This window comes from Myiozetetes cayanensis, unplaced genomic scaffold, assembly GCF_022539395.1.
Source record: "Myiozetetes cayanensis isolate MyiCay16 unplaced genomic scaffold, myiCay2020 scf2-11, whole genome shotgun sequence".
Lineage (NCBI taxonomy): Eukaryota > Metazoa > Chordata > Aves > Passeriformes > Tyrannidae > Myiozetetes > Myiozetetes cayanensis.
Genome location: NW_026087411.1, coordinates 65,596,711 through 65,720,176, shown reverse-complemented (window position 1 = coordinate 65,720,176; position 123,466 = coordinate 65,596,711). Strand labels below are relative to the sequence as shown.

Below are 123,466 nucleotides of genomic sequence, written 5' to 3'. Positions count from 1 at the left end.
AGTTTGGCATTTGTACTAAATTACAAAGCAGGGAAAGACTATTCTGTGAAAAAAGGTTAATGTGCCCTTTGGCAGTAATCCACAGCAGCAACTGCAGTAGAGAGCATATCCTTCAACTTTCCCAGGCATTTGTGTTCACTGTCCAGTGTACTGGTGGATATTCATCCTAACAGCAGTTTAAGTGAAGGCTGAACAGCAGAGGTGCAGACAAATGTTTTCTTCCATTGCTTTGCAAACCGAAGAAGTTGAGCAGAGTAAAGAGCTATGGATACAGCAATATCTTGAAATACTACAGCATCAGAATCTAGAAAGGATGGGCCCAGAGGAGCACTTGGCACTGCTGTCAACACAAGCTCCCCAGCCACTTCAAGGTGCTTTAGATTAGGTCCAAAAACTAATCTGAAGGAAGAGACTCTGCACAAGCAGGACTACTAAGCAGTAATGTCTCCTTTAGTGGAGTTTCCAGGTGCACAAAGAGTGCCCAAGTACATATACTTCAATGTCTGTATGTCAATCAAAATAGTTTACTGCTTTTTCACACAAGTTTTTCAGATAAATATAATATATATGAGAAATTGTCTGTAAGCGTATTTTTATAAGACTAGTAAAATAAAATGGTTATAAAGATTTCCTTTGTGTAGCAAAATGTTAGCCTTCACTTGCTAGAACAGCTGTCTGCAAATGTTATCATTATTTTCTGACTGTGGTATCTCTGTCATGCTGGTTTTGTTTCCTTTGCTTCAGTGTTTGCTATTGTATTGCATTAGTGTAATTTCACTGATAGAAACAACAACAACAAATTCCTGGGACACTAACAGAGAACAAGGAACATCAAGAAAAAAACACTGGTTTTAAGATGCAAGGAAGTAAGTGAAGGTTCATGGTCCACCAAATCTAGACTCTGTAACTAGCAGAAACCAACGTGAAATTGGCTACATGTACTCCAAAAGTGGTTTGTAACTGAGAGGAGGCTGAAGAGCAAGCCAGGCTTCCTGCTCCTGCTTATTTAGAGGGTAGGATTTGCCGCTCTAGATCCCTAGGAACGAGGCCACATTGGTGGGAGTGTGGGAGAAGAATCAGATAATGAGAATGAATCAAAATTCATTTGATCTCTCTCTTTTCCAAGTAAAAGCTACCAAGTCAGCTAGAAGACAGTTCAACAGTGCCAATATGAATCCTGATGACTGATTTTGATAGCATGCTCATCTTTATTGAAACAGTAGGTCAAATACCTGTAAATGTCTAAATGGTACTGTGTTCAAATGTAGACAGCAGAAATCTGAGCCTAAAAGATTATGGCGACCCCTGAAGTGGTGCTGAGTCCTGGTAATTCCCAGATGAGTAGGGTGCTGCATAAGAAAGTCAGAAACTGCAGGGACTCAGGTCTTCTTTTGAGAAAAAAATGTTTATGTTTCCACTGCAAGACTAGACCTGGTAATTACGGTAAGGGTTAGTTTTGCCCTGCTTGGAGCAGCCAATAATACAGCCTTAGCTGTGGTTAGCTGCACCAACACTGCATTCAACATTTGGCACCTCTTCAGTGAAGCTGCCCGTTTCTCTTGACACATGAGGAACTGTGGCTGGATAGCGGGGACTGTTGCAGGGACTTTGGCCACAAACAGAAGACAGATGTTCTCTGCCAGGCTTGGTCATGCCAGCTGAAGGTTTTCTTATTCCTAGACACTCAGAGCTGTTGACCCACTGCAGGAATGTCTTCAGCTGAAGCCATGAAGGCTTCACTCAAACCTTTTAAGCTGCTGTGGACAAATGTGTATGAAGCATATAAGAAAACACATCTACTGCAGAGCCTTTAGAATGGGAACTCAACATGCCCAGGCAGCAGTAGGTAGAAATTTAGATTAGGCAGCAGAGCTACTGATATGGTGAATGCCTGGCCCTGGCCCTAATATCTGTCATCTATGCAGGCAAGCAGCCCGCAGGAGATGAATTCTTGGCCTGAATCCACATGGGCAATCAGCCCAACCCTGCCATCCTGCACCAAAACCACCATCATGCTCAAGGGAAAGAGGGTCAAGAACATCTGATTTTGGTAGCCAAATGTCACATTTGACGTAGAACAAACAATTTAAATACAGGCTGAATTTAAGTCTAAGAGGTAGACCTAACTCAGGCTTGACTACATATAGCACATTTTGAAAAAGGCCTTTAGGACCATTTGTGAACCCTGGCCAAGAACAATGACCAGTATGTATGTCTAGCATAACTAAGAATACAACATCTATAATGAAAAGAAAGAGACAGAAGGATCACAAAAGGAATATTTGAGAAACTATACTGTCCAAATAAACCTAACTTTCAGGGATAAAAATTTCAATTATTGATCATTCATCTTATGAGGAATGAAATTTTAAAATTGATTTGAGTGTTCACCTACATAATATATTTACTTTCTGTTGAGCAGTTATCTTTGACAAGGAACCTAAAGAAGGCTCCAATTTTTATATTTTATAAACAGCCACAAAAATACATTGAATACTGCAAATAAAACATGAGAAAATATTCACTCAAGCCCACATTTTTTTGAAATTATTTTCAAAATAGGCAAAGAGGTCTTTATAAAAACAGATTACATTAGACCAGGTTTTTACATTTGATAAATAACCTGGCCTTAAAAACAATTCACAGTGAACCCTTAAACTATATATACAGTTGTAACCAACAGCTGTGAGAGTTACGAATTACAAGAATTTGTCTTTGTGATTCCATGGTGTGATGGCACAATGCTATGTGGAAAAGCTGCACAAGAAGCTTTTTCTCCATATATAGTGATTATTGAAGATTTATGAGCTATGCTTCTACTACGCATTAGTGGCTTACTTCTGTGAAGCTTCCAAGGAGTGCAGACTTCCACAGGGCCTGAACACAGCACAGGGAGCGGGGATGGAGCACACCACTAATTACTAAATGAATAAGCATGATTCCCATCCCTCTCTCTTGAAACAAATCAACTGAAGGGAAAGAAGGCCATCTCTGGTCTTACTTTTCAACTCCTGAGGCTTTCAGCCTGAGTTCATATCACACCTTGCAAAAAAACTGCAACATGGCATGAACACTTGAAATTAGGAAGAAAAACTAGATCTGGTGTAAACAGAATGATTTCTGTTAAATCAAGCAGTCACTCAGCTTGTATTTGCTTTCAGCTTTTAAGCTCTTACTTATATAGCCAGGCATATAATGATCAAGAAAACAGCATGTAAACTGCCCTCTCCAGTATACAAAAGTGCCACACTTTCTATATCAGAAATGGTCAAACTGCTTAATTGCATTCCCCTTCCATTACTACACAACTTTTGGAGGAAGAATATAATTAGATCGATTGCTCTCTTTATTTAAATCATGATTCAAACATAATTGGTTATTCCTGCAAGTGAGCAGGGGATTGCTTCATATTTTCAACAAGTTATTTTTTAGCTCCTACTTGGATGCAGACTCATAAACATGAGTAAATGATTAGGACCACTTGTTTCTCATGGAAAAAAATGCAGATTATGGAAATTCAGCTGTGAACTTCCTCTTGAAAATCCCAAACATGCTACAGTTAAAAACTACATACTACCTTTGCATTAAGGGACAACATCTGATATTTTGAAAAAGTATGAGGACTAATACCTTACAGAAACAGGAGAACTCTTTAAAACACCTATAAAAAACAATGAGAGCTTTGTCACTGACAAATTGATCAAGGATACTGCCAACTAGTAAGTTATAAAATAGTAGGCTCTGTTTTGACAAAGAGTGTCATGAATCTCTAGATCATAATATTTTTTCAAGGCAACACTAAAACAATATGTTTAAATGAAAAGGAGCATTCTGCCCCATATTTCTTGACAGCAGCATAACATGTTTGGTTGATTATCTTCAAAATCCAGATGACTAGCAACTTTATTTCTTTTTGCTTGAAACTAAGAAAAATTATGACCTAAGACTACCGAGCAGCTGTGAGAAAAGGCAAAATATGTGGCAGTGGGACAAACGATTAGTCTTCAATTTGATCACATAATTACATCATAATAGGTGACATGATTGGATAGGTTACAGCAATTAAAGTGATGAAAAGTGCACATTCATCCCCTTTATGACTCTCATTAGAGTTACACCCAACTACTGCTGTTGCAGTGAATGAGGCTGCCTATCCCTTAGTATCCAATTATCCCACTGGCATTCCCTGCCAGTGCTGGTAAGAGCCCTGCTATCACTCCCACCCAGACAAGACCTATAGTTCTCGTCTTCTGAAAAGACAAAGTCTTCAAGCCTACTGCAGTTTAGTTTTCTCTCCTAGTATTTATTGCCTGTAATTTCTTCTTCCATATTCTTAGGGTCTAAGAATACTTATGGTCTCCACCCTGGGGATTTCTGTTACCAGTGTAATTGCATAATGCCACTATATGGTTTCAACTCATCCATATGGGTGTGGGCAGTGGCCTATGCTAGTGCAAGTTAAACTGTTTCTTCTATCAGGATTTTTTTTTTCTGTCTGATTCTTACCTCATGTTTGCCTTACAGTACTAATGAAGTGCTCAGTCAGGATATCCTCTTAGCCACTTGCTCAAAACCACTTAAAAAGCGGAAAGGTTATTTTACTAACTCCTTCACTCCTGTGCGTTTTCACACCTGGAGAGGGACACTTACATTAATCAAGGATGGAAGTTGCTAACATGAACTTCACCAGAACCAAGGTTGGCTCTGAGAGAGCTCAGTCCCACAGTTTACTACAAATGGGTAAGACCTTTTTTGCAACAGCAGTTAGATAAATATCCAGAAGCCCAGAGGTGTCCTGGAGTTCAGTCCATGTCCTGCTGGTTTAATGGTATGCAGACCTTAATAGAGGGTGGTGTTATACAGGCTGAAATGTCTTTGCTGCTTCATGGTCATGGCATTAGCCTTCCAATGAAAAAAACACATCACGGTGCACTGTGTCCATTAAATACTCTACATATACAGAATAATTCATGTATGTCTCGCTAAAGAAACTTTGCTAAGAAACTCCCTAAACTTTCTAAACCATGCCACAGCCTAGCAGCAGATCTGACTTCGCTGTAGCCTAACCATTTTTAACAGAGAGGGCTCCTCGCATATCATATACAAGTGTGGAATCTAGACACATCTCAGGCTGTTACTTTATATGTTTTATTTTCTGTTATTTTTATACAACCACCACATACATTTCTGGCAGAACACAGTACCTGAATACACACAGCAACCAGAGCACTTTGATCTCAGCTTTTTCCTGTAAATTCATTATATCATTTGTTTTGCCCCAATGAAAATGCAAAACCTGGCCCATGTATAAAGACTGCTAAAAGGCCTCTCAATCTGCAAGCTATCCTTCTGCTAATGAAGAGATTAACATACCTCTCAATGTCTAGAATTGTTCTTGGCTTTGCAATTTGTAACCTCGGGTCCTTTCCATCTCATTGTGTTTTCCATTCCTCCCCCTTCTTTCATAAAGTCAGCAAAGAAAATGTTTTCCACTTGCTAACAGGAACTTTCTTGTTAGCCACACAAAAGCAAGGCTGCTCCAAGAAGATTAAACTTGAATGTCTTTGTTTATGCTATGCTTTTGGCTTCTATTTTTTTTTTTCTTAGAACATGTACAGAACAAGATGCTTTTGAAAGAAAGAATGCATACAGTGTCAAGTTTGTAAGACAAGCTTAGGTGAACTCTTCAGTGTGTTTTTTCTTCCTGCCCTGCCTCGTGCCCCAGACAAACTACCAATTTAACATCACACAAGTCATGCAAGGACTCATTGGATTATTTAGGTCTGTTTAGAAGCAACTTTTAAACGCATGTTACTTAGAAGCATGCAACAGTATATAAAAAGTATAGGTTAAGAAGGTAAATCCACAAACCTAGAAACTGTATAAGTCTATAGATGAAACCTGCGTATGTCCCCACCATACTGACTAACCCCCCCCAAAGTGTTCTGAGCTGATTTTGTCCAGAGGTCCTCCCTTACTGTTCACCCTGAGGCCAGAAATCTGTGAAGTAAAAACTGAATTTCTCATTTGCAGGTGGCTGCACAGTAAAGGTATCCATATAATGAATACCAGATGATACACGTTATCTAGTTGTAGGTGACTCAGTTAATACCATTTGCATCAAACACACGAAATACTCCTAAATTGTATGCTTGAAAAACTACCTGTAAAGGAAGGGCACATGCTTATGCTAAAAAGTAGCCCATCCACATCCTTTGGTGAATTATGCCTCTTCCAAATTAAGTCAGTTTTAGTGACCAAAATAAGCTTCGTTAGGCTGCCAGAAGTTGTTTGCCAGGGAACTTTTATGTTGTGAAGCTCCCATGTGTGAAAACTTATTAGTCAGGCTCGATGTATGCCTTCTTTCTGAACTAATCTTTTGCCTTGACTCAAAGTCCTTGCCTTTAAAACTGTATTATTTAAAAGCTCATTTTAACTCTCCTCCTTACAAAGGGAAATTTGGAAAAGTACACTTGAACCAATGTAGCAATGTGACAGGGGTTACACAAGTCCTTGAATAACAGCTTTAAGAGCTATAGACTACTTCATTCATCTTAATGATTATTTAATCTTGGAAGATGACAGTAAGTTCTTTGCCTACAGCGTATTGAAAACTGACAGGGAGATGGTATGGTAATGTGAATTTAATAGCAAAATAAATAATACAGAAGCTACTGCACTGATTGCATTGTTATTATTATCCTACCGAAGTCAATAGGAAAGCTGCACTTCCAACACCTGCAAGAGGTGCAGAGTTTCCACAGGAGCATTATATACATTTGCAGTAGGAAACATGCAGCCTTGGACAAGCAACCAGCTCTGGCTGAGCCCTGGGTGGTGAGAAGTTTGAAAAGGCAACCTGCATGCCCTTACTTCGACCAGTGCTCTCCTGTACTAGTCATGAATGAAAAACAAATACCACTCCCAGACATTTTACAGCTCCGGTCTCAAGGGCATGACTTATCATTTCATTACAAATCATTGAAATAAAAATAACTGTGAATGAAATTATTCTCTATATATCTGTTCCAGAGGGCACTGCCAAGCCTCCAGAGCCCAGGAGAAGGAGAAAACTTCCTTTTATGGTATCTGCCAACACACATTCCTCCTCACTCTGAGCCTCCTAAGTGCATGCTCTTATGTTGTTATATTGCTTTTAAATAACTGCAACTCTTTCAAACATGATGAATGTTTCACAACACATATATTGTCCTGTTCATTTATCTCCCTCATGTTTTCATTAATGTTGGGTTTCATCTGTATGTTTTGAACCAGTATTTGGTATTGGAAAAACTATTTTCTATGACTACAATATTTTCACCAATTCTGTGAGGTTTTAAAATCCAATCTTGAGGATGTTGCAGAATTTTCCTTTTTGGTCACTTCCTCTTCATGGTCATCCTCATTTGTATGGATTTGTTCTGACAATCTGTGAGACAAGTACAAGTACAGACCACTTTTATTCACATGGACACACTCCTCTTTAAAAACCTCTCAGTCTTCAGAATCTTGAAGAGAGTAATCCATCCCAACCTCCTTCAACCAGAAGGATGCTGTCATTTGTTGGCAAAATCCAGCAAGGCTTAGTCTGACCACCAAACTGCTGCACTAACAAACACTCTTTCTGCCTTACACCATGTCTAACATTTTAGTCTAGATTTCAAACTCTCCTTTGCAAAGAAGGGTAAGTCTCAAGTACTAACAACGTGTGTTAAATACATATACCGAGAATATAATGTACTGGGTACGTGGTAAAAAATATGCCTGATCACATATGGTGTCTGAAAAGTTAAAAAACAGACATTAACACTTACAAAACAAGAGCTCAATTAAAATAAAGGTTTACTAAACTTCACTTTTTTTCTAACATAATATAAAACCTAACTATTTTATCTCTATGACATACAAGGTAATTCTGTACTTCATTTTAGCATAGCAGTACAGTGTTTTCCGAACTGCCAGCAGTGTGAATCCACCTGCCTCACAGCAACCCATCCTTGAAAAGCATGTAGAGAGTCAGACAGGCTACCTTCAATTCTCCAGAATACTTTTAAAAGGCCAACCGCTGGGGCTTGCTTAATATGGGCGTCTCCTGGGGTCACTGGCACTGTTTCCCTGCCGTGCACCTGTGTTCGTCCCTGTGCCACAGGTCTTCTCCAGAGCCAAGGGCATCCCACCCAGACAGCAGACTGCAATTAATTCAGCCCATAATGGCAGTTCACAAAAGCTCGCACAAGTTAACCTTGCGGTCGCAGCCCTACATGAGGATGGCCTCCCAGGAGCAGGATACAGGTGCGAGAAGCCCCGTCACGACCCTGGCTGTGCTGAAGGGGCCAGACGCTCCCGCTTGCCCCGTCCGGCTACGCTGCCCACCAGACCCACTCGTGGCCCCCCCGCGCAGGCACCCCTGCGACCCCTCCCGCTGGGGCAGCGGCAGCGACTCCTGGGAATTAGTCTGCAAACGGCAAAATAATCCTGCTTCCTTATAAACATGCACGTATATACGGGTGTGCGTGTATATACGTGGGCATGCATACGGCCTGCCAACTTCGGGATTTCGCAGGCGATGCTGGGGGCTGCACGGTTTTGGGGGAGCCCCCCCAACCGTGGGGAGCCCCACGACCCCGGTGCAGCACCCCAGAGCGCCGGTGGGTGGGAGAAACAGCACTCGGGGAGGGGAGGGGGCGGCGGGGCCGCGCCGGCCCCTCGGTCCACGGCAGGAGGAGGAGATACCCCGCGCGGCAGCCCAATGGGAATAGTGGCGCTTCCCCTTCTCCCGTTTCCTCTCTCCACCCCCAGCCCCAGGCCGGGGAGGAGGGAGGCGGGAGGCGGCAGCGCTGCAGCCTGGCCACCGGCGGGGCACGGGGCCAGAGGCAGCCCCGCACGGCCCCTTCTCCGCCTCCGCAGGAACACCTGCGGGGGGGAAGGATGCCGGGAGGTGACCGCCCCCCGCCGCGGGAGCGCGGGCTGGCTCCGGAGCCGCCCCGACGAGGAGGAGGAGGAGGAAGAGGAGAGGACGAGAAAGGAGCAGGAGGGAAGTGGGGAAGTTGTGCCTTGCCCGCCCCGCCGAGAGCCGGAGCCATGGGCCCCGCCGGGGGGGCGCGGGCCGCCCCCTCGCTGCTGCTCTCGCTGCTGCTCGGAGCCTCGGCCCCGCTCTGGCTGCGGGCGGAGACGCTGGGTGAGTCCGGGGGCGGGGGGAGATCGGCAGCGTGCGCGGCCCCCCGAGGGGGCTCCCTGCGCCGGGGGCGAGCGGTGGGCTGATGGTGGTGGGGGGATCCCCACCGCCCTCGCCTCGCTGCTGTGCTTGAGCGTAGCCTGAGCTGCTCTCAGGGCTGTATATAGTTGACCTGGTTAATCCTCGCCGGGTTTATCCCCGTGTCTGAGTAGCTGCGAGATTAAAGTGGTAACCGGCCTTATGGTAAACGTATACTACGTCTTTCTTGATCTTTTTTTTATTTCGGATTTTGTTTTGTTTTCCTTTTTAATAAGTCAAGCAAGTGGCGGAAAAGTCTCCAGCAAGTTTCGCGAGCGGGAGGCAGGGAGCGGCCACCTGGGCGCCCGTCTTTGGCCGCGCCTTCGTCAGCGCCGGCGGGAGCCCCGGGCGCGGCGGGAGCCGCTCGGACACCGGCAGGACCGCGTCTGCTCCGGCCGGGGCAGGGGCCGGCAGCCCCTGCCCCACAGCTGGGACTGCCTGTAGGCAGCCCTGCTCTCCCGCTGCCTCGCTGAAAATGGGAAATGCCCATACTTGTGCCGGGACAAAGTTCCGTGGGAACCTCGAGGGGATCTTACGAACCCTTTTGTGATAATGCAGTTTGCTGCAATTAGGGCGCAGGTATTATTCTTTTTAGCCTCTGGTTTTGTGCTGCTCACGGTTAAGCTTCCTATGTAAATTACAAGTGCACATGACATCTCCTACCGAGGAGTTGCAACCTTTTGGCAGTGGCATTGCATGGCCTGATGCATCCGTCTTAGAAGAGTTCACTGACAGCTACCGATAAAATAGGTAATACTGGAAGCTAAGCGTCATAACGAGCTTGACAATACATTCAGGTAACTTAAAAGCTCCCTTATTAATGTTCTAACTTGGCTGCAAATTTCAGAACCCAGTGCTGTGCATTAGCGTTGCATACAGGCAATGACAAAGTACTTCAGCTGATTTATACCTATTTTTCCCACAACTTTATTTTAACAGAGATTTCTGGTATGGATCTCCACAGAAGGGAGAGTTTAGTGTGAGTCGTGTTGCCTTTCCACCTGCCAGCTTCATGGCAGCTTTGCTATTCTGTCCTCAGTGTGTTGGGACTCCAATTTGATACGTTTCAGGAAACATAGGTAGCAAACAAAAAGTATTCCCCAAATCCTCTCTTTTCGTCTGTGTTTCATGTTGGTTTTTTTTGTTTGTTTCATCAATGTTTGTTTCTCACACCAAGACATCAAGGACAAAAAAGTCATTTGGGGAGTGAGAAATAGTAAGTTTGCTTGGATTTCTGAGGGTGCATACAGTAGCACGGAGCAGTATGAACATCCCTCCTTCTCTGTATTCCCACATTAACTGGTAAAAGCATTTATGTTGTATTTATGATAAAAATGCTTCTATTATCAAACCAAGAGCATGGAAACACAAGTAATATTTTGCCTGGTTCTTTTTGGATCAAACTCACATTTACAAGTGTGTCCAGTGTCTAGAAAGCAGAAAAGATGTTGACTCTCTTCCCCCCCCTCTCGTTTCTCCTCAGAGGGCAGTTTTTCTATGTGTTTGTTTGTTACTATTACCCTATAAATTAGGGGCTAAGTGTTCTAAAGTCACACCAGTGGAGAAAGGAGATAAGGATAAGTGGACAGAAACTTCCTGTTACACAAGCTTCTTGACTTGATTTAAAAGTTGTAATGGAGTAGAAGTGCCAGAGTGAATCAGGCTTGAGTTTCAGATAATTCTCTGTATCGTCACCACTGGTGCCTCCCACCAACTGGTTCAAAGAAAGATGTGCTGGTGTAAGTATATTGATTTTAAAATACCCGTTTTTAAAAATGAAGCAGTACATTTTCCTGACCTGTCATGAGCTGGCTGCACAACCTGCAGCCTTCACGTTTCCCTTAATTTTTTTCTTTGGGGGTGATACAGAACAAGGATGAAGCAACTGTTACAGCTTCTGTTCTTTTACTTAAGTTTCAAATTAAGGAAAGACCCCTTTTTTCACTGTGGCTTGATTACTTCAGAGACTGGCTCATATCTGAGTGTGTGCAGAGTCCAGGTGTCAACTCTCTTTCTGTTCTTGAAAATATGTTAACTGTGTGTGTTGTCCCAGGACAACTAGGAATGTGGAATTTTGTTGTCCATAAAATGATGATAGGAAAGGCTGAGTACTTAGGGAACCGATTTTACCTAAAAATATTTTTAGGCTTAGTAGGTCTCATCTGGGGACAAATACTACATCTGTGACTGTCCATGAGTAATAAATAGCTTTGGGATTTCTAATTAAAGGTGATTCTTTTCTCTTTTTACTCTGCTGTGCACTGATCTTCTCTTGGGGTTGCAGTTCTTTGCTGATGACTATAAAACATACCTTACTCCCCACCTGCCAACCTCACACAGCCATACCTGTCCTGGTATCTCTTCTAAAAATCTCCTCCAGCACTTAGAACCCAAGGCAGAATGAAGGCAAAGCTGAAGACACTGTCTTTGCATTTCACCATTCCCTGGGTTTTTTTCTGGTGTCGTTATAAGACCTTGATCTATATAATTGTGGGCAGCAGAAATGAGTAGTTGGATCTTAGTCTTTCAGTTCTCATTCATTTTATATCCATTTCTGGCCAATAGGACTTTAAAATGACCGGAGGGTTGTTTGTTTGTAGGAAGGCATAAGAGGAATGGGGATTTTAATCTATTAAGAACAAGATTTAAGCCACTGCTCTTGCTGTACCTCATTTATTTTCACTTCAAATAAAGCACAGCTATGAAACTAGTTCATGTGGGATTTGCAGATCAGCATCCAGGAGTGAGCTCTGCTTGCAGTATTCCTGGATTTGCTGCCAGTTGTGCCCAATGCCCAGTTGCAAGAATTGATGGGCAGTAGACTTTTAAATGTTTTGAGGAAAGGCTGTTATTTAATGTGACAACAGTGTATCCAGTAATTATGAGAGATTATGCCTGTTCTCAGGGGCTTTCACAAAACCCTTACCCGAAGAATACTGGTGTGATCCTGCTAATCCACTTTGTATGCCCATTTTCAGCAGTTTGAAATGCAGATTGAGATGAGTTTTTCTTGTACCCCCGAAACCCATCCCCCTCCAGTTTTTGAATATAAGTGATCGGTACATTTTCAGTTTGTTTGTTTTTTGTCCTTATGTCTGTTTCCTTCCTTGGCTCCCTCTCTTGCCTTGAGAATGCTGACTAGAATTGCTAAAGAGGGAGGTAACAGTTTTCCAGTTGCAGTTCATAAGCAATGCGTGTATCCACCACAAGAAAACTGCAATGTTTTCAGTCACACAGTCTTTGCTATAAATAGCTCTAAGCTCTTTATATGTACTTCTCTTTAGTTTATCAGGGGATGTATTTCAAACAAAATCAGAGACAGGGAGGCCACCAATAGTCTCGCTGTTAATGCAAGGAGAAGATGCTTTGGGAAAGTTATTACCTGCATGGCTATTGAATGATATTTCATGAAAATTATTTATTGATTTGCATATGCAAAAATACATTAATTTATGTTTATTAAAACTGTGTTACCTTTGATTCACTTGAGTTACATGTGTAGCACAGTAAAAATTAGTTTGAAAAAACACCAATGTTGAGGATGCTCATGCTACTGTATAGAGATGCCTAAGGTACCTTCTCAAAACCATCATAGGTACCAGTAGTATAGTTTTGAAAGCCCATCTGAGCTAACACATCACGCCAAGAAGTGTGGTCCTACATGGTGGCAGGCAATGAAGTCCTCAGCATAGACATCACTGTAGTTTGGGGCTTGCTGTATCGTATCAGATGCTCTCCTGTGGCATGTACTCATCAACACATGGGTTTGCACCATCTGCTAAGAATAAAACAAGCCAGACAAAATCCAAATAAAATCCTTCTGACTGGAATGGTGTTGGATCCCAGCTAACTGCAATAAAAAATATTAATAGCAATGCATAAGAATGAACACACAACTTCCCCAAAAGGTTTAATTAGTGTTACAACTGCAAGTGGGAAACTTCAAACTGGGACAAGCTAATAGTGATGTTTAAATAAAAAAGGGTAGTGGTTTGACTAGTTTTAAGAGTATACAGATATTTTCATTTTTGCTTTCAAAAGAAATTACAAGCTATCTAATTAAACTGATTTTTGTCTGTTAAAATTGTGTGAGTGCTAAAGCCACATTTTTGAGGTTGGCTCTTGTACATAGAGAGGCTGCCAGTAGTTATGGTTAGGATTGTTGATCCTGTATAATTAAGCCTGGGAGTTGAGTGTTATGAGGAGGAAACATTTTGGTCTTTTCATTCACTCTCTCCCTGTCTCTTCTTTTGATAGAGACAGGACTTGCTTCTTAGGAGTTTCCTTTCAAGATGTGAAGGCTTAGTTTGGTGCTGATGGGACTTTCTTATCCTCCCTGAGCAGGATTTCCAGTCCCAGTGTGACCTTACTTGTTTTTTCCATTGCCCTGATGGGACACGATTGCTATCTGGTGGCAGCAGCTTCCTGGGTGGCTGCTCCATTCTCCCCTTTCCCACATGGGCAGAAGGCAGGATGAGTGTGCCCATGCTGTGCAGTCTTGGCCCATCTCTGAAGGGCTTCACTAAATGTATTTTCAACTGTCATGATGAGGGAAAGGAGAATAAATGGGGAAAGCAGAGCAGGGCAAGACCAGGCAAATCCAGTCCCCAGTCCTCCTACTGGACCAGTATCTTCTTCATTTTAATATTTAGTATCACACATTTATGCCCGAGTTGCTTCTGTGATTACCTTAATGTTCGTGAGGCATTTAGTACAGCTCTAAAGCATTGTTTCTTCCCTCAGCTGTGGCAGAAACTTTGTATCCATCATAATTTTATTCCATGATGTTTGAGTTTCTGGCACCTCCACCACAAATTGTTCAACAATATTGGATTTCAGTCTGTTGCTTTGACATTAAAGTTGAAGTCATGTTGATGTCATCTTCCAGATGTTCGTGTCTACTGAATAAAAATTGTGTTTATTTGTTTTATTTCAAATTACAAAAACACATGGGGAATTCTGGATGTGATCCCTCATGCTATACAAAGGCCTGTCAGAAATCAAACAAAACTTTTCTTCATGGAGTAGCAGGGGAGACCTCAGAAAGCTGAAGGCATAGGTGGATTTCTTCACCCACCCGAACAGAATGGCTTTTGTTACATGCCTGAGCCTTGTTGTTGCAGCTGTGGTAACTGCGCAGAAGGGAAATGTGTAGCTTCTGTCTGAAACTCCTTGTGTTTTGCTCTGGTGCCACACCAGTTCTGTGTTGGTGTGTTGTTTTGACTTAATGTCAGCTATGCTTCATTTCTAAAATGAGCTCATAATACACACACACAAAATAAATTTTAAAAAAAAAAACAAACCTCCACTTTGTCCTCCAGGTATGAAAATACATATTTTAACCTGCGAAATAAATTCAGATATCCTGTGGATCTCCCTCTGCTGGGAGGTTTCAGCAGCAAGGTCCATGGCTCACTTTAGAGCTATTGCACTCCTTGTTTCAGTTTTCTCCCAAAGACAGAGGTTTCTATTATCCCATGTTTCTTGTGTCAGCATGTTGCAAGGGAATTGAAGTTGAAATGTTTGTGAGCTACAGAACTGAAGGTTTTTTGAGTGGTCATAAGTGTTAACATTTTCAAACTCAAGGAGTCAGCACTTACTGTTCTGTTGGTATCTTAGCACAGACAGAAGAAGCGTGGTTAAACTCATGGTCCTTGCTAGTGCTTGTGTTTTGAAACTTAATCTGCTATTTTGTTTTTAGATGAATTTCAGTCCCTGTATTCTGGAGGTGGAAAGCAAAATAAAACTGTATCAAAATAAATTGAGCAGTTACATTGAGGTATTCACTCTTGAAATGAGTGGAAAAACTGTTCAGATCTTTCTGCTGTATCCTGTTTCAAAACTGGAGAACATGATTCTTTGGTAGTACTGCTAATCAAAAAATTCCAATTAAAAAATGAAATTATGGAGTTTCAGTGTATGTGGTGTACACAGAGTGGCATAAAATACACTCTTCTGTGCTGTTTTCTCCATCCATTAGCAAATACCTTTTGTGCAGTCTCACATTAACATGTCACAGAAGACACTGAAATGATGGTATGGGCCATATATGGTACCACAACCAACACTACAGTACTTAAGAAATGGTGTAGGTGCTTTTCTCTCTATTTTTTTATTTTAAAATATCTTTTACAGCAACTGTCTGTAACAAGAATTAACCAGAAACAAAATTTCCTGGTTTATGGAGCTTCTGCATGTACTATTCTGGTTAATACCTTGATGACAAGTATCAGGCAGGCTGGTAATATGACAATAGTGATAAAAGGCATTTCTTGCTTTCGACATTTCTTGCTTTCAGCATTTCAGGTCAGAATAGTTCAGTTAATCTTAGTTAATTTTTGCTTCTATTTCTACTGGAGTTGCAAGAAACCACTTCTTGTTAGTGTGCAGTAACCAAATAGCTGGTTTCCTAGATGTTGGGTTCACTGAGTAAAAAGACAAAAGAAAAAATATATCTTGCTGATAAAAGACAATTATTGTTTCCATCAGAAACCAATTAATTTTTTTAGAGATATTTGTTGATTTATACCTTGGAGATAATGGGGTGTCTGCATAATCTGCTTGCAGAAAAGTGGCATGCTTTCTGTTGTCCTTTCTTACTAACAAATCACATATTCCACCTAGAAATACAGGCATAAAGGGTGAATGCGTGATTTGTCAAGTAAGCCAGGATAGGTTTGATTTCATTAAAAAAAAAGACCACCTTGCGTCATTGCTAACTTTCTATCTTGTTTGACTTGTATCACACTAACAAGGGAATTACATATTAAAATAAGGGGAGTGTGTAGTTTCATTCTATCATGTTCAGCCATTTCCTCTTGCCCAAATTAAAACTGTTTTGAAATCTTGCCTTCCCACCTGCTACTGTAACTGGAACAGCTCTGCTTCAGCCTCTCCTTACTGTGGTGTCTCTGAATTTCCTGTCCCTGTGGGTTTGTCAGTCCTTAACACTGCTGTGAATATTCCTATTCCTGTGCAACCCAATATTCGAAGTCTGGCCCTGAGATTGCAGCATATGTTTCCCACACAGTCCAAATTTGGTGCAATATACTGTAAGTTAATCTCCAGTAAAGCATAGTGAAGAGAAAAACCTGAGAAGAAAACAGATGGAGAAAGTAGAGCAAACAATTTGCATATATATGATATGACTCTCAGTTAAGATTAGCATTTCCTACTTTGCCTGAAAAAACCCTTAATAGAAATCCAACTGCATGTTTGCCACAAATCAGAATCGGAGGAGATGCCCTAATGGCACAATGTCTCTCCAATGCAGGGTTAGCCCAGCACAGGGTGAGAGGGAGCTCCATCTCCTGCTGCAGACCTGGGTGGTTGACATCTTGCTGGGATGCTGTAGGCAGAGGGACAGGGAAGAAACCTCTGTCTGTGAGATATTTGTTCTCCACAGGCTTCATAGCACTGAAGCATCAACAGGATTCTGAGTTACTCTAAAGGCTGATGACCATGGGTGGAGCATGACCATCTTCTCATTCATTTAGAATCCTTCATGGTTCTTTCCAAGCATGCAGTTACAAGTGCTTGGGAATTAACTTCTCAATGCCTTTGCTGCATTTGACGTGTGTAATATGGGCATGTATCTCAAAGTAGGCAGGTATTTATTTTGAAAACAAAAAAAACAAATTCACTCTTGCAAAAAGGGGACCCTATACTTAAGATTCATCTGAAATTTCCATACATGTACAACTCTGTTCTCCTATCTCTGTCCAAAACCACACAGAACAGTAAGATGTTGAGGTGGTCACTCACAGCAATATGCCACCTTCATAAAAGAAAAGCACTGACAAATATTAAATGCAGCTATGCAGGAAATAAATAATTAATTTACAAATCTCTTTTGTTTCAGCAGCTAAAAAGGCATAGAAGGTTTCTCACACCCACAAGCACAAGAGTGCTGTATTTAGAGTGCTGAAAAGCAAATTCTGGTACTGAAACTTACTTCTTTGGTGGACTACATTTGGGTATACTACCTAAATCCTAGAAGCAGCAACTAAACCATACTTATTTTTGACATGTACTCTGGTACTGTCTGTCTTTCACAGATTGTGATGGAACCAGATAATGATACTTAAAATCAAAGGCAAACCTCATTTGCTACTATTTGCATATATAATAAAAGCAAAGTAAGAAAACTGTACAATGCTATTTGCAATTTTGTACAAACCTTATCCCTTTTGTGTTTCAGGATTTTGTCCTTCACAGAATGCAGCAACTTCTTAATCCTGTGTACTCATAAATAATTCATAGGAAAGGAACTACCGGGCTGTAGCTGCTATTCTCTTCTTTTGCACTGTGATGTCTACGGTAATCTGAATTGTCCTGTCACTGAGGTCTCCTGCCAGGTAGTATTAGGCTTCATCCTGATACAAGCCCCTAAAATGTTTATGCAGATGAGATGGTTGCTTTCCAGAAAGTTATTTTAAGTAGCAGAGTTAATCAAGTCTTTATGGATACTGGAAGAGTTTCAGTGAGAGAGCTTCTGGTTTGCATTTTTGTTAGTTGAAGTAAGACTTTGCTAGTTGTTCAGCTTTTGAACCTGTATGCTGAATGTGAAATTCCCTCTTCAGTGAATATGGCTTTCTGTTGATGTGAGAAGTTGCTTATAAGGAGATTTCTGCTTTCTTTTGGCCTTTTAGCAGCTAAATAAATAAAATATCAGATCTTGCTAGGTTTTTGTGAATTTCTGCAAGGGTGAGAGATTTCTGGGGTAGTAAAGGCTGCCCAGATCAGTTGTAGCAATCCAGCAAAGTCACTGCCATGTAGGTCAGCACAGCTGGAAAGATTTCCCTGGCTACTGGCAGATGGCTGTGCTGCAATTGCTAAAAAACTCTTTAACTTTGAAAAATGGTAGTATGGATGTAAGCTGCTTTGCTATGTAAGACATTTAGAGGGGTTGTCAGGGATTCTTTTTTTTTTTTTCTTTTTCCTATACTTGATGGCAATCCAACTGGTTACCAAAATAACTTGTTATATGTTTGAGGCAGAGCATCTCCTGAGTCTGGCTGCAGAGGACACCCTGAGAAAAGCAAGCCCCCAGCTGCAGCCTGAAAGGCTGTAGGGGTGGTTGCGGATGGGCACATGGTAGAAATTTGTGATTTATGGAACCACTGTGGAACCAATTGGAGATCATTTGCTTTTTTTCTCATTTCTACTCTAAGAGTGACATTACGGTAAATAATGTCTGTGAAGAGGAGGGGAAAACATTCTGTGGTTTGTTTGGCCTCCTTCTCCTATTGCATCCCTTTGAAGTTCATAAGTAAATAATTTGGGCAACAAAATCAGCACTCCACAGTGTTCCTTTGTTTCTTCTGCTGCTCTCCCTTCCCTTCCTGCTCTCAGCCCTCCTGCCAGCCACTGCTTGGTTAGCTAGGGCAGCAAAATGAGTGTCCTCAGGAGCTGCTGCAGCAGAAGTTAAAATGTTTCCTGGGAACCTAATGAAGTCAAATTAAATGCAATTCAAAGAAAATGTTTACATGCTATTTGTTTTTCCTTTTACAGTATGGCATACTATGGAGTGGGAGATTTCTTCCTTTAAAAAGATATTAATACTAATTTAAAGGCCATGGAAGATACCAATCACTGTTTTTGTTCAGATGGTTATAGACTTACCTTAAATTTTAATGGTTTCCTTCATTATTTGAAAATGATTTTTACTGTATCCACAAAATATTGTGAAGAATGTAAAACTGGACTTCTTGAAAAAATCCTGCTGTGTATTTATATGCTTTAGAAGCAGAGCTCAGCCAGTTGCTTGGCTAGTGTAAATGGCATCTGCCCTGAATGTGGTGGTTTGTGAAATCCCCAAATGCATAGCCATCCCCCCCATGCCCACATGGTGCCTGTGGCTCCGGACCCCAGCACTGTTGGGAAGGAGGACTGGGGGTGCTCACCTGCCCAGCAATGCCACTGAACTGTGATGTTGTCCTTTCTTTTAGTTACCTGCTTGAGGTCACTGCCAGGAAAAGCACAAAGGTCTGACATCTCACCACTCTCTAGAAAAGCGATGGGTTTAGGTCTTGGTTGTGTGGAGCTCTCTCTCTTCTGTTGTAAAGGCACAGTGAGCAGCTGATGCTCTTGACCCAGGTTTGGCAGCGGAGAGGATAGAGATGAAGAACTGTTCTCTGGATTTTACTCCATCACCTCAGAAAGCAGTGAAGGCGTGAACCCATTTGTGTTTGCAGTGTGCATGATTCCATTAGTGATGGAAGTTAAAGTAGCTGTATGAAAACATGACGTGTTTTCAGACCACACTAGTGGATTTGTATGGCATTTAGCAAGAAACCTGGGGTTTCCCTGTCTTTTTCACTGTCCCACATCAGCAGGGATGGCACAGATTTGACTGGAAGGAATTGATTTGTTTTTTAGATACTTATCTGTTCTTAGACATAACTCATTTCAAACACAGATGCAAAACTCCTTCTTGATTCAGTTATATTGTAGCTTTTAATAAGCTGGAGTGATTACTTCAGTGAAAGCAATGTGGAAGATGAGACGAATCTTATTTCTCTTCTCGGGTTTCTCATCAGAGCTCTCAGAGCTGTTCCCTTGACTCAGTGGTGTTTTCTTCACCTTGACACTGTCCATCTGCAGCTGTGGCTCTTCAGAAAATGCTGGGGTATTTTGGCTGAATCAAAAATTTAGGTATACAAACTCAGTTTTCTGCTCTCTTCTCTCAAGCGAGAAAGGAGTAGGAAGGAAGGACAGGCCAGCAACCCCCAAAAGCTCTACTCCCTGGCCTCCATGAGGGGTAAGGGAGCATGCCTTGTCCCAAGCATCACCATGAAGGTGGTTGTGCAAAAGGATGTCAGACTGGGAGAGGAGTCAGAGAGGGAGATAAAGTTGCTTTGTGGGGCTTCATCCCGATGGGAATGAGATGGGCAGCCAAGGGGCAGCAGGTAACAGCAGTCTGTAACCAGAGACATCAAGAGTGAAATGCTGGTACCAAGAGTGAATTGGCTTGTCCGATGTGATGGAAGGGGGCAGGGAACTATGGGCTTAGTGTATGAACAGGCCTAGGCGTAACACGTATTTAGCACTGGAGTAGGTCCAAGTCCGTTGTGAATTGCTTCATGAGGGTGAATCAGGATGAGAAAGGCAGCTGTTTGCAGCCAGGGTATTGTAGCAATGCTTTTGAAAATGCGCTTTGATACCATACTCTGTAACTGTTTTGTAGTTGGCCATATCAACACGTTCCTGAAAGGTACAGCACATAGAAACTTTTTATAGCACTTATTTGAAAAACTGTAGCCTTTTCCCAAACTCAGAGGGGGATGGGATTACTGCTTGGATGAAGGCATGGTGCACATCTACATGCGTTGGAAGGGGTGGAAAAGCCCAGGGAGCAGAGGAGTGAGAGACCAGGGCTCAGCTTGTGTGCTGGGCTTGGAAAGTTATCCTAGCCAGGTGATTCTGGATGACAAGAGGGTGCCTGAAGGAACCAGCGTCAGTTTAGAGATCTCTAGCTGTGCTGCCTCTGACACCACCATCATTTTGCTAAAGCCTCAGTATCTGTCAGGGGCTATACCCAGTGTAGCTCACAGTGTGGGGCCAGAGCTTGTTTGAGGGCATTGATTTCATTACCTATGTCCTTCCTGGGCAGGTTAGATCCCGTAGGGGGCCCTCCTGCCTGTTAGCCAGCAGCCATGGTGAGACCCAGCCCAGACACAGCTGCTTGGAGATACTTTTCCACCTTGTCCCACACACATTCATCACGTGTGTGTCTGAGGGTGGGAAATGGTACTATCTACCAGCCACGTGGTATCTCCTCTTACCCTTTCCACAGAGATACGTCCTGGTGTCTTTTGGTGGGGCCCTAGGTTTGGTTTTGCAAACATGCACTGCTCTCAGTGAGCACCGTGTGAGACAGGGCAGGGTGAGAGTGGTGTGCTCACTGCTGCGGCAGAAGGTGCCAGCTGTGGTTCTCACTTCTTGGGGAGCTGTTTCCATCACCTGCCCTAGGAGAGTATTTTTATCTCTGGTAAACAGCCCTAATTTTTCAGTGCTGTGTGATCTTTGGTACAACCTGCATGGAGGCCAAGAGGGCCGTGATCCAGAGACCATGATCTTGGTCTTGATTCAAATGCCCATGGCAACTTGTTTTAAAAAGCATGTTTGATGTGCTTTCAATAACTTCTGGTGATGTGGGGAGATTTTATTAAATCTAAGTAGGTTTAGACTCTCTGGTTGCTGAATACCTTGTGCTCAAATATTTTGCTTTGCTGCTGTCCAGTGAGAAGTGAGGAAACTTGGATATCTGAGGCAAGGCTGCCAGCTTCTTGCCAAATGGGGTGATAGAAAACAGTTCTCAGTAGTACTAATTAAAAATTCAGTGTCAGCAAGAAATTCTGTGTCAAACTGACTGGTTGAATAAACATATTTCCAGCCAGAAGAGCTGTGCCTATAGAAAAGAGCGTGACGTCAGGTATTTAAATGATAGTTTTCATAAGGACTAAACACATGGAGTTGTGTTTTCAACGCAGTGTTTTTGATGTTTGGCCAATACATTTCTACTGGAAATCAAAATCATCTGTGGAAAATAGTGAGAGCAAAAGTAATGGTAGTATTGTTCACATTTTTCATTTGAAAATAGGGATATGCTTTGAATTTCTTACAACTTGCCTCCATTTCTGAGCCCTTGGTATATAATGGTGTTATATTTGTAATTTTTTTCACTAACATTTAATCATTAAATCTCTCTTTGAACCCATTAGATCCTGAGCTTTACTGTACCTTCCCTCTATACCTCCTGACTCCTTCCCTAGGATATGTTTTCCATCAAATTTCAGCGTAAGATTTTTCTTTGCTCTGACAATCTTGCTGAGAAACTCAAAATTCAGAGCTGCAGTCAGCCTCTTCTGTAAGAAACAATAGTTACTAGGACTTGGTCTGACTTCTTGGACATTGCTTCAGTTCTTGTGGCAAACAAGCTTTTATCATTAGCTTTTCCTTTGAGGCAGGCAAGCAGAACAGAGGCAGCAAGGGACGTCACAGGTGCAGGCTGATGCTGAGCCTACCTCTCGTCAGCTCGAGTGTTTGAATGACCATGACCCACCAGTGAAAAGTCAGAAAAGAGCATTTATGAATTCTTAGCTCAAAAGGTGTTCAGGTGTTAATACTGTGACTCAAAGACAGATTTAACAAAAAAGAAGGAGTATCCCTGGGAGTAAGACCTTGTATAACCTCGACAGAGGCAGGCTGAGGTCTCTTATGCACAGTTTTGCCTCTATACTTTCTGCAGAAATATAAGGCTCTGTGACCTGGACAGTTGTCAGAGTCATAATGTGATAGCAGTGTCTTTACAGTTTTTTGAGGAGCATTTTATATCACAAAGGATCCTTAGGACTGTACCAAGGTGACACAGGCCAGAACATAGCCTAGTGAGATGAAAACTATGTGAATATTTGACTTTCCATTCTAAGGAGTTCATCCCCATGTGGCTCTGTAACTTTCCCCTTTGTTTTCCCTTTTCTTTCCTAGTAAAGATAAGTTGCAAACCAAGCTCAAGTTAGTTACTTTATTTTGATCAGCCCAGCTAAAGCAAATGCTCACAGATGGAAACATGCTGGGTAAATTAAAGGCTATGGACATTCTATTTTTTTTACTACACAGCAGTTGGCAACATAGGCAGCAAGGTTGTACTGTGTCCTGCCAGAAGTGATCTGGTTTTACGTTGCCTGGACCTCTGTGGACCCCTCTCTCTGTTCAGAAAGTTGATAGCTCATGTACTGTGTTGCTCTTTATATTTTTATTTCAGTTGCAGAAAGCTTCCATTAAAAGATTATTTGCTCATGATGCTAGTTTTCCTTTCATCTTGAGTATTTTCCTATGCATCCTAAAAGCAATAATGCTTGGGTAAAAAACTGGAACAACAGATGTTTTTTAAAGCATGTGAACAAGATCTGAAAACAGCATATTGAATATGTTTTATGGTGAGCTGATTTTGGATCTATATCTTCTATTCCTCTCTATTCCCAGCATGAACCTGCAACAAAAATAAATAGCAGGCAACAAAGCCAGTAATAATGGTAAAGCTTCAAAACAAATGTGGTTGCTTGTGAAAAAACAGTTGAGTGAGTTGGATAAAATGTCAGTGTAATTATATGGTAGCAAGTCAAAGTTTGATAGTTTGGAGCTTATCTTTGCATAGCATGCCACTTTGCCCAACAAACCCCAATAAGACATGTTTCTTTTTCAACACTTTATTTCTTGTTGTTTATTTTTAAGTAATCTTATGAAACCTTAAGTTTGTTTTTCCTAGTGTTTGTGGAAGTTCAGATAGTAATGAAAATGCACAGACCAAAACAGTTTAACCAAAATATCCCCAAAAGCAAAATTTTGGGTAGTTAAAGAGAACATTGTGAATTCACAGCTCTGCAGGATTGTCTATTTTATTAACACTTCTTGGATGAGCTTCAGTTTTGAAGAAATAAAGAAAAGCAGTATACAAGACTCTTATGTAAAGAGTGCCTATGCCCTAACTGACTTAAAGTTGAAGATTGCCTACATGCACATGTATATGACACTAATTTCAGTGTTGCGCAAGTTTCCATTATTTGATTGATCGAGCAGAATGAAATGACTTGGGCTTTAATGTATCAGTTTTAAGTTACTAATATATACTTTTAAATAGTTCAGTAAAAATTGCTTCCTTTAATAGTCAAGGTCTCTTATCTGATACCTGCTTCCTTCCCCTCTGTGGATGCTTCCTGTTTTCCATGTCAGTCCACACATCCCCCCATGTATTTCCATGCACCTTTTCCTGTTGTCCTCTGTTCTGCTGCAGCTGTTCCTCAGATACCTCTCCACCAAGGAAAGGCTCCAAAGCCGATGTGGCTCCTACACAGTGCCATGAAAACACACTTTGTGGGCACCTGCCCTCAGCCCTCCAGCAAGGAGGCAGCAGCACTTGCATCTCTAGGCATGTACTGCCAAGTAGCCTGCGTACCATTAACAGTGCACATCCCCCTGTTGAAGCCTCTCTTGTGTCTTCACCTTGTCCCCCGTGCTTTTTTTGTGTTGTGCAGCTGACACAAGAAAACCTACAAGAAAGTAAGATGTTTGGTCTATGATAGCACATAGTTAAATCATGTCTGTTGTGCTTTCATGTGTGGTTCAGTTACCCTCTCTTCAGGATTCAGTAGGGTTGGTCTGTAAAGCAGAGAGCCAGAGAGGCTCTGTCTGTACAGTACTGTCAAATACTCCTTAGTTCATTAGTGTTTCCAACCTTCCTTTCTACTGCTTTACAAGAGAAATGTGACTAGATTTATTTCAGTTACCTATGTTCCAACTACAGCAGAACTGAGATGGAGTATTTCAAAATACTTTTTTAAAAGGGAAAAGTGCACGAGACATGATTATGTGGCCAGTATTTCTTTACACGTTTTTTGTTTCTCTTACGTTTTTCTTATTACATTTCTTTTCTCTTCCTTTTTTGTTCTCCCGTTGCAGGGGATGGATGTGGGCACACAGTGATGTATCAAGACAGTGGGACGCTGGCATCCAAGAACTATCCTGGTACATACCCAAACTACACGCTTTGTGAAAAGAAAATCCAAGTGCCTCCAGGAAAACGCCTGATCTTGAAAATTGGAGACCTGGATATCGAATCACAGAAATGCGAGTCCAGCTACCTTACCATCCAGAGCTCTTCAACATTGCACGGTATGTAAAAGGCAAGACAATGATCAATGCATGGAATGGTGAAAGTGTGAGTAAAAAGCCAACTCAGCAAAATGCAAGAAATGTCAGCCTCTGTCCTCTCTTCCTTTTCACATTCAAGTGTGTTGTTCTCTGCATGGGAGGTCATTGCCCCTCACACTGTGTGTAGTTCTGCCCAGACCGAGGGTGCTGCCAGGGACACAAGGGCATGTGCCTGGCTCTGCCACATCCACCCCAAGGGCTCTGCCTTTAGACCTGCAGAGCTTTACTGTCACAGTTTTGGTACAGCAAGTTTGTAGACCTATAGCAGCCCTGTTCCTCTGTGTAGGGAAAGAGCTTGCTCGTGAAACAGACAAAGATGAGAAATTAGAGCCAAATGATCCTGCATGTCTCTATTTCTAGGCAGTTCACAGCTCAGAGAAGAGATAACCTTTATTATTGCTACCTATTAGCCACTGATAACCTTTGCTAATGCACAGGCTTTAATGCCTGTAGATATTAAATGCATGAAGCCAGACTGCACTCCTGTAAGGGATTTGCACTGGAAGATAAGCAAACAATCTGCTATAGCTGTGCACTTTGAACAATCTTAACAACAGGATCCTCCCCAGGGAGAACCTGAGGGCTTTCTCAAGTTGGTTTTCCCAATCAATTGTCACTGAAACTTTGATCTGCACTTTCTAAAAGAGTCAAACTAATTTTCAAGTCAATGTACCCTTTTGCAGAAGTCAAATTTAAATCCAAGGCTGCAAGGAGTTCCCCAACGTAGGAGTAAACTTAGGAATTGACAATTCCTAAGTTTTGCCTGCTAGGAGTGGGCTGTAGCCCATCAGTCAGCTGAAGCTGAATGTGCTGTACTGGACTTAACAAGCAGAATGGATTCAGTGGGAAAATGTTACGAAGACACGAGCTACACAGAGCCTCTGCAGGTTTTTCAGCTTATTGCTTGGCTCAGAAAAGTATGTCGTTCTCCAAGGATGAGATCTCACAGATATCTTAGTAGTAAGAAGGGTTGATTGCCTTTCATTCATCAGCATGATAGGCTTATCACTCATCTGGTAAGAGAAGATCAAGTGAGGTATTAAAGCCTTGCTCTCAAAGGAAGGTAGAGGTAATTACTCTTCTCATGGGGGAGGTATTACATTTTGAAACAGCCTTCACTAAGATTGGGCAGTGACATGCTGATATCTAAGCCTTGCATAGAGCTTGATTTGAGGCATAAAGAACATCTTTGTTCACGTGTGCTGGGATTTTTTAAAAATCTTATTTATTTCTTTCTTTGCCATGAGGGTGGTGAGGCACTGGAACAGGTTGCCCAGAGAAGCTGTGGATGCCCCATCCCTGGAAGTGTTCTAACCCAGGCTGGATGGGGCCCCAAACAACCTGATCTAGTGGAAGGTGTCCCTGCCCATGGTGGGGATGGTTAGAAGTAGATTAAGGTCCCGTACAACCCAAACCATTCCATGGTTCTATGATCCATTTCATAACTGTAAGTAATGAGTTGTGTTTACCTGAAACAGTCTGTCTGTACTTGGCAGTAAGAAATAGGTATAGATATAGATATTGCATTAACACATCTGAAGAATTTTTATTTATACTATCTTGGCATTTCTAATCAAAGTATCTTGGAAACAGGGATGAATCAATATATTGTTTTCTGAAGTGAAAAATGAAGCTTGGAAGTTGATTGAAATTTTGAGTCCTTACACATCAGCATGAAGACATCTTCACATAGTTTATCCTGCAGTTATTCAGCCTGTAAGCACAGAATACCTGTGTATTATGCAATCAATCTCACATAATTAATTTTTTTAAAGTATTCCCACACCCATTTTCAGACCTGATTGGTAATGTTAGATGCATGTGGACTATAATTTGCATTCTCATCATGAACTGCACAATTAGCAGATTTTGCTCATATCTGATTAAGCCAGTTTTATAGGTTAAATAGACATACCATCTGTAATGGGTTTTGTGGTCAGCAACTCACTGTAGACTTTCCCACCAGCGTACCTACAAAGTCTCTACATTCAGGTAAATCCATGCACAACAACAATGTGGAAATAATTCTGTAGGCATAAATTCATGAGGCCACTTGTGTTTTAAAAGACACAGGAATTCTTAGATGAGATTAGAACTTCTCAAAGTAATTTTTTGCAATAGTTTTGCTATAGCTCCGGCTTTTAATATGCATTTATATAAGCAAAAGAAGAGTGAGTAAGCACTGCTACATCTATTCAGTCTGTTAAGTGTCCTTTTAGACAGCTGTTTCTGAGTCCACATCTCCTCTTTGCAACTGTCTCCTCCTCGTGAACATCGACAGGCAGGTCAGCATCTTCCCTTTGGCCAAGGAGGCACCGACCTTTGCCATCGAAATTATTTCATAGGATGATAGAGCACTGAAAATATTTTTGCAGTCATTGGAAACATCTGAGCAGTTAAAAACTAAGCTTTGCATGTTTTCTGTGTTTGACCTGAGTTTAAAAAAGAAAAACCTAAAAAGCAAAGTAGGAAAGCTGGCAGTGCGAATACTGCTCATGTTTCAAATTAGCCAAGTAGTCTTTGCTCTGTGTTTAGGAGGTTTGCAATTGCAAGAAGGTCCAAAGGGAAATATGTTTTAAATATCATGCTGATCTCTTCAACTCTACAGAAGGCAACAGCATGAATGTCAGTATGAGTCCAAACATCTGCTAAGGAGTGTATCTGAAGCTTAGAAAATTGGTCAGAGGCAAAACACTAGATTATGCGTGTAAATATAAAATTAGTGTAAAGAAGACTCAGATGACAAAATGTTGTTTTCCTTCCAGATTTCTTCCAGTCTTTACATTTAACTGTGATTCATTCATGATTATAACCATCTGCAGCGACTCATGCAATACAGCAAGGAGCAACTCAATTTGTGTGGGGGGTATTTATATTCTGTGCAATAAGGGGAAGCTGTTAAATACAAATAAATGGATTAATTGATTTATGTTAGCTGTAGCATTGATGTCTTCACTTTTGTATATTGGTGACTACAGATTAGACCACTTGCAGGCAAATTTTAAGTTCAGGACCTTTCTTGATTTTTGTAGACTGATAGAAGAGTACAATTAATTCCTAGAAAAGCATGTAGCGTTGTTGCATCTGCTGATGTACTGAAGCCTGTCTGAATCTCAACTGAGACACTAATGTGACACTACAGTTCTTCTCACCTTTGATACTTCTCAGCTTTGATGGACCTGTGAAGGCAGCTATTTGATTTAGATTTCTCCAATATTGCAATTAAAAGATGGTAATTAAATACTCTTAATGAAGCTCTAAAACTGGAGACACAAAATGTCTGAACACTGTATTTCTGGGTTATTACTCTGAAAATTATTTTCTTCAATGTTCGTCATAGAAAAGAACCTGTAGCATGCCTTTTCTTTCAAGCTGTTAGCTTTGTATCCAGACTTAGATGTGAAAATATTAATCATCAGTCAGCAACGGGAGTCTAACACCCATTTTGGTTGAACTGAGTCACCTTTGTCTGACAAACCTTTAAATATTAGCACAGTTTTGTCTCTGGGAGAAATAAATAGATGATCACATTCTGTTTCAAAGGCATAGCTTTTCACTGGATTAAAATATGGGGGGTTTTGTCCCACTAAAAGAATCTAGAATAAAAATAATTATGAGCATAATCTCACAGTGTACACAAGGTGAAGCCTTTACCAAAATGCTTTTCTTCTCGAGTTAATTGCATTATCTGAGCATATTAAAAATACTGAGCTCTGAAGTAGAGCTTCTGATTTTTTAATTAGTTAAAGGGATATGTGAAAACAAGATTAACCATGTCAGCCTTGTAGTTCTCAAGAACAAAATTTGCACTACTTAGGAAGGTGGAACATAAATGTTTAAAGAGTTTGACAGGAACTGCTTTTAGTCAGCTTCTTTATATGTCTTTATCAGATTTTTGTACCTCTTTTGACCTTGCTTTTTCCTATCTTTTTCCCCATCTAATGGCTTAGTATTTTTTCCCTTAATTTTGTGAGCTGATCATCAGCCTTGACTGGAGCGAAAGACTAAAGAAGAGATAAGTGCCTACTTACTTCTGCATTCACTTCCAGTCAGTAGGAGGTTGATGTGTTCCTCTGGGGTGGATGTCAGAGCTGCTGAGTGACTAGTAATAATTTGGAGAGTTAGTGCAGTTGACTTGTTCTTGCATAATTTACAGCTGGTAACTAATGTGAAACAGAGAAATTACTGAAAATGCTTTCTGCTCCCCACACACCGCCACTATGGGCTGTTAGACAAATTGAGCATTTACTGGTGTCTAATAGTTGCTGAGGGTGTGCACACGTGTGTGTGCAGGCGTGCAGGAGAGCCGAGTGCCTTTGGATGCCTCCTACCTGTCATTATGACTTGAGGGGATTCACCAAACCAGTCTCTCCTTATTATGTATCGAAATAAATATCTTGCTTGAATAAAGGGTGTGTCCAGGTTTCTTTTTTGTCCCTCAAAGGAAACTTGTTATTATTGTATTGTTTCTGGTATTTCAGGAAACCCGGGGAAATGCCCAGACAAGTTCTTGCTGAAGATCAAGTGAAACAGTTTCTTAACAGTCAAAACTCTTCTAACAGCTGGGTTTTGCCTGAGTGGTTGCCTGAGTGTCCTGAGCTTTCAGATTTGAAAGATTGATGCAACAAAGGATGTCTGTGTTTTGTTTAATCAAATGGACCCTTCTTTTCTCTTAGCTGAATACAGTGTACTATATATTATTCTCTAGTTTTTTTGTTAAACTACAGCTCTTCACTCACGTTTCCTAGCTGTTGCTGTGATTCTGTCTTTGGATTTGGCTAAAACCACACCAATGTTAGAAGTTAGGGATCTCACCTGAGGTCAAGCAGGCATATGTACAGACTGAGCAGGTGATCCAGACCCTCCATTTCTTAATTGTAATTACTTCTCCAGTCTAACTAAGGTACCTTTTTCTTTTTCCTTTATTGCAGTCTTTGGCAACCCTTTGGAAACGCTGAGAGGTTGTTTTTTTTTTTCCTAAAACAAGAAATGCTTACCACTCAGCCTGAGGTCAGACTGTGTTGCACAGAGTTAAATGTTGAATAACCAGGCTGTCTCATCCTGACTACTCTGTCAACTCGTATCTACCGACTATTAAACACCACCTTGCCTGAGTCCTGCAAAGAAGGACATAGAGAAGCACTTTTTGTCTCTTGGCATGTCCTTTTGGGGTCATGCTTGTTACCTCTGCATGTGTGCGTGTCAGGGTTGGAGCAAAGAGGACCTCTCTTGGTCTGGAGGAGAGGAAGAGCTGCTTATCAAGGGTTACTTCATACTGCTTATCAAGTATTTGTGTGAATGTAGGAGGGAGATGAATTTTGAGAATGCGTGTGTTTTCATACAACAGATCCTTGCTGGTTTTGTGTGGTGTTTGTGAAAGACTTGCACTTTGGTTGGGGTTTTAGCTCTGAAGTGAAGCAGGCATAATCCACGTTCATCATATCCCCTGTCCTTCCCCAGCTACTGAGGTAATTCCAGGTTGATTTATTTGAGAAAAGATGACTGAATTTAAGGATGACATTTTAAAACATTGTTTTCCCCAAACAAGTGCATTAGGACATATTAATCCTGGAGGGGCAGATATATGGGACTGTTGCTGCACCTTGCCTGACAACTGTGGCTTATTCTCTAAGCAAATCTTGAAAAAAAAGGAAGAAGATTCTTTGTTGAACGGAGGATGTTATGATTTGATATCTAAACCAAGTTTCTTAAAGACCTCTGTGAATGTCAAACTGCAGATTTCAAATGGAGTTTGGGAATTTGAAAGGAGAATGAGCATAGTGAACCAAACATTCAATAGCTAAAGAGGGAAATAACTGCTTCTAAAAGGAAGCAAAAGCCTTACAGAAGAGGCAGAAAGTATGAAGAACCACAGAAACAAGCAACATGTAGGCATTACCAGCTGGTGTAAGAGTAGAGGGTCCTCTAGGCACAGCACTTCTTACGGGAAGTAGAAAAATAAAGGAACATAATTCAACAAAGAAAGCTCAGGAGCTGTGCCAGAGCCTGGTTGATTGGAGAAATAAACTAGACCTCATAAAACCAGACAATGCTGTAAAGATCATCAGATTTGCAAAACAACATTATTATGAAAAAGACAAAAGCAGTAGGCTATTGCTAACATTTAAAAAATAAACAACACATAAAATAGTCTCTTTAGTCTCCAGAGGAGAAAGCCAAAGGATATCCACGAGACAATTTACCGTGTGTCTTGCAGGATGTTAATACTACTTGGAGACAGTGATCCCAAAATAAAAGTATTTAATTTAAGCCACCTAAACCATACCAGCAGATTAAATGTTCTGGATGAAAGGCATTAAATGTTAGTTTAATTATAGAAAATATTAAATTAAATTAGGTATATTTGAAATCCTTAGATTCCTAATATATCTACTGCAGAAATATATATATATATATATATATATAATCTGGAGCGAACAGACGGAACCACAGCTGGGTCAATTTGTTAATGAGATGCAGAAAGAAGAAAAGGCCCTGGTATCTAGATGTAATAATACTGAAATATGGAAAACACCTACTCAGTTTCATCACATGTAACACATCTGTTTATTAAATCAAACTCTTTTCTTTGTTCTTAGTAAACAAACTCAATAATCCGGCCTAGTTACCCCATCAGAGCTGCAGCCAAGTCACTTTAACAGGAAACAGAGGGAGATCAGCATTCATGACTCGTTTTTCAAGCTGAATATGCAAAACAACTTACCTCACAACTAACATTAGAAGATGAAAAACTGATAACGTGATCTGGCAGTTCTCAAAAGGGATCTTAAAAAACTTTTGGCTAAGTTCCAGGTTTAGGAATTAAATATTTATCCAGAGTCAAGTCCAAATGCTGCAGCAAAAATTAACAGGGCCCTATAAGCAAGTTTCTCGTTTTCATATCAGCCACAAACCAAGGCTTTCTCCATCATCTCTCATCTCCACTATGGTTGTAATGTATTCATATAGACAGCTCATAGAAATAAATAAATCCTAGGTGGAATGGACAGACAACACAGGGATCACACATGAATGTATGAGTTTTAAAAGTATTTTTGACAAACGCCTCAATTGCTTTAAAATATTTTCCATCTTAAGGCAATTGAGGTATTTGGCAAAACTGAGTAGTAAATACAGTTTTCAGATGAAACCTAATGTCTACAGATACTGATTAGTTTTAGACTTCTAATGTCTATAAATTCTCACAACATATGTATTCGAGGTAATGGGTAAGTCAATGGAGAGCAAATCTGCTAGGCATTACTGTGTATATAGAAAGTGCATCTAATTCAGGCACACCACAAACTGAAACGCAGAGAGCCCACAAGACTGTCCTGTCTCTGGCTTTACAACATGAAAGGAAATGGAGGACTGCTATATGGAAGTGCATAGGAAAGAGTCCATAAAAACAAAGATGTTATTTTTCCAAAGAAAATTAGGAAACAGATGAAAGCATAAAATTCTCTCATCAGTCAAAACTGAACCCAGAGAATTGTCTTGATCCTGAATCAGTTTTATTTTCTAAGCATTATTAGTTGTCCCCCTGGATAATTTCTTGGAAGACCATCAATGTAAAACAAATTGATTCGGGGAAAAATGAGAATTTGAGGTTAAAAAGCCATTCTGCAAAAACCTGACAAAATGGAGTGAGGTGCTGCTACACCAAAACCAATATTATTAGGTAAATCAAATCAGAAAGGTGCTTTTACACAGGTCATTTTAAAGACAGTAAACACCAAAAATAGTGGATTAATACCTTTTCCTGAAAAACAGACTGTACATGTCTAGTTTTTCAGGGAGTAGAGAACCTCTAAGCCAACTTGGTGTCTGATCAGCTTCTCTAAGAACATCAATATAGGGGTGAGATAATGCTTACACTTTTTTCTGAACACTACCTCTCAGCACTTATTTCTGTATTTGGTAACATGGAAATAAACACTGCTAGATCTCAGGCAAGTCTGAGGAGCTCACAGTATAGTGTTGATATGGTGTTACCTAAATTACTGAGAAGAAATATATTGAAATATTTCGCAAGCTTTCCTTTGTTTGCAACAAAAGAACAAGTTAAATTTTTATAGTATTAATAGATCCCACACCTATCGTTTTCTTTAAAATCTTTGCAGAAAACTGATAAACTTTCAGAAAATATTCCTTCCTTGAGTGTATAATCTTTCTTGTTTCTGTATCCTCTAAGGAATTAATCCTAGGCCCCCCTTAATTTTGAGCTACCCGTGGAAGTCTCTCAGTACACCAGAACTGCTCTTAGCAGAAAATACTATAGCCTGGTAACATTTTTGGATTTATTACTTAACAGTAGAAACTTGTCTTTAGGCATCAAATGCTGATTTCTTAAGCTGATTGTTTCTGAATTTCTGGCTTTCATTTGGATTATACAACTCTCTAAGTCTAGACTATTTTATATTTTATTTTATTGGTGTTGCTCATGATGTGTGATTTGTTTGTATAATTATCTGGAACGTATGTAGACTTGCCACTGGAGGAGACACTCATCCCTGATCCAACCGATGTGTGGTTTTGTGAATCAGCCATCTAAATTATACCTACAGAGTAGATAGGTCACTGCCAATTGCTGCGAGGGAGAAAGCCAAGGAGCACTTGTGAGAAAATATGTACAGACAGTCCTTGAGAGAAGAAAAGGACTAAAGCTTTCTCAGGTGTTTGTTTTGAAGAAGCATCTCCCTGTCTTCTTCCCCTTTCTCTCTGTCTCAAAAAAATATCTAAGTTAGCACTTTACTTTCTCCCCCTGCAATCTGACACAAAAGACCTTCTCAAATAAATCACTTGTGCAGTTGTCTGGTATGACACGGTGTCAGATGCTGTCTTTTTGATAAGTTCATTTCCTAAGCAATTTGTTTAACCCTTTTTATAGACACTGTTGTCTCTGACTAAGTCGTGAGTCATTTTTCAACACATGAGTACTCCAGGGAAATGTCACATTCCTCACTTGTTTCTCTGCCTGCCTGGCTTCACCATGTGATTTTTATAAGCCAAAAGACAAGAGTTCCTCCTTTTGTTTGTCCTATTCTGCTGACAGCTGGCTGTCATTGGCTCCAATCAGGCTACTCTATAGGCTTACCTTATAGCTGTAATAAGGCAAAGGAAGTATTTGGGAAAGAGCCCTCCTTCCTCCCCCCAACCCCAGTAAAATCAAGTAAAATGAAGAAGCTTTTAGGAGCCTGTTAGGAAGGGTATCACTCATCAAATTTATGTCATGCTGTAAATGTAATTTCTTGTGTCTCAGAACTCAGTTCCAAATTGCCCTAAAGTAGCCACGATCAACAAAATGAGGAAAAATCAAACTGATAATTTTTCATCCCAAAAACTTACTTTAGGACACAGAAGCTGTCATTCACCTCAACAGAACAGATGGGCTGAGGGCTTGTAAGGGGTCGTTTGTTTCTTTTTTTCTCTTGGGAAAAAAAATCTGTTTCCCACCTTACAAAACCTCTTTGCAGTTTATATGGTAAATAGCCTCATAAATTCGAACAAGTGTACCCAAACTACTTGGGATTTTCTGTATTATCTGTGCTTGAGGGCAGCCAGGGACAAATGTTTGCACCAGGTATGGTGACAGAAGGCCAGCACAGAGACTGTGGCAGTCTCAGAGGAATGCTCCCTTTGGGAACTGACTTCTGAAGAAGCAAATGTAATTACTAGGAGTCCTGGGCATGCCTGCTGTCACAAGAAAGGAGTGTCCCAAAGACTGTTCCAAGATACTGCAGTTGGTAGCTATAAAACCCTTATCTAATTCAATGTAAGCACAAAGCTCTTGTCTCCCTCTCCCACTCCCTTCATCTCCTCCTTTCTCTACCTCTCCTTTTTCTTTGAAACTCTAGAGACTTGAACTGTGTAATTCCATGACCTGATGGTGTCTTTAGAATGAAAAGATTAAGAAATGTTCTCAGGAAGGTGTTAACTGCCTTGTAGTATGATTTTTGGCCCGCAGGTCCTTGAAAACCAGGTACTCTGTGATCTTAATCCTTCCTGACTGGCTGCTGTGCTACGGCAGCACGAGCTGTATGCATCTGGAAACTTTATCTAGGGGACCCTGCCTAGATGCCTTGGATTGCTTTTGAATGTTCTGTTATTTTCTCTAATGAATTACTGCTGGTTGTAAGCATGCTGTGCTTCAAAGGTCGAAGGGCATTAATCATTCTCTTAAGGCTTATGTGATGAGAGACGCGAATGCCGGAATTTCTGCCATGGGGAGACAATTGGATCCTAGCCACTCCTTGTCAGGGTAACTTTGGAGCTTATACTCATAAAGGGCTAAAGCCAAAACCCTTTTGTCAACATTTAGATTGTTACTGAAAAAGAATGGATGTGTTATGAAACTCTTTGCTAATCATGAGAATATTCCAGTCTAATTATGTCACCTAAACCTTTGAAATCTGCTTTGTTCTGCCATAGGGCCATATTGTGGTAACGTGATGCCTGTCCCCAAAGAAATCATTCTGGATAGCAATGAGGCAACTATTCACTTTGAGAGTGGATCCCATGTGTCAGGACGAGGCTTTCTGTTGTCCTATGCCAGCAGTGATCATCCAGGTAAAGTGAAATCCAAAACTAGTAGAGGATTATTGGCATAGCCCCCCCCCTATTTCATTATCTTCTTTACACACATAGACTTTAGCCCAAGTGTTTGATCCTAAATATTTCCAGATTAGCCTGAACCAAGGTATTCTTAATAGCATGTGTGCAAGGAATAGTTGCAGCGTTAATCAGATATAATAGCTGCTAGACCATTTGCAATACAGGCCCAGTGAAAGAGAAAATGAACACTTTCTCCTTGAAGCTCCAGTGTATTCTGGGCTCCAGCATCCACCACACTGTGACAGGAAAAAGAGGCAGGACAGATTAATATTTTCATTCCTACATTTAATATTCTGGAGGTCTGTTCAACTTTGATGAAGCTGTAAAACGTAAGAGGAGTAAAAGAGAGAGTTGAAAAGAAAGAGGGAGAGCCATAGCTGTTGCTTCCAGTCTAACAAAATTGCTCAAATATTATACAGAGAGGTCTTTAAATGTAATTTCACATTTAACCAAATATTTGTCTGTATTTCTATATCCTACAATGGGAATTGACATTTGTAAACTTTTCACAGATCTGATCACCTGTTTGGAACGAGCAAACCACTACACAAAGGCTGAATTCAGGTAAAGAGGGTTTGTAGCTCTCTGCATTCTGGCTTGCTCTGCTGTATCTGTCATCAGGTCCAGTAATTAGAAAATGTTAGAAAACAGTCTTGGTTTTCTGGAGAAGTGATCTTTTTTGAGTTCCAATGCCATAAGTGTCCAAGGCTCGGTTGTGAGAAGCAGTAGTGCTGAATGGAAATCTGCAGCCTAGAAAAATTATGGAATGGAGTTGCAGAGCTCTCAGCAATACTCGTTAGGGCATACATATACATGGTATATGTAAAAACAGTTTCCACTTTGAAATTCAAAATAGCCTCAAATTCCAGTGCTCCCTCTGAGAGCAGATCACATCCCAGCTGATACAAGATTATCTGAGGACAAGCTATAATTTCTTGATTCCTTGAACTTTGTGATAGGATTTGAAATGGTAATAAATTGTGCTCTTCTGGTTGCTGTCTGGGTGTGCATACAGGCTTCTTATCTGGGCTGTGCTGAAAACTCACATGGTAGCATTTCTAGAACAAGAGAATTAAACAGAAAAAATGCCCTTGCAAAACTGCTTTTCTGGTTCTTTGTGTGCTACTGTGTCCAGTCCACCTATGAACTCAAGGGCCCATTTATTTATCCCCTAGACTCACTAACAGACCATAATCCAGAAATTGCTACTAAAAAAATGATTTCTTTTGTATGAGTTTATTTGTGTGTATCATCACTACAGTTCATGTCTTAAACAGGCCTTTCTTCTCTCACTACAGCAGATACTGTCCTGCTGGCTGCAGAGACATAGCAGGTGACATTTCTGGGAATATTGGAGAAGGATACAGAGATGTAAGTACACAGAATGAGGGAAAATTCATGAAGATGAAAGAAGCAAAAGTAGAACCACTCAGTTTAAACTTTTGCTGCTTGACTTTTGTCAGTAATTATTCCCAGCTGTGTTAAATAGACCCTTTATTATCAGTATATAAGTAAGCTATCAGTATATAAGCACACAGAGACACTTGTCAAACAGACAAATCAATTGTGTGAGAACAAAGTCCACTGATTGTCAAATACACCTACTGACTTGTGGTTTCTGGCTTTCTGGAAAAACCCTGCATAGAGTTTGTCCCTCTTGAGGCAGTGCTCATCCACGTACTAAATATTCTGTGATTTTAGCTTTTACTTTTTTGGTGTCCACCTGTGAAAAAAATACATTTCTGTAACAAATGTTTTTTCTTTAGGATTATGCCTCCAGTCTCCTAGCAGTCTCCTCTTAGATGAAATAAATATTACACACTGCCTAATCATATCCCACTGATATCATAACCCACTGGGTTGTTTTAACTGCTTGTTCTTTAAAGCAAAGAATTTGCCCAAGTGCTTGCATTTATCCACAGTTCATATCACACAGAGCTCTGCCCTCTCTGTGTCTCTCTCACCGTGGACTGTCCTCCTGTCATGCCTGTGAAATCTCAGTGAGTAAGCTTAATCATATCCCTGAAGTAAAATCCCACCCTATCACAACTAGAACAGTTGCTGTGTTTCCAAAAAGTCAGTGTTCACGTTTAACCTGCTCCAGCCTGGAAAAGTGGCAGAGCTGAAGAAACAAAGAAATGCCACATTACATTCTCATTAGCTGGAGTTATTCTGCCCTTGGTTTGGATGATTAGGACAGAAAAGCAGCACATGGCATGACCTCATGCAGATCTTATCTGCACTGAGGAATTTGTGAAAGACATTTTCCCTCCACCATTAAGAAGGATTTAGCTTATCCGATGGGAGGAACCTGCAGGGCTCCCCTGGAGACCTGCTGCCTTTGAGCCCCCACTCCCCAGCCCTCCCTGGAGGGAACAGCTCAGCAGCACAGACTGTCCCATAGCACAGCCCAAGCAGGGCCTCTATGAACCAGACCAATCTCTCTGCCTGCAGCCACCTAGTCCACACAGAAGTTGTCCTGCCTGTATTTTTCAGTGCTATCCCACCTCAGACACTAGGAAAATGGGCTATACTTAAAACCCAGCAGCAGGTACTCAACACATAGATAAATCTAATGTACGCCACGACTCAAGTCCTAAGGTGCAGTAATAGGTAAGTCTGACTTCAGGCAAGAATACCAAGAAATTACTGATTTATCTTCCCAAGGAAATGTTGCCTTGCCTTTGACTTCTTTTTCCTGAGGAATAACAATCTTACAGCACCTTCTCAGAAGCAGATTATTTGTGTTTTCATTTAAAAAAACCCAAAAGAAATTACTTTGGGAAACATATATTTTCCAAAGATTACTGTTCTTCCTCCCTCCCCTGCCTCTTATTTCTCTTGAGCTTTACCTGGATTGTATGAGCTGTAACACCTGTATACTAGTGGCTTGGAGAGGGAAAGCATTTGCAGTTTGTCAGACCGATCTCCTGAGCTCTGGCTTCTGCCTTTCAGACCTCGCTGCTGTGCAAATCTGCGATACACGCGGGCGTGATCACGGACGAGCTGGGCGGGCAGATCAGCGTCACCCAGCAGAAGGGCATCAGCCGCTACGAAGGCGCCGTCGCCAACGGCATCCCCTCGCAAGAGTGAGTACCGCTGGTGGTGCTCACACTGGGGGCAAACCCCGGGGCACAGTGCACCACCCACATCATCAGAAGCAGCTGGGGACACCATTTTGAGGAGGAAAAGGTGTTAGGTGTGGGTCTAGAGGCTTTTGGGCTTAATTGCTATGGCTTTATTTCAGTGGTGCTGGCATTGGAGATAGGAAAATATGCCAAGTTTTCAGTGGCTCTATACCATGTAGTACAGTTATTTTCTCCTTTTTTCTTCTATTCTTTCCAAAACGTATTTGCAAATTACTTTGTTAGCAGATACATGAAAGTATGATGTTCTGCAACAAACACCTTTACTCAATGTGCTAATAAATCATGATAAATTCATGTTAAAGTTTAAAAAAAGCTAGGAAGACTGAATAAATAAAAAGTACCATTGAGTCATAGGGGATTTAATGAACAACTTCTTAAACATTGTGCTTTTGACATGTTCAGAATTTTTCTATTTTAGAATATTTATAGCAAGGGTGTTATATTTGCTGCTTATCTTCTGACTTTTAATTGTACTGTTGTTGAAGTAGAAATAAATCCTCTAATCTCTATCCAGCACAGTAAGCCCTTCCAGCAACTGCTTCTGTCATTCCTCTTGGTTTATAGTTTTTAATTTTCAAATGTTATCTGGATTTTACATGAGGCTTTTTTTTTAAGTAGGAAGGGAAATTTCCATCCCATAGCTATGAGAGCTAAGGGAATATGTGTTTTTTATATTATTTTCCTGTTTTCTCCATGATTTCTCACACCCTCCTGACAATTTTGCAATCATGGTTTCATTCATTAAAAAAAAAAGGCATTTATTCGCTCTGTTGCTGTGCTTAAGCTTCAGCACAGATTGAAATGCTTTATATATAGTGGAACTGGAGTATATAAACCTGTGTAGTATGTAGATCATAGCCAAAGAACTGTAAAGCCTAAATATTTTCTATTTTTCTTGACAGTTGGTTGCCAAAGAAAATTAATATAAAGTTGTATCAAGCAAAGCAGGATTGAGAGCTCTGCCCAGGCACCAAGCCCCTATAAAACAAATAATACAAATTCTTTCCATCACACGTGCCAGCTTGGTGAAACCATAAATTAAATACTTTGTACCATATCTAAAGACGTTACAGAACTGTTTACATACATTCTTATGTTTGTGATCCTTGAGAATCCTTGAGAATCCCAGGAGGAGTAACTCAGACAGCAGCATATAAAATTTTATAATGAAAGGCAGTTGTGATTCCCATTTGTTGTTGTTTTTTTCACAGTACAAGAGCTAGTGGGCAAGGAATGAAGTGTTTAAGACAGCAAATGCAGGCGTGCTTGGGGAAAACAGTTTGTATAATTAATCAGTCACCTTAAAGATGTCTTTATATTATATTATATTTTATAAAGGTGTCTTTTCAGTGTTGCTATTCGCAAAATATCCCATCCATTTCACATGAGTAATAGAAGTATCCACAAAGATGCAAACTTGTCTCTGTTACATCAAGTGGGAAAACTCCCATTTACGATGAAGGAGAGCTGAAACCTGTGCTTCCAAGAAAGCAGCCTAAGGAGGAGCATAGCCCCTGTAGCTCTTTTGCCTGCCAGGGCACTCCTTGAGCATGATGCACATCTTGACGAGACTGAATTGCCCTGAGGAGACAACTGTCACTTTCTACAGGTTATACAGGGAGCTACAGGTAAACAGGCTCATACTGGGTTGGATGCCTGCAAACTAGATGGCATGGACTTTGAGAAAAATGGGATTCCTAGGATGCTTCTGCCATACCTGGCAGCTGGGACAATCCCTGGAGCAGATGAACTGCTGGTGTGAGCCCACTATGCCAGGAGAGGAAAACTGGGGTTTTCAAGGAAATCCTTTTATTTCAAATAATGAAAAAATGTTCCTAGAAAGAGTGGGCCTGTTTACCAAAATAAATGAACCAACACATTTCATGCTTTAAGAAAGCTTTTACAAGAGGTATTTGCAAAGTTGCATGGCTTCCCTGTCCTCAGGGTACCTACACAGTGAAAGAAAATCCTGCAGAGAAGCCAGAGCTGGCAAGAAAAAAGTGGTGCTTGAGCAGCAGTGCTTTAAGAGCTTTTTAGATGCCCTTAAATAAAAGCTTACTCAAGCTTTTAAAATCTCATTTATAGTGGATTCCAGTACTAAAGATTTAAATTATTTAGTGGCTTGAGCTGAAATTGACCTCATCAAAAGCTGGTGCTGGAGTGCATCGAGCTGTTAAGTATCTGCACTGTTAACATGGAGTTACTGCTTGCTCGCCCATCATCCCACAAGAGCTGACCTTCGCCTCCCCACTCCAATTTTCAGTGCGCTTGTTACACACCAGCATCTGTCAGGTTTTCAGTTCTCAAGATCCACGCGTGGACCTGCACCCACAAATGCTGTAGTGAAGACCAAGTGGCTGGATTTATTGGGCAGTTCTGGTACCCCAGTACAAATACACGGGGGTTTAAGTTTGTGACATGGCCTGACCTCTGGCTATACACCTGCGCATGTGAAGTCATTTGCCTTTGAAAACGCAAGATACTGCGTGCTTGTGAACAGAGAAAGATGAGATCTGGGGTTAACTTGCACTGCTTAGGAAAAGCTTGCCTGAGAGCAACTCTGGGGAAAAAAAATGTATTTTATATTTTTATTTATTTTATTTATTATGGGAAGCAGAGTCCTTTTTTTGCAGACCTACCAGCACAGGTCTTCCCTGTAGTGCCGCCACTAGTACTGTTAAAAAGGCAGGATCCTGCAGGTTATCAGGAAAATGAGGAGCATGGGGCGATACCCTTCCTTAAAGGACAAAGTGGAATTTGTGTGATGAATGCCCGTTGTCACATTAGGAAACTGATGAATTACCACTTACTGAATTACTTTTTCATCTTTAGTGAATTATAGCAGAAGTATTTCAGCTTGATTTCATAGCTTTATAGACCTTAGAAATGTTAATCTCCTCCCTTTATTTGCCAAATTTGCTGCTCTCTATTTGAAAGGGATGTGGGTGACTTTTTTATTACAAAGCTTTATCATATTCAAGGAGTGCTGTGATTGCTGTTTTGGGTAGGTTTTACTGATCATCACAGGTGTTTGTTTTCTTCTTTTCTCTTGAAATGGGTTACTTTGCATTCACTAAGAAAGCAAAAAATGTTTTGGCTGTGATGTCGAACTGGTTTGAAGTGAGCAGAGTGCATCTGATCGCCCCTGAGGATTGCCTGGGGGAAAGAGGTGGGAGGGAGGGCTTGTGTTTCCCCTTCTAGCTACATGCCGCCTACATGCCCAAATAAATCAGCTCCCACCCAGTGCTCACCGTCATCTCTGATGGGCTTCGTTTGCCTGTAGTCATTAGTTTTCCCTCAGTGACAGAAAGAGGCAGTGTTTTTATTGACCTTGACATGGGACTACTTTCCTATTCCCCATTTGCAGTGCTCTCAAAACACACAGACGTGCACACCGTGGTTAGCCTGAAGACAGTACCGGGGGCAGGAATTTTCCTGGTCAACAACAAAAGGGCAGCCTGAAAGGGAACTGTCTTGATGCTTAGTGCAGAAGTTGTTTTACTGCTTAGTCACGCTGGCCAAGGCTTTTCAAAAGGGGCAAATGATGCGTGCAGCTAATTGAAGTGACGGTGAAGGGGTCAGATTTTTAAAAAGTCCAAACTAATTTCGGGTTAAAACCCAGACTTTTCATTAGGCAGCCGGTCAGAGTCATTGTTTCTGGAATGAAACCTCAGGGGCATCTCCTTGGGAATCAGAAAGTGCTCCCTGGGAGGCCAAGGAAAGCTCAGCTTTCCCTTAGAGTGATGATTTCATCTTGTCCTGCATTGTGCAGGCCTATGTGGAGTGGTCCAAGACATGGCTTTTCTCCTGAAGCAAAGCAGTCCATGTCAGAAGCAGGAAGAAAAAGAGAGCCATAGATGTGGTTAATGGAGCATAAAGAACCATTCCTGATGGGAGATGCTGGCCATGGTTATAAAGAACTGGTTCCCACCCAGATTAAAACAAGTAGTTTTCATCCAGTGGCATCCTATGACACACCTGTAGCCCAAGTAGGAATGGCCAGAGCTGGTGTGGTTTAGTTGCCATCAAGTGTAACTCCTTCACATGTAGCAAGAATAACAAGTTGATGCAACAGGAAGTCACTTTAAAGCATAACAGACGTTCAAATCCATTTAAAAAATGATCGGAATTCAGTCGCAGTAAGGGATGCACTAGAGTGCAAGGAAAGTGGCTGTTTGGCCAGAGACATTGTACTGGATAGACAATGATTCTGAAACTGTACCTCAGCATTCCTGTGACCACCTCATGAAAGGCTGAATTACCTTTTTCTTTTCTTACAGTGGTTCGCTGTCAGATAAGCGGTTTACATTTACTTCGAATGGTAAGAACAATTGCTTTATTTTTAGCTATTCTAATGTTATCTTTTTATTTAAGTATTTTCTGCAAAAGTTTTGAAAAATGATCAGGAGAATGTCAGGCTGTGTCTAGGAAGGATATTTTAGGACAGCAATTTTTTAAAATTGGCAAGTGAATAAAAAAATTGAAGGGATGTGAAGTGAGCTAGAAAAAAACCACAGAATATGTGTGGTCATACGCACATAGATGAGAAACAGAAATAGTATTCTGCTGTTGCATTTCTGCTGCCAGCATATGAAAAACAGCAATCAGATAATCCCATTTTTATGTACTTTTGGCCACAGAAAAATTAAAGCAATTTTTCTTCAGACATTTATAAACTCCATCTTCATCATACAAGAAGGGAAAAAAACATGGGAGGAATGAAGATATATTTATATTGCACTGCTACAGAACGAGTTTTTGTTTATGACTTTCCAAGATGCAAAACCCTCTTTTTAATCTGTCAAGCTGTTCATTTGCATAAAACACAGCAAAGAGGGTAGAAAAGTTCACATTCGTTCATTTGAATTATATTTTACTAATTTGAGATGAAATCATTTACTATTCCACTGAAAACTGTAGAGCATGTATAGGCCTTTGAATCTGCCAAGGAATTATTTTTAACTTCATTGAAACCATATTCCACTGGCCTGTTTTCTCTGAAGAACCTCTATGTGCAGAAATTTTGTGGGTTCTTTGGTGGAGTTTGTAATACTTACCTGCAGCTATTATCTTCATGATATCATGTCTTGGCAGCAGTATCAAGGAACTTCTCTAATGAGTAACTTTCCTAGCCCTAATTGCAGGTGAGAATCATGAAATATTTACAGTAAAGTGTTCCTTTCAGTACAGTGCCTTCATCTGTGAAATGTTTTGTACAGCAGAATTAGTTAACGCCAATCTCAAAACATAAATATTAGGTTTCAGAAGGAGAATTTAAAAATAAAAAGAGTCTTCACAGGAATGAGACAAAAGTGCAGAGATTAAAAAAAACAAAATTGCAAAAATAGCAGATGCAGTCAGAAGGTGTCTTGTATGTAGGAGTTAGACTGGTAAAGGAGAGGGACTGCAGCTCTCTGGTACTGGATCATCCACTACAAATTGACTGGTAAACACCATAGCTAATGGAGAGCATCAGGCTAGCACTACATTCAGCAATGTCTGACTTGGCTGTTGTGGGTGGTCTTTAAATGTTGCTAGCCTAATATAAAAATATCCTGTGAAAACACAAAGTAACTCCTTCTGCCTGTCTGTGTGGGGACTCCTAGGCTGCAACAAATCTCTCAGTCTGGAAGAGGGATTCCTCTCCAAGAGCCATGTTACTGCATCTTCCTACTGGGAGGAGACCAACGAGTTTGGGCAGCTATTCCAGTGGTCTCCTGACAAGGCTTGGCTTCAAGTCCTGGGATTGGCTTGGGCGTCTAACCACAGCAGCAATCGTGAATGGTTGGAGATAGACCTGGGAGAGAAGAAGAGAATAACAGGTATGTTGCTGTCTGGTTATTAGAAACTGGTGTTGCAGCTGGAGAACAAAATGAATGCAGCCAAAAAGCTAACAGCGCACAAATGCAATGTTTCTTTTGTTAAATGTAATGAAATGTAATTCATTCAGGAATATTATTTTCCTATTTAAAAATCTTGGCTATTTACAAGACTGGTCTTCCTATGGGGATATATGGTTGAACTCAATTGTCATGCGTGTCTGACCTATAAACATGCGGACAGAACAAAATATTTACACAGGGACCAGTAGAGTCTGGATGGATGATAAACAACTGCTTAGGATCTGTTAATGATGCAGTTCTGGAATCAGTAAGAAACATGAAAGTCATAGGGTTTGAAACAATGGTCCAGGCGAAAGAAATTCCTGTTTCCGTCTCCTGGTTTATGTGTAAAAATGTAAATTACAGTTGCTGCTAAAGATGTAAAGATGGCTGATATGGACCATATCTTGAATATCTCCAAGGAAGGAGACTTCACAACCTCTCTGGGCAAGGTGTTCCAGTGCCCATTCACCTGTACAGTAAAGAAGTTCTTCCTCCAGGTGAAGACTAGTGAAGGGACTCAAGCACAAGCCCTATGAGGAGAGGCTGAGGGAGCTGGGGTTGTTTAGCCTGGAGAAGAGGAGGCTCAGGGGAGACCTCATCGCTCTCTACAGCTACCTGAAAGGAGGTTGTAGGCAGGTGGGCGTCAGTCTCTTCTCTCAGGCAACCAGCAATAGGACAAGAGGGCACAGGCTTAAGCTGTGCCAGGGGTGGTTTAGGTTGGATATTAGGAAGACATTTTTTACAGAGAGAGTAATCAGACATTGGAATGGGCTGCCCAGAGAGGTGGTGGATTCACTGTCCCTGGAGGTTTTTAAGATGAGACTGGATGTGGCACTGAGTGCCACGGTCTAGTAACCATGGTGGTGTTGGATCAAGGGTTGGACTTGATGATCTCTGAGGTCTTTTCCAACCTGGTTGTTTCTATAATTCTATGATTCATATTCAGGTGGAACCTTCCATGCATCAGTTTCTGCCCATTGGCTCTTGTCCTATTGCTTGGCACCACTGAGAAGAGCCTGGCTCCCTCCACTTGACATCCTCCCTTCAGATGCTTATATACATCAATGAGGTTCCCTCTCAGTCATCTCTTCTTGAGTCTGAACAGGCGCAGCTCTCTCAGTCCTTTGTGCTCTTTTAAGAATATCCATGGTTCTAAATTGACAATTTAAAACTGATTTCCATTCTTCACCCAACTTTAAACTCAATTTCAACACAGTTTGAAAAATAAATCAAGACCTTGAAGGCAAAGTTTTCCAAATTGTTTTGGCTTCTGTGTTTGCATTTGAAAATGTTCCTTTAAAACAGACACCTAGCAAATGAAAATGTTTTTTGCATCTTGTCAAAAGGGATTAAGACCACTGGCTCTGGATCCACAATGCTGAATTTCAACTTCTATGTGAAGACATTTACAATGAACTATAAAAATAACCACTCGAAATGGAGAACTTACAAAGGGATTCTGAGCAATGAAGAAAAGGTAAGGGACAGTGGGAAGGGTAGGAAAATTCAAAGCAATAATGTGTATGCTGCCTTGACACTGAAGGGCAGGCTTTCACTGTCAAGAAAGATGAGGAGTTTCAAACTAGTCTCAACTTGGGTTGTTTTCACCAGTGTAATTTATGCCCATGGAGTAGTAGACAGTGAGCTTGTCAAAACAAGGACGTTATCCAGGGATTGGTGACGTTGTGGGATACACACAGGGAGGTGTATGTCCATACCCTTCTTTCAAAAAACCGATGTAATGAAAGCTGTACAGCAGGTTGTTTGGGCAAGTCTTTAGCTCAGCTCAGCTTTTGCCCATGGTACCAAAGCTGTAGCGGTGCAGAAGCGTAGGTTGGCACAGCACCAGCGAAGCTGAGGCTCAGCTTCAAATGCATCTGGATGGTCAATCCACCGCCCCCGCCAAATGAAACAAACCCCTCAGGTAAAGCTCAGGGCTGCTGCTGGAGCTCTGCCTGTGGCTTTCTACAGTGGCTGTGCTACCATCACCAGGGCTACACCACTCCCCACCCCTCACTGGCAGGACTCTTCTGACACAAGTGGGCACAGCCGACGTCTGTTAGGAACTGGTGTAACAGAATGTAAAATATACACTCTTACACTAAAATACCCAACAGCTTTCACAGACTCTGTGTGACTTTGGCAATGAACATATGAAAGAAGTGCGGCAAGTTCATGCAGAGAAAAGATTCACTGCACAAATTTGTCTGATAACTTTATCCCCTGAAAACCTCATGTTTCCTTTCAAACAAAAGAAACCTCGAAAGCCTCACTCCCTGTCCCCACAGTGTTCAAAGTCAGACCTTCACCTATCATTTCGGAGAGAGCTCAGTTTGCCTCAGGAGAAGGTTCTACCTGGTCCTCAGGCCTGATGGCAAGTTTTAAAAATTTGGTAGAGCTGTAGAGAGACTTCCTGCTAGCTCTGATTTTCTTAGCTTGCATGGCAAGGAATTTCACTGCCCAACATTAGCTGGTTTAATATTCTTTTGAATACTAAATCGAGGTGATGTTGGCCCAAAAAGTGACAAATCAACCTAGTAGTGGCTGAACTGCAAAGACTTGTGGTTTTCCACAAGGACTTGCTATATTCAAATAATCTCATTAAAGTATTATGTATGATCTTAGTTTCAGCTAAGGTACGTGACAGAACCTGTCCTATCAGAACCCTGTGTAGCCTAGCATTTTATCTAACATATGCTGAGCTCACTTCCCTATCTCATCAGGCTTTTAAGTTTTCCTAGATCATGCTGAAGCATCTCTAAGAATTAATATTGCAAGGACTACTGTTCTGCACAAGGGGCTGAGCTGATTCTGGGAAATACTGTATAAGTGTAATAATAACTGCATAGTTAAAAGTCACTCTTCACTTCAGTTTTTCCTTTTTACATCTTTATCCCCTTTTCCCAAGAAAGGGTGCTGCTGTGCTATTAAATAAAAAATGATAGCATTATACCAGCATACATTAACTAAAAATTACACAGAATTGAAATGGTGATAATCTTTCTCCTCCAAGCTAACAGAAAAATGTGATCATCTGGCAGAACGAAAAAGATTATTTCTTTCTTTCCAGAACTCTCAGTTCCTAAAATCCTGTGTCTGAATCCCAGATTATCAATGTATTAGTTTTAGGACAATGAAAATCTTTGAAGTTGGATGTCAGGAACACTTTGAAGAAAGAGACTTTTAAAACCGAGGAAACAATGTGTGCACAATTTCACTGCAGGTATTCCAAGGCAACTCCAACTCCGGTGACATAGTGCGCAATAACTTCATCCCTCCAATAGTGGCCCGTTATGTGCGAATTATCCCTCAAACTTGGAACCAAAGAATAGCATTGAAGCTTGAGCTGATGGGATGTCGAATAATGCCAGGTATGGGGTAAGCAGTGGTCCCCGGACATGGTGCCTCTAAAACCACTGTGCTACCCCAGCGCCACTGATGCCCCCTTCTCTTTTGCAGCTAACAGTTCATTTACACATTCAATGTGGCAGAAACCAAGTCAGAGCACAGAAACCTCCCTTGGAAAAGAAGACAGGACTGTTACAGAGCCCATCCCGTCAGAAGAAAGTAATTTAGGTAACGCTACCTAGTGCCGCATTTTCTCTAGGATGCATCATGTCAGCCCAGCCTGAGTGAACCTTAAACTTTCTCACAAACCAAAACTTTCATTTTCCCTTCAGACTTTATTAAAGATTAACAACAGAGAGAAGAGGGAGGAACATACGTTCTTTTTGTCTTAAGGCACAGAAAGAGATTGAAAGCCTTAATTTTCCTTGATGTGTTAAACATCAGGCTTTGGTTTCCTTGTCATATTAGTTTATTTGCCATGCTTGGTGGGTTGCTCAAGGGACTACAGTGAGCACTCTGCAGCAATTTTTGGAAGAGCTCTTCCTCACTATCTTCCTATATGTTATGATTTTTTTAAAATTATAAAAATTAATTAAAAATGTGAGGTAGTGGTCTCATAAAAATGTTACCTCCTCTCTACACAATCATGACCCCTCCCAGAGAGGGTCCCCAGCTCAAAGCAGCATACAGTAGTGCACAGTTGTGTAATTAAACATTTTTCCATAATACGTGTGTTCATAGGGGCTCAGACAACCTTAATTTTCATACTTCTTCCTGAATTTGCAGTCTTCAGCGTCTAATGCTGTGGAGTAGCATCTAAGATCTTAAAAAGCAAACAAACAAAATTTGGTGCTTATACTGACTGGTGGACCCACAGCCAGGCAGGCATTACCAGACCAACTGTACCAAATGCTTCTACCCATTAGATAGCTGATAGTTGTAGGAATGCTCCTGTGCAAAAACTGGTTGTAAAAGCAATCACTGTAATAAAAAAAAATATTCTGAAGCTCTTGCCAAGAGCAAGGAAGCTCAATTCATCTGTGCAGCAGCATGGGTAAACCGTATCCATGTTCACTGAAAATTATATCTACTGAGATTACATCTGCTAAATTGTAAATACCCCATGGACACTTGTACTACCTTATTCTCACAGCTGGCAAGTGTCTGTAGAAACAGGGAATGAAACACTCCTGACAAGAGCCACCCCACTGCTGATTTTCAAATCCCTGTGCTAAAGCATGTTGTGTTAGAATTTAACAGGGGCTAAACAGGTTTTTCCCTAGATCCACTCACGGAAATCTTTGAACTATTTTGACTGAAATGTTTCAGTCTGTTCCACATGAGCCAGATACTCAGCATGTAAAATTGCAGCCTCGTTTGGCAGATTTATAAGCAACTGCAAACAAAGTGTGTGTAAGTGGCTTTTTTAAAGTCATCTAGTGTGTAATAAGAAAGAACTGCTCTTTGTAAGGATGCATATAGATGCCAAGTCAAGTGCCACCCTTGAGAAAGTATATTCAAGTCTTTCATCTCAATATTGTTCCACATAGGTACATGGCAAAAAAGTGTGGCAGAGGAGTGGTATTTTAGCTTTACAGTTGTACATTTTTATGCTCTCTTCAAGGAGCATTCCTGCAAAATTATCTACCTTTTGCTGCATTCTCTGTAGTAAAAATTATTATCTTCAGAGTAATTTGCCTTTTAAACTTTTATCACTTTTTTTTCTCATGCAGGTTTAAAGCTTACAGCTATAATTGTCCCCATCCTCATTGTGCTGTGTCTGTTCGTGTTCTCTGGAATTTGTATCTGTGCAGCCCTACGCAAGTAAGATATGGCTTTTGTCACAGGAGGCATTTGTGGGTACCTGGCTAGCATGTCCAACCTTGTGCCCTCTTTCCAGAGCCTCTTTACGAGGGAGCTGAGAATTGATCCTGTTTGTCAGTCCTCCTTTTAAGTAGAACTCATGTTCTATCTCTGTAAATTGTATTTCTTATCATATGCCTCCCCTAGTCAGTGAAAAATGAAGGTAAAACAGCTCAGAACTGCGCACCCCAATTTACAGTCCAATGTAACCAGCTGTTCTCTTCAGCCTACATACACCCAAAAATACTATGGTGTAAAGCAATTGAAGACAGAATACTTTCCACACCAAAGCCAAGTAAAAATTCAGTGAAGGGGGATTTTAGCTATTTATCTGGATCATTTTCTTTTATTTCCCTACAGTTGTGTTTCTGCTTCTCAGTGCCTTAAGTTAGAACACTTAACCTAGGCAGGCTGAAAGCAGAAAGAGCCCCGCAGTAAGGAGTAGCACAAATACACTGGGGTAAGCAGCTAAAACTAAGCTACTTCAATTCACAAGTCAGAGGACTGGAAGAAGCACTGCTAACTGTGCTTCTTGCTAGATGCCCACTCATATGAACCTGCAGTTGCTTGTAGAGCCAGAAAATGCTTCGGTCAGTAGATGAGAATTTGGAAGTGTAAGCAATGCTTTGGTGATGCTGCTTCATCACCCAGCTCTGCCCTGGATTCCCAGTAAATCTATAAACTAGCCAAAGAATTCAGAAGAACAGACCCAAACATAGCCTGGGTCTGTTGGCATACAGACACGGACACATCAAACTGATGAGTGCCAGTCCCAGACATTTGAACACCAGCACCCACAACTTGCACGCAGATGGGGAAAAAGAAAATGTCAAAGTGCTGGTTTGCATGCCTGGCGTTCTAGTAAACACCAGCCTCCAGGAAGTTGAAGTGAAGCCTTGTCCTCAGCCACTAAACACAAAGGCTCTGCTGGAGCTAAGGCATGAAGCTGAAATGCTGTGAGTACAGACATTCATAATTCCTTTCCTCTCCCGGCAGGCGAGAAGCCAAAGGACTTTCCTATGGATTATCCAGTACTCAGAAATCAGGTTAGTGGAGAATCATGCACTTTGTCCTGTCCTGTCCATTGGGCCAACGGGAAGGGATTTATGCAACTAAGCATTTATTGCTTGTGAAATAGCATCCACATTTCCTCATTCAAATTCACCTCTTCATACAAGGGAAATGGCAAATGATAGTCCCACTTGTGTCATCCTAGTACAGTGCCCTGAGAAACAATATAATTTGGTTTCTATGACAGAAAGGCAATTAACAAAAGATCTATTATACAGAGTGCATAAATTAGCATGTAAGAGTGCTCCCAGGTGCCCTCCTTTTTCCTCCCTCCTCCAAAATACCTATTTTACAGAAAATTGCCGCTTTCCTTTTCTTTTCCCTGCAGCAGAGAGGATTGCCTTTCTTCAAGAGAGGAAGGGATAATCATTTTTTATGGCTTTAATATTTTTATCTCACTGCCCTCCCTGTTTGGGACTGTATTTATAAGGCTTAACAATACTGAACTGTACTTCATGTGTAAAATCCAAATGAGGGATTGGCTTGAGAACATTGCTTTAGGAGATGCCTGCAAAACCCCGATGAAGTATTTTCTTTGTCTTGCTCAATAACGCTTTCTGGAGTGGGGTCTCCCATCAGCTTGGCAGTTGGGGTTTAGCTGTTTTTTTCTGGCCAACCAACTTGACAGAGGAATATACTTCTGAACCTCGGCTTTTCGTAAAAAAAGAAACCACTAAGCATTCATATGTCTCTTGACAAGTGTCTTGCAATAGCTCAGCTCCGAAATTTCATCCCTCAGCAGGCACTGACGTCAGTGAAAGGAATGTTGTTCCCCACTGCAGCTTGCCCTCATTAGAAAATTAATTTGTACTTAACATCATATTTGCTAATATGATTTTTCAAGGTCACATCATAATCCTTTCTCACTTGCTAATGAGGACAAATCCCAAGAAATTGGAGATAGCCTCTTACCCAGTCAGTTCATTTGTTGCATGCATGCTTCATAAATCAAGCCCCTAAGCCCTTGTGAACCAAGCTTGGGACTTAGAAAGCTGGTAGTCAGACTCACCTCTCCACAGACCTCCTGTTGCCAGCTCCAGGCAAGTGCTTGACATTGTAGAGTTTTTTCTTTTCTGTCTCATAAGGATGTTGTGAGAACAAATGAACTGATGAGCGCAGATGCTCAGACAGCAACAAAATGGAAGCCACACTAATCTACTGAAAAAAAAATTTAGCATTATTTTTGTCACATTGTCAATGCCAAAAGATGTAACTGATTTAAAGCCAGCATTTTATCAATATACTTTGTTAAGGCATCAGTGCAGGCACCTACGGAGTTTGTGCCCTTCTTGGCAAAAAATCCTACGTAAAGATTCATTTTCATTTGGAAATCCCACTTGATGATTCACTTTTTCCTTCGCCCTCCATATTTAGGGGGCTCTTTTTACAAGCAGCCTATTTTAGCTTTGGTTTTTAACTGTTTAAATATATATTGATGGCAATGAGAACACCAAATATTAAACTTCCTGGTAACTCTTCTGATTCTAAGCATTCAACTTGCTGATAAGCCTTCTAATTTTATTTCTTTATCATAGGTTGTTGGAAACAAATCAAGCAGCCATTCACCAGACATCAGTCAACTGAATTTACCATCAGCTATAACAATGAAAAGGAGACACCACAAAAACTGGATCTGGTCACCAGTGACATGGCAGGTAACAGTTGCTCCCCCTCATGCATTCCTTTGGTTCCATGTGCAGAGCAGGTAACAAAGAGGGATGGCCCAGTAATGATACAAGCTCCAGCTCTTATGCAAGCTGAGGCCCAGGAATAGATTTATCCATGCTCATCCCAGGTATTTAGTGAAGCAGCTAAATATATTAGGAAGGGAAAGACTACTACTTTGGAATTTTTTTCTTGGAGTTGTTGGTAAGATTTTCTGACTCTGAAATGCTGGAAGGCACTCAGGCATGGTTAGAATGCAAGAATGTGCCTAGGATAGGATCATTTGCCTTTGCTGACTAATTTTTGTTTTTCTATTTAAAAAACAAATGCCTCTGGAAATGGAACAAAATATAATGCCCCTTACTGCTGAGCAAATAGAAAAATTACTTAGTTAGTTCGTAGTGGGATTTCCTGCCCAGCTGGAAGTTGTGCTGAGATCCCTGTGCAGCTTTCCTGGTGCTGAACTATCTGGGAGACAAGGCCCCTTGAAGTGGAAGCAGGTAGGCTTGGAGAGAAGAAAAAAACCCAGCCACAGTGCTTCTCTCCTGTGCTACCTGGGCTCTAGGTCACTGTTTGGATAGAGCAAATCCCCTCATCAGTACTATTTGCATCCCAAAGGGATGATTTTTTAATTCATCCTCTTAGCACATCTTATCCCTGCCTAGTCTAGTCTGTCTGGTAGGGCTGGTGAGACCAGCCATTTCATGAGATCAGTGATCAGCAATCTTGCAGAAAGACTAGTTTGCTCTTTCCAGCCTCCAGACCTTAGAAATTGCTTAGAATTTCTTCAGTGTGTTTGGCAGAGAAATACCTTTAAAAACAAATGGATGGTTACTGTAATTCCATATGGTGCTACCCTTGATATCTTTCAAAGACAGTTTCAATCCTTTATAGAAACTTTCAATATAAATATGCAGAGATTTAAAAAGCAGTTTTCTATCATGAAGGAAAGAGAATGAATAAAGGTTGCTCAAACATCATGGTTATTTGGCTCCTCTGGCCATGCCTGGGGAGTCTCTGCTCTCTCCATCCTCCTTCCTGCTGCGTTTGTGGCAAGTCTTAACTCTCAGCCTGGCCCAGGCAGCCTCCCAGCCTTAGCATTTCATTTACAGTCTCCTTAAAAATAAGAAACATGAAATAAAAATGTGAATGCAACTCAGAAAATTTAGTAGTTTAATTGCAGAGAGCACACAATTTGCATGTAGGTTATCATGCTACATGGAATTCCCTCACTTCAAATCCCCATCTGCCTGCTGGTTCCCAAAGGCAGCCAGGAGCAAGTCGAGATGCTCCATCCTAAGCGAGAGATTGCTGGGGATGGCGGCAGCGCTGTGGAGGAGAGCTGCTCCACTTACTTAGTGAAGTAACATAACACCTTCACCCTACATGCTGAAGTTTGGGAGTTAGCCAGAAACTGCCAAAGAGATTCACAGGACATATGGGATCGAATTCAACGCTCATGTCAGATGAACCACGATGCCAGAACAGAAAGTGAGCTAACTTCTTCACGCCTGCATCAAAACACGATACTTTAGCAGTGTCATTTACTAGAACTGTTCAGGCCACTGTATGTAGCCACAAGAGATTGTCACCAGCGCCAAAGCGAGAAAGTTAGAACGTTGAATTTCCTCATAATAGCATTACTGGATTTTAAAAAAACCCCTTTTAGTTCAGATCTCCTTCTTACATGGCAGCCTAGCATCTGCCTTGGCTAGAGGTGCAAACATGCAAATCTTGAGGTCGTATTTCCTCCATCTCACTCCTTGCTCCTGCTCAGGCCGTTTGCCTGTTGCCAGCTGTATCCCTGCCATCCCCCTTCACCAGGGTGACTGCCCAATTCCTCTGGGAGCACCCGTCCCGCTTCTCCTCCCACACTCATCCCCCCTGGCATGCCTGCAGCCGTGCGAGCGGGCTTAGTGTGTTTCACACTTCCACTGACTCTCTTGGCTGCCGTTTGCCTAACTTCATCCTTCTTGTCAGCCAGCTGCTGTGAGATGCCTTTTAAATAAAGCCGTCTCCTTAAGAATCCTCCGGGCATTTTAATTGTTCCAAAAGTGGAACACTTGTTTTGGAGAACTTCTCACTTGAAGATCTTCATGCAATGTCCTTTGTCCACTTTGGTGCTAATATTTTGTTGACTTCACTTGTTTTTTAGGGCTTTTAAGTATATTCCAGAAATGTTAATTTATTTGGGTGGGTAGGTGGGGAAAGGGAGGGAGTAGGAAAAGGGGTGGCAGATTGGAGCTCCTCTGTGGAAGAGCTTCTGCCATGTTCTACAATGCTTGCTCACGGAAGGAGTTTACAGGATCAGTGCTGGGGAAAGGTTTCCTCACATCCCCAGTAACCACACATTTGATATCATAACTGAGTAGTTTCTCATCATAAAGTACCTATCTATGCATAAGTACTACAAACATAAAATAGCCATTCTATGCCTTATTGAGCAGTTCATGCTTCCTTTTAGATTATCAGCAGCCTCTCATGATTGGGACTGGGACAGTAACACGTAAAGGATCTACTTTTCGACCCGTGGACACCAAAGATGAGGGAAGAAGGGGGAGTTCCGAGTTTGAAAATCACTATCGCTGCCCTCCCAGAGCTAACCGGCATGAATATGCTCTGCCCCTGACCAGCCAAGAGCCTGAATACGCCACCCCCATCATAGAACGGCACATAGCAAGGGAAAATAATTTCCCTTCTGAAAATGGCTACAACGTTCCTGTTGTCTCATCTCAGATACACTCCCTTACTGCCGGCGGCTTCTCCAGTTCATGTAAGACTGACACCAGGAACGGAGACTATCAGACACCCCAGAGTGTCATAAACTATGACAAACCCAAAGTTAATGGTGTTCTGACCTCTGTGAGCTACAGCACAGACTACCAGAAGCCTCAGCAAAACACCCTTGGGAATGAGGGTTACTCAACGCCCAGAGACTGCCTAAAACCCATAAGCCAGACAGCAATGACAGCTCTCTTGTGATTTGCTGAGCAGGAGAGGTGTGGTGCACAGGAACATCACTGCACAGCTTTCTGAAGCGAAAACAGAGTTTGGAGGGACTCTGCTGTGGGAGGCAGAAGGCAAACAAGCCCTGTGTACATAATATTGCTGTCTTGCTGGGTTCTGACATCTGAAGAAAGCATATGCTGTTTATCACTGTTTATAGCAAGAGAGATGTTATCAGTGAAGACTGTACATCTTATTTTCTGTAACTGATCTCAGTGCTCCATTTGCAATGTGTGCAATTTGTACATAGCTTTTATTTAAGGAGAATTTTTAAGTTTCCTTTTCACCTGGGGGTTTGAAAGGATTGCAGAAATGCCTGTTTAAGAAAAAACAGGACTCCTTTTCTGTTTTATTTTACCTGCTGCTGTTCTGGCAGCTGTAAATGGTGTATCTTATGGTTGTGGTGATTCATCTCCTTTCCTATGAAAACTGAAGATAGGGCATCACTGTAGTTCTTTCGGAGGGGGTAGAAGTTAAACTACTCAAAGCATAATGTGCACAAGAGAAGGCAGCTGAGTATTTAAATACTGTGCTCAAACCCAACTTCCCAGCTGCTTTTTTAGCAGCAATTCTCACATGCTTGAATTTGATCAAGCATATGAGCTGAGCCGTCTAACTTGCAATTCATGTTAAGAAATAATTAGAAAGGCTGAAACTGGTTTTGGGTTTAAGCCATGGTGATCGCTCTACAACAGAAAAAAGAAAAAACAACCAAAAAACGAAACACCACCAAACAACAAATCCAACACCAGTTCACCTGGTTTTGTTTTGTTTTTTATTTAGGAAGTGTGCATGGAACCAAAATGTGAATTTACAGCTGAGAATTAAATCCTGTTCAAGTCCTAGCTGATCTTTTTGCTGCTAAACTATAAGGACACTTCCTCCTTGGCACAAAGCAGCAAACTTCCTGAACTCTTCATTGCTTCACTAGGTATTTTTCTGTCTTATAAATTAAGTGTAACATTTCTATTTGAAATATTTCAACTAAGTGAAACACAGCGTGTGTATGGCTTACTGTTGCAGTTAAATTTGCAAGACAGGGGATCAGCACCGTTGTTTTTAAATAGTTTTTCTTTTGCAGCTAATGTTTCCCTCAGTTCTGTTTTTGGAGAAACTTGAAAAAGCACGGGGATGGGTGCAATGTATCGCACAGGAGCTGGTCCTCTTTCAGCAGAGGCAGCTTTGGAGCAAAACAGCTTCTGGTAGCAACAGGGACCATCTGCTGCCCTTCTACCTCCAGTGCTTGGGGCATTTCTCTGAATTTGAAAGCCTGTCCTGAAGTGTCAAGAAGTGATATACTTCTGTGAAGAAAGAATGGTGCTATATTTTAAGCACAAGGTTGGGAAACAAGACCAGTAAAACCTGAGCTCTGGGAAAGTCACTCTTTGAAAGCCCCCCATTTCCATTGTGTGCAAATGGGATAATTTGCAAAGGATGCAGCGAAGATTAATCAGTCTGTTTGTAAAGTGCTTTCAGACCCTGGGGTGGAAAGTGCTGTCAGAGGACAGACTGGTTGCAGTGATGCTAGTCACAAATACTCTAGCCATATCCAAACTTGAGGCAAGGTCTGAGTGGGTTCTTTGCATACACATGTTTTGTGGCCTCAAGTGGCACCATTCCCCCACGTTGCCGCACCGTGCATGCAATTCCTGTGCAAAGAAGAGTCAAGGTAACCTCGTAGCCTTCCTGTGTTTCCTGTCATTACAGTTTCTGTGAAATGTCTAAAACACCTCAGGTCCTGAAGTGAAACAGCAGCAGCCTGTTTGTTAGACTGAGCTGGGCGGTGTTGTTTACCTTCTGTTGTTTACATGTCTGTGTAAATAAAGAACACTGGTATTTGTAAATCAGTCACACGGGCCTGCCACTTAACTCGGGCCTGCCACTTAACTCACTGACTTGATCATCGCTGCACACCCACTCCCGTCACATATGCTGCAGGGTGAGAAAGAAGAGTTCCTTACACCCTGCAAAAGTGCCAGTTGTGCTGCCGCAATTCACGGTCCCAGTGTGACTGGCTAAAAAAAGATTCTCTCAGTGCCCCATTTAGCCCAGCTTTTCTGTCCATAAACTCTATAGAAGAAGAAGAAGCCACAAAATAGCATCTATGCTCAGCCCTGCTGCTGGATGCATATAATTGAGGAGAGGATGAGGATGCCCTCCTGATGAGCCTGAAACCAATCCTCCACCCACGCAACTAATTAGCCTGACTTGTCACTTGACAAACAAGTCAGTAATCAGGCCTACTCCCCACCTAGTGAGACAGCTAAATAACACAGCAATGCAAGGGACCAGGCAGCAGACAACACTACTTGTATTCTAAGGAACTTTTCATATGCTTCTGCCACATGCTTGGTGCATCTGCAGCACGCCACAAGTGTCAAAGGGTTCTTGGCAGCATATGTCCATTTCTGCTGTCATTCAAACACAACACAGCTGGTTTAGCCTAATGAAAAGTTAGGTCTCAGTTTGCACCTTGCCTTCATCTCCCCCCATGCCCCCCCCAAAAAAACCAAACCTGCAAAGATGGCTTAAAATAGATCCCCAGACATCTCCAGCCTCCCTTCAGAGTGGCTTGGTGCCAACAGAGATGGAGGCAGCACAGCAGCTCTGTAGTCACACACAGCTCCCAGTCACTGCCATGGTGCTTCATGGTTCATGCCCTAGTGACTGCTGAGGGTGGCTAACCTAAAAAGCCTTGGCTTCTCCACCTTGGCCTAGGAAATTTTTAGTGACCCTAGCAGCTTCCTACAAAATCCTATTGTAGGAAGGAAAGGAGAATGCCTGAATCTTACTGGTGCTAGTGTTCATCCCCATGCTTATCCTCTGAATGGCTTCTTACATTCTTATACATCGAACTCCAGCTTGTCTACATCAGCCTGTTCTCTCAAACCCAGATGCAAGGCAGCCTTAAAAAACATCACAGGTTTAAAAAACTTTGTTTCACAGTGAAGGTTAGAGTATGCACTGTGTTGAGACATTTGCATGCTCAGAAGGGCTGCTTTAGCTTTGGATCTCTCTCCAACATCTCTAGAGACGGTGGGAGACCAGAGTTTGACCCTCTTGTCAATGGAGACTTTCAGTAGCATTTCGGTACCAAACTTCTTTCCTGAGCAGGCACTCCCAGTGGGCTGGAGCACTAAACCCAAGCCAGAGTCCACAAGAAGGTTAAATATTAACTGCTCATGGCACTAAGGGCCTGCCTGTCCCATTGCAGTTGACAGCAAGTCTCTGACTTTACCAGGAACAGGGGCAGCCCTGTAACTGCGCATGTCTGACCAAGGGAACTGAAGAAGGTACCTCTCGAGGTAAGAAAGTGTAAAAGATGCTGTACACTACCTATAACTGAAGTAAAAAACCAACAGCATGTTTCCAGCTGGTGCCTTATATATAAAACACAAAACAAAAAACCTACAAAAAAACAACTACAGCAAAGATTCCAAAAATACCACAGGAAAAACACAAATGTTCTTTGCTCGCACCTCTGACTGGGAAATAGATTGAAAATTCTTATTTCTTCTATCAAGTACCTTTCTAATGCTCTATATAAAAGCATTTCAAGTGTAATGCTAAAGAGTATTTCTCTGTTTCTTTTAGTTGCTAAACATCATATATTAAACCCTACCTTAATACCTACCAGAATCTTTACATCCAACAGGCAATAGAATAAGTCACCCTTGTAGATTGGAACTAGGATTTCCCAGCTCAGGGGATGCCCTACTCGCTCACATATAGCATCACCTGCTCTCTTTTGTGGTCGTCCTCTGGATCAAAATCTTGTCCTCACCTCCCTTTCCAGAAACAGGATGAGTTCAATCAGCTCAGCACTGACTACAGCAGTCTGCATAGATGGGGGAAGTCTGGAAAAGCACCAAGGCCAATCTGCACCCCCTGCATCTGATAGTATTGCAAGCACCGAGTTAAAATGGCAGCAGTCACAGCAGTGTCTCAAGCACCTGTGTGTAAATGACAGATCCCTGCCTCCTTACTTCAAAAAACCCATGAGGTTGGATTACAACCATTAGAAGCAGCTTGTGAATCCCATAGCTGGTCTGCATAATTGGCATGGCTAAAACCTGGGAAGACGGAGTTTTTAATACAGACTTTATTCAGGTTTTTCCCACTGCCTGCCAGAGAACTGGCAGTTCTTCATTTTGTGGGCAGATTTTAGTGGAACCCTGTCTGAGGCCCAAAATACTCCCTACACAGGATAGAAATGCCAGGCTCTAGGTCCCATTAGAGGAGCAGAAGCCTAACTGTGATTACCTGTTTGGCAGATCACTATCATTAAAATAAAAACAAAAAAATGAAGAGAATTCTAAGAAAGGAGTCAGTGGTCTCACAGCAGTCCTGCAGGATCAGATGTCCACTGAAAATTACCCTTATATAAATTCCTCTGTACTTTTCTGTTCACCCTCTCTCCAAAACCAGGTTAGCTTTGCTCAGTGAGTGGGTGTCTTAAAGGCTCCCCTACCCTGTAATCAGGCCAGACCTAAGGGATGACAAGGTCATGTTGTTGCATTTCTTTTTCCTTATTATTTTCCATAATAAAAATTCTATACTGCCCTTTTCTTTCCAGTGTCAGCTATGATGCAAGTCTGTACTGACCTCCAACCTCCACTGCAATTAGTACAGTGTGAAAACAGCATTTACCATTTCATTTGAAACTCATCAGTTACATTGAAAATCACAGTGCCATAGCTCTCTCATTGCAACATGACTAATAATGTTGCAATGCCTATGAATTACTGAAGACAGAATACATTTCATGGAACATACTTATTTAAAAGGAATGTGCCATTTCTGCACAATCACTTTCAAACTTAAAATAGAAACCTCTCCTGAGGGCTTCCTTTTTTTTTTTCAATTCCTCCTCCCCCTGGCACAGTCCTACAGCTCATAAAGGACAAGCAAGAAGGAGTCAGATAAAATGTTTCTAAACTAGATAAAGACAAGACATCCTAACTTGGATGAAACTCACGTTATCCATAAGGAGGTTGCCTCGCATCTGACTTTCTCTGCTATCTCATTGTATAGTCTAGACATGAGAATCTGGAGACTTTTTCATTAATTTTAAATTGTTTTGGCTTCGCCCCACGTTAAGTGGCTGTAAGACCTAAAAAACATTTGCCATCTGCAGTAGGCAAAGGTTATTCAATAACCTCTTGTCCTGGGCCGAGTTAATTCATTACTTACTCAGACAGTCACAACACAGCTACTGTGCTGCCATGTGACATCCAAGAGATTATCATCCCATTTATTTTAATACAGCCACAAGTATAAAAATGAGAAATCCAGGAAGGAGACAACTTTATCAAGTTAAAGCATTACATCATTTTTCAGCATAGTAAAAAATATAAGTCAACAAATACAACATAGTAGTGTTACTAAGGCATTTGTGCCCTTAATAACCACTCTGAACTGACCTCAAGAATCCATAATTCTGACTAGACACAAAATTTTTAACAGACTTTACTGGAAAAGCTCCCTTAATGCATTAATAATCTGCATTATTGGCTAACCCAAAGAGGAACAGTATCTCCTCCTATTAAGTCTGAGCTACCCAAAAGAACGAGAAGACTTACAAACATAACAAATTATTCAAAACCTGAAACATTCTCTCAGCCAGATCAGATGACAACAGACAATAACAGACTTTAAAAACACATGTATGTTGCCTACAAGGAGGCAGGCAAAAAAGTAATGCCAAAGTTCTAGGCTTAAAAGAAACAGCAAGAGCAATTTTAATACAAACAATATAGAAACATACAGCAATGGTTGGTGCCTGACCCACGACAGGGAGCTTATCAGAAGTTGTCCTCCATGAGGAGTGGCTGATAGCAGAGAAGATGGTGATGCTTGCCATAAAAGAAGGGAGAAAAGACAGGAAGTTACATTACTCACCACCCAGCCCCTGGTCTGAACCATTTAACTCCTTGAGCATATACTAGAAACTTCAGTCTTTACAAACTTGTTTTGTGCATCTTAATTTCTCTGGCCAAGGAAAACACCATTTCACAGATGGGGGAACTGAGACAGATAATCTGCCACCTGTGCAGAGCTGTAGCAACAAATTAAGTCCATCCAAAAACATAAAGGTGTCTGAAAATACCAATCACAAACCTGTGAAAAGTCCTTGGTTGGGCAGCGGTGATAAAAACTAAGACAAGCTAGCAGACCTCACTTGAACAGGCAGCTTTTCTTCACATCTATGGCTAAGCTTTTTATCCTTAAGTGACACCATCTGTTCTGACAGACAGTTTTATAAAATTTGAATAAGGTGACCTGGTTAAAGCATGCCTGTTATATGGAAATGCCAGTGTCATATGTGGATGTGGAAAGGTTATGGATGGCTCATGCAGCTTCTCTTCCACAGTTATCCAAGCACTTTTAGCATCTCATCACAAAAGGCAACACAAGTCTTTTTTGATAGCCCACAACACAAAGTGAGACGTGGTTTTGATAACAATGCTGCAATAACTTTTCTACTATCTTACAAAGGCCAGGCAATGGTGCTCATAAATGATACTCCTTTAAGGTATTTATATAGGCAACTTTTTAACATACAAAGTCATGCTCCATCCTCTCCTGCTTTATAGTATGATCACAATACTGCAAAAAGGACCAGCATCGAGGACATAAGTATGTCTCAGAGCATTTTGTTGACAGGTCTACTGATCACCTGGTTAATGATAACAAACAAGGTCTGGAGATTGCACTATCATTTGGTGGTCACTGGAAACCAAACGATAGTAGGGAAAAGGTGATGGTGGGTCAATGTGAAGTGACCTTCCTCTTTTTCCAACCAAGAGGTTTCTGCCTGAAACTAGACTAGAGCAAAATGTAATCATCATGTCCTTTTTTCCCCACTTCTCCTCACCACAGTTTGACATGACCATGGGCAGCCTCTGTCCCAGCAAAGATTCCAGGAATGTGGCAATGTTGGTTCCAAATCATAATTGAAGGGCACTGGCAAAGTGCAAGCAGGCAAACATTTTGTGTTTACAAATCTACCTGATACCTCATTTCATGTTTCATCAGTGCATTTGGTCCCTTCTTTTGGAAAGCCTTAACGCACCCATAAACAGAGATAAAAAATTTCAGTGCTTGGGTGGGAGATTATAAGAGAGCAGAGCACCCATTTTTTAAAGTAATTGATGGGGATATCTGTGTTTTTTATCAAGTCATGAATCCAGAGCTATATGAAATTATACATGTCTGTGTTTCTGTGTGCTTGCACATATGCTACACTGATATATAGAGAGGACAATTCTTAACCTTAAGATGTGTCACCTACAAAGCACTTGCTATAGGATGTCAACTAGACTGGATGTTCCTAATTTTAAGATTACACGCTACTAGAAATAGTTCTAATGAACAAAGTTTTCTATTTTTTAAATTCAAAAAAACTACTCACAAAAAAACCCAACAACCAACCCACAAAACAACAGGTTCTCTTTCTCAAAGGCGCCTTAACGGTGAAGATTTGAAGGAAGCTGCTGCCCCCTCTTGGTACTACATACAAATGCAAATACTTTGCACTGAAAATGAGGATTCCGGTCACAAATAGCAATTACTAAGTAATATATAAGTTTGGGAGTGGAAATAGCATAAAACTGAGACAGCCCGAAGTGCACTTGCCTATTTAACCAGGCCACTCAAGACAACCTCATTAACTTACTGAGATGTAGGGGTCAAAATACATAGAATTGCCGTGTCTTTCATTTTAAAATAAAAATTAGTAATATGTGACCTGGATTTAAAATAACACTTAAATGAGCACAACAGATCTCAAAAAAAATTCTGCTGGTTTCCTGAATTGTCTTATAACACCCTATGTGTTATAAGACATAATACAGAACTGTCATAAATTAGAACACCTAAACTGCCACACTGGCCAAAAAGGAAGATCAAATAAAGGGGAATGTGTGCAACAGCACTCGACAGCTACACAGAAATCCCCATTTATTGTATATAAAATATCAGGTCCTCAATTCCAAGCCCAGAGTTGCCACCCTCAGCAGCTGAGGTATGTTCCCATTGCAGGGTTTATATTGTATCAGCCACTGGGAATCCCTTCTCACAAAACCATGGATAACCATGCAAATTATAAATCAAAACAAGAACTGGTGCATTCGTGGACATAAGAGGACCAGTACGGGCAACCTACAGCAACCTTCTTCCCCTACCTTTAGCTGAAGAAGAGTCAATAGCAGCAAACTCTCTACAAGTTGGTCCAGCAGGGAGTGAACAAGGACACCCCAGTTCTTATTTGAAGGGAACTCATTCAAGGCCAGTTCAGCAGTGTGATTGTTAATGCTTCCGTTCCCCTAAAGAAATTGATAACAGACATAAACACTTGGACAACAGCAAATAAAATAACATTAGAAAAAATATTTCCATGCCAATCTGGTTTATTTCATTTGACAGAAGTAGTATCTGTGCAAATATTTAGACAGTTAATAGATAAATGAAGACTTAATCAACAGGATTCACAGACATTTATGGATATATTTGAAGACTTGCAGTTTTAACAGAAAAATTACCAGCTGTCTCCCAAGCACCCCTGACTTCCAGCACTACAGGCAATCAAAACATGTCTGACAGTGAATGCTGTTCTTTCACTTTACTTGTTTTTATATTTTCCTAACCTTCTGATTGAGACCCAGCTATTGAAAACCAGGCAGTAGAGTGCCGATGGCCTCACAACTGATGGAGGGGAAGCTGGGGAGATGGCTCAGGTTGCAGTGCTCTTGCACTTCAAAAAGGAAATCTGAAGAAATACAGAGTGCCAAAAACTCAGTGGTGGAATTATAATCACTATCTCCTGTAGAAAGTTACAAAGAAAGAAAACCAGCACAACTTTAACCAGTTTTCCTGCAATCTTTTTTAGGGATCTATAGATGGACTTCTAACGTACCTCTCACAGGGGACTGGAAGGGGATACTCCTGGCAGAGCCTTCAAAACATCAGCAGCTCCAACACTTACCTAGGCAGAGTTGGGAAGCACGAGCCTCAGTGCACAAAACTGAAGGCTGACAAAGAGATACCAAATAATTAAACATTTTTTATAGAGCGTGGAAAATTTAAGCAAGTGACTACAATTTTTCACCTAAGAAGAGAAAATCCTTGGAAAATATCACTTGGCCTTTTTCAGCCATTTGGCTTAGAAGCATTGTCCTGCACAGGAGCAGGCATGAGGAGCAGATACCAAAGTATGTCTGAAGCAGGGGTACACCAGGCCAACACAGCTAAGGCAAGTCAACTCCCAAGCATAAGAAGCAGCAGTTGCCACATTAAGAAAAGAAAATCTAAAGAAGTTGAGTATTTATCTTTCAAAGTCATCACATTTTCCACTTCTCAACTCCTAGGTTCCCTTCTAACCGTGAAACTTCTAAAGAATTAGAAATCACATTGTGTTGGAAAAGACACACTGGACAAGCTTGTAACATTTTTCAGTTATTGTACTATAATTTCAAGCTTGTAAAGGTAAGCTTGAAATATTTTAGCCAATTTTCTTCTCAGGTCACTGAGCTGAGGTTTTAAACAACACAGACTTTTCACACATATCCTAAGTCAGGATGTGTTTCTCTTCTCTTCTGTCACATGTGGATCTCTGGAAGAAAAATGCAGAGGACTATTCAGTGACCACAGTCACTGGAAGCAGCCTCTGAGGTCTTTCAGTAAGGCACTGGGATACAAAGAAATTTTGAATGATCTTCCTTGACCCCAGGTGACATAAAAAAGTAATTTTCTTTCTCCTCTTTCCATTTTCATCTTCATTCATAGCTGCCTCTATTCCTCTCCTTGTTTTATGACAACTCAAGCAAGATTTCTCTGCTTTCCCTCTTCCTTCCATCTGCTGAAGTCACCCATACCAAACCCTTCTAAAAATTTTAGAGCTAAAAAATACTTACAGTTCGAGTCCTCACCAATTGCACATTATGCATCTTTTCAACCAAAATGACTCAACCTTGTCTAATGAGACAGTTCCTACGCTCACAGTTTTCTACTCTCTACTTACACACTCTCAGTAAGTCCTTAAGAACTACCATAATTATACTACTAACCACAGCTACCAGACCACTACCTTTCATTTGAGTTCTCTGTTCATTCAGATGAACTTGATGCTTTAGGGCAAAATGACCACTCAAGTGTAGGTGAGACATTATTTCTTTTAAAATACAATTTAGAATACAAAACAGACACTTAACCTGAACAACGAGACTTTAATATTAGGACTAAAAATTGTAACTTAAACTTATGTTTTGTAACTTCAGTGGAAAACTCAGAATACACTTATTATTCATAATGCATGGGAAACAAAAAAAAGAGAGAAAAGGGCAGTATCCACAATTTTACCCAAATTACTTAATTGGTTGACAGGTCTGGGTCTTTATAGCTCTTCTTAGTCAAGGGCTTCAGAATATTTACGGTATTATTATACAGCCAGATACTGCAAATATTTTTTTTTCAACTGAAAAACACTCAGCAGAAAATGTATCTCAATGAAATTATAAACATATCCTATAACTCTATCTTTCAAAAAATGTAATTTGCTATTAACCATTGCTGGCCAAGACTGGATTAGAGTCAAACTTACGCAGTTTTGGTTTGCCCCATATTAGCTTTTAGGCCAGGTAAGAACTACATGTTTAACAGAAAACTATCACATACAAAGTTGGGTGTTTTTTACATACAAAAAAGAAGAAAATTAAATACAAGTCTGAATTAGGTGCAGAAATCACTGCAATGCAGAAGAGTATATTTATTTGAAGGCTAATAAAAATATATTATATTCAGCTTAACAAGATGTACACATTTTTTGCAAAATGTTCTTCTATCTGCTACAGAAATGAGAGTAACCCATGATGTAATTAGGTTTGGACAAATACAATAAATACCTGAATTTTGTTTGATACAACTGTGCATTAAAACATATTGAGACAGATACAAACCCTCTTCATTGCCAAGAATACACTTCTACAAAGCAAATACTACATACAGCCTTTGATCAGAGTTAAATTTACTGCCATAAAGCATTTTCCTTATCTTACATGCTTTTAATTAACAATGGTCCCAGACGCCAACATTGTCCACCTTTAGCTTAAAACACAATTGCCTCACTGAAAATTTTAACGGGCAAGGAGTTACTCACTTAAAAAAAAAAAAAAGTCACAAAATTATCTTTAGAATATTATTTTATTTTTTAAGTAAAAATATATATACACACGCAAGTAAACCATTTTACACTTTAAAAAAAAATGACATCTGAACACTGACTTTCCTCAGGAATTCTTCCAAGTCTAACTCGTTCAACCCCTGGGAATCAGCAGGACTGAGTCTTCCAGTTACTGACAAAAGGAAGAACACACATTTGTCTACTGAATCTGGAAATCTCATCTTGCAAAACTTTTCTCAGTTTAAATATTAATCTCTAAGCATCTCAGTATGATTACAAATAAACCAGTATGTTAAATTAGCTGGTAGGAAGTACAGAGTAAATGGAGACAGACTGTAGTGTCTGAGCAAAATCCTCCCATTCAAGACTTTCTAAACAAAGACTATAAAAACTGCCAGGAAGGAAATCTGATGATAATTTACTGCTACCTGATTCATCTACTCCTAGTCATGTTCCTTTTGTTGATCTCATTTATAGTTAAAAATAGACAAGGTAAGAGGAGAGAAAGGGTCCAGCAGATGAAGAAGAGAGTATAACATCATGTAAAACTGGTGGACAAGAAATGTTAGGAAAATAACTCTAGAAACATTGCCCCACTTCAGGCTAAAACTGATCAAATGCATTAAACAGAAAATATGGTGTTCTGAGAAGTAAGGAAGAACAAATAAATTAAAAATTTCACTTTTCCCTCAAATAAAGGGAAACTGTACAAGCAAATTTACTGCCTTTTTAAAAAGTTACACGAGTGGTTGGACAAGTCTAATTTCTAAGAACTGCAGCAAGATTCCATAGAGCGGTGATTTTCAAGGACAAAATGACCACTACTTAGCTTTGAACTATCGTTCCAGACAAAGAGGACATAGAGTGTTCCAAGCTACAGACAGTTTCAGAATGCACTCTGCTTGAGTAGCTGTGGGAAGAACAGAAATCTGGATGCAAAGTTCTGGCAGTGGATTCATCTGCTAACACGCAGCCAACGTGTCCTCAAGTTTTTGAAGCTTCAGAAAAAGAAACATGCCTGGGGACCTGTTTCTTCTTCACACAGCTTTATTTTTAAATACTAGTTTCTGTTCAGTGAAAACTGTACAGCCTTGACTATTTTAAAAACCTTCAACAGTATGCTGTATGACAAAGACTATTAAAAAAAATGAACCAAATAATGTTATTCCACTGAGTAAGTGGAACTCATGCGCGCACGCACACACACATAAAACTATCGTGTAAATAGCGAAGTTAAGGGATTTATAAATAGCAAAATCTTTGAATAAAGTATATACATTTTTAGGTTTTTTCTATAAACATATATATATATAGTGCTCCTAGAAGAGACAAAGTAACTGTGTTCTACATCACATTTTAGAACATAAGATTGGTTGATGTTACTCTAAAGGCCTTTGAGCTTTTTTCTTATGTATGTACATCCTACACAGCAACACTTGCAAAGACGTCTTTTCATGTTAGTTCCTCTTTCAATGTACAAAATCTTTTCACATTACAGTTCAACAGCCTGCAGAGAAGCGGGCAGTAAAGACAGCACTGCATGCTGAAATAATAAGTGCGATGACAACGTAGAGCTTGTTTGTGGAGTGTGCTGCACTTCTCCAACAGATCTACAAATGGAGGGTCAAGACACCCTCCTTAACATTGCTGTCTGCAGCCCCGCTGTGGGCCTTTAGATGTACACCAATCAAAAACTATTTTAAGATACACTGCTCTCACAAAGGGAGTAACATTTTGTTTCAACAGTAAGACAATTAGAGGTTAATATGATTGCCATAACATAACATGGATAGGGCCAGACATAGTATCATTCTGAGCACCTTCTGTAAAGTACTGTGCACTCAACTTCCACTGCTTTAAGGATTATTTTAATGTGAAATTAATACGTTCAGTACCCATCAAAACCACTGAGCATTTCATAAGGTAAAGCTAATAATGACCAACTCCATTAGCGGTAACCATATCCATTCAAAACCAAACACTACACTGACAATGCTCAGAAAAAAAAATACCAAAGGGCCCACATAATTGTGAGTAATTTTTAAACTAACTTCACCTTTAGAACCCTGTAATATATTGGTGACTTTAAATTAAAACAATAATTCTGAAAATCTCACCCATAACATTATCATGGGCTGAAAGATCATGATTAGCAAGTAACCCACTGCCTATTTGGGTTTTGATAGTCTTTGCTCAAATAAAAGCTCTGGTCTTTACTATTCTGAGAAAAAAAAATCTGAAATACAAAACTCATGAATGCAATGGAACAACTGCCCCCCTCATCCTTTTAGGGTTTAAGCATGTTTCACACCAAATTTAACACCAGTTGTCCCTTTAAAACATCAAAGGGTCAAAATGAAGCTGGCCACATATTATTCTACTTCCTTAGGGACATCGATGAGACTAAAAGTGGAGCGTGTTGAGGTTATTAATTTTAGAAATCCCACACTTCAGTGGATTACTCTTTTATTATTAAAAGAAATCCATTTCACATGCCATGTGTTAGGTAACTACTGTGTGTTCACGCAAAAGACAGTTTTCCACATTTAGACTTGCTCACAATGAAGCCCTGAGGTAACCGCCTTTTTTCCAGGCAACAGTAATACAGTTCTCTTGACATTTAATCATCCTTTTACAACCTACTCTAGCATATGCAACTTTAAGCAGTCAATATTGATTATCAATTGCTCCCAAAGATGGGATTTGTCCAGTTGATTTTTTTCTTTGATTGATTGTTTTTAGGATAAAGACTCAGCAGAACGGGCTAATTTGGGTGCAGTGTCTTCTAATGAACCTTCAACTGAATTCCCCAGGTCTCCATTTTCATGTCCATCAATATTTGGCTTCTTATCAAACACTGCAAGATAAAAAGAAAGTTTAGTTAAGGAAGTGAAGCAATCTTGGAAAGGACAAATCAGTTGATCTCTATTTCAGAAACCAGAAAGCATGCTGAAATGACTGCTAAATTTAAGCTAACAGGTTTTCAGCAGAACACAGTATGTCAGGAAAACAGGAACTGTTTCTTTACCTCTCTAACTTAACAACTGTATCTGAAGAAGCCAAACAACATTAAGTGTTAAGGGACATTAACTACTCCTAGATTAGAGGCAGAAAAAGACAAGAATAAATTTGAATTTCAAACTTTGGGGAAAAAATTACCATGAAAAAAATCCATAAATTAATTCAGCTAATTCAGGTATATCTAAGTAAAGCAGGCCAAAGAGTGAGGGACCAACCAGAAGAGCTGACAGCCTATGAGTAGGTTAATTCATGCTAATCATGAATTGACAGTAGATTAATTTTACAGTGAATATAAAACAGTATTTTCCAGAAACTGGTTTGCATCCTGAGAATCAAACTGCATGTAACACGTTTCAGAAGGTTTACCTTGTGAAGGTTTGACATCCACATTTGCATCTTTCCTATTAGAACTTGAATTTGCACCTTCCTCTAATTCATCAAGGTATAAACGATAACGGTGTCCACTCTCATCCTCATATTCCACGTTTTCATCATCCGAATCAACTTCTGGAGCAACATACACTACTTCAAATTCAATTTCACCTCTCTGAAATGCAATGAAAATTACAAATTTAGTTACTACTGCACAGCTACCTAATAGGATTACCAAGATGAGCTAGGTTACTAAAACAAATACATTTTATTATTGTAAACACATGTGTTGAGCATTTTGGACGTGTATCTGAATCAAGTTTTTACTGACTAAAATAGCACAGCTCTATAGCTAAGCTGTATATTTTTTACAAAATTATCTGAATTTCTTAGATATATTCCAATACATTTCAAACAGCGACTTCTAATGAGGAAGCTTTCTGCTAAATTAGACACACCTGTTAACTGTCTGAAAAAGGCAGGAAGGTTCTAGACCACAAAGAAACACTGTTTGGCTGGAGCTGTTCAGTCATAACAGATTAAAGTGTATGTCACTAAAGAATTATTTCTGTGGGACAATGTAACAAGCTGATTTCCATCAGCCTTACTGAAGAATCATTAGCCAATACACGAATTTAACTGAACCAGTACTGGCCCAGCATTTTTCCTCCTTACATTTCAAGACGTAAGAGGATTAAGTGTAAGGTGACACAGCCTCAGGAATCACTGTAGCTTAGCATTACACTGTGCTTAACAGTAAACATTAAAATTCAAAGTAATTCAAGAGGCAGAACACAAGAAGCACCTAAACGTGCCTATGGATAACAGGTCCCAACTGACCTGTTGGGAAAGAATAGTTACAGCTTCTTTATGTTTGGCATCTCTTAGATTAACTCCATTTACTGCCAGAATAGCATCACCAACATGCAGTCCTCCACATCGATCAGCAGGTTGCCCAGGGTGGATTTCAGAGATCAGTATTGGAACACCATGCTCCTTCCCACCCTATTTAAGAAAAAAAAAAAGTATATTTTAATTAACTGAGACGCCCTTTAACATAAAATCAGCATGCAGGTAATTGCTCCTAAAGTGCTTATTTCAACTTCTATTTTAGAAAATTAGAAATCATTCTTCAGACAAAAAGAATCTTTAAGAAGAACACATGCAATGCTTCCCTTAATTCTTCTCCCCACAATAGAATGGAATATTTCAAATATGTACTGCAAAGAGTCAAAGGAGGTAATTTTGAACAATAACAACACTATAAAATCATATACAAGCTGATGAAAAGCTGAAAACTTCATTAAAAAAACCTATGAGGCACCATATTGACTTGTAAGAAACAGTATTCATATTTAGAATAAAAGTATAATAGTCAAAATTTTTTAAATTTGTTGTAAAAAGTTCATACAGCTTTTGTTAGGTGTGAGATGCCAACACAGATACTTAGGAAAAAAAAAGGTTATAATCACAACAGCTAAGGTTTGGTAGTCAGGTCTCAGGTTGCCTCTGCTCTTCTACACACTTACCACAATTGAAATTCACCACTGGCAAGTGTCCATACCCTAAACCTCAAAATCATAAGTTTGACATAAAGTAGCAATTATCTATTTTCTAATCTATCAAAACGTGTCTAAGTTCTATGGCCAAAGAAATGGATTTGTGCATGCTTTTTTCATATGCAGGACTTCTGTGTCATAGAAAATAAATGCAAATATTTACTGTGATTGAAATTCCTAATCCTTCATGGTCTTCTTTAACTAGCAAAACTTTTCTGATTGGACCAACACCTTGACTCTTCTTTAAGGCATCAGGATCCTAGTTTGACAAAAAACAAACATAGCACAAACGTGAACATGTGAACCAAAACCCGATGCATTTCACATTTTGGGTTTTTTTAATTATATACAGGCACTGGATGAGCAACAGTGTTTTAGGTTAGCTCCAGGCAGGACAAACTTACAGTGCCTCTTTACAGAAACAGTATGAAATCAGAAAAGATTCTCCATTATGCACCCCTGATGGGAATAATTATTTAAGTTATTTCAGTGCTGAGTGATGCACAACACAGAACTTAACTTCAAAAGAAGGAAATCACCCACATATTAAAAATATAAAGGGACTACATGAAGAAATGCCTATCACTGCTAAAATGTTGTATGACATAATTTATAACTAACCAAATGACAGAAGAGGTAATAGGGTGCCAATGAAGAGGTTGCTTGCTCAAGTTTATTTTTATTGTCATAAACCACACCAAAAGCCATTGAACATGAAACTAAAAGCCAGATTAAATAAATCAAAGTATTGGGTTTTGCTTTTGTTAAGTCACTTGCAGCATTATGCATACTCTTAAAATCACACATACACATATTTGTCCACCAGTATTTTGCATACAATCAAAACATAAGCCATAAGATCCACCTGACCAACTAAGGTATTCAGAACAGATCAAAGTAAAGCACTTTCCTGAAAATGTTTGGGTTTATGCACTGAACACTGAGATAATTAACAGCACATGTGCCACATTGGGTGAGTTCTAAGATACCCACAGTGAAATGCTGTTTAAAGGTTTAGCTTTAAAAAGCACCTTTATGAGGAAAAAAACCCCAAACCAACAAACAATTATTTTACAGTGTCAATTTATATGGTCTTTAAGAAAAAATTGAAATTGACTTCAGTTCAATCTATTAGTAAAAATGTTATTCTTGTTTTCCGTAAGTAAGATAGCTCCACATTTTGAAGTCCAGGTTACAAAATTCTGCTGTTAAATTTATATTTATAAAAACACACAGCAGAGGCTCAGTCTTCAGAAGGACTGGGCATTCCCAGGTAAGTCAAAGGAATTCCATTATCATTCCTGTCATCTATAGGGTCACGCTATTCAGCATGGAACTGTCCTTCAGCATACAAAAGAATTATGCATTTACAAGCGACATTTGAAAGAACACAATATTAAAGTGAAAACAGTCACAAAGTAACTCATGTCTGTTTCCCGCAAACGGTGGAAATAATGGAGGAAGGGCTTATCTTTTCGACTTACATGACCTGGTGGTGCTTGCATCGGTCGTTTTAGATCATTCCGACCTCGACAAGCTCTAATAACAGTTTTGTGACGGTGAAGGTGTATTTCTGCTTCAAGCTGATTCCACAGCTTGTCATGAGCGGGTCCTTTCATGTCTCGGCCCAATAACTGAATCTGCTGGACCCTACAGGGTGACAAGGAGAGTAAAACAAGATGCTGTATTACAGCTGAAAAATCAATGCACTGTACGAGTCATACACTTCACGTGGCTACAGCATATAGTCATGTGGCAACTACTGCAAGAACTGTGGGGATTTTGTTTCTACCTTCTGTTCAATTAACCAGAAATGTGAGACTTTTCTTACTTAGTCTTAACTTTGAACCTGCCTCTGGGGATGCAAAGGAAGAAAACAGCAACTAAGAACGTCTCGTGCTAAGGGAGGCGGATAGACTTCACATACCTTCCAGCTAGCTCCTTATCTAAATACTTGGCTGCTAGTCTTGCTCCATAAACCTCAGCCTGAAGCACAGCTATGTGTCTACGAAGGGCTTCATTCTCCTTCCTCAGCAACTTCACCTCAGCTTCCAGCTGAGCTTCTTTCACTTTTTCTTTCTTGTTAGCTTCAAGTTCTCTCTCCTTTACAACAAAAAGAGAGAAAAAAAAAAAAAGTTGAAAAGCCTTCATCCAGGTTAATAATAAAAGACCACTTATTGTTTCTGCACACACAAACTGAAATTATTCTCCTGAGTACAAGACACACATGCAGGAAAAAAAAGAAAGAAAGCATGGACTCTGGCACTACAGCTAGTGGTTTGCATATTTATCCTATACAAAGGTGGCAAAATTTAAGAAGACTGAATATCATCCCTAATTTTTACTGTCTTGCAAATGGGAGATTCAAAGTTAAAGAATACTATTTTTAAAATTAAAGAGTAACTATAAAGCCACTAAATATTTCAACTGAACCACATTCTTTAACTATTTGATGATGATAATGATGATGATGATGATTATGTCAAGGAAACATTTTATAAGTCCACGTATCCTTAAAATGACAACTATTTTCATGCAAACAACTGGGAAATGTCCATCCACAGACATTTCCAAATTAGAGTCCGAAGACTACATAAATAATGCCAGAGATTCTACACAAGAAGATGCCTACCCTGACAAACTTAAAGGAGAATTAGCGCAAAATAGCTGTGTTAAAAAAAACCAAAAACACCCAAAACCAAAACCCACACTAAACCCACACTTTAAGCCCACCCCCCGAACAAGGAATTACGGAAATATAAATTAGTCTCACAGTGCTCCATCCCAAGTGTACAGAAATGGCACAGTTATTACCTTTTCTGATACCTAGGGCACTGGAGCAAAAGGAATTAGTATGCTCAGATTGCTAATCTATAAAATCTACTTTAAGGAGAGCACGTTTGATTACTCATATCTTCATATTTTGCTCTGTATCTCTTTTACAAAGAGGGAACCTCCTCCCACTGGAAATAGGAAACAGGAAAATGGAAGAGACACAGGGTCTAGTACTGTTTCCTCTAAAAAATGACTGACAATTCAAACAGCAATAAAAACTAAGTTCACCATAATGCATTTTTGAAGACATTTAGAGTACCCAAAAAAACCTGTTCTCTGTGCTTGTATCAATTATATTGTTAAGGAAATAAAACCAGGAAGTGCCACTAAAGAAGCAACAGGACAGATACAAAATTTTACAGAACTGGCAAGACAAATCTGTTATCAAATTGTGAATATGATATTCGCTATTCCAAGCCTGGACATAAAACCACTAATATAGTCAATATTGCCACATTTGAGAAATTATGCAAGGCTGGTCCTCCCAGAGAGTTATTTTCACAACAGATATATGTAAGCATTTATAGCTATTTGACAGAAAGTCAACTCTGAATCTCCCTCAGCTGCTAAATACTTGTATCAGGTTAGACAGATGAACAGAGTACATTACACCTATGTACATGCTGGTCTAGCATAGTGCTCAGTAGGAGTAGCACAAAGACTGCTTGAAACCTGCATTTTTACTTCCTGTCATTCTCATATGCACATTAGAAAAACATGTCACACAAAGCCACTTATGGTCTCCGGTCTTTTGAGTTGGGGCTTGTCTTGTGAGAATGGCTCTCTTCAGCAAATCTCTTTCTGAACTGCAGGATCACTCCTAGACAAGAATTTTGACTGATCTACCTTTCAAGAATAGGAGTTCTCAAGGTTATACCAATTCTCTCTACTATTACTTTGGTCTTGGGCTTTAATTCACAGCTACTGCCAGCAGCCAAAGGGCAATTACAAGAATTCAAGAGCGCCACCATGCTGTGTTGCCTCTGCCACACACTTGGGCAGTGAGAAGGGTCACAGTTCAGGCATAACACCTGTTTTACAGTAGCTGCAAAGTCCATATACAGTATGTATAGGCAACAGTGCCCCTGTTAGCTGTGTACATATTGCCCATATCGCACCAAGGTGCTCTAAGCAGGATAGGCTCCCTGTTTGTATACATACTCACTTTTAGAACATCCTTTATTTGACAAATATCAAGACAAAGACTAGAATTTAAGACAGGTATATTCCAACCTGCCTCAGAAAATTGAATTGTTGAAGTGATCCAAGATATTCGATAACACTAGCATATTTCATGCAGCATATTTTACTGTATTTATACAAAGCAGCCAGTTTATACACTCTCATCAAGACTGAAATGTTCCATTGATTTTTCTCTGAATTTGGTTTGTCATTTAAATTAAATTCAAACAGAAAGCCAAATGTTACATTTCTAAGTAGAATCACTTTTAGTCATGCATTTTAAATGTTACACCTAAAACACAAGTAACAATGCAACCCCATAGAAGTATTTTCTTCCTATTTTCCCCATTACTATGACTACTGTTCTGTGACTGAGGTGGAAAATCACACCCAGAAGCCTTTCTTTTCTGGACTGTCTCCAACTGAGTACCACATGAATTAAAAAAAAAAAAAAAAATCAAAAGGTTTGCAATACAGAATCTCTGAAGATGTACTGAAAGAACCCATCTTGTTTTGAATGACTGTCAGGAGATGTGACAAAAGTCCCAAAAATATTTAAAGAAATCAAAGAAGTTACAGAACAGTTTAATGTTTTCTAGTGTTCATAGTATGGCATAGGTTCTGAAAACAGAAAACGTATTTTCTGTTGGTAATATAAAAAAAAAAAAAACTAAACCAAAAATGCAACTGCCAGGTTGAAGGTCAAAGCTTACAGTTACCAGCTCTTCCATGGCTTTTCAAAAAGCAAATACTGAGTAATGATAAAGAAGGATATAAGATAGTAAAAGTGGAAACACTGTTTAAAAACCTTTCAAGTCTATCACTGTGAAAAACTGGAAGATGAAAGTCACCTTTGCTTCACTTTTTCTTCTTATCTATGTATTACTGTGTTTATATGCTTTTGGCTGTTACACAAGCCAGTACCTCATATTAAATCAGGCCCATAAAAGGAACAGAGAAAAGGGGAAAAAAAAGGAAAAGTTGACAGGATATTTTTTTATATACAACATGCAAAATACTTCAGATTACACTCATAGATGTGCACAGTGTTTATGCTTCGGAAATTGTATAACACATTAACCTTGTTTTGAGATACTGCCAGGACAATCTTTCAGAATGTCAAGCTGCCAGATATCACCCCAAATTAGCTGTAGCAATGATAAATAAAACACATAGAGATTTAGGAAAGAGGGCACCACATCTAGAAAAGGAATTTAAAATGCAAAGGAAATTCTTTACACAGCATCTTGCCAACCGTTAGGAAGAAAGAACAAGCCAGATCTGTTTTGCCAGTTTCTGAGGCCAACATACATATAAGTTGTTGCACAAAACAAAAGCACTGCTTAAACATGAAGAAAAATTGGCAACCAGCATACTTACCATTTCATCCACAGAAAGGACAGACTTAAGACAGAAGAAAAGAGTTCCATGATTAGAGAAAAAGGCAGTAGGAACTTCAAGAAAATGCAACAACATAAGTTACTTACTCCAAAAGACATTCACCAGCAGACTGTAAATTTTATCAGAAGGCATAAAAAACAAGCACATTGCTACAATTGTATTTAGCAACAATTTTGTTATTTTGCTGTGAAAGTTATTAAGAATCTTATTAAAAACTTAGCCTTAGTGTAGCATTAAAAACAATATTTTCTCCTAAAATACCAAGAATCTCTATAAAGGTAATGCAACATACATGAAGGTATCACAGAAAATCCATTCTGCACTATTACATCTGTTATGCGGATAATAGATTTTTTCCTTTCAGAAGGAACAACAAAATATGTGTTATAAGAGGGGCATAAAGGACAGGAAGAAGTATCAGAAGAGGTATATCAACTGCAAAACTCAAGAAAAAAAAATTCAACTAGGAAATTTCATATTTTTACACAGAAAGTGTTATTGTGATTGGACTGAGATTTACCACTCCTAAAAATAGATTCAGCCTAGACCACTTAATGTTATCAACTGCTTAGTAATCTAAACATTTTGAAATGTCCTAGTTGACCACTGTGTACAACTTTACAAGTTACAGACTATCCATTTATGCTAAGAGTCTACATACAAAAGAAGAGTGTCTGTCTCTCAAAGAAAGCAGGAAGTCAACTAGTACAGAACTTTATTTCCCCATTGCATATTGTGTTGACACGGTTCTTCTTTGCCCTCAGAGGCTTTCTGGCTGCCAGAAGGTCAGTACAACAGTTTTTATTTACCCAAATATCACACTTCCCATTTTATTCTCATTTAAGCAGGCTCAGTTTTGCTTGTTCTAGCTTTACAGCTTTCTTTATCTAGAAGAGTTTAAAGTTGAGCTTCTGTCCATAACTGTGAATTCCCTAAAGGCAAAGTAAAGCAAACTCCAAAGACTAGTTCTGATATTTATAAAAAGGAAAAACTAAGGGAAATTAAGGAGAGAATATCAGTCTAAGCCATTAAAAAAATTCAACTTAAACACAGATAAAATCTGAAACAATGTAGAGTAAAATGCATTTATTGTCACCTGTGGGAAGAAAACTGCTGTTAATAGCATGGAGATTTAATATATCTTTAGAAATTGTTTATAACAAGGTAAAGAGAAACAAAAAGGTTAAAAGTATTACTCTCCATGTCACTCAGCAGTTAAGCCTAACTAATAAAATTTACTCACAGTGATGTGTTGACTTAAAAAAATTGCTACATGTAAACCTGCAGCCTAACACTTACAAAATGCTGGTGCTAATTAACTCATGCTTATTTACAAAGCCATAAGAATTATTAACAGCTCTAAACAAATTTCATCATACTTCAACTATAAATCAGTACAGAACAAATTATGTACAGACAACTCAGAAAATATGTAGGCCTAGGAAGACAGCTCTAATTCAATCACAGCTTTTGGATCTGAAACAGAAGAATTTGGGTTACTGCTGTTATTCAGTGATTAGCCTAGACATCCTTTAAGCCTTACAGTCTATTACTGTATTTTATTGTACATTAATTAACAGGACAAAATAGCAGAAGTATTTTCCACATACACTGGGACAAGGTATTTGCAATCCAACTGTGAAGCAATTTTAGAAACAGTCAGAGATATACTTGGATTCACACCAACAGTTAGAAAACACATCTCTACAACACTACATTACTTTTCTAATTTACAAAGTCTTAGTGTTAGAGCCTGAATTTGTGCTGTGGCTAGTAACAAGGCAGACTAGGCTCTGGCTGCCAGACAATGCCAACTAATTGCCCAGATTAATTATTGTTAACTTTTGGTGGGTTTTGTAAAAGGACTGAGTTTCTAAAAAACATATCATACAAAATTATCAGTGGTTTATTGAGTTCTTTTACAACAGTCTCCTGCATGTAGCAACAGACAGCACCATCAGTGCATCCACAGCACTCTTAAAGAATGATCACAGAGAGAGGAGTGTGATGCCATCTACTCTCTCTCTCTTTCTGCTTGGCAAACCAATCCCATTCTTACTCTCACCAGACTGTTATTACAATAAAAAAAATTAACTTATTTCACTTTAGGCTTTTGCAAAATCTGTGAAAATGTGGTTGTGTCTGTTTATTGGAAACTATTACCTTTTGTAATTTCAGTCTCCAGAAAAGCTCTATAAATCACCAAAATATTTTCTTATTTTACTTTAGAAAACCACTATGTAAAAACAACCTCTTAAATTCTAGTTCTCTATTCCGACATTATTCATGTTGTTTTTAATGGTTGCTAACAGCCAACCATAAATGTTACTTAAAAAAGAAAAATATAACATTTCCAACGTGAAAATCTGTCATCAGCTTATTAACACCTTCCAGAGAAGAAATTCGGTCAGAAGAGGGAAAAGAATAATATAACACTAGATTTAAGTCATCACACTCACCAGTTTTGCCTTAATAGTCCCAGAATCAACACTCGGACCAGTCTTGGCATGTAGCTGAAGCTGAACAGCATGGAGTTGCAAAAGCTGATCATGCACTTCCTTTTCCAAGACTGCTTTCTCTGCCTGTGTTTCCGTCAGTTCAGACTTCAGATCAACCAACTGTGCCTGTGAAGACACAACCCGTCAGAGTAATGAGCAGTGATTAAACAGGGTCACCAGAACTATGATACATAACACATCATTTGCTGGTACATACATGTTACACATGGTGTAACACAGCTAAGAGCACACGCTGTCATACGTTCCTCTGTAGTCCAACTTAACCACTGTGTCGTTTGCAGGATTTTCTCCCCAACTGCCACAAAATAATTTACCCACAAAAGCAGCATCAAACGGCCCTACTGCCAAAAGCAACAACCGCTGAGTTGCAGACAATGGCATGTGATGCCGATGCCCACCCCAAAACAGGGAAATGGCATTAAATCTATGTAGGATTTACAACCATACCAATGTAAACACAATTTTAAACTGTAAAATTATTAAATCTTACTGAAAAAATATTGATCAAAGCAAAATGGTATTTATTTATGCAATGCTGAGATCAAATAATTTTATTTACAATTGGTCTATTATCAACAGTTTAACTGAAATAGCAAATTAGGTGGGTAAACCGGAAGCCACAAATTAGCATGCCCCTAGAATGGATGTGTAGAAAACAAAAAATAGTTATTAACTCTTGAAAAAGTCGTTTTTTTGAAACATTTTAAAAACAGTTTTCATGTAGGGTTTATATCTGGAATAAAAGAACAAGTTTACCAAGTGGCTTGTTATCCTTAAGTTCAATTAGCATTTTATAAGACAAGATACATATATATATATATATAAACTTTAAAGCCATTATTTGAAAAAACAAACAAACAAAAAAACCCCAAACCAAACCCAAAACCAAAAAACAAAAACCAAACCAAAACAAACCAAAAACCAAAAAACCACAAAAAACACACACACACCAGAATATGATTTCAGGGGATTTTTAGCTAAATTCCCAGTGCATATTTTTGCTTCCAAAAAATTTGGAACTAAAGAGCAAAAAGGAAAAGCCACTAATTCTGAAAAAAAAAAAAAGTCATCTCATACTAAAGTAGGGTATTATAACAACATTATACTAATGTTCAAATTCACAATGAATATCAAGTTGCAAGTTGCAATGCTCACCCCATTCAACCAGCCAAATCACTGCTATAAAATGTCTGTATCAGTTAATGAAAAGAAAGCAGGAAGGATTTGACTATCAGTGGGGAGTACTTACTGCATCTAACTTTAGGTACGTAATTTAAAGGGACAGCCTCCTTAAGCTTCCAGAGTAATTCAGACATAAGTTTGCTCTTCCAGAGGTGCTTCAGAGCACCTAAATTAAAGTGCAATTTGATGAGATGGGTCGAGCCAACCTCCAGTTTTGCTGCTGCCAACAAGAACATCTCCCTCCCCATGTTTTGACTATACCCTCTTGCCCCACATCTCCAGGACTGGAGGGTGGGAGATGATCTGCCCATGAACTCTGCTGATTTCAGACCAGACTGCTTAGGTGGAGCCTCAACAGACCAGGTAAGCATTTACTTTTGCCAAGGAATGGAGCTGTATGCATTTCCACCTTCCAACTGCCAGAATGAAAAAAAAAACCTTGAAAAATTTGTAAACCCTTGCAGAACTCCAAAGCAGAAATTGCCTTCTACAGTAAGATGATATTTAAAATACTGCACAGCCAAATAGTTTCAGAGAAATGAGCTACTTGCAAAACTGCATTGTTTTCCCCAGTGACCAGCCATGGTTACAGTCTCTCTGCTGTGGATTATCTACCCTCCAACAAAAGCAGACACACACCTGAACTAATGCAGCAAAAGAAAATATCGCTGGCATAAAAGGTGATGATATGGTACAGAGCAGACAACAAAGACCTTAATAATGAAGGCACAGTTTGTCCCAGTCGTAATTTATGTATAAGAGTATTTTCTTATTATTACACAAGGTACATATTACTTCTACTTAAAAAAAAAAAGACCACTAATGTCTTTCTCCTTTGTAACAGCTGGTCACAGCTCACACACTGACTTTTATTGCTTTTTTATACATGTAAACACACTCTCTCATCTGTTTTAATTCAAAATGCCCATAGAAGGACAAAGGGGTAGAACAGATAGATTAGAGTACTTTAATATTGTCCAACCTCACTTAGTAAAGAATGGCAGACAAAACAGAGTTCTGGTGGGAGAAAAGAAGAAATAAATTTATTTCCCTGTGCAAATTACAAAGCAGCAAAAATGACAGCTACCAGTTTTGTGGCATGAATGATGCTCCAAAAGTATCACAAAAAGACTGTCAAACTCATAATAAAAATTAAAAATAGTACTCTGCATATGACCCATGGTTTAAATTCATGTCCTGCTGTTTTAGTCATGAAATGGCCTGGGTTGAAAAGGACCATACATATCATCTAGTTCCAACCACCTTGCCATGGACAGGGACACCTTGCACTAGACCATGTTGCTCAGAGCTCCATCCAACCCGGCCTTAAACACTTTAAGGGATGGGGCATCTACAGCGTCTCTAGGTAACCTGTTCCAGTGTCCCACCACCCTCACAGGACAGAAGTTCTTCCTAATACCTAATCTAAACCTACCCTCTCTCAGTTTGAAACCATTCACCCCTGTTCTGTTACTACATGCTCCTGTAAAAAGTGTCTCTCCATGTTTTTTGTAGGCTCCCCTCAGATACTGGAAAGCCTTAATAAATAAAGAGAAGAAAATAAAGAGAGTAAAATGAGAAATGGTATGAGCATATATCATGGAAATAATCTGTTTACTCATTATGGGAAGTCACAAATCTATCCCCAGGTACAGATGCAGACACAAGAGACATTCCAAAATACAAACACAGCAAAGCTGGTTTCACATCTTGTGATCACTTCTATGAAGGTTGACAAATCTTTACATTATTTCACAGAAGTCCTGTCATTCTCTGCTTGGCCAGGTCATTTAATTTTCCTTTATTTTACTCTTACTAGCACTATTTTTTACTCAAATTCCCTCAGTTTGTTATAAAGGAAACCTATGGAAATTCAACAGCTCTATATTCAATTTTGGAAGCTACTCAGTAAAAAACAGAGAAGGGCAGAGACAGCAGAGGAAATGACGAGCACAAACAAGAACTATCAGTAAGGCCATTCCTTCCTAGAGCATCATTCACTGCAGGAGGCAATAGTTTGACAGAAGAAGATGGTGCCAAATAATATAATTTTAATATTTCAATTTGTATAAACACAAGGATAAATTAATGTTGCACAAGCAGCTGTACTAATCCGTCACTGGCAGCTTTTTTGGATGTATTCTCCAACAAGACTGTCGAAGAGAGATGTCATGTATATTGATGGTCACCTGCAACTGCTCTGGAGTTTGCAGAGACGTCAGCTGTGGGCAGAAGTAACAAATACCCAACCACAGGAGACCATTGAGCTTCAGGGTTAGGAGAGTTCAGGAAGAGCCACCAAACAACAAATAGAGAACAGAAACTTTCACTGGGGAACAATAAGGGGCAAAGGGCAAAGAGAAGGTAGTGTGTTTACTTTCATAACATCCTTTTAACCGTAACTTGCTGATTCAGCCAGAAAAGGAACTCTTCTGGGCAGCATCCAACTGTGCAGATTAGCACTTATCACTCATTAACAAGTACCATACTGCAAGGTTACACCTCAGTTTCTCTCAGCTAACTCATCTGTGTCTATGCCCCAGCCAACACACAGCTAATATCACAACAGGACTGTGGTTCACGGAAGTAGGATTTAATCATGAAAACCTACACCTAGACCTAGATGAATCAAGGACACAGGACATGAGAGACAGAATTTGCACAGCTCTTTTTTTCCTTTTATTCTGGCACATGTTGGCAAAGTCAATGCCTTCTGAGATATGCTCATTTGTCTCTGACTCACTGAAGTCATGGATACTTTTCTCAGACCAAGATCTGTAACTGGAATTCAGTGCCAACGGCAATAGGAAGTGCTGGTCTGGACCTTACAAAGCTTACTGAAATCAACTAGAAAATAAGGAAATTTCTTAGTTATTAAAGGAAGTCAGGCTCTTGCTTCAATTCTCCACTTTTCCCACCTCTCTTGTCATAGACAACTTTTCCTGAAGTGCCCTGAAAAGTGCTTCAGTTAAGCACTGCCTGCTGAGAACTCAGAGAAGTTACGTAAATGAGTCAGCTTGGAGAACACTAAGCAAAAAAAGAACAGCATTACTGACATCACTTATTCCTAAGTACCTCATTCAAACTTGTTCTCCAATTTATCAATAATTATTAAACACATTACTGTTAATTCTTAATGTCCCTAATCCATAGACTTCAAGTATACAAGACACACTCCTTGGTTTCTTACCTTTTTTCTCCTCATTGTTCTGAATAATAATAAAAAAAAACCAAAACAAACCAAAACCAAACTAACCTTTAAGAATTACATGATCTGTCTGTGGCACAGGGAGAAAGCCTGGTTTTCGTTCTCCTCCACAAAGTACTAGTAAACACACAGCATTTCAGAAAGAGTTACTGCTTCAAATTATCACATAAGCTAGTTCTAAATTCTAAATAGAAGTCTTCAGTTGAGTAAACTGAAGATCTTAGTCATATTCATCAAATAGTACAACTCAATATTTATCTTCCAAATAATCTAACATACAGATGATACCAGAAAAAGAGTTTTGAAAGGCTAACTAAATATTTACTCAGTTTTGGGGCAAATTTTGTCATTTACCAGGTATTTTGTATTTCCCAGTAGTTTATACCATATCATATAGTTTTTTCATATGATGGTCTGAACTCTCAGAAAAAAATACTCATTGAGTCACCTGTATATTTTTCATAGAAAAGTGAGCATCAGAATAACTAACCACAAACTATTTATTTCTGTAAGATCTCAGAGACACACTCAAAGATCCTATAATAAGTTTATACACTGAAAAGATTAAATACGTGACCTTGCCCTGAAATACTTACAATGTACATATGTGAAGGAAATGATGAATAAATGTAACATAAAGAGAAGCACAAGTGCAGAGGTATTTGTGTAGAGAAGTGCACAACAGGAAGCAGACAGATGGCAGCTAAAACCGCAGTTACCACTGCTCATACCCATCACTGCTTGAATGAGGCGCGAGGATAGGGCAACATCACAGCCTCTGCAGATCTAAAGCACTGGAGGGAACACAGAAACGGAGTAAACTTAAGACAATGGGATGATGGTAACTAACAGACCACGCTGACAGGAAACAAACCCTCACTACTTGAAAGTGAAACCAGCTGTGGGGGGTGAGAGGCAAAATGAGAGATGGCATCATTAGATAAAATAATGACAGTGTTTTTGGGAAAACCTTTTTCATTTTCTGAGCTATCACTGCAATAATTTCTGTGCTAGGGACAAGAGTTTTACTTGAGCTAACAGATACAAAATCTACCAATGACTTACCCAGACATGAGAACTCAAAAAGAGCCAAACTGAATTGGAAAGGTGGGCCACAGGCCTGAATGGCAAGACAGTGGCATTATTCACCACACCAAGTAAAAGTGAGAGGAAGACCTGAAATCCCTCAAAGTGTAATGAGCGCATTTTTTGGTATATGAATTTCTAGCTCAAAAAAAGATTAAGCATAATCCACATATCAGAAAACACATTTTTCAGCAAAGAAAAGCTAGACACATACAAAATTATCCATCATATCACCAGCCTCCAGTGACTAATAGTCATAAGCCAAACACTCATCAAACGCCTTTAAAGTTTTCATTTAATTTCAGGCCTTTAGGGTACACCTAATTCATTCTCATACCAGGTCTTCTAAACTCATAAAGGTCTGAAAACTGTCTTTCTAAAGTTAAAGATTATTTTTTCCCACCATACAATCTCTGAATGCCAGCAGCTAGGGCTTAATTTCAGAATTTCTTATTTACCTAAACAAGGCAGTCTAGTGCCATCATTTTATCTCTATGTCTACATTTGTCCCGATTTTGCCTTGAACTGAATTAATTTTCAAGATTCAAACAATGCTGTTAAAGGGGTAAAGGTGTGTATGATTAAAGTTCCTGCAACATACCAGTTTTGCACAAAACAGCTGCTAGTAGTAAAGAGTGAGGGATTAGTGCCCTCACAGAAGGAAAAGTGGGACGAGTCAGATCTTCAGCTAATTTGTTTAATCTACCCAGAGACAGGAGGTAACAGCCCAGTGTCTGGGCAGCACAAGTGCAGTTCTGAGCTGGAGACTGAGCTGCTGTCTGTGTCCAGCCAACTAACCAAAAAACATAGGTAGATGAAAAAGCAAAGATGAAAAATCGCAGATCACGGGAGAGAACAGGGAGTGCCTGAACCAGAAGGTCTTAGTGACTTGAGAAAGTGCTCAGCACTTCCATTAGGACAAATCACTCCCCACAAATCAGCAGGACACATGATTTCCAAGCTCTCTTGATTCTGCTACTAATAAAACACCTCCACTATATATACATATTTTTAATAACTAATTTTACAGGACAGATCCATATATGAGGTGGTTTTACTTCTTCAGAAGAATGTCCTCATATAACCTACACTAGACTCCAAAAGGTTTACCAACATACGTGTTTATACATTTCAACATTCACTCCTCATTGGGACTATAAACCTTCTTATTTAGAGGCTGCAGGAACACATCTGGGAACACATGAAACACAAGAGAGCATACTGTAATTACAATTTTGTAATTACAATGCTGTAATTACTCTGTGACTCTCGCCCATATACTCACAAAAAAGCAATATAAATATCAAGATATAACACTAGCATTTTTGCCTAACGTTTCATTCTGAAGGCATTTTTTTAAAGACAGAAACATCATTTAAAGGCAAAAACAGATAAAAAAATCCCTACTTGTGCTTTACAAACAGTGAAATCAGTATTCCTAAGTATCCCCATAACATTAGACAAATGCAGGACAGAAAACAATTTTTTCAGGATGTGACAGCTGCAGCTCTTACAGCCTGAGGCCTAAACACACTCACAGACACCAGATCCCCAAGTGGCGTTGGTTCAACAACAACAGAGCCTGTCGTGCACAGTTATGAACCACACAACCCACACACTACCAGGTGGTCAGGGGGACCCCTAACTTTGCATCAACCCCTTGATGGGAAGCAGCCAAAGCTCTTAATTATTATGTTTCTCTAATTCCTACAAGAAAGGACTGTCTCCATTATCTCACCAGTATCACTTCACCACTTTGTCTACAGCTCCCCAAGAGACAAGAACACTTTACCCTTCCTCAGCCTTGACTATTTGGTTCTTCCTGTCTGCTAAGTGGCATTTGCTGCAATTTCTCACACATCCTTATTAAGTTTAATGGACTGTTTTGAATAAGAAACCATGAAACAGATCAGAGCCCTATAAATCTCACCGTGCCCCTTGCAAAACTAAACAACGTGACAGCACTGTACAAAATATGAATTTCTGAATAGGTGATTCACTTAGGAACCATCATTTTTGATGATAAATTTCCCCCCCAATTCTAATATAATGCTTACCACTTGTCAATGATGCCAATGTTTCAAGAAATTATTTGAAAAGACTGTACTGACAAATTTTTAACTATATTAAAAGTTTTTATTTCATCTTTATTATGATGTGACTTAAATTTTTAGTTAAATCTTTAAATTTAATAAAATGGTCTTTATCATGTGGCTAGTAAGAACATGAACAACAAAATTTATGACTACTGACTCCCTAAATAAACACTACAGTTACAGTAGCGTAGCTAGGTAAATAGTCTTGGTAAAAATGCAATGTATGATATTGAAGACGCAAATGAACTGTAAATAAATTTAATCCATTTTTATTATGTCTCATACAGATTACAAAGCACATGAGACAAATTAACCACTCTGTTTCTTAGATTCTATTCTAGTCTTGACAAAACATTCAGAAGACTGGTCAGCAAATTAAAAGGATACAAAACAACATTCCTCCTTTTTTATCTTCTCTACTGAAGATTACTTCTGGACACATAATTGTTTGCACACTTTTCCTCCCAACAATTAGAAGATAACCATAATACTACATGTAAAGCACCTTAAGAATTTGGTTTCTCTTTACAAAAATGGATACATCAACCAACATTTATACACCAGTCACTGACCTTCTTCGGTTTTATGTTACTGCAGCAACCTCTTACTGTTTTCACTTTGCTTTAGGTACTGTTTCTTGCTACTGTTTTACTTTGTATTTGATTGTTTCATTCTGTTTACACCTACTTACAGAAGCACAAATTACCTTTTTTTTTTTTTAATCATACTTGTACACTTTGCTGCCAATGTCAAATTTCTGACTGCCTCACAAAGACTTTTTTTTGTCAGGTTGCCCATGCTTCTGGTTGCTTACTAAGACATAAATCTGTTCTTAGAAGTCATATTGGTGGGTTTATTATTGCCATTATTTTGAAAGCCAAACTAGCTATGCAATATATTTCAGTAAGTAGAACGATGAAATATAAACTAAAATGCTGGTTCTCTCTCACTTTCTCTTTGGTAACTCCCAACAAATGAGACAGAAAAGGAAAATCCTTTCTATATGCAGACTGAAAATGAAATAAACTAGTTCAACTTGCATAGAATTCCAAGGCTTCTGATACAGTAAAATATGAATTAAGTAGAAGGGACCTCTTTAAAAGGGTTTAATTATCCTGATAAAAGTTGTATGTATCAAACTAATGACAATTTAGCATATAAGCCAACTGGAAAACGCATATTAATCTGTATTTCTACTTCCTGAATATGTGAAAACTGCTTACATTTTAGGATATAAAATAAGCTGGATCAAATGTCATTCAACTGATTTTTCAAAAAACCACACTGTCTAGTACAAACAGATTTCTATTCAAAAGAGAAAAAGCGCTAAGAGTCAAAAGTTGAACAAGTTGTTGCAACTATGCTCCCAGTTTTACAAACATATTTCATACGGGGCAAAGAAATATCTTGGTCTTCAACAAGTGCATTTCTCAGTGCAAGACAAAGGAGAGAGGGTGAAAAAAAACCAAACAGACCTTCCTAAGAAGGTGAATGGTCCTACCTTGGTTCAAGAAGTACAACCAAACAACAAAGCAGGACTACAACTCTGCAGTGTATCACCATAAGACAGACTTGCACACTGTATGCAACATATATATCACCTACATTATTCTACATATGCTTTAGCTGAAACAGTAAGGAGTTATTTACAGAAGAATTCGGCTTGTTCCTCTAAACCTGCTCATTCCAAGTTAATTACAGACATAAAACTACACAGGCAATTAACTTCTTAGACATATATATTTTCTTTAACTTCAGCACGTATATTGGCTTAACACAACTGCCAAGACACAGAGTGTGCGCCACCACACATTCCTTTCTAGCTTGTTCATTTAAAATTGCAGAATCAGATTGGCAAAGTGCCAGACTTAAAGTCAAGCTCAGTCTTCACTGGCACATTGACCTACTTATTTTATTTCTACAGCACTGCACTACACAGACCTTTTTTGAAATGGACATTCAGACAATGCCATAGTCAAGTCACAGTCAAACAGGAAAAACAAAAGCCTATGAACTGCTTCTCAATTAAATATCTACTGAAATCTCACAGACTGACTCCCAGCCTGCATCTGCTGATTTATTCGGCTTTCCAAGAGACAGAGCACCGCAAAAAAACCCTCCTTTAAAACAGCTGTCATCTCCTTTTGTTCTAAAAGCCTAAGGCCCTTACTGTCCTCCATCAAGATACACTTCCCTATTTGTTCATAGTGAAGTGAAGCTGATCTCAGAAAAGACGGTGTCTTCTATTGCCTAACACTTTTTCTCCCTCTTTGATAAGCTAACTTTGTCCTACTGTGACCAGCAGGAAAACCATGAAAACAAATCCTCCTTCCCTGTCATACCACTAGTTTAAGACTGCAAATGGTATTAACACAGTGGTATGTTTATAAACTTTCGTCACCCTAATGCACCAGTAAATTTATTTGCATCTATCCCCTGTGCATCTGCCCTACCTTCAGGCTCCTGCTAAAAATAACTTAGCCCTGAATTGCCAAAATATGGCTGCCTCTTTGGAAACTACCATCTTCCTGGAACACCTCTTTCACTATTCAGGAACATCCCTCATACATATTTTACCTGGATTCAACTCTCTAGCAGTAGGTAGACACCACGATGGCAAAAACTCTTCTGAAAAGTTCTACAGCAGGAGCTTCCATCCACCAAGCTAACTAAGCTGTGCCTCTTAAAAGCAATTGTATGAATCAGAGAATGCACGTTAAGCTGATAAAGTGGATAAATTAAAGCCTGAACTGCATTTCTTTATTCTTGCCTGTAATATTATAATAAGACCCAACAATTTTGGTCAAGGAAATGGAATCCATGAACAACAGAACAATATTAATAATTTTTTATTATTTTCCATATTAATAATTTTTGTTTTCCTTTGTGAAATAGTATCACTCATTCACTAAGACAAGATCAGGCAAATGCAGCTGCAAGAGTAAGCTTAATCAAACTTAGCTTCAGTCAAAGTATTATTTTAATCCAAACAGAGGCATATTTCTGAAGATGGATCTTATTGGCTTGAATAAGTGTTTGTACCTCAGTAAACTCTTACTGATGACATTTTTATGAATGTGATGAAAGCTTTGTATGAAAAGTACAAGCAGTATAAAACTACAATTGTGGGTTATTAAGAAATGACCGCAATTTTAAAACTTACATTAAATACAGTAACTTGCATTATAAAAAAAGAGTAAAACCACTGATCACATCCTAAGCTCCAGTATTAACGTTAGTGATTTCTTTCAGAATATGTCACTGTACCCTTCATGTTGGACACTGTGGCTTTCCACTAGACATCTGAAAAGACAAGACACTCATTTTAAACAGAGCAGCTCCATCTTTTGGAGATTTTAAATGGCAGCTTTCATTTCAAGTTTATGACTACAATAAACATGAAGTCCTAAAATTAACAACCTTCAAGGCAATACTAAAATCTTCCAAAGTTCTATTTGAAAGAAAAAAAAACCTCCTTTATATGTATAAGGCCCAATATTGCTCCTAGTAATAAAAATACTCCACAAAATAAAAAACTTTTTATTCTCTTCTGAAGCACTCCAGATTATCAGTATCATTCTTATCAAACAATTACCTCACAGACATAGATATACACAACATTTATGCCAATTATTAACAACTGTGCTCCTTTGCTCTTCAACTCATATGAGATTTAGGCCCAGATCTTCAGTTCCTTAGGTGCCCCTGATGATTTCTGAAAGATACAAAATCTTTCAGGCGCTGAGTTACATCATTTCCTTCCAAAACATTTAAGCTTGAAACAACCTTTCAAAGAATATATATGCATCAAGCAACAAGCACCAATCCATTCTCTTAAAATATCCAGAAAACTCACCTGGTTTACAGGTCTGTACACAAAACTCACACCATCCCATATGCAATAAATACTGATTATCTACTCACAAATCATATTTTACTACGTTTACATAATTAAGCCTACTGTATGGGTTGATAGTGTATATATATGCAACATAAACACAAAGGAGAACATAAACATCACCACAGTAAGCATTCTGGTGAAATAAAGAAAGTGATTAAAAAACCTCCTAGTTTAACAAATTCTTTGTTCCACTCTGAAATATCCTAAGCCTCTTTTGCATTACAATGTCTTCCTACCAGGAAGAAACCTGAGTAAAATCAAAGCCAATCTACTTACTTCACTTCCTACTGAAAGGCATACCTTCAGAAGACTGCTTGAAGACTCTAGAATCCCTTTATTATAATAAGTGTGGCACGAAAAACTGACAGAATGGAATTCTGTCTACTGTAGCTCTTACAAAGCACGCATTTTCATGGTTTCTCAGAATTTCCCCCCTCACTCCTATCTACTTACAAGTTAGTAGAACAAGCAATAAAGCTCCAAAAAAGTATGGCCTCCAACAGATACTGATGAAACCAGAGGGCTTTAGCCCAGGGAGAAGGCAACTGAGGAAGAAACATCAACAGCCTTCTAATATGTTACTGAAAAACAAGCAGACAGCTCATATTCATATTCATGCCTGTTAAGGACAAGACAAACGGCAACACCTACGACACCAAAGATGCTTTGGTTGGACAGATATAAAATGACCATGAAGTGACCCAGAATCTCCTTCCAGAGCACTCCAGTTCTCACACAAGCCAAGGGACCCTGACCCTCAGCAGCATCAGCACCAGGCAGCTTGGCTCCATCTGATGTTTCTTCCTTCCCACCCTGACTGAAACTCTGGATCAGGCATGAAGAAACCTTCCAACAGGAAGGACAGTTTCTATTCTTCTCACAGAATGTGTGACCTCTGCTACTATCCTCAGTCACTAAGCTTGACAGAGATCTATTTCATCTGCTTTGTAGTGTGAAGGGACAAGAGGACCTGTCAAAGTCCACCCCCAATCCATTTTTCTTTTTCCTTTACTTGTAAGGAGGAACAATATCCTCATTTTGACTGCTGAGACTAAGCTTTAAGCACCTCAATCTTGTCTTTGTCCTTTTTTTTTAAAAGGCTTTCCAAATTCACAGAACCAATTAGGTTGGAAAAGACCTCTGAGATCGAGTCCAAGCTATGTCCGAACACCACTGTCAACTAGAGCACGGCAGTAAAGTGCCACGTCCAACCATTCCTTGAGCACCCCCAGGGACGGTGACTCCACCGCCTCCCCGGCAGCCCATTCCAAAGTCTAATCAGCCCTTCCTGAGAAGAAATTCTTCCTAACATCCAACCCCAAACCTCGCCTGGCACAGCTTGAGACCGTGTCGTCTCATCCCGACTCACCAGGGACTCAATGCCAACAGAAGACAAGTCAGCAGCATCTGTTGCTCAAGACTCCTGTTTTCCACATCCAAGAGAGCTCCTCTGGCACGCACCGCTCCGAGCCCGCGCTGGAACAGCCAAACCCAGAGGGAGCATCGCCACGGGAAGGCCCGAATCCCGAAGCGCGGGGCCTGGTTCACCCTCCCCGGCCTCTCGCAGCGATGGGGCGGGCAGAAACCCGGCGGGGCTCTCTCTGCCCCGGGGGCAGGGCCCGGTCCCCTGGGCGGGCACCCCGGGGATGCGCCCCGGCCCCGCGCCCCGCTCACCTCCAGCTTGTGGTTGATCTGGGACACGGTCTGCGCCTTGTGGCAGAGCTGCGCGAAACACGAGCTCAGGCTCGTCATCTTCTGCCGCCCCTCGTACGTGATGTCGGCCTGGTCGGGGTCGATCTCGCCCAGCAGCAGGTCCACGTCCACGAACGCCTTGTCGAACTCCTTCTCCAGCACCTCCAGCCAGCGGAACATGGACACGCCGCCGCCCGGGGCCGGGCCGGCCGCGCCCGGGCCGCAGGGACCACCGCCCGCCGCCGACATGCCGCCGCTGCCGCCCCCTGCCCTCGCACGGCGCTGCCCCGCCCCGCCCCCGCCGCTCCCGGCCCGCAGGACCCGCCGATCCCGATCCCGATCCCGATCCCTCTCCGGCTCCCGATCCCGGGGCAGCCACGCAGGGAGGGCGGGCGGGCGCGTGCGCGGCGGCCGCCTGGCGGTGTGGCAGGCAGCACCTGCCGAGCGCCGAGCCCCCGATCGCGCCCGGGCCGCGCCGGCAGGGGGCGCTGCGGCCCCGCCCAGCTCGGCGGGGGGTGGGAGCTGCTCGTGTCCGTCTGTCCACTGTCTTCCTGTCCTCGTGTCCCTCTGTCCACTGCCCTCCTATCCCCGTGTCCCTCTGTCCGCTGTCCTCCTGTGCCCGTGTCCCCAGCCCCCGGAAGCGCCCGCGCCCGGCCCCCGCAGGCAGCGGGCGCGTAGTTGTAATTATAGCCATTTTTGTATTGAAGTACAGCCCGTATTAAGACCTATGCTAAGTTTGTACACAGTGAAGAATAAGAATGTGGACCTTGCCCCGAACAACTTACAATGTAAATACGTGAAGGAAATGATGAATAAATGTAGCATAAAGAAAAGCAAAAGTGGAAGGGGTATTTGTGTAGAAAAGTGCCCAACAGACAGAACAGGCAGCTAAAACCGCAGTTACTGCTGCTCACATCCATCACTGCTTGGATGAGGCACGAGGATATCGCAGCATCACAACCTCTGCAGATCTAAAGCATCAGAGTGAACACACAGAAACAGAGGAAACTTCAGATGGTGACTAACAGACCACGTTGACAGGAAACAAACCCTCACTACTTGAAAGGGGAACCAGCTGCAGGTGTTGAGGGGCAAACTGAGACATGGCATCATTAGATGTGTTTTGGGGAAAAGCTTTTTCATTTTCTGAGCTACCATTGCAAAAATTTCTGCTGTATGGACAAGGGGTTTATTTGACCTAATAGATATAAAATCTGTCTATGACTTACCCATTTTCCAGACAAGGTAACTCAAAAAGAGCCAAACTGAATTGGAAAGCTGGATCATTTTGATGTATATATGGTTATTCTTATGTATAAGGGAGGAGGAAGAGAGGAAAGATAAGTCTTCATTACTGTATTCACTGACATGATGAGCAGGTGCAAATCACACAGCAGGATTTGCAGCGACACATCTATTGCTTGTGCTCAGAAAAGATGCAGAGTTGCAAGTACTGAACTCTCCTTGAACACTGAGAAGGATAGGGTATCCACAACTTCTCTGGGCAACCTGTTGCAGTCTCACCAGCCTCACAGTAAATCATTTCTTTCTAATATCTGACCTAAATGGACTGCCCCTGCCACCTCTGCATCTCTAGAAGCACCAATGAGTGCAGTTATACCCATATAAAAAGTATTGGGTTTTTTTTTTTTTTTGCTCATCCTGGTTCTGACAATGAAACAAATTTCAGGGAACACACTACAGCTACACAGGTGCTTTCTCCAAGACATTCACCTGGGCTACAGCTCATCTCCTTTGAAATACTGCAGTATTGCAACTCTGACATTGATTTCAGTGGGAGCCTTATTAGCAGGTCTTGTGGAGCTTGACTTTATTGCACTGAAGTTGTAATTCCACCTCAAAAGAGAAAAAAGAAAAAAAAAATCACTTTAACCCAGATCAGAACCCTAATCCTGTCTACAACATGGCCCCACAAAATAGGGGGGGCAGCACAACAGAGGGAGAGCACAGGGACCCTCCAGTCAGCAGTGGAGGACACCAGAATAACAGTAAGGGCAGCAGGACCCCTGAATGCCTGGCCCTGGGGCTGCAGGGCATCCTAGGTGGAGTTTCTTTCCTTGCTCCACTTTGCATAAATAATTGATTGGAACACAGATTGACATAAAGATACCACTTTACAGCTCAGTGGTTAGACGAGTCACCTGGAATGTGAAGAGAGATGTCAGAGCAGGAAAGAATTGTACTTCCATCAATCTGTGCTTTCAGAAAAGCTGGATAAAAGCAAACTTCACCACTGACAGTAGATATCTCATGTCCTCTGGGACCTGCTGTTGTAGGCTTGACAAGAAGCTTACAGAGTGTTATTACAAAGCTGCTCGCTTGCCCTTTACTGTTTGTCATGGTTTAACCCCATCCCACACCAAGCCCCACACAGCCTCTTGCTCACTCCCCACCAGTGGGACTGGGAGAGAGTCAGAAGAGTAAATACCAGAAAACTCGCAGGTTGAAATAAAGTTTAATAGGGAAAGCAAAAGCTGTGTACGCAAACAAAGCAAAACAAGGCATTGATTAATTTATTGCTTCCCATGGGCAGGCAGGTGTTCAGCCATTCCCAGGAGAGTAGGGCCCTATCGTATGTAACAGCTACTTGGAAAGACAAACACCATCACTCCAAACACCTCCCTCTTACTCCTTCTTCCCCCACTTTCTATACTGAGCATGATGTAATATGGTATGGAATATCTCTTTGTCAGCTGGGGGCAGATGTCCCAGCTGTGTCTCCTCCCAACATCCTGTGCATTCCCAACTTCCCTTGCCAGCGTGGCAGTACAAAAAGCAGAAAAGGCCTTGGCTCTGTATAAACCCTGCTCAGCAATAACAAAAACATCTCTGTATTGTCAGTCCTGTGTTCAGCACAAATGCAAACCCTGTCCCCCCAGTAACCACCGTGAAGAAAATTAACTACCCCAGGCAAAACCAGCACACCATTAAATTGTCTGCACTGCAGCTGAAGGTAGGTAACAGCAAACTGGGCGGGATTCCCTTACTGCTAAGCCCATCCATGATGGAAACAAAAGCTACAAACACCTTTATATATATCTGCAGAAAAAAAACCTGGCTCAGTAAATTGATGCATTCAGAACAGCAACTGAGCAAAGGGTGTACATGTCTTAAGTTGCCCAACTACTTTGGAATGAGCCCAGCTGAACAGAGCATTTGCTTGACCTTCATCCTGATGTTCACTCTTCACAGCTGTATCAACTGTCTTTTTTGCTCAACAGCGTCCTACAGAAAATCAAATTATTTGCCGTATCAAAAACTAAACTAATTTTATTGTTTAAATTAGTTCAGCCACATCAAATCAATTGTTTCAGGACTATCAGTTTTTACGTTAGCTTTGGCTTTGATTCTGATAGATATTGCACCACGGAATACCTATAGAATCATGTTACATTTTTTGCCTTTTTTTATTTAATGGAACAGTAATCTATCCCTTAGCCAAACATTACCATTTTCTGCTAATATATCTCTATTGTGCATTTGAACAGTATCTACTTATCTTGAGAAAGAAGTTTCCCGTAGTTGCTATGTAACATATCTATAGCAAATACTACCTTTAAAAACTTAGACATAATGTAATTTATGTAGGACTGCTTCGTTTTAAAGAATCAAGTACTGTCAGTTTTTAGTGTCCTTTTCCTTTAGCTCACAGGTTGGTCCAGCTCTATTTTAAATTGGTTTTATCTACAATGGTATCACAGTTTTGTGGTCATTAATTTTAATTCTTTCATTCCTTATCAGTGCTACCTTTGTTTTGCATGTCCTTACATTTCACCACTCAAACAAGGTTTTGTCTCTGCTTATTCCTCTCAAAGATTAGCTTCTCAAATAGAATCCTTTTAGAAGCTTACCTGCAGTGTAATATCTGTCTAATACTTGCTGGACTATGTATAAATGAGAAGGATATTGTTAAGGAAATCAGCTGTTTTGACACTGAATCTTAGTAAATGTAGCTATCATTAGCTACTATTTATATTCCTCACCCGAAATACTGTGTAAAAGAGGGGTTGAAATTTAAAGAAAGTTATCACTGATACAAGGGTAAACACAGGAATAACTGAATTATCTCAAAACTATACTTGGAGGTCCCCTAGAAAATTCTGATCAATTCCAGTTACCCTTGAAATGTCTACCAAAAGCCCCCAGAGCAACCGTAACTCTGTTCTGTAAGCAAGCTGTGCAGTAATTATGGAATTGAACCTAAGAAAGATTAGTAGCTTTGGCCTTTAATTAGATTAAATCGATTTAGAGTAAACTGTAGCATACTACACCCTGATAACATCAACAAAATAATTGAAGAACATTTAAAGAACAGCAGTAGTCCGAGTCAACCACTCTAGCAGTAAGAATCCTTTCTACAAGGGACATTTCTAACAATAGTTGGAGGAAGTTATATGTCAAGAAGAATTTAAATTTGCTGAATGCCTTTAATGTCAAAAGGACTTCACTGAAAGTTTTGTGATCTGTTTCTTTGACCTTATTTATGATGTAGTGCTGATGAAGCTAATCACCAGATAATTTCTTCATGTATAATTTATGTACATAATTTCAATTATTTTACACAGGGTTTAGAGCATGTGAGGCATCTGCATTATACTGTTATTAAGTACATTTGAGTACAAACAGTCCTTCATAAATTTAAACCTGCATACTTTGACTGATTACCAGAGTACCTACATAATTATCCGAAACCTTACTTTGAGCTTAAAGAGTAAAGGACCTTAAGCATGAGCAGAACACATTTTCACAGAAAAAAGTGCCCCAAAATAATACCCAAATCAAAAGGAAAAAATAAATTGCTTGGATCAACATCTCCACTGCTGTAGATTTGGTACTAGTGTCAATGCCTAGACTGTGAGATACTCTATAAACCTTTGGTCAGACCCAGCCCCTGCACAAAGAATTTACAATATAAACACACGTGTTTGCACATGAGGGTCAGTTCCCCCAGAAACCCCTGTAATTGTGGCTGCCCAGCTGTGTGTGCCGGGCTGCAGCGCCTGCACATGTCAAGGCCATCTCCCGTGTGGTTAATGCTGAAGCACCTGGAGGGGTTTGATTGCATGGGTGGCCGTGCAGTCACAAGCAGGGGCACCAAAGGGGAAACGGGGTGAAAACAAGTAATATCTCACAGGATCAAAGTATGGGAGAAAACAGAGATGTAAAGCAAGATGTTCAAGTTCTAAAAAGGAGTTAGAGTGGATGATTAAAGCACATCTTTCTGAAGCACACTCCTTTCTGAAGGAGAACAGGAAGTCATCCACCTGCATCGATACCTAAAGGGACATACACTTTCAATTGTCATTACAGAACATTTCTGCTAACAAACTCCAGAGTTCTTAGTTTTTACATTTTAGGCAATTCCTGCCTTACAGGCCTAGAGAGTTCATAGTTGACTGCATTTTAGTCCATGAGTGAGTCCATAGGTGCAACAGTTTACTGACGACTATTTTGAACATTCACTCTATACTCTTTTTACACAACACAACTTCCATGAGTCACTTCTTCAGGCCAGCTTTTCTTTTTCACAGTGCTATTGCGATCTTAGGCTTATTTCTATGTATACATTTATACTTAACTATTTTCATTCTGAACTTTTATTTTTAAAAAAATAATAAAAAATATGCAAAAAATGTTCAGCTTTTATAGCATGCAAGATAGAAACCCTCTTTCTGTGCATGGCCCTCTTTCTGTGCATGATCCAAGAGTATAATTTAGAAAACTGCTGTTTCAGAGTCCTTGTCTTATTGAATTGTGCCTTGCAGATGAATGGCAAATAATTTTTACAGTTTAAGCTCCATTCTTGTTTTGTTGGATGCACAGTTACTAGCAGGTTGCTCTTAAAGCCTAAAGATATCCAAAGGAAATGGAAGAGCCAGAACTAACTTATTTCCTACAGGACTCTGAAAAAGTTCCCTTGGTTTCATGGTTCCCTTATTGATTGCATGACCCTTCCCTAACGTTTTACTTTTAGGTGGTACTGTACGAGGCGTGGTCTCATAAGTTCATTACAGATCTTACATCACTGCTCATATACAAAAGACCTGTATGTTTATATTTTAGGTTGAGAATGGACTCAGCCATCAGGTCTGCCTTCTTTAATTCCCCCTCTTCATTCCTGTTTCAGACTTACCTGGAATGTCATTACTAGAAAGCTGTCACACATCCTAAAATCTGTCACCTCATCCTAATCTCTGATTTCATGGGCACAGCTCTCTGTGGCTCAATTAATGAAGAACAGTCCTCCATCAAGCGGATGCCATTGGCTACAATACTTTGAAGGCCAGTTACAGCATCATTAGTGGCATAAGGGTATGAAATTATTTAAACTGACCTCTGCTTATTTGTTGTTTGTGGGGTGCCTGCCCCAGATGCGTCCCATCTGATCTGGGCTAGCATCCCTCAGCGCTATCATAAAACTGGCAATGACTAAAACTCCTCAATATGTGAATTTCTGTTTAACAAAGGTTCATTCCTTTCAGTAGGTTTCGCAGTGCTTGTTCCTCTGGAATGCAAACATGCCACAGACAAGTGAAACACAAGAAATTCCTGGGGGGTTATCAATTTCATCTCCTCCATGTAGCCAGCATGGAGGAAGAAAAGGAAACCTACCTTACTATGCGGAAAAAAGGTCTGCTTTAACTCATCTGGCAGCTGTTTCCAGTGTATGAAGATGACCTTGCCTGGAGTTAGAATGTGCCTTCTCTACATACTATAAAAACGGATAAAAAATATTTCTACAAAATTCTTGGTGTAATAAGAAGATTGAGACTTAATTTTTGTCAGATAGGTCTCTAGTTGTTTTTGTGAAACTCTACTTTGTAGGATTAAAACACAAAATCACTTTTGATAAATTTTTAACCTTTATATTAATTAGGTCTCATTAATTTGCTTAGATTCATAGGCTGACATTTTTGATTCAGTGTAACCCTCTGAGGCTCTTTGTTTAAGAAACATTTCTATAAAGCACTTCAGTTTATTTCAACAGATGATTAAGGGAAGCACCATGGTTTTTTAAAAAAATGTCATGATTGTTTCCCTTAGCAGCCTGATCCACTCTGGAGAGAATTGCTTGATTGGAGACAAATGCCATTTGTTGTCCCTATGAAAAAACTGGTCCAAATCCAAGTTAAAAACCTTCAGCAAAAAATAATTATAAATTCACACATACTCAGTGGCAGGCACTTGATAGCATATGGCAGCTAAACATGCCAAGGATTCTTCAGAGCATACGCCATCACTTAGCAGCTTCTAGTTGCCAAACTCCTTCTGCTTGTGACATCCCTCAGGGACCAAGCTCCTACCCTTGCCCTGTGCAGGTCCTAAGTTGGTCTTTTCCTGCAGTTCTTTCTTTCTATAGGCAAGCAACATGCCTACTGCAGGAGCTCAGCTTCTCCATGTCTTTTGTGATAATACTGTATCTTCCCTTGTGCAGTCTGTGCACATTACAAGCCCTGCACATTACAAGGGATCCACCTGCAGGTTTTACAGCTGACTTAACTTAGGCATTTCTAAATGCTCCGTAGTAAGAGTTTGCAGATTCATTCTTCTAATTTTAATATTGTCTTACTTTTATAGAATTTTCTGAATGTAATCTTAGGTTAAAAAATTATGTCTTGATGTACACATGTGCTTTTGCCAAACCTCTGACTTTGCTGTAGAAAGAAAACAGCCCATACACCAGCATAGCAGGTGCTGAAATTATCTTGTGTGAGGTAAGGCTTGTACAAAAATATAGTATTTTTTTAGGTAAATTGATATATTTGGGAAAAAAAACCAAACACACTCTACAGTCCATTATGAGCACTACTTCAGATTTGAAATAGAAGCAATAACCCTGAAAGATCTAACTTCCATAAACTCACGCTTATGTTTTACCCACATTCATCCAATATACTTAATCAATATCTGTATTAAATGCCAACAAGACAACATCCAACATGGACTTTGGGTTTGGCAGGTTCTGCTCTGCATTGTTTACCTTTGATTAAAGCACACATCATGTAGGATGTCCCTGTGACTTCTCACGCTGGCAGGTTTGGTTGCAATTGTTCATTCTTTCTGACAAAGAAATTATGCCATTAGTCCTGCACAGGAATCCCCATCAAAAGCTATGGAGAGTTTGCATAAAAACTCCTTGCAGGAAATGGCCACAGTGACTGACTTTCTTAAAATCCTAGTTTGAAGCTGTGCTACTCATGGGCCAGCAGTGCTGCTTCCATAACATCTTCCTGCTGTGTGACTCTTTGTTGGTTCTGTTGTCATCAGGTCTCCTAAAATCAATAAAACCCCACAGATCATGGTTTTCTGAAAAAGCAAAGTCATCAGTGCCAGTGGATATGTGTCAAAATTTGTACAGAATAGGTTTAATAGGATATCACCTTTCATAGCTATCACTTTAAATTACCTAGCTGCCAAAAGCATACATATGTCAGAAATCAATGGATACATAATTTCTGTAATCATTTAATCATTCAAATTTAATCACCAAATTTAATCATTATTGATTACATCATTGTTGTTAATATAATGGCAATAAACTATTAAATCAACAAAGTATCCTTTCATTAGTTTGAAAAGACCAGGGATTATATTACTCAAAAATTTTGGCCAAGAGCCAAAAATATTACACCTTAATGTGGCATTACCTTGTAACTAGAGCTGTGAGTTCTGACATTAGCTGACTGACTTAAAATTTACAAAATAGGGAAGGATGCAATCTATGATTCTCACTTAAAGAGATTTGCAGACTGACTATGTTGTTACTCTAGAGCTCTAAACTGCAAACCATAGGGTTGGATCTTCATTCCTTTAGACCCTCCTTGAGCAAAAAGGAATTGTTTTCTGACAACGTTTTTTGAGGAAGACAAATCCCTACATAGGATACTGAGGACTACTGTCTAGGTGACATCAGCGTTTAAACCCATGCCAGTGGAAAGATGGGATCAAAGAAATATACAAGTAGCTGTCAGGATGCAGAAAGGATTTACAGTTTTGTCTGAGCACTTTGAATCTTCTAAGGGAAAAAAAAAAAAAAAGGCAAAACCACAAGCCAGGTACCAAACTCTAGATAGAGACACATTAAAATATTTGTTTTAACGCACAATTACTAATTCTCCATCCATTCGTTTTTGCTCATGGGCTCACTATGGCATAAGTCAGGCAGGATTTTTCTGCACAGCTTGTTAAACATGCCAGTTTGACAGGCTGCTTTTGGAAAAGGTTTCTGCTCTTGCTCTTTGGTTTAGCAGATGCTGGGTTTTAGTTCTGCACTCGCAGTATAAAGGATTAAGAAGACAGAAGTATCTCTAGGAAAGAATATGGCAACTGTCCAGTGTAAGCCCAGCTGCATCCAATAAGCATTCCCATCAAGGACTGCCCCCACTTCTGTTATCCATTTGTCAGATCAAATTGACATTATCTTCTGCTTGGAAAAATAAGTGGCCTAGTTCTGCATTTAAGGAATAAGATTAGCCACTACTGAAGACATGATGGAGAGGATGGAAGGAAACAGGTAACAGTACAGAGTGGATCACTAAGATAAGATACAAAGGTTTGCAAAGACACGGGTTTGTACATTGTAAATTGCTCAGTGCAAAGGAAAATAATCACAACTCAAACTGTATGCCTTTCAAAACTTAACATCTCCAGCTGGTACAGCTAGTAGATATGTAAAGAAGCACCAGTAAGTAGAAAGAAAACTCTGAGGGGAACTTTAGTGTTCTCCATCTGTGATGGGGTAAATAGTCTTATTGGTATCTGTCACTTGATTTATACTAAATGCTTTCAAGCATTTCACATTTATAATTTTCAAATATAAGAATAATTAAATTATAATTTATGGGAACTTCCCAAATACAGGTGACTTAGTTTTTTGTCCGACCAGCAGCATTCAGCTGTACCACAGATATTCCAAAAGTGAATAGAACAGTTTAGCTTTAAAATAGTAGTTGCCTCAATCTGGAGAGTCTAGGGGAATGTGTGTGTGTGATCTGCATAAGGCAAGACGAAGAGCGAAAAAGCTTTGGTGTCGTCTGTAGTTGTGTTTTTTCTGTTTCCAATACTGGGTCACAGAAGAGACAAAGGTTTTACAGCCCCACTATAAAACAGCTCTTTATCTTTTCTCCACTAATTCTGTGGTGTCACATTTAACAAAACTAGGAAACTGGAGATAATATGGATGTTTGCAGATTAGATGTCAGGTAATAAATAACACTAATTTCGCATACCTACAAATGTAAAGGCACCTTATCACTGTTTAAGTTTCTCAGTCTTTGTAATGCCTGCCAACATTTTAACCCAGGCAAATTACGGTATTGTTTTTGCTGTTTTTTCACTGGGATAAAATACACAGTCATAATATCCTTTTATCAGATTTCATGGTATAAAAGGGCTTTGGTGCTTAATTCAAGCCACATGTTGCTGAGACAATTTCAGAGTTCCCGTTTTGGAAGATGTATTTACCATACCTTTTAGTCGTCCTCTTTTCTTTCCACAGTGGTCTAAGTACCACTTGCCCAAGAAGATGCAGCTGTGACCCTACCCAGTCAGTGCAATGCTACAGAGCTACAGAGATCCCCAGAGAGATTCCTTTTACCACCAGGAGACTCTACATCAGCCACAGCAAAATTAAACAACTTCAGGTAGGAAAATCCAGCAAAAGTACCTTCTGTAGTGCACTTTAACTGAAAGTTGGGCTTCCCAGATGGTAGTGCCTTTCAACTGAGGAAAGAATCTTATTCCATGTTTTAAAAACTGGTGAAATGCTGACAGATCTGGTTTTATTTTTACTTACTCTTTAAGAATATGTAAATATATTCCTGTAGTGGTTTCATTATCCTGCAATCTTCAAGCAGCAGTTCATGCTGTCACACTGGTATTTTGTATGAAACTCAAAAAAATAGTAATTTACAATTAGGAGGCAAATGTTGACTTGTTCTATATATGGTCAAATAACTATTGACTTCCAAAGTAATTTTTTAACCTGTAATTTGAAAGGTCATTGGAATTGCTTCCCTAATGAGTGAAATAGAAGTTCTTTTCCCCCTCTGGAGCTGGAAGCATCAGATACAACTTTAAGATTTAATTTATTTCTAACTATGTTAATAAGTGCTGTTTTATCTGCTAAAAGAAAATTGTCTATCTTGCTTCCATGGCAGGGGACTGTTTTAAAAATTGTTTATAACAAATGCCAGTTCACAGCAATTCTAAAAGAAAAAAAAGTCATTAAAAATTAAAACTTGATTTAAATGTTTCTATTAAAATAATGGTATATTAGATTAATTTTCAGGATATCAACATTTTAAAATGTTAAACTATATTAGTATCACTTCACAGACAATCCATTTAGAGAATAAAATACCACTTTCTAACAAAAAAAGAGCTGATAGGCTTTCAAATATGTCTTGTTTCATATTAGAAAGACTGGTGGTTTGTAACAGCACGGATAAATGTTTAAGTCTCAAAATAGCATGGTCACACAGCTTAGGAAAGCATGCCAAATAGGTGGAAAATAGAAATTATAATAATACACATTAAGAAGCCTAACATCATTACAGAGTGAATGTCTATACATTGACCTTCACATAGCTCTCTGACACTTAATAAGATGAAAATTAAGCCTCTTAGAGACTTACAGGAATCAACTGAGGAAAAGCAGAAAAATACTGCTTTTGAACTAATAGGAGAAAATGTGTTGAATTGTCAAGGTTCACAATTGTTTCAATTTCCTTGAGATGGCTTTATAATTACATATGACTATGTTTTTGTACTCTTGAGCAATTCAGCTCATTCCTATGGGACTCCTCATGATAAAGCTTTACAAGATTAGCCTCCTAATCATGACCAAAACTGGACATGCAAGTTGATATTGCTATACAGCAACATATTAAAAAAACCCACAAAACTGCATTATAGAAAAAGAATATAATTCTGATGACATTAATTACTGTTGAGAATATAAGGTTTTTAATGGAGTACATTCCCTCATTGAATTTAAATGTAATTGGTGGAGAAACCTGCATGAATAGAGGTTCTTTATCTGTACTTTCTCACTAACTGCATCCAATCTTGCAATGCTCAGAAATTACTTTACAAGACAGAATAAAATTAATCAGAAGGATAAACTAAGGACACCATAAAAAAATGAAATCTGACTCCTCTTTCAGAGCTGTGTGTGCTTTAATTTTGACAGAAGTTAAAATGCAGAGTTTGTAACTAAGATAAAGAGATACAACCCAAAAACATGCAGGAGTTGGATAAATGAAGCTGGCAGGCATCTTTTAACAGTCATCTTTATAAGCAGATTTCACATACACAAGTATGTGATAGCCAAATGTATTCAACCAGGATGACAGAAAAAAATTACTACCAAGCACCTGTACTACAAAAAGACTTGTACTGCCCTCCTTGTACTGCCCTCAGATTCGTGAGAGGCATGAGGGAGTTATGCTGTAGAACATGCTTTAGAGCTTCCCTCAATGACAGTAAAATGTGCTGGTAGCTACTAAGCCCTGGAGGAAATAGCATGAATACTCTGGTGTTACTTTCACAGCTCTTACTGGTGTGATACTCCTGAGACCTGTAGTGAGATGTTTCTTGGACATGGGAAGGGAAAGCAGATGAGGAATCTCCTTCCCATGACTCCCGTGCAGAACACCTGTTTATCTTGTTTTAAGTTTTTTTGTGATTCCCATATAAATTATTTTTTAAGACTCAAGCACCTACATCAATGGGAAGTATATCTGGCAGTTTCAGAAAACCAGTGTTTTAGCTACATACAATTTATACCTTTTGATATTATAGACGCAATCTATAATCCTATGATATATAGTATCATAGTCATATAATATCATGGTCATATAATACTATATTATAGTCACAACCTATAATAATAGTCCATAGTCTATGGAACTTCTGAGTTCCATATACCGTGGCAAAACATCTGCTTATTACCAATTAACAAGAACTGAGTTCCTGTAAAAGGAAACTGTTTCACAGAGGTGATTTTTCAGGCCAAGCTGATCTGACACTTCTGGTTTGGTCATCTTAGTATGTGAGGTTTTATTTCAAAGGAGAGGTAGCGGGGAAGAGAAGAAATTCAAGTGTTGGATTTTAGTTTCCTGCCAAAACCTTATAGCAGCAAGGGGTAAAGATATGCATGTGTACTTCCTCTGGGGAATACATGCTGCAATGACAATACTGTTGATATATGGCAACAGCTGTATGATGAACTCAAAACTGCTTCAGCAAGCTCCATTGAGCACAGTGAACATTAACAACCATCTACTCTCTGCAAAGACTTCTGCCACTGGTGATATTAGCTCTCCATTTTATACAGGCAATCCACCAGGCAGAAATGAAAGATGTATTTGCTCAAAACCAGACACAGCATACACTTAACAAAATTCTAGGAATGTGACAAACATCAAGCACCTAAAGTAACACCTCCATAGTTACCACTTATCTGTTTCTCATTCTAAATATATAGCTTCTCCATATATACTAGCAATTGTCAGAGCATTCAGAAGGAGTAACCAGTGAGGATATCTTTAAATAGATGGTGTACTATCACATGAATTTTTTTTTTTCTCTTTAAGTTTACTGACTTCAGGAGAATGTCAGTCCTTGAAGAGCTGGTCCTGTCATGCAGTGGCACAGAATCAATAGAAAACAACACTTTCAAAGCTCTGAGCACCTTGAAGTCCCTGGAACTCTGCAAAAATCAGCTAAAGCAAATACCCACCTTTCTCCCATCTAGCCTTGAAATTTTAAAACTCGCTGATAACTCCATCAGCACTTTGCATGCGACTGATTTTGCAGGTTTGATGAAACTAAGGGTGCTCGATATTCGGAACAACTTGATTGCGACTGTGCCTCCAAGTACATTTTCTTCCCTTTGCAATTTACAAAGTCTGATCCTGGATGGCAACAACATGGAATCTGTATCTGCACCATTTAAGCTTCCTAGGCTGAAGTATCTAAGCATGGCTGATAATAAACTGAATTCATTCCCAACCAACTTCTTTGCATCTTTCCAAAATCTACAGTTTCTCAGTTTAAGTGGCAACTTTCTGACAAAAGTGCCTCTTGACCTACCTAAATCCCTGCTGTCACTGAAATTAGAGAAAAACCAACTTAAAATGGTGAAACTTCGAGACGTGAAACATCTAGAAAACCTGTCTGAGTTCTTCCTGTCAGAAAATCAGCTAACATCAATAGATGGTGCTCAGCTTCTTCCTAACTTAACAACACTGGAGCTCTCTAAGAACCAGCTCCACAACATGCCATTCAGGCTGCCTGGCAGATTGCAGAAACTCGACTGCAGCAATAACCTGATTCAAAGGGTGACAGCCCAGGACTTCCAAGGACTACAAGACCTCAAGCACTTGTTTCTTGACAACAACGCTATGAGCATGTTTGAGGCAGGAGCTCTTCAACAGTGTGCACAGCTTTCGAATCTGGCGCTGGAACAGAATCACCTCATTTCTATTCCACTGAGGCAAGTGAATCTGAGGACAGCTGGTTCCAAGGTGTCATCTCTCCTTCCTTGCATTATGAGAATAGGAGCCAAAAATTTGTATTCAGACCCAGTCATGGTAGGAGTCTATCCATAGCATAAACCCACTGCCATAACTAGCACTAATTAGCACTCCTGTTAGCAGTCTCAGAGTAGAAATAGAGCTGTTTTCATTACATCTGTGGCCCCCAGTGAATCTGCTCATTTCACATCTCTTCCTGCCAGTGAGACCACTTTGTTTAATTAGCACATGAATAAGATGAACCTGCTAGGAGAATGCAACAGCAGTTGTACTGCTGCTTAGATTTACCTTTGCCTACAAAAGAAAATTAATAGAGCATTTGATAGAAAGGAACTATAGCAATTTTAAAGCTGATGTTTCTACCAATCCATGCTGAGTTTATTATTGTTAAAATATTAAGATTTCAGGAACTGAGTCTGGTCAAAAAGAATGTGCTCTTTCAGTGATAATAGCACTCCCAACCTCATTAAATTCACACATTACAAGGTATTTAGAATGCATATATAGTCTCCAGCTTCAGGCTATAAGCAAAATTCCAGTCAACACAGCACAGAAGAAACATCCCTTGGGCACACTGTGTTCATTAATGCCCTGCTTAGAGGATGTCTCACATTCATCGAAGTGTGGTCCTGGCCATTATTAGAGACAGCATATGAAACCAAATGGAAGTTGCTCTGATATAAAGTGGCAATTTTATTATTACAAAAAGCTGTGCAATAAGATGGCATAAAAATAGTAAAGTAATTCCATTAACATCAAGTTCTTTAACAAAACTGCTCTGCAAAACTTTATTTTTATGGCTTGTGGACAGGTTTAACTAGCCCAAATAAATAATGCAGTAAAATTTCAATTCGTTTAGCATCAGGTCCTTTAGCATTTGAATCTATTTGGCAGCAGCTTTATAATCAGAAAGTGATTTAGTGGTGTATAAATATTTGATTTGACCTAGCTTTACAGGAATGTTTAATGCTTTCTCGTTACTTTAGTATTGTCAATCCATCTTACTTTACAACCTTCGTAGTGAAGAGAATTAACAGGAAGGAGTTCTCTATTAGTCTTTAAACAGTACAACTCTTAAGAAGGTATTGGAGGCTTTTATTTTCAATCCAACAATCAATACAGATTTCCAGGGAGGGCTGTAAACATAAAAGAGGGGAAAAATGACAAGATGTAACATTTATGTACTTAATATAATTGTTGGATGATGACCAGGTACAAATGGATATATAGAAATAAAAGTATTACTTTTGACAGCTGAGAACTGTCACCACTGTAAAAGGTTAAAAAATGTGGATAGCATGCTAAAGTGAACAGGTCTTAACATTTTTTGGCAGGAATGAGGAGAAAGAAAGCTTCTTTTGTTTTTTTTCTTAGAAGAAAATAATCCACAAGTCCAGGTATTTTCAGGACTTTTAGAGAAGAGTCTGTACTTCGTAAAATCTTGCAGGGAGGGGAAGAGTCTGATGATGTGCCCTAAAGAGGCAGTAGCACAATGTGACTGCCATGGTCAGCCAGCTCCTGAGTGAGCACAGCTCCTCTTCCTGCAGCAGGGTCAGTCATCATGTACTCTAGTGACAGTATTTTCTCAAGATCAACACAGCCTCAAGTCAAAAAACATGGCCATAAAGCCTAAGTCTAACATTAGTACAATAGGACTCTCACAGGTTTAAGGACTTGCTGGTCAGGCTTTGGACTGTATCAGTCTGGATAAACATCTCGGGTGATTTCCCACTGCCCTTGACACCACTGGCCCTCTGGGTGCCCCAGAGTACCCTTCTGACATTGTAGAGTCATATTGAGCAAATATAGTAATTGCCTGTGGTTAGGTTTCAAAACAGATTTATTGCAAGCACAAGCATTTGGTAAGATCAAATTTTGTGGAGTGAATCATCGTATCAACACGTGAAATTCTCATCTCCACTGGAAATATCACACAAAACAGAACTGCACTACTCTCAAAATAGTACCACTGAATGTGTCAAATTTTCATAAATTTGGGAATCATTTTTCAGCTTAAGAGGCCAAACTCAGCTTCACAGAAAACAGTTGGTGAGGGTCACAATTACCCTCTTAGTAATTTTAAAAGGTATCTCATATTATTACAGAGAGAAACTATCACATGAACCAGTTGTGGTATACTGCTGTTTCTATTTCAAATAGATCATTGTAGTATTATTTATCATTTCTCTGAGAGTTTCAGTCAATAGTTTCCTTAAAATCTCTAACTATGACTTTTAATTTCATCACCTTGAATGCTACCTTAGGAAAGTGATTTTTAAGATACTTTCAAATAAATTTTATTAAAGATATTCTATGCTAATTAAGTGGCTTTTCTGTTAGGCACTTGTCACTAACTACAGCAGAAGAAAATTAGGTCATAAATGAGCAAGACTTTTGAAATAATAGTCTTATCATACAAATTTGTAATATGTATGAAAATAAGAATTATACTGACCTGTCTAGTATATTGTCCAGAGATTATCAGAGTTTTTTTTAGTTTTAAACGTAGCTAGTTCTATTTCTCCAAGATACTATTTAAAAAGACCATCAAGAAGCACTTGTATTTTCCCTGTTGCAGATTTATTAACAGCATATCATCAGATGGACTACTGCTGTGATGATTAATGTTTGAGTCTTATGGGAGCAGGAGAACAAAACAGAAGAAAAATTCAAGTTCTTTATGAATTAAAAAAGCTTTTTAAACAAATCGTATACAGGAGTACTTGAAAGAGCAGTGTTGCCATGATTCTCTAAACTTTTGATCTGTCATGGTGCTATAATTTGGTCATTGGTATGCTTATGGCATTGAAGAGTACAAAATGCATTTCTAAGCTTAACACTCAAACATAATTTTCTTCATAGTATAGCACAGCAGGGCTGCTGTTTAGTTCAGCTGCACAAACACAGTCAGTACAGGTCAGAACGGTTCAAGGGTACACAGACAGTACGCCTTTAACTTATAACACCAAACCAAACCCATAAACATATAAAAAACCCCCACAAGTTCTCAAACCAACATGAACATCTCTTTTTGCAGAAAATTGCATTTTTTAGTGATAGTTTCATTTTTGTACATCAGATGTGCCTGGAAAAGTAACCATCAGCAAATACCACTTACAGAAACAGAAACAATATGATTAACATAACACCTTTGTGTTGTTTTATTTTTATTCAGACTTCCAGACACCCTTGCCAGATTGGATCTAAAAGGAAATGGCATAGAGGATGTTGGAGAACAAGAGCTGAAGGACTTGAAACAGCTTCAGGTTTTAAATTTACGGAATAACAAGATATCTGCCTTGGATCGCAAAGTCTTGGAGTATTTACCTCGTCTTCGTCATCTGTATTTAGATGGAAACCCTTGGAACTGCACTTGTGACCTTCTCAGAACCAGAAGAGCCCTGGTGGCCAAAGGAACGGATGTCCAGGGAGGGCAGTGTGCAGTGCCAGCAGAAAGCCGAGGAGAAAGTTGGATGTCTTCCAAAAAGATTCTGCAGCAGTGTGAAAGCAATCCATCTTCCATGGAAAGAGACAAAGAGGACAGAAAGAAAATGAAACCAAATGAGGCCTCCAGCATTGGAGTAAACACAGATGATGATTACTATGATTATGATTTAGATTAACCCCATGGTTTATCTGTACTGAATCTTGGAGCTGTCTAGAACTGCCCACTGCTACCACTGTCTCTACTGGCAAGCAGCCTTCTCATCTGTCATTAGTTTTTCCTCTTTTATTTGTACTATAAGAGGTAATAACCGGTGAGAGAAGGTCTCTAGTAAGGATACCCTTATGAACTGCATATTGTAAAAAAAAATTCTTTGTTTATCTATGCCATTAGTATTTTGAGGGAAGCAAGAATACAAATATTATTTCTTAGAAAAGTGCCCTGTAACTCTATATGGACCTTTTTATAGTAGAACATTCTTATAGTTGCATAAAACCTCCACAAATAAAATCCTGCAATACCACAAGACACTATTACTGGAAGTCTGGCATTCAACACATTTAAACTCACAGGTTTGCAGTTTGAAATGGAGAGTTACACTTATTGGAGAAATTTCTTGGGATTGTTCAGAAATTCTTGCTTTTGAGAAATTGATTTCAGTTTTCCTGAAATATTTGCCTCAATTATTTTAGACTATTGTAAATTACATTAGACAAAATTAGTTAAGCTCCAGGCAAAACACAGAATCTTCATCACAGCAAACGAAATAAACAAAGAATCAGTATCCTGGTTAATAAGATTTAATATTAGTTCCAAAGTTTATTAATAGTGAAGACTTAAAACTGTGGGGTAAAGTTGACCTGATCCTATTGTTGTAAACAAAAGAAGGAAGATTCTCAGGAAATAGATCTCCACTTCTGGCAAATATTACGATAAGATCATGTGAGGTGAATTTTTGTAAGAGTTTATTTTGGTATCTGAATAGCTAATTAGTTACAATATAGCTCAAGATGCTGTGTGTACGCTTTTGGGTTAGGTGTATTTAATGTGCAAATATACACTGCAAGTGTCCCCCTTCACTGGCAGGAACTTTCCAGGCTTTTGCACACACACACAAAGAAATTACTTAATGGTATATGCATTAACTCTGATGCCTGTAAAATTTTATCAAGCAGCTCCCAAAGTGCATGAAAATTAAACAAAACTGGATTCCTGAGTCCACTAAAAGAAGTGACTTACAAACAGAAACCTAAAGGGTTTCCTGGCATTTCATGATTTCAGGTGATAACTGAGGAGTAATTACATCAGCAAATTACTTTTAAAGTAAACAGTTTCTATTATTTTTTATCTTCTGTTGGCTTCAATAACTGAGTAATCACTCACCTTCACAGAGGCTGATTTATCAGGTGTTAGAGCACAGCTATTTGGTTATGTTACCCATGCAAATGCAACTGACACTTAGGTTTCTTAGGTCCCCCAACACATTAAGATATGCAACTAGAACAGAAAGACCTAAGTTCATTTTTCTTTATATTTACATATCATCAGGCACTACAGAGGGATCTGGACAGGCTGGATCAATGGGCCAAGGCCAATGGTGTGAGATTGAACAAGGCCAAGTGCTAAGTCCTGCCCTTGGATCACAACAATGCCATGGTGGGAGAAGAGTGGCTGGAAAACTGACCAGTGGGAAAGGACTTGGGTGTGCTGGTCAACAGCCAGTTAATACGAGCCAGCAGTGTGCTCAGGTGCCCAAAAAGGCCAATGGCATTCAGGCTTGTATTCAAAATAGTGCGGCCAGCAGGACCAGGGCAGTGATTCTTCCCCTGTAGTCGGCACTGGTGAGGCTGCACCTTGAGTCCTGTGTAATTTTGGGCCCCTCACTAGAGACATTGAGGTGCTGGAGCGTGTCCAGAGAAGGGCAAAAAAGCTGGTGAAGGGTCTAGAGAGTAAGTCAAATGAGGAGCAGCTGAGGGAGGCTGGGGCTGTTGAGCCTGGAGGAGGCTTAGGGGGGACCTTATCCTCTCTACAGATGCTTGAAGCAAGGTTGTAGAAGGTTGGGGTTGGTTACTTCTTCCAGGGTAACAAATGACAGGACCAGAGGAAATGGCCTCAAGCTGCGCATGGGATGGTTTAAATCGGATATTAGGAGGAATTTCTGCCTGGAAGGCATTGTCAAGCATTGGAACAGCCTTCCCAGGGAAGTGATGGAATCACCACCCCTGAAAGTGTTCAAAAGACATGTGGATATGGCACTTAAGGACATGGTTTAGTGGTGAACTTGGCAGTGCAGGGTTAACAGTTGGAGTTGATGATCTTAGAGGTCTTTTCCAACCTCAATGATTCTATGATTATACGGTCAGTCACCCACATTTTTGGTAGCTAAGCACTCAGATATTCACGGAACAGCACAAGCCTTCCTCGTGGTTTGACTGTGTCATTTTTGCCGGCTAATGCTGGTCTGCATTAAAAGCCTGGGAAGTAGCTATTTTCTGGGCGAGAAAAGTATTTTCATTATACACAATTTTTCATTTAATTTTACACTGGCGGATTCTTTCAACAGGGTGCTTTAAATATCCCACTGTGTCATTTCAGCCCACCTACGTGCCTGAGAGCACCCGACTGGCTGGTAAGCTCTCGCTCTACCTTTCGCCTGCGGCAGCCTTTCCATCTTCAGACATTTGGGCCGTCACAAGGTAGTTTGCTACCTCACTTAGGTCTAGTGAGGCAGCAGTACCTCCTCGTGAGGCAGCAAAAACCCGGGAACTGCAAGTTTTGCGGGAGACTGCAAAACGTGTGTCCCGGCCGCTGCAGAGGCACACCCCGCGAGGTTCGGGGGCGACGCCACCCGCGTTTCCCACGCCCGTGCTGCGGAATCGCCCAGTGAGCATTCGCACAGCGCTCCGACGCCGAAACGTGCTGCTTAGTAAATACACCCAGGAGACGAGGCCGCTCCTCCGGCGCTCGGACGTGCTCCCAGCCCTCGCTTCACACGCCGGCGCTGCGGGCGCCAGGAAGATCAAGGCTGGCTTTGGACAGAGGGATGGGCCCCTGGAGCTGCCGAGAGGTTGGGCAGCGTTGCGGCCCGGCCCGAGGAATGCTCTAGGGCCGGGCAGAGATCAGCAACAACCCCCTCCCGACAACCCCACACCGCCACTCCCTCTTCCCCTGCCCTGCTCCTGCGGGGCCTCTGCAGCAGCCCCCTACACGAGTTGCGACCCCGCCCCGTCCTGGGTCAGCCCCGCACCCTCCCGGGTCCGGCCCCGCCTCCTCACGGGTCCGCCCCGCCCCCTGCCGGCCCCCACCCCCGGTCCCGGTCCCGCCTCCCCACCTGACTCCGCCCCCTCCCTCTTTGGCGGCCACGTAATTCGCGCTCCTCTGGCGGAAATGACGTTATCGCGCTCGGCGACCAACGGGCGCCTGGCGTGTGGCGGGTCGAGAGGTGAAAGATCAGGCGGGGCGGCGGGAAGATGGCGGCGCGGGCGGCTGCCGGGCGGGGAGCGCGGGCTCCGTGAGGGGATGGCGGCGGCGAGGCGGGCGGCGCGCCGCGGCTGAGGCAGCTCCCGCGCGCTCCTCTCGGTCGGTCGGTCCCATGAGCGGGGCAGGTGGGCTGGCGTGGCGCGCGCTGCACGCGCTGGTGCGCGCCCTGCTCTGCCTGCAGCGCGCGCTGCTCGCGTGCCTGCGCGGCCGCGCGGCCGCTGCCGCCGCCGCCTCCTGCGCGCTCCTCGCGCCTGCCGCCCGCGCGCTCGGCCTGCGCGAGGCGCGCGCGGCCTGGCGGCGGCAGCGGCGGCGCGCGCCCGGGCAGGCGGCGGCGGCGCGCGGGCGGCAGCGGTGTCGCGCGGACGGGCGCGCCCTGCGGAAGCTGCCGGTGCACGTGGGGCTGGTGGTGACCGAGGAGGAGCCGAGCTACGCAGACATGGCCAGCCTGGTGGTGTGGTGCATGGCCGTCGGCATCTCCTACGTCAGCGTCTACGACCACAACGGTGAGCGGCGCCGCGGGAGCCCCGAGCACAGGCCGCGGGCTGTGCCCACCCCAGCAGCGCCTCTTGGCGCAGAGCCGGGGAGCCGCCCTCTCCTGGGGTCTTCCCAAGCCCGGTACCAGCCTCGGTGCTAACAGCTCCTTTCCCGTCCCTTGGAGCTACTTGGCCGCTGCAGCGTTCTTGACCTGGGGAATGGCCCTCCTGCCCCGGCTCCTGTGTCGGGGTGACCCTGCCCTGCCCGCTCACTGGAGGGAGCAGAAGGTTGAGCCTTTCTAGAGCCTTGTCCTCAGCCCCGGGCTGGCGGGGGCTGCTGGCATCGGAAAGCATGACGCAGTAGGGAAGAGCTTTAGGCTACATGCTCTTGTGAGCACTGTTAATGAGCTAGGTCTAAATATCCAGAAGTGGATGAATGAAAGTAGCCATCTATTTTCACGTACTCTTATGTGAAAAGACAGGATGGACAGGTAGTTAAATGTGTATCCTGTCTGTATCATAAAATTGCATTATATGATCTGCATTTGATGCTGCTTGGCATTTGAGTTAAGCCTGAGCCAGTGCTTGTGGAAACTTGGGTGTTTTTTTCATATGTGCTATGTGATTGTATTCATTACTGGGTCTCAGATGTAAGATTGTTGATTGTTGAACTCTTGCTCTTGCAGATACATTGGTTCCATGTCATGGAGTATCATAAAGATAAGCTCAGAGTTTGGATTTAACAGTCTGAAGTAGTCACACAACAAATCTGTCTTCCTCACTTTTCCTAGGGAGCAGCTAAAACCTTTTTGTCTAAAAGCTTTTTGTCATCAAAAGCATCTGAGGTGTGCAGGCTTTTTCTTGAGCATAGGCATTTGTGACTTTTTTAATTTTTATTTTAAACCACCACCATTTACAGTTCTTTTTCATGTCTGATCCTTCATGTGTGAAACAAAACTCATAGGATTTGACTTTCACTAGATTCTCTAAGATTATTGCAAGAAACTGGGCTTAATACCAGTCAGCAGTTTAAACTGGCCATCTGCGCCACAACTGCTTGTTGCACAGCGGAGCTTTTTAGACTTGATTTCAGAGGGTGAGCAAGTAGTTATTCATGTATATTTAGTATATGCTTACTTCTGGTAATAGCACATATGTTTTCTTTCTTTTGGTGCTAAGCTCCTTATGGTGTCTTGATAGAGCGTGCACTGTTTCCAGATAGACTTGTCATTAAGTAGGATGTTGCTGTTTGTGCTAAATCTAGGCATGAATAATAATCATGTCTGGAACTCTGAGCAGTAGCAGTGGTATCGTGAAGGTTGATAAAGTCAGGTACAGCTTGTTCTTATCAGTAGCAGGGGGTGAACCTTAATTACAGCGTGCCCTTGTTTCCGTCTTCTCAGATGGTGACTCTTGTGGATTGAAACTGAGGTGCTTCCGTAAGGTTCTGTGTTCATACAACTGTACCAACTGTTGACTTATCAAAGCCCCCACTGATGCTGACTGGTGGAGAAGGAAAACCAGTGATGGGTGCTCTGAATCAATGTTAACTCTAGTGAGGTGTACTTTAATTTGTTTCCTTTTCCTTCACTGCATGTTTGTAGTGCTGAGATTCTTTTGATTGCAACAGAAAACTTTGATTATAAGTGTGGTCTTCCGTGGCTGCATTTTCTGGAAGAAATAATGTGTCAGTTTCTTGCAGAAAGATTAAATTCAAAGTGTGTCCTTAATTGCTACCTCTACAGGAAGAGAAAGCATATGAAGTTCTTTGCAGAAGTGCAAGATAAGCTGTCTATTTGTTTATAGTATGAATATCTATGTTTTTAACAAAATTACTAAATAGAGGGTTGTTTGTGTGTTCTTCAGTGTCCAGTAGTAGTTGTATTCCAGCTGATACTGGTTTGCAGCAGCTGCACCAGTAACTGTAAAGGCAACTTGACTGGAGTTGTGCAGGGCTCAGAACGGAGGCTTTCTCTGCTGCCCCAGCACACTTGGGAGGCCTAAAGTGGCCTGGCTTTACTGCCTCTTGTGTGGGGGGGTCCTTTTCATTATCCCAGTTTTCATTGATGTGCAGCAGAACAAAGCCATAATAAACTTAATGCTACTGGGAGTGCCTTGCTTAGTAAATGCAGTTTGACTTAAAATTTTAGGGGTTTGATCAAGGATTTATTTCGGTTGACTGCTGTATTGCCAGTCCTATTATTTGGTAGAAATCCAGTCATGCTAGTCAAGACCTTATCTCTGAGGAAATACTGAAGCCTTCCTGCAGTCAAAAGGCAGTGATTGTGCAGTTATGCAGTAGCAGTTAAAGTATCTTCTGGGGAGCAGAAACGTTTGACCAGTGCTATGTACTTTAACTTTCTTCTGTTTGTTGTTTTGCCACTTGGGAAAGCTTGCCTGAGTCTTACTTCTGTCCATCAGTGAAGCTTTTCTGAAGTAGTTTGGGACAAGTCTAGAGTGACTTTTGGGAGCTTGCTGAATCCTAGTATTTGGGTACTTTGGGTTCCCAAATAGATGCTTCAGGTTGAAGGTTTCTTGAAGCCCGTAGTGTGACTATATTGAGAACGTGGGTTTCTTCATCCTGATTTTAGCTTTCCAGTGAACTGCTTGCTTCTGACCAGTTTTCTCTGAGAAATTCTTTGAAAGTATAGAGTACTCCAGTATGCAAAAGACATTATTTAATTAACCCCAAATGTAGGCTTTTAATCTCCTCCAAAGTAATTGGTAGTTATCTGATTTGATCAATCCATTTAACTTCCTGGGTGTGCAGTGTGTTCATTTAACTGGGGAAGATGAGTACGTTGTAGTTTTGTGTCACAGGAACACTTGAGATAACAGTATCATGTGTCGTCTGCTGTGGACCTTCACCCATGTGAAACTTCATGTTCAACAATTGTGTTTTGGTGTTGAGTTGAAGATTTCTCAGACCACATTTTTTTAAAAGGGCTAAAGCTAATCTGTAGTAAGTAATGCCCTTAAAGGTATGGGAAATATGAAAGTAGTATCTCTTCTCTCAATTGCTGATGATCTCCTGTTCTTCTGGTGCAGAATACCCCTTCAAGAAGAAACGTGTGAGGAATGGTCACCTATAAGATTCTAACTCGAATTCTTTCTGTTTGGTTAGTGCTATCATAAGTGGCTTTAATCTGGCTGAAATTTAAATTACTTCAGCTACATTCAAACTGGAATTAATTTTTTTTTGGCTAGGCTCTTGGAATAAAGATATTTTCTTCTGTCTTTCCATATCCTGTGAGGTCCAGTGTAATGACCATGCCATCCTCCATTATCAACCAGCAATGATCCAACACAAGGAAGTAGGCAAGATTTGTTCATGTGTTCAGACAGTTTCTTGCTTGTACATTCTTTGAAGAGGATTATGATTTGACATTTCTCAAAGTGCTAATATTTTGATGCTTTAAATAGATTGTTACCTCATAACAATTACAGTAACTCTTTTTTTCTGGTTAGCATTGGAAGAAGCTGAGGAAAAGCTAATAATTGGAATGCTGTGGCAATATGTTCTTTCCTATGCCTAAATTTGGTTAAGGTGCTCCCTTATAAGGAAGAACTGACTCTTGTTCTGTGTTTTACCAGATTCTGCTGCTTTAAAAAGCAGGCCATTTAAGAGTGTTGAACTTTGAGATGTCACCAAGGCATTAACAGGTGGTCACTGTGGTAGTCTAGTCAGACAAACAAATGGTTGACATCATTGGGTGTTTCTCTGTGCCTTGGAAGTTTTTGACTTCCAGTTAACAATTCTTGTCACTTTTGCTTCTGCTGAACTCTCGGCCTCTTAATGACAAGTTTTGTTGGTCGGTCTCTAACCCTAACGTGCTGCAACACCATGGTTACCAGCAAAGGAGCCTGGCTTGTAGCTACTGTAAATCCAAGCAAAAGGTATGTGCCCTGGAAAAGACCTGTGTAATGGAGGACTACTGCAGGAACCCGAAACACTTCTGGTTGGCCTCAGCTCCAGTGGGAGCTAATGACCAACAGCATGTTTGCAGCTTCTGTTGTAAAAGCAAGTATTATCCCTGAAAACAGCTCACAAGGTTCTCAGTGGTTGAATATAAACAAAACCAAACAAACAAAAGCCCCCAAAACAAATGCACAAAACTAGAATTTTTATACTTTTGCTTTGGGAATTATAGTGCTTAAATGCGTGTAATTCTTAGAACACTTCATTTGCACAAATACACGCATTTGCATGAGCTTGCAAAGGCTTCAGACTTCTGATTGAACAAAACAATTCTTGCTTTTCAAAACCAGAAATTATTTCTAATGGGAAAGTAATTATGGTTTCATGTTTGTGTTCCATATTAGAAACAGTAGTAATGCTGAAATCTTTCCCACTTAACAGCAAATAGCTGTTGTATTGCTAAAATTTATTAGACCTCTTGTCAAACGTTAACTTTCTTAACATTAAAATCACGTTATGGACTTTCTTCAACTTATGTGGGAGACTGTGAACAAAATTGGAATGTAGCAGTAAATCAAGACTTAAATTTTGCTGCTGTTTGTTAAAGGAACACTTTAATTCTATTAGTGAGTTGGTCTACTTGTGCACTTGTTTGCTCTATTTTTCATGTATAAATTAGCAACAGCATTTTCCAGAGTTAACTTAGGTATATTTCTAAGGTTTTTACTGAGCAGCAAACGCCTTGGTCTGTTCTTTTGTTGTCCTAAATGTTTCATTTACTTTAGAGCTGGAGTGAGGATTCTTAAATCGATTCTTCTGATCTCTGACAGGAATAGGCAAAAACCTTTCACGAGAAAGTGTTTGGTGTCATTAGTGTTGGGTGGAGAAGGGGAAGAAGAGGGCAGCTGCCTGTTTCTCAGATTGGGAGCCTTTCCTAATTATATCACGTCTTTTTTGAATACTGAATGTAGGTTTTTTTCTCATCTCAAAGCGTATGGAAGTCAAGTGAGTCTTAGAGGTGAAGCTCATGTGACCTTGTACAGATCTTAGTTGAAGATGGCGCAGGATTGACAATTGCAGAAGCTGCATTGCTGCTGACTGTAGGTGTAGGGAAGACAACCAGTGCTAACCCTAACACAAAACACACTTAGCCAGGTGGAGTTGTATCAAACAGTATTATTCAAAACAGCATTCTCAATTGCTGTTATGTATCAATATACACTACAAAGTAGGAGCGCAAAATCTAACAATTTAACTTTAGTTTAGACTTGACAAAAGTATTTATTTTTTTTTCTATAGGAGTTGGTGTGTTACCAAGATTGCTTGTCTGTAAGCATGTGAAATCAGTTATAAACATCACTAAAACTTCTGTGATGACATAAAGTATTTTATTTTACAAGAAGTATCCAGTATGGGAGAAAAAACAGATACTTTACCATCTATTAAAACCTCTGAAACCAGTAGAAAAGTACTAACTCATTAGGCCTAGGGGCTAGTGGATTAAATAAATGCATTGTATCATTTCATATTGCAAATTAACTCCTGTTGTATTATGATCTTACTCCAGTGTTTATGCACTGTTTGACCTCTGCTGATGTGGAAACTGTTGTAGCAGTTCTGAATGCTAGAACCAGGTTGAGGTGATGGATCATAAGCCTGATTATAAAATTGCATACAAATTCAGTGTGTCTTGTAAGATTAGTGTGTGGGCATTTTTAGACTGGTCAACAGAAATGCTTGATGTAAGGTTTCTGAATGAAACTTGGTAACAACCTCATATAATATATGAAAGCACTGTCCAGTTCCTATCTGATATGCCTAACCATGCTTTTAGTTTGTAAATATTTAAATTGTAACATTTAGTTTCTACTGTGGCTTTTAGTTAGAAATTGCTGCATTATGTTTCTCAAAAGCTAGAATATATTTTAGTAGAGGAACCCAAGTATGTTTGAGTTAAGCAAGGTTTTGTAACTTCCTGCACTCAAAATGTGTCTTCCACAATTATGTAAGTATGAAAATGCCATGGACCGCGTTAACTCCTTGGAATATACAGCTTGTGAAATTCTCTTATTGGGAAATTTGTGGTATTGGCTATGATGTAAGTGTGGTGGTTACCAAGACCTGAAGTGCTGATTTAGTGGTGACTTGCTTTGTTAGCCTGCAGCCCTGGGGATGGAGCAGTAAGTGGTAGCAGACTTAAGCAGCATGGGCATTGAAGAAATTTGGTGTTAATCTGACTTGATGGTTCTGTGCTGGTAGGTTATTGCGTTCACAAACTATTGCTAGCATACTACAGGACAACAAAGTAATTCTTTCACAATTTCAGCTTGCTACTTAAATCAGGTGGATGAAAGAGGAACAAAAGCATATGAGTTCTTTCCAAGGTTACTGAAATTAGTCGTGCAGTAGCATTTGCTTTGGATTCTTAACTGTGCTTGTGAACTCCAGTCTGAAACCAGTACTGACTACTTTTTTCTTCCTGCCTAGTGTCAGATTTGTTTTGTAACACTCTTTATAGGAGTTGGCTGACATGCAAATTTTTTTAAAGGTATTTTCAAGAGGAATAATTCAAGATTGATGGATGAAATTTTAAAACAGCAGCAAGAACTCATAGGACTAGATTGTTCCAAGTACACAGTGGAATTTGCAAATCAAGACAAAACTGGTCAAGGTAAGATGGGGGGCTTGTTATGGCTCTAAATTGTTGTATATAAATCATGATTCTGCTTTTACTTAAACACATTCCTGTGTACAGTGACCTTTTCCTTCTTTAAGCACTGTTTATCAGAACACATGCAACCTTCCTGAGCTAGTATTAAACTTTTATTGTGCTTATTTGTTCTTAACTAACAGCTAAGCATTGGTCTCTCCTTGCCATAGTAATCATTACTGGGTGGTCTGATTCTCCTGTTAGCCTGACTGTTGTACCATGAGCCCTTCAATGCATCTATAGACCTCAACTCCCCACTGTTTCAGTGAATTCTTTTACTGAGGCTTGAAAAAGCACTGGAGTAAGAGCAAGGGAACTGATGTCAAGTTAGCAATGTGTGCACTTCCATTTTCCCACTTTGGGGAGTATGTTTGGAGATGAAGAAGGGAAAGAGCAGAATTGCTGGTTGTCATGGCAATGTATAATGACACCAGGAAGGTAAAGGGCATAACTTATAAAAAATTAGTGATAGCAGCTTTTGCATGTGGTTAGATGTGGAAGGCACGAGTATGCTTCAAGGTTAATGTTCCTTATTCGGTAATACCTGCTGCAAGTATTCATTACTGGAAGTCTGCTGCCTAACACAAATGCTAAAAGTCTGTTCAAAATGTAATAAATCACAAACAGGTACTTAAGAAAGCAGGCTCTGGTCTTAAAGGGATAGGCAGGTACTTGCAGCTGTCTTAACTACGACTCGTAGTATTTAAATACATCGTTGCAATTAAAAGCCAAACAACCCTTATGTTTAAAGACTGTCATAGTTCAAAAACTTCTGAAAAGACTACACAAGCTGTAGCACTTCACTTCTAGCTGCATTTAAAATGCTACTGGCTGAGTTTTACTTACCCTACAAGAGCTGACAGTTTTCCAGTATAAAGTTCAGTGTTGTAGCATGAGCTTGCCTTATGAACGACTTGGCCTAAGGTGTTAGTATTTACATGGAAGCACCCAAGTTTCATGTTACTACTTTTTATTCCTGTGAGGGTTGAAATAACCAGCAGAAAATGGGGTAGAGAGGCTGTTAATACTTTAAACTCCAACATGCTTAGCTGCACTTACCTAAATCAAAATACTTATGCTCACACCAAATGAACTACTTCAGACTTCAGAGACTTCGGACTTGTTGATGGAAAGAGTGTGGTTAAGTCTCAGGCACCTTTTGTGCTGGAAACTGAAAAGCAGGGGTATTTTCTGTCCTCTTTAGAATTTTTATTCTTTCTTAGAAGACTTCAGAATCAGGTCAGATGCTTCATGCTTTGAACTGAACAAATGGACAAATCCAGTTTATTATAATAAGTTGCAGTTTTTCGCTTTCTTCTGAAAAGAAAATGACATCTTACATTTATAAACACTGTTACAGAAATATTCTTCAACACAGGACATTTGACAAATCAAGCAATATCAAGGAACAGTTTTCATTGTGGTGGCTGAGGGTTTTTAGGTATTCTTATGAGTCTTTTGACTGTGATCTGTGGTCCTTTGCAGTTGGGTTCTACAGTTTTAAAGTATCTGGTTATAACTAGCATAAGTTCAGTATAACTCTAAGGTGTTCACACAGTAGTATTCAGCTCCCTTATTTCAATTTGGCTCTAGTGCACTATATGTAGCCTTCAGCTTCCTTGGTATGTTTACCCCTTAGGTACTTTACCAGAACTGACAACGATATGATGCAAGTCACATAGTTCGAGGAGACTTTTGCCTCACAATAGTGCAGACGTAAAGATTGTTATTGTTGTGAAGTGTGCTCTTAAGTCACAGCCATTAGTAGGGATAAATGGGTGAATTCTGGACTATTATCTGGTTCTGGCTTCTCTGTAGCAATCTTAGATCAACATTATAACTCTTGCATCAATTTTGGAGTGCTGCTGGAACATCCTGTGATCACATTGAGGGAGGGCCCTGGCTTAATCATTGTGACACATGAGTGTGTGTAATAGCTGCTAAAAATGCCTTTGTGTTTTAGGGCAGGAATTAGTTTGGGGTTTTTTTTCCTTTCCCTGAACTGTGGGTCTTTCTGCATCTTTTACTACCTCTTAGTTTACTATCCAGGCACCTTTCCTCTCGGTGCTTTGTCTGA

At 40.2% G+C, this 123,466-nt stretch overlaps 4 protein-coding genes across 5 annotated transcripts in view; 3 read left to right on the top strand and 1 right to left on the bottom strand.

The window, feature by feature from the left end:
- Positions 1-8,849: 8,849 nt before the first annotated feature.
- On the top strand, positions 8,850-57,415 carry DCBLD1 (discoidin, CUB and LCCL domain containing 1). Its single transcript, XM_050316184.1, has 15 exons — positions 8,850-9,178; positions 24,716-24,928; positions 35,399-35,536; positions 36,094-36,145; positions 36,880-36,952; positions 38,537-38,670; positions 43,011-43,051; positions 44,337-44,552; positions 45,962-46,092; positions 47,839-47,986; positions 48,075-48,191; positions 49,697-49,787; positions 50,823-50,872; positions 52,433-52,552; positions 55,027-57,415. The coding sequence occupies exons 1-15, from the start codon at positions 8,929-8,931 to the stop codon at positions 55,542-55,544; spliced, it is 2,292 nt and encodes a 763-aa protein (XP_050172141.1). The 5' UTR covers positions 8,850-8,928; the 3' UTR covers positions 55,545-57,415.
- Positions 57,416-66,296: 8,881 nt separating this feature from the next.
- Positions 66,297-93,067, bottom strand: GOPC (golgi associated PDZ and coiled-coil motif containing). Of its 2 annotated transcripts, XM_050315750.1 has the most exons (9): positions 92,784-93,067; positions 79,577-79,741; positions 77,097-77,120; positions 73,627-73,802; positions 73,184-73,349; positions 71,863-71,958; positions 70,981-71,145; positions 70,135-70,315; positions 66,297-69,604 (listed from the first exon to the last, which is right to left on the bottom strand). In XM_050315750.1, exons 1-9 carry the CDS (start codon positions 93,048-93,050, stop codon positions 69,486-69,488), a joined length of 1,359 nt encoding a protein of 452 aa, XP_050171707.1. In that variant the 5' UTR covers positions 93,051-93,067; the 3' UTR covers positions 66,297-69,485. The 2 variants fall into 2 exon arrangements, with proteins under 2 accessions (XP_050171707.1, XP_050171708.1); XM_050315751.1 differs by lacking the exon at positions 77,097-77,120.
- A 9,246-nt stretch (positions 93,068-102,313) lies between these two features.
- On the top strand, positions 102,314-110,985 carry LOC126640143 (nephrocan-like). The gene is made up of 4 exons (XM_050315705.1): positions 102,314-102,336; positions 103,321-103,465; positions 106,421-107,322; positions 110,538-110,985. Exons 1-4 carry the CDS (start codon positions 102,314-102,316, stop codon positions 110,983-110,985), a joined length of 1,518 nt encoding a protein of 505 aa, XP_050171662.1.
- Positions 110,986-114,256: 3,271 nt separating this feature from the next.
- Positions 114,257-123,466, top strand: part of NUS1 (NUS1 dehydrodolichyl diphosphate synthase subunit) — a 17,045-nt gene continuing 7,835 nt past the window's right edge. The window contains exons 1-2 of the mRNA XM_050315385.1: positions 114,257-114,790; positions 121,228-121,350. Coding sequence (XP_050171342.1) covers positions 114,400-114,790; positions 121,228-121,350 — 514 coding nt within the window. The 5' untranslated portion in view covers positions 114,257-114,399. The remainder of the gene's footprint in view (positions 114,791-121,227; positions 121,351-123,466) is intronic.

What these genes read in the sequence shown, in the direction of transcription:
- DCBLD1 (XM_050316184.1), top strand. Translation starts at nt 8,929, where the DNA reads ATGCCGGGAGGTGACCGCCCCCCGCCGCGGGAGCGCGGGCTGGCTCCG. An exon ending in GGGATGTCGAATAATGCCAG is followed by an intron (nt 47,987 to 48,074) that starts GTATGGGGTAAG and finishes TCTCTTTTGCAG; the next exon opens with CTAACAGTTCATTTACACAT. An exon ending in ATCCAGTACTCAGAAATCAG is followed by an intron (nt 50,873 to 52,432) that starts GTTAGTGGAGAA and finishes TCTTTATCATAG; the next exon opens with GTTGTTGGAAACAAATCAAG.
- GOPC (XM_050315750.1), bottom strand. Translation starts at nt 93,050, where the DNA reads ATGTCGGCGGCGGGCGGTGGTCCCTGCGGCCCGGGCGCGGCCGGCCCG. An exon ending in TGCAAGCACCACCAGGTCAT is followed by an intron (nt 71,959 to 73,183) that starts GTAAGTCGAAAA and finishes TTGTCAAACTAG; the next exon opens with GATCCTGATGCCTTAAAGAA. An exon ending in TAACTATTCTTTCCCAACAG is followed by an intron (nt 70,316 to 70,980) that starts GTCAGTTGGGAC and finishes ATTGCATTTCAG; the next exon opens with AGAGGTGAAATTGAATTTGA.
- LOC126640143 (XM_050315705.1), top strand. Translation starts at nt 102,314, where the DNA reads ATGGAGAGGATGGAAGGAAACAG. An exon ending in GCAAAATTAAACAACTTCAG is followed by an intron (nt 103,466 to 106,420) that starts GTAGGAAAATCC and finishes TTTCTCTTTAAG; the next exon opens with TTTACTGACTTCAGGAGAAT. An exon ending in CTCATTTCTATTCCACTGAG is followed by an intron (nt 107,323 to 110,537) that starts GCAAGTGAATCT and finishes ATTTTTATTCAG; the next exon opens with ACTTCCAGACACCCTTGCCA.